General features: G+C 44.4%; 2 protein-coding genes across 3 annotated transcripts; one reads left to right on the top strand and one right to left on the bottom strand.

The window, feature by feature from the left end:
* Window positions 1–49,213: 49,213 nt before the first annotated feature.
* Window positions 49,214–53,040, top strand: LOC105468003 (frizzled class receptor 5). The gene is made up of 2 exons (XM_011717881.3): window positions 49,214–49,855; window positions 50,125–53,040. The coding sequence occupies exon 2, from the start codon at window positions 50,381–50,383 to the stop codon at window positions 52,136–52,138; it is 1,758 nt and encodes a 585-aa protein (XP_011716183.1). The 5' UTR covers window positions 49,214–49,855; window positions 50,125–50,380; the 3' UTR covers window positions 52,139–53,040.
* Window positions 53,041–65,885: 12,845 nt separating this feature from the next.
* LOC105468004 (cyclin Y like 1) lies at window positions 65,886–111,055 on the bottom strand. Of its 2 annotated transcripts, XM_011717882.3 has the most exons (10): window positions 110,152–111,051; window positions 94,787–94,861; window positions 92,783–92,817; window positions 85,264–85,364; window positions 82,192–82,227; window positions 78,600–78,651; window positions 77,754–77,873; window positions 72,576–72,742; window positions 68,351–68,513; window positions 65,886–66,073 (listed from the first exon to the last, which is right to left on the bottom strand). In XM_011717882.3, exons 1-10 carry the CDS (start codon window positions 110,369–110,371, stop codon window positions 65,963–65,965), a joined length of 1,080 nt encoding a protein of 359 aa, XP_011716184.1. In that variant the 5' UTR covers window positions 110,372–111,051; the 3' UTR covers window positions 65,886–65,962. The 2 variants fall into 2 exon arrangements, with proteins under 2 accessions (XP_011716184.1, XP_011716185.1); XM_011717883.3 differs by lacking the exons at window positions 78,600–78,651; window positions 85,264–85,364 and having other exon boundaries at window positions 110,152–111,055.
* Window positions 111,056–116,620: the final 5,565 nt, after the last annotated feature.

The following is a 116,620-nucleotide window of genomic DNA, read 5'->3' as shown; positions in this document are numbered from 1 at the left end:
GACACAGTCACAGGGACTTAGCAAGGCTGTTAAATAACTTGATTCATTGAAACGATCTACTCAAGAAGTAGGGTTGGTTCCTCCAGAGCTGAGTGGAAAGAGAACCTCAGGGTGCAAAAGTGCCTCTCTGTTCCTTCGCGCCACGTTGAGATCCAAGGCGTCCTGAACCAATTCCTGACCTGTCTCCAGCGCTGCCCCCACCAAAAGTTTAGGATTCAAGTGCTATTTAGCTCTTGAATTGGATGAGTATTTGAGTTTAGAGTATTAAATATTCGTGAAATGAAATTTAAAGGCACAGGCTGGGTGTGGTGGATCCGGCCTGGAATCCCAACACTTCGGGAGGCCAAGGGGGACAGATTGCATGAGCTCAGGAGTTCAAGACCAGCCTGGGCAACATGGTGAAACCCTGTCTCTACAAAAAAAAATATTTTTAGGCCAGGTGCGGTGGCTCACGGCTGTAATCCCAGCACTTTGGGAGGCTGAGGCGGGCAGATCACTTGAGGTAGGAAGTTCCGAGACCAGCCTGGCCAACATGGTGAAACCCCATCTCTACTAAAAATACAAAATTAGCCAGGCGTGGTGGCATGTCCCTGTAATCCCAGCTACTGGGGAGGCTAAGGCAGGAGAACTGCCTGAACCCAGGAGGTGGAGGCTGCAGTGAGCCGAGATCGCTCCACTGCACTCCAGCCTGGGTGACAGGGACAGGCTGGTCTCGAACTCCTAACTTCAGGTGACCTGCCCGCCTCGGCCTCCCAAAGTGCTGGGATTACAGGCATGAGCCACCGCTTGGCTCTTCTACTTTCATGCTGGGTAAGCTTGAGCAAGTTACTTGACTTCTGAAAGGGGTTAAGAGGCCTCAGTTTCCCCATTTGCCGTTTCTGTAGGGATAATAGCTGTTATCAAGTTACGGGGCTGTCGTGAGATTTAAGTGAAATAAAGACACTTGGCACCAGGCCTGGCACTCAGGAAGGATTCGATGTCAGGGTCTGTTATTTTCAGGGTGCAGTGGGAGAGCATGGAAAAGGATGGGAGTCGATGCAGCCAACCAGGGAAAGCCCCCCGCCCCGGAGAGACACGCTGGGGGCTGGTCTGGGAAGGTGAGTCACCACGTGTGAAGGAGGGCATAGGCTGGAACTAGAAGTCTCTGAGACTCCAGGTGACCTTGCAGGGCTTCTCCGGCATTCTCCAGCAGGCCCTGAGCCCCAGCAGCCTGATCTGGCCACGAATTTGTTCTTATCTACTATCCAACCCCACTCCTCTTTACGGTCATTTTAAAGGTCAGATTAGCCTCCCACATCTCCTGGACTTCCTGGGAGTCTAATACACCATAAAACAAATGACAAAACCCTTACCCTGTCTGCCTTGCCCCCCATTCGGAAATGTGGTTGAAATGGGGACTTCTCCATGCCCCTCAACATCCTGACCTTCCACCATCCTGTCGAGAACTTTCCCTGGAGCCTTTTCTCACCAGCCTTTCCACTTTTCCATGGGCTTGCAGAGACCCAGGAGCGCTGGCCGTGGAAGTCAGCTCTGTTCAGACCCCGCTTCCCATAGGCTTGTCCTGGAGGGGTGTTCACCCACCCCCGCCACCAGGGGTCTAAAGCTGTCTGTAGCAAAAATCTAAATATATTTTTTTCCAAAGAAAAGATTTTCTCCTTTGTTTTTATTATTCATTTAGAAAGCCCAGTACAAACCAGAGCCCTGCGCCCTCTCTGTGGGTCTATTCCCCTCACTATCAGGAACCTGGGCCTCCCGTCCTCCTCCTCCTTCTCCTCCTCTCCTTTTATTTCGGTGGCTCCCTGATTGGAAGAGGCGGCCCCCTTCTTCCTCCCCAGCTCCACAATTGTCACCGCCAATTAGTGCATTGTTAGGACACACAATGGCGTTACTGTAGCCAGTGGAATGGGAGGCCTTTGTGCTTCTCCAACCGGCCGTGGGGACAGTCAAGTTTCATTTAGAGACTTAAAACACAACGCCAGAAGAAAAACGCTATCAGAAAAGCCAAAAGCAAAAAAAAAAGGGGGGGGGTGGTGGGGCAGGGGTGGAGGAGAAAGGGAAAAAAAGCACAAAAAAAAAAAAAAGGAAAAGAAAAGAGAAAGAAAAAAGAAGGTGAAGATGAAGATGAAGGAAAAGAAAGGCGGTGGCAAGCAAACGTTGAAAGGGGAAGGGAAAAAAAATCAGCTATTCAGGAGTTAGCCCGAACTCATGAAAAGACCCAAGTGGTTGCTACACACTGAAGTCCCCCTCAGAGCACAAAAAGGGGCTCGAGCTTAACAGTAATTAGTGGTCTGATTGTGCTTGGAACACTGTGTGTCTTTAGAGGATTTTTCCAACTTTTTTTTTTCAGTCTTCACCAATAAAGGGGATGGGAGGAGAAAGGTAGGGGATAGGGAGGGAGGGGCCTACAAGCTATATCCCCCACCCCCCGCCAACAATCAGTGTGGGAGGGGTGCAATTCAGCCTTTCTCTTTGACAGGTAAATTGGATTTTATTCTCTAAAGCTTGTAACTAATTACAGAAGGTCTTTTCTCTAAGAATGTGACATATGGGTGCGTTTTAGAGTCACTGTTTTATTTGTTTCAAGTACCTTTCGAGCAGCCTAGCCCTTTTTGCAGCCCAGAAGATAACCCCAGAGGCCCAGGCCTTTCGTCCAGAGCCCATGGGTAGTAGACTTTTTCTGTCAGCAAAACTTTTATGTCTAGGAGATCTTTTCCTACCTGTAAAATTAATATCCCAGTTTAAATGAGCGATTGGCCTGAGAAAGCAACCTTCTCCTCTGAGCATCCGCGCGATAGCCCTCCTGCTGGAAACACCACCTCTCTCCTGGCGTTCCCCCCTCTCTCTTCCTCCCCCCAGATCCCTACAACAATCGGATCCGGCCCCTGCTTGTTAGAGCTCAAGGTACAGGGAACGATCTGTGGGGAAGGGAGCCACCCTGAAGTTAGGCTGGTATCATAATTGTCCAAGTTCATTCTCCCTCTCCCACTTGCCCCCACCACATCCCCACATTTCTAGAAAGTCCAGAATTACCTCACCACCTCAAACTTACAAGCACATTCATGCATTTTTCTTTAAAAATTTCAACCAACAACCTAGCCCAGTGCAGCCAATTCACAACTTACACCTGCTTCACTCTGTTGCTTGTGCTTCTTATTTCCCCTCAAATGCTTTAACTATGCCTCCCCTTTCCCTCTCTCCGGGTCAGACCGGACTCCTAGCTTTTACTTATTCATTTCTTTTTTACAAATAAGCTAATGGAGCTGGGCGCGGTGACTCACGCCTGTAATCCCAGCACTTTGGGAGGCCAAGGCAGACAGATCACCTGAGGACAGGAGTTCAAGAGCAGCCTGGCCAACATGGTGAAACTCTATCTCTACTAAGAAGTTAAAAATTAGCTGGGCGTGGTGGCGTGCGCCTGTAATCCCAGCTACTTGGAAGACTGAGGCAGGAGAATCTCTTGAACCCAGGAGGCGGAGGTTGCAGCGAGCCACCACTGCACTCCACTGCCACTCACGCCACTGCACTCCAGCCTGGGCAACAAAGTGAGACTGCGTCTCAAAAACAAAGCAAAACAAATACCTAATGGAGACATCCACTCCATGCAAGGTTCAAATAAAGTCTCCCTCATCTTAGAAACAAGACAATCAGGCTGGGCGCGGTGGCTCAAACCTGTAATCCCAGCACTTTCGGAGGCCGAGATGGGCGGATCACGAGGTCAGGAGATCGAGACTATCCTGGCGAACACGGTGAAACCCCGTCTCTACTGAAAAATACAAAAAACTAGCCGGGCGAGGTGGCGGGCGCCTGTAGTCCCAGCTACTCAGGAGCCTAAGGCAGGAGAATGGCGTAAACCCGGGAGGCAGAGCTTGCAGTGAACTGAGATCCGGCCACTGCACTCCAGCCTGGGCAACAGAGCGAGACTCCGTCTCAAAAAAAAAAAAAAAAGAAAGAAAGAAACAAGACAATCAGAATTTACCCAAGACAGTCTCACAGTTGCACCTCTTAGTTTTTTTTGAGACGGAGTTTCGCTCTTGTTGCCCAGACTGGAGTGCAATGGTGATCCACCTCCCAGGTTCAAGCGATTCTCCTGCCTCAGCCTACCGAGTAGCTGAGATTACAGGCGCATGTGCCACCACGCCTGGTTAATTTTGTACCCAGGATGACCCATGGTTGTTCCTAGGCACTGACTCCAGCTGGGAGGGGCAGTTGGGGGTGGGGTGGCCATCCGGAAATGTGAAGACAAGAGTTCTAATCCACATCCCATCAACAAGTGACAATGGGCAGGTAGCTCCAGTCCTGGGACAGCCTGAGTGCGTTCATGTGTAAAAGGCTCGTTATGCACACCTTCAGGCATTGTAATGAGGATTAGGAGAGAGATGTTATCAAAAGGGAGGAGTCCTGGCACTGAATACACACTGGCTTCCTTTTTTGTCTGGTAGTCGAGGAGGGCACGTTCACTTCCTTTTCACCCCTCTCTCCTGTGTTGCGGAATTGCCCTGTGCTCTTGGCGGACACCTCATTGCACACAGGCTCCCTCACCACCACCACTCCCCACAAAAGGGGCACGTCCTGATTCCACCAGGAAATGAAAAGTGAAACCTTCTGATAATGACCCCTGGAATGTCACAAATATCCAAGTCAGGAAATGCAAATCCAGGGGAGGGGTTATTGAAGCGACGATGATTTGGCTTCCTCAAAATGCTGTATTTCCAGGGCTGGAGAGGACAGGGGGCATTCTTTGGCTCCGTTTAAATTTACTCTGTTTTCCAAAGGGTTTGGAAAGTCCAAAAGGTCTTGGAAAACAGAATAGGGGGATTCCTGAAAGAGTTACTGGCAAGGGGTTTGTGGCAAGTGTGGCATCAGCCCTTCCCATTGTCCCTGCACCCTTGGCCTTTGCCCTGCGTGGGCAGTGGGAACCCAAAGACTCCAGAGTTTGCAAAGGAGGCACGAGAAATCTCAACAGGAGGCAGCTGGCTGCACGTATGCTCTCCAAGCTGGGGCCTGGCATCAAGTTCACCACCTACATAGCTCTCAGAGCCTCAGCACCTCTCTGTCCCATGGAGGGTGGGACATCCTCTTGTTCTCATCCTGTCTCTCCAGACCATTCCAATCACTTCTGAGCCCGCCTTCCTGACAGCTCCTTCCGTGCTGCCCCAACATGGTCTTTGTAAAAATGCAAGCCCGATCTTGCCTCACCCCAGCTTAAGAATCTCTTATGGCTCTGTCACCTTCGGGACACAGCCCACGCTCCAAAGCATGACTGGGAAAGCCCTTGATAATATGGGCCTACCTTCCTCTCTTTAACTTCATCTCCTGCCACCAGGATAGCTTGGTTCATGAACATGCAACCTGTGTGCTCACTGGATTTAATGCTCACCTGTCTCCATCTTGAAATTCTGAATAATTTTTGAGCAAAAGGGTCTCCAAGTTTGCGTTTTGCACAGGCCCCGCAAATGTGGTGGCCGATCTTGCCACTCTCACTCCTGTTCCACATTCCTCTAACACCAAACTTTTTTTTGTTTTGTTTTTTGAGATAGAGTCTTGCTTTGTCGCCAGGCTGGAGTGCAGTGGCACAATCTCGGCTCACTGCAACCTCCAACTCCCTGATTCAAGCAATTCTCCTGCCTCAGCCTCCCGAGTAACTGGGATTACAGGCATGCGCCACCATGCCCAGCTAATTTTGGATTTTTTAGTAGGGGGTTTTACCAAGTTGGCCAGGATGGTCTCGATCTCCTGACCTCATGATCCACCCACCTCGGCCTCCCACAGTGCTGAGATTACAGGCATGGGCCACCATGCCCAGCTAATTTTTGTATTTTTTAGTAGAGACGGGGTTTTACCATGTTGGCCAGTATGGTCGCGATCTCCTGACCTCGTGATTCGCCCAAAGTGCTAGGAACATTTCCCCCAGCCTATTAACAATTTTTTTTTTTTTTAAGATGGAGTCTCACTCTGTTGCCAGGCTGGAGTGCAGTGGCACCATCTTGGCTCACTGCAACTTCCGCCTCCCTGGTTCCAGCGATTCTCCTGCCTCAGTCTCCTGAGTAGCTGTGACTACAGGCGCATGCGACCACACCCAGCTAATTGTTGTATTTTTAGTAGCGACGGGGTTTCACCATGTTGGCCAGGATGGTCTCGATCTCTTGACCTCATGATCTGCCCGCCTTTGCCTCCCAAAGTGCTGGGATTACAGGCGTGAGCCACCGCGTCCCGGGCCCAGCCTATTAACAAATTTCTAGCCACTCTTCTAAACTGCTCACATAGCCCTTTCTTTAAGAATCTTCCTTGATCCCTTTCTCCAAAAAATCTATTGCCCCTTGGCAAATGCTCACTTTTCAGCTTATCACAGCTTATTATTATTTATTTCCTACCTCAACTTGAAGGTTATGAACTCCAAGGGACAGAAATTGTGTCTTGCACAGTACTGGGGTTTCTGATGCTTGTTGGAATAACATATAACTAAGTGCTACGTTTAAGAAATAGGTGTTAGTTGAAAGTGTCATTAAGTGTTCATTCCAGTGGCCAAACCTGTGCTATCCATGTAGCATTACTGTGACTCCACATCTCACTCTAGCCTCACTAGGGGTCCTGGGGCCATGGTGCAGCTCACCACTGCTGGGACCAGTAAGACAGCCTCTGCTGAGTGGTTTGCCTTTGAATAACACTGTCCGGTAGAACATTCTGGAATGATGGAAGTACCCTATAGCTGTTCTGTCCAGCACAGCAGTCACTAGTCACATGAGCTTTTGAGCACTTGAAATGTAGCTAATGCAACTGAAGAACTGAATGTTTGATTTGACTTCACTTTAATTGATTTAAATTTCAGTAGCCTCGTGTGGCTAGTGGCTCTCACATTGGAGGCCCCATCTTTTATGACGTGACTGATCTTTGCTATGAGCCAGGGAACAAGTCAGCTCAGAAACCTTGTTGCTTCAGAAAGACTTCTTTGCAAGTTACCAGCCTTTGAGTACCTCCTGAGGAGGTTTTTCAATGAAAAGAAACACAGTCTTTTCTGTTTTCCTTGATTGATCCCGGCAACGTCTCTCCACACACATTCTGCTGCGGACCACAGTTTGGGCAAATATGGCGTAAATATGAGACAGGACAGGATGGTTGCAGGAGAATAGAAAATTCTAGGCAACAATTTCACATGACTAGCAAGAGGAAACTGCTGAAATAGCTGCAGAAGGTAGGGACAGCTAAGCCCCTGAGAAACCAGGGTGTGGACCATGCTGGCTAAGACTGACTGGGTCTAACATGGCACTGGGTTTGACCTCGGTTTCTCCTAGGACCTCATTATATGCTCATTAACATACTAAATGCACACCCACCACCAGCACCAGCACGGCTCCGGGAACACCCATATTTGATGTAAAAATGGGTGGCCCTGGACTGGGTGCAATGGCTCATGCCTATAATCCCAGCACTTTGGGAGGCCGAGGTGGGCGGATCATTTGAGGTCAGGACTTCAAGATCAGCTTGGCCAACATGGTGAAACCCCACCTCTACTAACTAAAAATACAAAAAAAAAAAGCCAGGCGTGGTGGCAGGCGCCTGTAATCCCAGCTACTGGGGAGGCTGAGGCAGGAGAATTGCTTGAACCCAGGAGGCGGAGGTTGCAGTGAACCATGATCACACCATTACACTCCAGCCTGGGCGACAGAGCGAGACTCCGCCTCACAAAAAAAAAAAAAAAAAAAAAAAAAAGATGGCCCCACAATTCCAAGAAATCTCCATCTTTTTCCAGAAATCTTCATGAAAAATCCATCACTTAGTTAAAGAACCCCATAAAAATAGAAACCCTAAGCCTCACTGTGAGACTCTCGTGAGTCCACCGCCCTCCCTTTCTTGCGAGTATATTTTTCACTTTGAGACAAATCTCTGTACTTTCACTGTTTTCTGACTCATCCTTGAATTCCTTCTCACCAGGATGTCAAGAGCCTGGACACCACTGGCATTTGGGGACCTCCCCCAGCCCACCAGTATCAGATATACTTGGCCTTGTTATCTGTGAATTGAAGGGGAAGAGCCTTCCACACCTGGGAGGGAAATACATGTTGAGGTCAGGTATTTCTTTTTTCTTTTCTTTTTTCTTTATTTGAGATGGAGTTTCATTCTTGTTGCCCAGGCTGGAGTGCAGTGATGCCGTCTCGGCTCACTGTAACCTCCACCTCCCAGGTTCAAGCGATTCTCCTGCCTCAGCCTCTGAGTAGCTGGGATTACAGGTATGCGCCACCACGCCTGGCTAATTTTGTATTTTTAGTAGAGATGGGGTTTCTCCATGTTGGCCAGGCTGGCCTCAAACTCCCGACCTCAGGTGATCCGCCCACCTTGGCCTCCCAAAGTGCTGGGATTACAGGTGTGAGCCACCACGCCTGGGCAAGGGTCAGATATTTCTGTTATGGCTACCACAGGCAATAAGACTGGTCTCCACTCCTTTGCTATGAAGTTTTCAAAGGATTCCTAGCAAGGTTAATCATAGCGCCACAGGGCCTGTGCTGTCAGGAGTGCAGTACTGAGCAGGACGATGTGGAAGAGGCTCCTCAGACACTGGGTTATTAAAGACTGAGTGAAGGGGAGAGAAAGAGGATTCCCTTTTCTTCTCTTTTTTTGAGATGGAGTTTCACTCTTGTCGCCCAGGCTGGAGTGCCGTGGTGCGATCTCGGCTCACCGCAACCTCCACTTCCTGGGTTCAAGTGATTCTCCTGCCTCAGCCTCCCCAGTAACTGGGATTACAGGCATGCACAACCATGCCTGGCTAATTTTGTATTTTTAGTAGAGACGGGGTTTCATCATGTTGGTCAGGCTGGTCTCGAACTCCCAACCTCAGGTGATCCACCCGCCTCAGCCTCCCAAAGTACTGGGATTACAGGCGTGAGCCACCGTGCCTGGCGAGGATTCCATTTTCAAGGTGCATTGCTTCTTTCAGTGAGGACTTCTGTAACTGATACAGGTAACAGAAGATTGCCTGGGGACAATTTCACAGATGAGAGCACCTGGCTTAGAAATCACAACAAATCTCTATGGCCAAAAATCTGCAAGCAAATCACAGAAAAGCAAGTCCCCCATCAGCCTCACAATGGACTTTGGGGACCTGCGGGGAAAGGGTGGGAAGCAGGTGGGAAGAGAGGGATAAAAGACTACAAATTGGGTTCACTGTATACTGCTCTGGTGATGGGTGCACCAAAATCTCACAAATTGCCACAAAATAACTTACTCATGTAATCAAATACCACCTGTTCCCTAAAAACCTATGGAAATTTAAAAAAAAAAATTTTTTTTAATCACACACACACAAAAAGGAAAATGTGGTCTGAAAAAGAAAATAAAACAAAATGTTTCACAAAGTTGAAAAAAGAGAAAACCCCTACAGGATTTGAATTATAATTCTATATACTATTTTAAATTATGATCATCAAAAGGATAAAATAGGCTGGGCGCGGGGTGGCTCATGCCTGTAATCCCAGCACTGTGGGAGGCCAAGGCAGGTGGATCACACGAGCTCAGGAGTTCTAGACCAGCCTGGCCAACATGGCGAAACCCAGTCTCTACTAAAAAAAAAAAAAAAGAAAAATTAGCCGGGCATGGTGGTGCATGCTTGTAGTCCCAGCTACTTGGGAGGCTGAGGCAGAAGAATTGCTTGAACCCAAGAGGCAGAGGTTGTAATGAGCCAAGATCGTGCCACTGCACTCTAGCCTGGGTGACAGAGCAAGACTCCCTCTCAAAAAAAAAAAAAAAAAAAAAGCATAAAATAATTTGCAGGGCTCCAAGGAAAATGCTGGTCCTTCCCTTCACCTTCCTGCCACCACTCCCGCCACCATGGCTTCTAGATTCCCTAAGGCACTCCCTGTTTTCATAGGAGGTGCTAGAAAACTAGCTACATCCCAGAAGTTAGGATGAGAACAACAGAAATGATAGCTGAAATTGTGTGTTGGGTGAAGAGGGGTAGGGTTTCCCTTAAAGCTCTGCTGGTTGCGTTTAAAGATAGATACAGGCTGGGTATGGTGGCTCTTGCCTATAATCCCAGTACTTTGGGAGGCCAAGACAGGAGAGTCTCTTGAGGCCAGGAGTTCCAGACTAGCCTGGGCAAGAAAGCAAGACCTCTGACTCTACATAATAAAAATTTTAAAATGAGTCATGCATTGTGGCATGCACCTGTAGTCCCAGCTAGCCGGCAGGCTGGGACAGGAAGACCACTGGAGCCCAATAAGTTGAGGCTGCAGTGAGCCATGATCGTGCCACTCCCCTCCAGCCTGAGCGCTGGTGGGACCTTGATCCCAGTCTCATAAATAAATAAATAAATAAATAAATAAATAAATAAATACAGATACACAGCATTCTTTCATTCGTTCCGGAATCATAACATTGAGTTTGAGGGGTTTGTCCTCCTCTTTTTCCTCTTCTATGAGAACAGCTGTTCATACCAATTATTCTTAGCTGACTCTTCCAGAAGCTCTGAGATGGCTGTCCACTACAAATGTACTCAACTAATAGTTGAGTCTAGTGCTCTATTTAGGAAGGGTTGTGTACAAAAAAAAAAAAAAATGTAACGCAGGTCTCTGGCCTCAAAGGGGTGACTATTTTTCTTTTGTGACAAGGAACAAAGTTTGGAGAGCAATACAAGAATGAACATGAGCCCTTATTAACTCTTTCCCATTTAGAAACAAAAGTGCAGCTCGCGGCCAGCACTCATTTCATTTTACATAAACATGATGTTTGAGGCTGAAGCAAATCTGACTGACTTCAATGTAAAAATAAAATATAAAAACTGTTCTCAGGCCCGCACAGTAGCTCATGCCTGTAATCCCAGCACTTTGGGAGGCTGAGGAGGATGGATCACTTGAGGTCAGGAGTTCTGGACCAGCCTGGCCAACATGGTGAAACCCCATCTCTACTAAAAAAAAAAAATAGCCGGGCCTCGTGGTGCACATCTATAATCCCAGCTACTTGCGAGGCTGAGGCAGGAGAATAGCTTGAACCAAGGAATCAGAAGTTGCAGTGAGCCAAGATCACGTCACTGCACTCCAGCCTGGTGTACAAAGTCAGACTCTGTCTCAAAAGAAAAAAAAAAAAAAAAAAAAGTTGTTCTCAGAGTTATTTCTAAATAGAACTAACATCAGAATTGTCTGAATCATCAGAATTATCTATTTCAGAAAAATCGGATTCATCAAAACCATCCAGCCAACAACTGTTCCAGAATGATGTTAACATCACACGTAGGAATGCTGTGTTTTCTAGGATTTGACATTTTCAGTGAGAATTACTATATTTTGTAAATGGAAATACTATTACTAAAAACAGAATGTTAAAAATAGAATGGCGTCTTTTGTTTCCAAAGTCAATATATTAGAGCGATGCAAAAATAATAATAAAAGCAAGATACATTGTGGCAAAGTTATCTTGGGGGTAAACACTGCACAAGCGCTGCCTGCAAGTATTCTCAGGGCAAGTGGGAAAAGGGTTAAGTATGGGTTACAAACTGGTGTGGTTAGGGTTGGAAAAGACAAAGATCTCCATGGGCTACAGTTAGGAGGCAGCTTCACAGAGGAGATAAGCAGAACCATTCCCAAGGAATGATAACCTGGAGACACGGTGCAGTCACCGAGGCTCCTCCAGCCCCAGGGCAGTCCCAGAAGGAGGAGGTGCTCCGCCAGTGAGGCTGTGGACTTTTGGGGCTCATGGACACATAGCCACCCCAACCTGGGCTCCCGCATCCAACCACAGGGCCCCAAGCAAAACCACGGGACCCCCTTGCTGTCTCCTTCTGCACACACACATGCTTGCAAAGTCACCCATTCCTGGCCATGGTTCTTGTAATACCCCAGATCCAGTGTCAGGGATTCCATGAGCACAGAATAGGATAACAGTGCCTCCACCAAAGAGACAGGGCTGAATTCCCAGCTCCGCCGTCTATCACAATGGTGACCTTCAGCGTGGGACTCAGCTGTCCTGAGCCCTCCACACTGTTAAATGGGGATGATGATACTTCACTTGCAGGATTATTATGAAGACTCAATCAGATATTAAATAATAGCTCCTTAGTGTTCAGCAAATTATTTGGCATTAACATAGTAAGCCTGTAATACATGATAGCCATTACAACTGGAATTACCCTTCCCCAAACATTGGTGGGAGGACAAGTTAAGAACCTCTGTCCCTTTGCCACCATGGTTTTTTTTAATTTATGGGTTACTTGATCACCAACTCTTCTCATTTTGACAAATCCATTTGCAGTACAGTTTCCCTGTACTGCTTTTCAAATAGCAGAAACTTGAATTATCTACTATTTTTATAGCAGATTTTTTAAAATTTATTTTCTTTTTTTTTTTTTTGAGACAGTCTTGCTCTGTTGCCCAGGCTGGAGTGCAGTGGCCGGATCTCAACTCACTGCAAGCTCTGCCTCCCGGGTTCACACCATTCTCCTGCCTCAGCCTCCCGAGTAGCTGGGACTACAGGCGCCCGCCACCTTGCCCGGCTAGTTTTTTGTATTTTTTAGTAGAGACGAGGTTTCACCATGTTAGCCAGGATGGTCTCGATCTCCTAACCTCGTGATCCGCCCATCTCGGCCTCCCAAAGTGCTGGGATTACAGGCTTGAGCCACCGTGCCTGGCCTAAAATTTATTTTCTTTTTCTGAGAGTGGTAGACCAGGTTAAACTTAGGGAAAACTGTGTAGAGAGTTATGAAGAACTTAACTTAGTTTCTGGATTTGACTGATCATAGCAAATCCTAAAAAAAGAAACACAAATGAAACCATGTGTCCTCCAAAAGGAATTTAGTCATTCAGCAAACATGTACGGAGCACCTACCATAAGGCAGGCCCTATGCTACATACAGATGGCTGCCTGTTTCTGTGCTTTTGTTTTTATAATAATAAAAATTCTTAGCCGGGCATAGTGGCTCACGCCTGTAATCCCAATACTTTGGGAGGCTAAGGCAGATGGATCAACTGACATCAGGAGTTCTAGACCAGCCTGGCCAACATGGTAAAACCTTGTCTCTACTAAAAATACAAAAACTAGCCAGGCCTGCTGGTGGGCCCCTATAATCCCAGCTACTCGGGAGGCTGAGGCAGGAGAATCACTTGAACCCAGGAGGCAGAGGTTGCAGTGAGCCGAGATCACGCCACTGTACTCCAGCCTAGGCGACAGAGCGAGACTCCGTCTCAAAAAAATAATAATAATGGCCGGGCACATTGGCTCATGCTTGTAATCCTAGCACTTTGGGAGGCTGAAGCGGGTGGATCACCTGAGGTCAGAAGTTCAAGACCAGCCTGGCCAACATGGTGAAACCCCGTCTCTACTAAAAAAAAAATTTAAAAATGAAAAATAAAAAATAAATTAGCCTGGTATGGTGACACATGCCTGTAATCCCAGCTACTCAGGAGGCTAAGGCAGGAGAATCACTTGAACCCAGGAGGTGGAGTTTCTGGGCGACAGAGCAAGACTCCATCTCAATAATAATAATAATGGCTAGGCACGGTGGCTCACGACTGTAATCCCAGTACTTTGGGAGGCTGAAGCAGGTGGATCACCTGAGGTCAGAAGTTCAAGACCAGCCTGGCCAACATGGTGAAACTCCGTCTCTACTAAAAAAAAAAAAAAAAAAAAAAAAAAAAAAAAAAAAAAAAAAAAATTAGCCTGGCATGGTGGCACATGCCTGTAATCCCAGCTACTTGGGAGGCTGAGGCAGGATAATTGTTTTAACCTAGGAGGCAGGGGCTTCAGTGAGATGAGATCATGCCACTGTCCACCCTGGGTGACAGAGCAAGACTCTTCTCAAAAATAATAATAATAATAATAATTCTAATCAATAAGTATTCCTTAAAGTATCGAAGAGCTCACGACAAGCACTTTCATCTGGAATGATGTGGAAACATTTTTAAATGTGTATAATTTGCCACATATACAATAGATAAAAGAAAAAATATTCAGGTTATATAAAGATTATCTACTTTCGGAGGCTGAGGCAGGCAGATCACTTAGGCCAGGAGTTGGAGACCAGCCTGGCCAACATGGCGAAATCCCATCTCTACTGAAAATACAAAAACTAGCCAGGTGTGGTGGTGCACGCTTGTAATCCCAGCTACTCGGGAGGCTGAGGCAGGAGAATCACTTGAACCCGGGAGGTGGAAGTTGCAATGAGCTGAGATCAAGCCATTGCACCCCAGCCTGGGCGACAAGAGCGAAACTCTAAAAAAAAAAAAAAGAAAGAAAAAGAAATAACCCAAATGTTTATCAACAGATGAATGGATAAACAAAATATGGTGTGCATATATTATGTGTGTATATATATATGTATGTTGTGTATATGTTATGCATACATATATGTATGTGTATACGTTACACATTATATATAATTATAATATATATTATTCAGCCTTAAAAAGGAATTAAATTTGGACATATGCTACAATAGGAATGAACCTTGAAGATGTTATGCTAAACTAAGCTAGACACACAAAAAACAAATACTGTAGGTTTCCAGTTATGTGAGGTACCTAGAGCAGTCACAGAGATATAATAGAAAGTGAGTGGTGAGGGGCCGGGCGCGGTGGCTCACGCCTGTAATCCCAGCACTTTGGGAGGCCGAGGCGGGCGGATCACAAGGTCAGGAGATCGAGACCACGGTGAAACCCTGTCTCTACTAAAAAAAATACAAAAAATTAGCCGGGCGCGGTTGTGGGCGCCTGTAGTCCCAGCTACTCGGGAGGCTGAGGCAGGAGAATGGCGTGAACCCGGGAGGCGGAGCTTGCAGTGAGCCGAGATCGCGCCACCGCACTCCAGCCTGGGCGACAGAGCGAGACTCCGTCTCAAAAAAAAAAAAAAAAAAAAAAAAAAGAAAGTGAGTGGTGATTGCCAGGGGTAGGGAGAGGAAATGGGGATTCCGTGTGTAATGAGTACAGAGTTCAGTATGGGATGACAAAAACGTTCTGGAGGTGCTGATGACGGATGAACAGCAGTGTGAATGTACTTAGCCACTGAACTATCACCTGACAATGGTTAAACGGTCAATTTAATGTTATGCGTTGTTTTATCCTACCACATTAAAAACAAATATTTTCAAACTTGGATTCCAAAAGAACTGTCGTTTTTATTACCTTTAATTACACTTGAGGAATATTCTTCCTTCCCTCCCATCACTGAACTTCTTCTGTGTACCTTTTCTATTAAAAATACAAGGGAGCCTGGGCTCAGTGGCTCACGCCTGTAATCCCAGCACTTTGGGAGGCAGAGGCGGGTGGATCACCTGAGGTCAGGAGTTCGAAACCAGCCTGGTCAACATGGTGAAACCCCGTCTCTACTAAAAAATCAAAAATTAGCCAGGTGTGGTGGCACATGCCTGTAATCCCAGCTACTTGGGAGGCTGAGGCAGGAGAATTGCTTGAACCTAGAAGGTGCAGGTTGCAATGAGATGAGATCGCACCATTGAACTCCAGCCTGGGCAACTCCGTCTCATAAAAAAAAAAAGAAAAAAAAAAAAAAAACCAAGTGAGGCCGGGCGTAGTGACTCACACCTGTAATCCCAGCACTTTGGGAGGTTGAGGCGGGTGGATCATCTGAGGTCGAGGGACTTGAGACCAGCCTGGTCAACATGGTAAAACCCTGTCTGTACTAAAAATACAAAAATTAGCCTAGCGTTGTGGCACATGCCTGTAACCCCAGTTACTCAGAAGGCTGAGGCAGGAGAATTGCTTGAACCTGGGAGGTGGAGGTTGCAGTGAGCCGAGATGGTGCCATTGGACTCCAGTCTGGGCAACAGACTGAGACTCTTTCTCAAAAAAAAGAAAAAAAAAAAAAAGAGAGGAGAGAAAAGGAAAGTGGGGAAAGAAGAAAAAAAAAAAGAAAGGATCACTGCTCAAAGATGGGGCAGAAGGATACCCGAAACAGGAAACAGGGATGCCTTGGCATTTAAATAAAAAAAAACTAAAGATCGCTAAATATCCCATGTGATGGGCAGACAGACCTTTGCATCCTCTGGGACAAAATGGGAAGAGTTTTCCAGTTGTGGGCATCTCTCATTTCTGAATGAGAGAAAAACGGGCTAGAGAGAAGAGGGGGTGGATATGAAGGGAGGCAAACTGACAACCCAGGACAGGATAGGACATTGCTTGAGTGGAGTTCAGGCCATATAAATAAATAAAAATAAAAACTTGCCTAATGCTTTTTTGGTTTTCCTGCTGCTTTACAAACACCAACTAATGAATTCACCTGTCTGGGACAGCCCCTCCAGTGGGAGGTAAATAGTTACAGGCTCTTAGGTCCTATCTGCTAAGTAAACGAGCCATACAATGGGCTAGAAGTTCCACGGCTTGTGTGGTGAGAGGCTGCAGAAAATTAGTTAATTGCATCACGTCTGCAGCTGATAAAGCAGATCTAGTGGGTGGCATATTTTACGGTGACAGTTTCAGGTGGAAGCTGAAAATTCAAATCACTGCTTCTCTAAGAGATTTGAGGCTCCAGGATCTAATCCTGTTAAAAATTAGGCTCCAAATGAAGAGAAACCTGAGGAACTGGGGTTGGTGGGGGGCGGGGTGGGGGAGCAGAGCTGCCTGTTAAAGGCAGGAGCTAATGCAGCCATTATCCTGGATGTTTAATTCAAAAGGCAACACAGATGCATGCACAAGAATCTGTTTTGTCTCACTCTATATCCAGAGGTCCTCTAGCAATGACCCTTCCCCCATTATATGTACACTCCTCCCTTCCAATGTGCTTAATCATCTCTTTTAGCTTTTTATTATAGAAAATTTCAAAGACACATATGAACTCCCCACCCCATGAACCTTTCACCAGCCTCAACAACTATCAACCCATGGTGAATCTCATTTCATCTAAACCAGTGTTTCTCAAGCTTGAATGTATGTCAGAATCAGCTGGGGGGAGCTTGTTAAAACACAGATCGTTGGACCCCATCTCAGATTTTTTTATTTTTTATTATTATTTTTTTTTAATTTGAGACAGGAGTCTCTTTGTCTCCCAGGCTGGAGTGCGACGGCGCAATCTCGGCCCACTGCAAGCTCCGCCTCCCGGGTTCACGCCATTCTCCTGCCTCAGCCTCCTGAGTAGCTGGGACTACAGGCGCCCGCCACCACATCCGGCTAATTTTTTGTATTTTTAGTAGAGACGGGGTTTCACCATGTTAGCCAGGATGGTCTTGATCTCCTGACCTCGTGATCCGCCCGTCTCGGCCTCCCAAAGTGCTGGGATTACAGGCTTGAGCCACCGCACCCGGCCCTTTTTTTTTTTTTTGAGATAGAGTCTTGCTCTGTCACCCAGGCTGGAGTGCAATGGCGTGATCTTGGTTCACCGCACCCTCCACCTCCCAGGTTCAAGCGATTATCCTACCTCAGCCTCCCCAGTAGCTGGGATTACAGGCACATGCCACCATGCCTGGCAATTTTTTTTTTTTTTTTTTTGAGACAGAATCTTGCTCTGTGACCAGGCTGGAATGCAGTGGTGCCATCTCAGCTCACTGCAATCTCTGCCTCCTGGGTTCAAGCGATTCTCCTGCCTCAGCCTCCCGAGTAGCTGGGACTACAGGCACGCACCACCATGCCCAGCTAATTTTCATATTTTTAGTAGAGACGGGGTTTTGCCATGTTGGTCACGCTGACCTCAGGTGATCCGCCCGCCTCGGCCTCCCAAAGTATAGGGATTACAGGCGTGAGCCACTGTGCTCAGTTTTTTCTTGGGATTTCGGATCCACTAGGTCTGAGGTGGGACCTGTGAACTTGCATTTCTTTTTTCTTTTTTTTTTTTGAGATGGAGTCTCACTCTGTCACTCAGGCTGGAGTGCAGTGGCACAATCTTGGCTCATTGCAAGCTCCGCCTCCTGGGTTCACGCCATTCTCCTGCCTCAGCCTCCCCAGTAGCTGGGACTACAGGCGCCCCCCACCACGCCCAGCTGATTTTTTGTATTTTTAGTAGAGACGGGGTTTCACCATGTTAGCCAGGATGGTCTCGATCTCCTGACCTTGTGATCTGCCTGCCTTGGCCTCCAAAGTGCTGGGATTACAGGCGTGAGCCACCACGCCCGGCCATAATTTGCATTTCAAACAAGTTCCCAGGAGATGCTGATGCTGCTCTTTGGGCAGCCACTTTGAGAACCACTAATCTGTACACCTAATCACTTTTCCCTTCTGATATTATTTTTCTCAAAGCCAATCCCAGACATCAGATCATTTCTTCTATAATATACTTACTCAGTTGGATACATTAATATGAACAAAAAATACACTGAAAAATAATAATTCATTCATATCATTAAACATCTAATGAGTGCTCACATTTCCAAATGCTTCATCAGTTACATAATTTTTTTGCACTTCATGTTAATCAGAAAAAAGTGCACATACTGTGATGGCATGATACGTCTTTAAGTCTCTTAACCTTTAACCATTAGCCCTCCTTCAAGTCTACTATTTCTTAGAAATTAATTTGTTGAAGACGTTCTTTTTTTTGTGAGACGAGGTCTCACGCTTGTCGCCCAGGCTGGAGTACAATGGCACAGTCTCAGTTCATCGCAACCTCCACCTCCCAGGTTCAAGCAATTCTCCTGCCTCAGCCTCCGAGTAGCTGGGATTACTGGTGCCTGCCACCACCCCCAGCTATTTTTCATATTTTTAGTAGAGACGGGGTTTCACCATGTTGGCCAGGCTGGTCCGGAACTCCTGACCTCAGGTGATCTGCCCGCCTCAGCCTCCCAAAGTGCTGGGTTACAGGCGTGAGCCATCATGCCTGGCCCGAAATTATTCTTTATTATTTTTGAAGAGAGAGAATAGCACAGCAATATGTGTTCTGGAGTCCACCTGTCTGCTTGCCTCCACCATGAGCCTTGTGGTGACCTCTCTAAGCACTAGGGTACCGGTCAATGTGTAACAACCAGCACTCTGCCCATCAGTAGGAGCTTGGAAAGAAATGCAAGCCCTGATCTGTACATTTGCCAATTCTTGTGGTGTAAATACCCACACTGTTACCGGAAAGGAGCCCCGATACAGACCCCAAGAGAGGGTTCTTGGATCTTGCGCAAGAAAGAATTTGAGGCGAATTCATAAAGTGAAAGTAAGTTTATCAAGAAAGTAAAGGACTATAGAACGACTACTCCATAGGCAGAGCAGCCCCAAGAGCCACCGGTTGCCCATTTTTATGGTTATTTCTTGATCATATGCTAAACAAGGGGTGGATTATTCATGAGGTTTCCAGGAAAGGGGTGGGCAATTCCTGGAACTGAGGGTTCCTCCTCTTTTTAGACCATACAGAGTAACTTCCTGACATTGCCATGGCATTTGTAAACTGTCATGGGGTTGGTGGGAGTGTCTTTTAGCATGCTAATGTATTATAATTAGCATAAAATGAGCAGTGAGAATGACCAGAGGTCACTTTCGTTGCCATCTTGCTTTTGCTGGGTTTTGGCCGGCTTCTGTACTGCGCCCTGTTTTATCAGCAAGGTCTTTATGGCCTGTATCTTGTGATGACCTCCTATCTCACCCTGTGACTTAGAGTGTCTTCACCTCGGGAATGTAGCCCAGTAGGTCTCAGCCTTATTTTACCCAGTCCCTATTCAAGATGGAGTCACTCTGGTTCACATGCTTCTGACACCACCATGACCAGTTTCAAGGTACCAGCATGATGTCGCTGAATGGAGAGCTGGGAAAAGCAGTAGACCTAGCATACTATATTCCACAGCACTTCTACCATACAGATACAATAGACGTAACCTCCAAAGCACAGATAACAAAACACAGTCAAATAATTAGAAAGTGATGAATTCTGCGTATCTATTACCTTTGTTCTAAACATAATTTACTTAATTATAATTTTATGTAATAAACTTTTTATTTATTTATTTATTTTTTAGGCAGAGTCTCACTTTGTTGCCCAGGCTGGAATGCAATTGTGTGATCTCGGCTCACTGCAACCTCCACCTCCTGGGTTCAAGAGATTCTCTTGTCTCAGTCTTCCGTTTAGCTGGGATTACAGGCATGTGCCACCACATTCGGCTAATTTTTGTATTTCTAGTAGAGACGCGGTTTCACTATGTTGGTCAGGCTGGTCTTAAACTCCTGACCTCAAGTGATCTGCCCACCTTGGCCTCCCAAAGTGCTGGGATTACAGGTGTGAGCCACTGTGCCCGGCCTATTTATTTATTTTTTGAAACGAGGTCTCGTTGTGTTCCCCAGGCTGATATCAAACTCCTGAGATCAATCAGTCCTCCCACCTCAGCCTCCTGAGCAGATAGGATACAGGCCCATGCCACCTGCCACTGCCTGGCATACCAATGGCTATGTTTAACCTTTCGCTTACTAAATTCTTTTTTTTTTTTTTTTGAGACGGAGTCTCGCTCTGTCACCCAGGCTGGAGTGCAGTGGCGCAATCTCGGCTCACTGCAATCTCTGCCTCCCGGGTTCACGCCATTCTCCTGCCTCAGCCTCCCAAGTAGCTGGGACTACAGGCACCCGCCACCATGCCTGGCTAATTTTTTGTATTTTTAGTAGAGACAGGGTTTCACCGTGTTAGCCAGGATGGTCTCGATCTCCTGACCTCGTGATCTGCCCGCCTCAGCCTCCCGAAGTGCTGGGATTACAGGCTTCAGCCACTGCGCCTGGCCACTAAATTCTTGAAGTTTAAAAATCAGCTCTGGCTTCCTCACACTGCTCTAAGTCTGTTCTTTCTCACCTGTGAATTGGAAAGCACAGCAAGCAATCATGCTTAGAGGCGAGGATTAAAGAAGAGTGTGCCCTTGAGCACACAGGAAAGAGTTCGTGAATGTTCTTGGCCAACAGGACCTCAAACAGAAAGCTACTCGCTCCCCCGGCTGGGCCAGGAGAGCAGCCACGTGGGGCTTGTAGCAACTCACCGCACACGGCACACGGGGCAGCTGTTTTCAGAATTCCAGGGGGAGAAAGCAGCCAGAAAAGGGTGTGAGCTCACCCTGTAGGCCCAGGAATTGACCCTTGGGCCTGGCTTGAGAAACAAGAGCCAAGCCGTCAGGCAGCCGGCTCCACCCCTCCACTTTACACAGAGACCACTTACACTGTTTGCTAAAATCAAGACCCTTCTTTTGAGGTAGATCAGGTTACAGGTAAGGTGATTATTGTTTCTAATGGTCTGCAAACAGCTTCTCAACTGCTAACCCCTCCAGCCTCTGGGGACACTAGGACAATCCCTGCTTGGGCAGAGCTACTGAATCCCCCGGAGCTCAGAGGACTGAGATATGTTCCAAGAACGGGACCGGAGTTAGTGGGGTCCCAGGCCAGCCAACAGGTTGAGGCTGAGTTCTCGGCACCCCTCTTCCCCAAATAGCCTGTGACTTCCTCCTGGCAGTCTCATTCCTGGGAGTTTAAGCCAGGGACTGGAGAACTCATAGGCAGCCAATCCTTGTCTGCAGAGCACGTAAATAAAAGAGGCAGACTCTGAATTCTGGGTCCCCACTGCCCATCAGTGGGAGCTTGGGCAAGTTACTAATGTTCTCTGTGCCTCAGTTTCTCAGTTTCCTCATCTGTATAATGAGGGTAAAATGGTATCCACCCTGAGGAGTTATGGGCCAAATTATAGGCAAATGCATGGAGAACACTTAGCAAAATACCTGGCACATAACAAGTACACAGTAAATAGTAACTGCTATTACTATTATTTCAGTAATATTTTAATGCATATAGATAGTCTTTTTTTTTTTTTTTTTTTTTTTTTTTCCTGGAGGGACAGTCTTGCTCTGTCACCCAGGCTGGAGTGCAGTGGGACAATCTCAGTTCACTCCACCTCCTGGGTTCAAGCGATTCTCCTGCCTCAGCCTCCCAAGTAGCTGGGATTACAGGCACGTGCCACCATGCCTGGCTAATTTTTGTATTTTTAGGAGAGATGGGGTTTCACCATGTAGGCAAGGCTGGTCTCGAATTCCTGACCTCAGATGATCCACCCGCCTCGGCCTCCCAAAGTGCTGGGATTACAGACGTGAGCCACCGCACCCGACCACATGTAGATATTCTTATAGTTAATAAAATGCAAATCCATTTAGAAGTTTTGCATTTAATTAATATGCTTTTCTTTTCCGTATTTTCCCATTCAGTAGACATAAAAAGTGTCATCAAGGGCCGTCTTTGAGGTGTTTAGACTTTTAAAAAGAGTCCTCATTCTTGGGGGGCCACTGATCTAGCCTATGAGAGATCAGCATTGTCTCCATGTACCTCAAGAGGGCTCAGGCCCATGAAAGATGACAGTATTTTGCACAGTTGAAATGGAAAAAAAAGGCCAGGGGTGGTGGCTCATGCCTGTAATCCCAGCACTTTGGGAGTTTGAGGTGGGTGGATCACCCGAGGTCAGGAGACCTCCGAGACCACCCTGACCAATATGGAGACACCCCGTCTCTACTAAAAATACAAAATTAGCCGGGCATGGTGGTGCATGCCTGTAGTCCCAGCTACTTGGGAGGCTGAGGCAGGAGAATCGCTTGAACCTGGGAGGTGAAGATTGCAGTTAGCCTAGATCGAGCCACTGCACTCCAGCCTGGGTGACAGAGCAAGACTCCGTCAGAAGGGAGGGAGGGAGGGAGGGAGGGATGGAGGGAGGGAAGAAAGGAAGGAAGGAAGGAGAGGTCAGGAGTTCGAGACCAGCATGACCAACATGTAGAAACCCCATCTCTACTAAAAATAGAAAATTAGCCGGGCGTGGTGGCACATGCCTGTAATCCCAGCTACTCTGGAGGCTGAGGCAGGAGAATTGCTGGAACTTGGGAGGCGGGGTTTGTGGTGAGCTGAGATCCCACCATTGCACTCCAGCCTGGGTAACAAGAACAAAACTCCGTCCCCGCACAAAAAGAATAATTTTTTCTTACTTCTTTACTTCTATATAGTTTTTTTTGGTTTTTTTTTTGAGACGGAGTCTTGCTTTGTCACCCAGGCTAGAGTGCAGTGGCCGGATCTCAGCTCACTGCAAGCTCCGCCTCCCAGGTTCACGCCATTCTCCTGGCTCAGCCTCCCGCGTAGCTGGGACTACAGGCGCCCGCCACCTCGCCTGGCTAGTTTTTTGTATGTTTTTTAGTAGAGACGGCGTTTCACCATGTTAGCCAGGATGGTCTCGATCTCCTGACCTCGTGATCCGCCCGTCTCGGCCTCCCAAAGTGCTGGGATTACAGGCTTGAGCCACCACGCCCGGCCTCTCCCATCTTTCAAATGTAGATATAACTTATGATATCCAAGTGCACAGATCTTGTGTACAATTTGGTCAGATCTAACAAATGCATACATCCGTGTAACCCACACACCTATCAAGATATAGAACATTTTTTGCTGGGCACAGTGGCTCACACCTGTAATCCCAGTGCTTTGGGAGGCTGAGGCAGACAGATCACCTGAGGTTAGGAGTTCAAAACCAGCCTGGCCAACATGGTGAAACCCTGTCTTTACTAAAAATATAAAAAATTAGCTGGTCATGGTGGCAGGTGCCTGTAATCCCAGCTACTCGGGAGGCTGAGGCAGGAGAATTGTTTGAACCCAGGAGGCAGAGGTTGCAGTGAGCCGAGATCGCGTCACTGCCCTCCAGCTTGGGCGACAGAGAGAGACTCCGTCTCAAAAAACAAAACAAAACCCGAAAAAACAGGATATGGAACATCTTTAAGACGAACCCCAAAAACTTTCCGCATGCCCTTTTCCAAGTAATCCTCTCCTCCTTCTGTCCTCTGTGGATCTTCCTATCCTTCCAGCCCCTGCAAGCAAACATGGACCTGATTTCTAGTTTTGCTTGATCTAGAACGTCGTGTAAGCAGAGTCATACGGCATGTACTCTTGTCTCTAGCTTCTTTCACTCAACATAATGTCTTAAACTTCATTCGTGCAGTCATATAGATCGGTAGTTTGTTCCTTTTTTTTTTTTTTGAGGAACCACGTGGGTGAACCATGGGCCACCACGCCCAGCTAATTTTTGTATTTTTAGTAGAGACAGAGTTTCATCATGTTGGTCAGGCTGGTCTCGAACTCCTGACCTCGTGATCTGCCCACCTCAGCCTCCCAAAGTACTGGGATTACAGGTGTGAGACACCGCGCCCGGCTAGTTTGTTTTTTTAATTGATGAGTAATAGCCTGTTGCATGTGTCTACCATAATTTGTGTATTCATCTGTCAGTCGACACCTGGACTGTTTTCAGTTTTTGATTATTAAGAATAAAAATGCAGAGAAAGGCCGGGCACGGTGGCTCATGCCTGTAATCCCAGCACTTTGGGAGGGTAAGGCAGGCAGATCACCTGAGGTCAGGAGTTCAAGACCAGCCTGACCAACATGGCAAAACCCTATCTCTACTAAAAATACAAAAATTAGCCAGGCATGGTGGCACACACTTGTAATCCCAGCTACTCGGGAGGCTGAGACAGAAGAATTGCTTCAATCCAGGAAGCAGAGGTTGCAGTGAGCCGAGATCACACCACTGCACTCCAGCCTGGGCAACAGAGCAAGACTCTGTCTCAAAAAAAACAAAACAAAAAACACAAAACCCCATGTCTAAGTCTTTTTGAAGATCTGTGTTTTTTCTCTCTTGGGTGAATATCTAGGAGGAGAATGGCTGGATTAAAGCTGACTGTTTTCCACATTCTTCCTGTCACTCAGGACCTCAAGATTCACTGCCTGGACAAAATGGAGGCAAAGAGAGTTTGGGGGGAAATATAATCTGGAATGGGAGGCGGCAGCATTTTAGAGTAGGAGATACCGGGAACCTGGATTTGTAAGACCTCAACCAGCCCTTGCTTCTCCTGGCACTGACTTTGTCTTTGGGGGAGTCAATCATTCAGGACCCTAGTCTCCTCATGTGTAAAGAGAAGCAGTCATGCTAAAGAGCTCCAAGTAGGAGCACACATTTTCAAAGGTAGATGCCCCAGGAACGAAGCTGGGCCATTAGCCAACTCCTTGCCCCGTCTTGGAGGTGAGAAGACGTGGTCAGTCTCCCCATCACTGAGCCCAAGTGAGGAAAATGGCATGTTCAGCGTGGCTTTCTAGAGGTGGCTAGGAAAGAACAAACCAGCGACTCATCTAGATCCAGGAAGTTCTGACTTTGTTCAGCCTCCAGCTCACAGTTGACATGGTAGGGGTTGGGGGAGGTCCTGGTCTTCTGCACCTCCTCCTATGTAATCTGGAAGGTAAGCTTGGATTCTAGTCCTGGCCCACTACTGACCAAGGGAGCTTGGGCAAGCTACCTAACATCCGGGCTCTTCAGGGAGCTTCCATTCAGCAACACGTATAAAGCAGTCCCATGATAAAAGCAAGGAAATGTGTTATTAGAAGTGACAATGAGAAATGCTAAGGACTAAGGTTTGGGGATGTAGAGATAAGCAATTCAGGAAACTCTGCAAACAGCAACTTACCATCTCTCCCAGTTTTCTCTCTCAATATCCTTATTTCCAGTTCCCCAGTCAAATGGAACAGCTCCCCCAGCTGCCCCCCTCCAACACACACACACACACACACACACACACACACACACACACACACACGGACACATGAGTGAATGCCTGCTGGGCTCCAGGTGTTTATCTGGACTGGAATGCCCCCATCCCTGGAGGGTCAAATACTTCCTTGCCAGGTAATGGAGCTCCAGGAGGACAGGGTTGGATGCTAAGAGAGGCAGGCCTGGGCTGGAATGCTGACTCCACTTGCTAGTGGGCAGATGTGGAACTGGGCGTTACCTCATCTCATTTTTCCCAGGTGCAAAGTGGGACCAGTGTTACCTTCCTTGGAGGAGTCTTGTGAGGACTAAATTAAAGGCTATAGTTTAGCATCATGCTAGTACATCGTAAGTGCCGAAATAAACATTTGCACCGAATAAAAGTAAAGAACGATCCACGGATGTTTTGGGGGAGCTGTGAAAATAATTTGTTTAGGGAAGTGTTAGATATGGATCAGAGATCATGAGCTCCATGAATTTAAGGGACCCTGTCCTTCAGGTTTATCTGGCACAGTGCCTGGCATATCACTGGCACTTGATAGTGCTTTTCCAATGAATTATTCCATAAGGAAGACCTCGGATAGCAAATTTTCAATTTGCAAATCCAGTGATTGTTTTGTCCTTTTATTTAACCAACAGTGATTACATGCTAAGCTCTAAGGCAGGCTCTGAGAAAGGCACAGAAGCCAGACGCTGCCTTCTTGGGGGTGCTGCATAAGAGCCAGGTTTCATGATGTTAGAGATGAGGATTTGGCTGGGGAGTGGATCAACTGGAGCACAAGGGACACTGATGGGTGGGAGGCTAGTCGGGAGGCTCTAGCTGTGGCTGGACAGGACCAGGCAGGGCTGGGAATGTGGCCAGAGGCACTGGTTTGAGAGACAGCACCAGGGCAGAGTTCTCAACTGGTGGAGGAAGGGAGACCTCAAGACAAGTTCAGGTTTTTGTAGACAGTTTTCTAGCCATGTGCTTGGCCGCTTGAGAGTAGAACCTTCCTTGCCATAGTGGTGACAAGGTGTTGTGTCTTGGGGAAGAAGCCTCCCCTATTCCAGAAGGGCAGCCAGCTGGTGTGAAAGACCCCCACAGATGGGGCTCCCGACCTTCTGGGAGTCTGATTCTGCAGAGCAGGGGGTTTCCTGATGTTCCTGGGAGATGGCAGAACCTTCAACTGCCCGTCTCGCTGCTCCACTGCTCTGTCCTGCTCACAGCAGAGAGACTGAGATTCACACTGGCCTCCAAATGTGGAGAGCACTTTTCCAGGGAAACCCCAAATGCCATAGCCTGAGGCCCAAGGCCTAGAGGCTTTCTGAAGAGGGGAGGAACTGGGCTGAGCTCAGAGGAGCTTGTTGAGATATGAAACAAGCCTCTTTCACTACATCATCTCCGGAGTTGGAATTTGTGTCTCCTTAATGTGCCATTAATTGTTCCATGTATTCCATTGTATTTTATTTCTCTCCTCATCCCCTACACCCATGTTGGGAGGTTTTCAGCCATCTATTCACTTAACAATTATTCACGGAGTGCCAACATGCTGGAGATACAAAGGAAAGCAAGAGACGGGGAGTGGTGGCTCACGCCTGTAATCTCAACACTTTGGGAGGCCGAGACAGGCGGATCACTTGAGGTCAGGAGTACGAGACCAGCCCAGCCTGGCCAACATGGTGAAACCCCATCTCTACTAAAAATACAAACATTAGTCAGGCATGGTGGTGCACACCTGTAATCCCAGCTGTTGGGAGGCTGAGGAAAGAGAATCGCTTGAACCTGGGAGGCAGAGGTTACAGTGAGCCAAGATCTGCCACTGAACTCCAGCCTGGGCAACAGAACAAGACTCCGTCTCAAAAAAAAAAAAAAAAAAAAAAAGGGAAAACAAGGTAGAATTTCAGCCCTCCAGCTTGGCAATTGCTAGTAAAAAGTTAACTATCATTACTGATTTGACCCAGTAATTCAATTTACAAAATATTTATTTTAAAGATATACTCCCATAGGTGCCAAAGCTTTTTTTTTTTTGAGATGGCGTCTCATTCTGTTGCCCAGGCTGGAGTAGAGTGGCAAGATCTCAACTCACTGCAACCTCTGCCCCCAACCCCAGGGCTCAGGCAATCCTCCTACCTCAGCCTGCTGAGTAGCTGGGACCACAGGGGCATGCCACCACACTTGGCTAATTTTTTGTATTTCTAGTAGAGACAGAATTTCACTGTGTTGCCCAGGCTGGTCTTGAATTCTTTTTTTTTTTTTTTTTTTTGAGACGGAGTCTTGCTGTGTCACCCAGGCTGGAGTGCAATGGCCAGATCTCGGCTCACTGCAAGCTCCGCCTCCCGGGTTCACGCCATTCTCCTGCCTCAGCCTCCCGAGTAGCTGGGACTACAGGCACCCGCCACCTCGCCCGGCTAGTTTTTTTTTGTATTTTTTATTAGAGACGGGGTTTCACCGTGTTAGCCAGGATGGTCTCGATCTCCTGACCTCATGATCCGCCCGTCTCGGCCTCCCAAAGTGCTGGGATTACAGGCTTGAGCCACCGCGCCCGGCCGGTCTTGAATTCTTGAGCTCAAGTGATCCACCTTCCTCAGCCTCCCAAGTGCTGGGATTACAGGTGTGAGCCACCGCGCCCAGCCTAGTGCCAAAACTTACATGTAAAAGGACAATCCCTGCACTATTTTGAATAGCAATCCAAAATTAGGAGCAATATAGATGTCCACCAGTGGGGAACTGACAAAATAGAGTATGATAAATCTAAATAATGGAATGTTACAATTGGCCCAATAAATTATTGATCTTTGTAGAATGGTAGGGAAAGATCTCTAAGAAAGATGATTTAGTAAAAAGTTATTGTACTACTTTTGTTTTTTAAAATATATGTAATTGGCCGGGCACAGTGGCTCACGCCTATAATCCCAGCACTTTGGGAGGCCAAGGTGGGTGGATCACCTGAGGTCAGGAGTTCGAGACCAGCCTAGCCAACATGGAGAACCCCTGTCTCTACTAAAAATACAAAAATTAGCTGGGCGTGGTAGTGCACACCTGTGGTCCCAGCTACTCGGGAGGCTGAGGCAGGAGAATCTCTTGAACCCAGGAGATGGAGGTTGCAATGAGCCGAGATCACACCATTGCCCTCCAGCCTGGCCAACAAGTGAAACTCCGTCTCAAAAAAATATATATCTATAATATCATATATATAATATGCACATAATTACATATATATTATATATAATTATATATATATGTAATTATGTGCATACAAAGACAATCTAGATTCTTTTTTTTCTTTTCTTTTCTTTTTTTTGGAGACAGAGTTTCGCTCTTGTTGCCCAGGCTGGAGTGCAGTGGCGCTATCTTGGCTCCCTGCAACCTCTACCTCCTGGGTTCAAGCGATTCTGCTGCCTCAGCATCCCGAGTAGCTGGGATTACAGGCATGCACCACCACGCCTGGCTGATTTTGTATTTTTAGTAGAGACGGGGTTTCTCCATGTTGGTCAGGCTGGCCTTGAACTCCTGACCTCAGGTGATCCACCCACCTCAGCCTCCCAAAGTGCTGGGATTACAGGCATGAGCCACTGTACCTGCTGACAATCTAGATTCTATAGCTCAGCTGCCCCATAGATGCCCATTGAACATGTGAGATGTGGCGGGTCTGTATTGAAATATATAAATGTATAAAATATACAGCAGATTTTGAAGATTTAGTAAAATACAAGAATGTAAAATATTTTAGTAATTTATTATTATTTGATTATTTTTGATTTTGCAATGAAATAATATTTTAGGTATATTGGATTAAATTAAACATAACATTGAATGTTAAACATAACATTGAAATTGATCTCAGTCTGGCGCAGTGGCTCACGCCTATAATCCCAGCACTTTGGAAGGCTGAGGTGGGTGGATCACCTGAGGTCAGGAGTTCGAGACCATCCTGGCCAACATGGTGAAACCCCGTCCCTACTAAAAATACAAAAAAATTAGCTGGGCATAGTGGCATATGCCTGCAGTCCCAGCTACTCGGAAGGCTGAGGCAGGATAATCACTTGAACCCCAGGAGGCAGAGGTTGCAGTGAACTGAGATCGTGCCATTGTACTCCAGCCTGGTCAACAAGAGCAAAACTCCAGAAAGAAAGAGAGAGAGAGAGAGAGGGAGAGAGAGAAAGGAAATTGATCTCATCTCACCTTTATTTAAACTACAAGAAAATGGAAAATGTGGTTCCCATTATATTTCTGTTGGACCGCATGGTTCTACGGCAGGGGTGGCACACTGTGGTTGCAGGGCTGAGTCAGGCTGACTCTTGTTTTTGTAAATAAAGTGTTACTGGAACACAGCTACACCTATTTGTTTAGGTGTTGTCTATGGGCTGCTCACAGAGACGCTCTCCTTTGACCAAACTTGAGTCAGGCTCCCCTGAGTCCTCTGCCTGACTGAGCTGACCTTGGGCTTCCCTTCCTGTCCTTGTAGAATCTACTTTGAGCAAGATCCCACTACGTCAGTTTAGCGAACATCCCCCACGCTCAATATCTTTATCACCCTGGCCTGCCTTCAACAAGAATTCTACCGAGTTTGTCTAGCAAGAAGCCCCCTTACTCCTGATGTTTCCTTTTAGTAATTTTCCATCCACTGCCACCAAGCCTGCTCCTCGGCTGTAAACCTCCACTTATCCTTGCCGGAGTTGAGCCCACTGCAAGACCCCACTGTGGTGGTCCCTATTCCTATGGTGATAGTTGCCTCTTAAGTAAAATCTCCCTTCCCATATTTAACAAGTGTTGTGAGCCAGGTCTGGTGGCTCACACCTGTAATCCCAACACTTTGGGAGGCCAAGGAGGGAGGCTCGCTTGAGCCCAGGAGTTCAAAACCAGCCCAAGCAATATAATGAGAACCTGTCTCTACAAAAAATTAAAAAATTATCAGGCCATGGTAGTGCAAGCCTGTAGTCTCAACTGTGATGGAGGCTGAGGTGGGAGGATTGCTTGAGTCGGGAGGTTGGGGCTGCAGTGAGCCATGGTCATGCCACTGCACTCCAGCCTGGGTGACAGAGGAAGACTCCGTCTCAAAAAAAAAAAAAAGTGTCATGAATAAGTTTTCCTTAACATTGCTTTTCTGCTCTAAGGGCAAAATTGAGTGGTTGCAACAGAGATGGTATGGCCACAAAGCCAAAAATATTAACTACCTAGCCCTTTACAGGAGAAAGCTCTCAGTTTTGCCCCAACAGTGTTTAGATAATCTACAATGATTATCTTTAGAGATTGAGATTAGGGCAGATTCTTACATTTCTTTTTTTTTTCCTTTTTTCCAGAAAGAATGCATTATTTTTGTCAACAGGGGAGAAAAACAATTAAAAGAACTTGAAAAAATCTGCCCTCATAGGATGCACATCCTAACAGAGGGGTAAGCAAATAAAAATCTAAAGAGTCAAGGGAAAGTAGAAGGTCACTTAGATATTTGATATGTTAAGTAGATAATAACAGTAATAGCCAGTATTTATTGAAAGCTTAACTGGATGTTGGCCACTGTGTGCAAAGTGACATTTTAAATATTTATTTTTTTCTTTAAGATCAAAATAGCTTTATTGGCTTTTATGATTTTAAATGTAACACATGCTCATTGCAAAAATTCAGAAAATATTTTAAAAAATGAACTCCGTGTATAATTTTAATGAAGTTAGCCTATAAATACTGTTTGATAACTTGCTGCTTTCACCAACAATGTATTTTGGACATCTTTCCATGCTAGTGAATATCAATCTGTGGCTACGGATTACATCCTTGTATGAATATATCAAACTTAATGTCTATTGTAATTTAATTTATTTTATTTAATTAATTAAATCTTACCTCACTTGATCACAATATGCCCATTTTACAGTTGAGGAAATTGAAGCCCAGAGACATTAAGTAACTTGCTCAACTAAACAAGTCCATGCTCTCTCTTTTTTTTTTTTTCTTTTGAGGCAGAGTCTTGCTCTGCCACCTAGGCTGGAGTGCAGAGGCATGACCTCGGCTCCTACAATCTCCACCTTCTGGGTTCAAGAGCGATTCTCCTGCCTCAGCCTCCCAAGTAGTTGGGATTATAGGTGCTCACCACCATGGCCAGCTAATTTACAAGTCCATGCTCTTAACCACACTATAGTATGTTGGGGAACTATCCTGGAGGGGTCCATAGAATCAAGGAAGGCCTTTACTATTGCTCTCCCTGCCTGCATTTTCCTAAGCAGCATTTCTATTTTCCTAAAGTAGTCTTGAGCTTGAGAAAGGCAGTATGAAGGTTACCTGCTCTGGGATGTTCTGAATGCTTTAAAAAAACCTTTCCATTAGGAGCATAACCTGCTTATAAACTACTGTAACAATGCAGAAGCAAAAAGTGGCTTTTCCATTCTGCCCCCTTCTTCTCCACAACCCTGTCCCAGACCTGGAGAATGGCCTCCCAGGCTTCATATTTAAATAACGTTAAATAATGCTTTTAGCAGAAGCAGTGCACATGATACTGTTTTTACTTGCTTTTGTCACTCAACAATAGAGCACAGGCCTTTTTACATAATAGCATTCATGGCCGGGCGCGGTGGCTCAAGCCTGTAATCCCAGCACTTTGGGAGGCCGAGGCGGGCGGATCACAAGGTCAGGAGATCGAGACCACAGTGAAACCCCGTCTCTACTAAAAATACAAAAAAAAAATTAGCCGGGCGCGGTGGCGGGCGCCTGTAGTCCCAGCTACTCAGGAGGCTGAGGCAGGAGAATGGCGGGAACCCGGGAGGCGGAGCTTGCAGTGAGCCGAGATCGCGCCACTGCACTCCAGCCTGGGCAACAGCGTGAGACTCCGTCTCAAAAAAAAAAAAAAAAAAAAAAGAACTGCTTTTACCCTTTAGTCTTTGCTTTCAGGAAGTGGATTTATGTTTCTGATTTCTCGGTGGACACAGCCAGCAAGATGGGTGCAGTTCTGAATCTGCTGGAAGACATGGCCCCCATCAGTTTTCAATCTGTGACAACCTGGAAACAGAGAACCAGAGACGGAAGCAGAACCTGATGATCTTTGACCCTCAAGATCTTGCACAATCACAACATTATGCACCTGCAAAACTGGAGACGATAACTGTCATGGTAATTATGACTTGCTGGGGAGGGATGCGTGTTGTGGAATGTCAAAGTCGTGTCCAGGCAGAGGAGGCTGAGGAATGATGGCTTCGTGTCTGCCTGTCTTTTTCTACCTTTGCACGCACCAGCCTAGCTTGGGCCTCTCTTCACTTCATTCCTGGGCTTCTATCATGGTTTCCAGGAATTTCCTAAACTGAAGACCTCCTCTGCAACAATCCGCTTAGGCTAGGATGGCTAGATTACACTCCCAACACAAAGTTGTATGCCTGCTGCCTCTCACTCAAACACTTAAACAAAATTCCAGATCATTACCTTGGCATCCAAAGCCGTCTCTAGTGTTGCCCCATCTACCTTTTTCATCTTATCACTGAGTCACTCTTTTTTTTTTTTTTTTTTTTGAGGCAGAGTCTTGCTCTGTCGCCCAGGCTGGAGTGCAGTGGAGCAATCTCGGCTCACTGCAAGCTCCACCTCCTGGGTTCACGCCATTCTCCTGCCTCAGCCTCCGGAGTAGCTGGGACTACAGGTGCCTGCCACCATGCTCGGCTATTTTTTTTTTTTTTTTTTTTTTTTTTTTTAGTAGAGACGGGGCTTCACTGTGTTAGCCAGGATGGTCTCAATCTCCTGACCTTGTGATCCGCCCACCTCAGCCTTCCAAAGTGCTGGGATTACAGGCGTGAGCCACTGTGCCTGGCATCACTGAGTCACTCTCTACATCTGTCTCCTCGGTCCCACCAAAGTGGACCTCTTTGCCCCCACCCCGCCTCGCTCATTCCAGGCTCTGCCTCTGACATAGTTCAATAGAAACGACATATATTTTAGGGTAAAAAAAACTTAATTTTTATCTTTCTCATATAAAGCGTGTGACTTTGGACAAGCCACTTAATCTCTCTAAGATATAATTTTTCCCTCTGAAAAAGGATCTAGTCATATATATATAATGTGTGTGTATGTGTGTGTGTGTCTGTGTATGTGTGTGTGTGTGTGTGTATATATGTATATATGTTTGTTTGTTTGCCCAGGCTGGAGTGCAGTGGACCAATCATAGCTCACTACAGCTTTGACCTCCTGGACTCAAGCAATCCTTCCACCTCAGCCTCCTAAGTACCGAGGACTACAGGTGCATGCAACCACACCTGGCTAAGTTTTTGTAGAGATGGGATCTCCCTGTGTTGCCCAGGGGCTGATCTCAAACTCCTGGGCTCAAGCAATCCTCTCACCTCAGACTCCGTAAGTTTGGGGATTACAGGTGTGAGCCACCGTGCCTGGCCTAGTATTACATATTTTGACATGAATGACAATATATGAGAAGTCTGTCTAGCCTGAGTTGGTAGCCAGCTCAGGAATCACGTGTTCACCATGTTATCCCCAGAGTCCGGAATAATTTCTGGAAGGGATCATGTAATCAGAAAGGAATGAATAAATTAATCCTATTTTATTCATTTGTCCATAAGATAGGTGATTCGTCCAAGGTCAGATACTGAGTGACCAAGACGAGCTAAAGGTAACTAAGGAGGGAGCATCTGACCGCTAGTCGGGCCTATTATCTCTCCACCTGACCAAACACTTCATCATTGTCCCCAGCTTTGCTTTATTCCAAGGGAAGGCTGTCAGGAAGGTGCCTTCTAGAAGCCATTTTCAGGGTCACTCTTCTCTCACGTACTCATTCATGTAGCCCACACTTTCAGGGCAATGTCTTTGATCTCTGGGGAAGTGAGACTATTTTACATCTGGGCTTCAAGACTACCTTTCAGCTTTAATCAAACATTTTCTTCAAAACTCTGCAATTCACAACTCAACAGATCTGCCCCTTTCATTTGAGTACAGTATTTTATTTTATTTATTTTTAAGACAGGGTCTCACTTTTTTCACCCAGCCTGCAGTGCAGTGGCATGATCTTGGCTCCCTGCTGCCTCAGCCTCCTGGGCTCAGGCAATTCTCCCACCTCAGTCCCCCAAGTAGCTGGGACTACAGGGTATAATATTTTATACTCAAAATTCCCTCTAAGCTTTCTCCTACCTTCCTCACCCCTGCCTCATCTCTGCCAATGAAATTCTAGGAGCCATATTAATTTTTTGACATCCTCTGAAGCTCTTATGTTTTGAGTTGGCAAGTCAGCTCTGTAATTTGATGGTAAGACCCAGAAAAGTGAAATTATTTGCCCAACTCTACAGAGTGAGCTTAGAGTGATGGTGAATTGTAACTCAGGTTTTCAGGCTTCAGAGCCTGTTCAGTCCACTCTCCAAGTTCCCATGGCTGTACATTTGCAAAGTGCTTTTGTTTCTAGTTGCTCAGGTAATCATCGTAAGCCTCAGAGAGCATGACCTCATTGCTATTGCTGGAGAGCAAACCACCTCAAAATTCAGAGGCTTAAAACAACAATCACTTCCTACTCCGGCTCCTGCATCTGCAGTTCACTGGAAGGCTGGCTACGGAGACCTGATGATCCTGGCTGGGTTTGTTTATGCACCTCTGGCTCAGCTGGGCTGCTCTGTTCCAGGCAGGGCTGGGCCTGGGCAGCTTTCTTGGAGCAGCTCTGCCCGACATATCTCTCATCCTCCTGCTGGGACCAGCGGGCTAGCCCTGGCACCCGGGCATACTTTTCTCATGGAAAAAGCAGAGAGGCGAGGGAGCAAGTCCAATCACACAAGAACATTTTCAAGTCTCTGCTTGTGTCACGTCTGTAACATCCTATTGGCCAAAGCAGTTGTCATGGTCAGAATCAATGTGGAGGGAATATACTCATCTCCTGATGGAAGGAAGTGCAAAGTCCCGTGGCAGAGGGTACGGATACCGGGAGGGATGAAGAGTGGAGGCACTAGTGCAAACTTCCACAGCCTTCAAATATCAATTAGCCTTCAGCTAATTGTTTTTTCTTGCCTCCAAGCACAAACACATTCTCTAAAACATGGCGTTCCCATCACATAGGTACCCCAAGCACATAAGTGTAGCAGAAATGGGCACTGAAGGTACTTCCTTGGCTAGTGACTTCAGCACAAAGGCTGCACTTTGGCCTGCTGCAGCAGGGTAAACAGAGAGTGAGGTTGACAAGCTGGCACTGGCTCAAACCTCTCAGCTCTGCATCTAGCTGCCCCCAGCCTAATGGCTTTTTTAGAATGTGATTCACTGCTCTAGGAAGAGAAAAGTAATCGAGAGTGTAATTTATATTGAGAAAATTGCTATGAAAAAAAAGTTAGTGAGCAACAGACCAGACACTTCGTCTCAAAGGGAGTTTAATACCAAAAAGTCTAGGAAAGACTGAACAAAGCAGGATAAGGGTTGAGGGTAACTGGAAGAGTAGATATAAAGCTGAGGATGTGAGGGGTGGGAGAGAGATCTAAAACAGAAGAAAACATTTTTTAACAATTCTGAGAAACTCTGAAATCATCTTAGAGGAGAAATATGGACAAGCAACAAGCCTCACATTTTCTGAGATTTGTTTTGCTTCCTGGAAGTGCTCAAGAAAACACTTAGATGTGTAACACCAAGTTTTCAATGAAAACTTCTCCAAGAGATTTCTTTCACACACCCTACCCTTTTCACTGCCAGAATAAATATGCTAGGAGGCCAATCACATATGACATGAAATCCAAAGAAACGGAACACATTCAGTGAAACCCGAGAGAACCCACTTTTCAACTCAGATAACTGTGATCATCAGCTCTCTCTCTGGTTTAGATTATAAGCTCACTATACAGAGACCTACAATTCTATAAATAATAATATTCACTTGTGACGAATGTCAAACCAAATAATAATAGTAACATTACTGGCCACAAAGTTGTATTTACAAAGGCCACAGACTTGCACATCCAAGGGTGAAAACAAATAAGTCAAAGCCCCTACTTGCCCAGGGAAGCTTTACCTGGAGTTTCCCCAGCAGTATTTGGACTCTCTAATTTTCTCTCATTCTGTTTAAGTTTATCCAAAACCTTCTTTGGCCCATTTCTTCATCTGTAAAATGAGGAGGTAAAAACCACAGGATCATCAAGGTCCATTCCAGCACACACAGGTGACTGTGATTTTTCCCACCGTTATCCCCGCTCATTATGCTGTACACTGAAAGAATGAAATTGATGTGGCATTAATCTTTGCCCAGGTATTTAATAGCAGAGGTAAGTTGGCAGAGATATTTAAAATAAAACCACAATAGAGTTCAGAGGAATCCTTGCAAGTGAAGCATTGCCAATTACACACTGAGTGGCCCTAGGCGAGCTACTTAATCTCTTCATGCCTTGGTTTCCTCATCTGTAAAATTGGGAAAATAAAAGAACCTGTTATTATTGGATGTTGTGAGGATTGAATGAGATATGCACGAAGCATTTAGCCAGGGGCTTGGTACATAGAAAGCACGCCATAAATCTTTTATTGCCATCTGCAAATATGATTTTGGCAACCCTCAGGATGGCATATTTTCTTTCACTAAGAGGTGAATCTGAGAAAAGTTGTTGTAGTTTAAATATGTTGGTGTGTGGGGTTTGGGGTTTTTAAAAAAACTTTTAGGTTCATGGGGTATGTGTGCAGGTTTGTTACATGGGTGAATTGTGTGTCACTGAGGTTTGGTATATGAATTATCCCATCATGCGGATAGTGAACATAGTACCAGAAATCAGCTGGGTGTGGTGGCACGCACCTGTAATCCCAGCTACTCAGGAGGCTGAGGCAGGAGAATTGCTTGAACTTGGGAGGTGGAGGTTGCTATAAGCAGAGAATGTGCCACTGCACTCCAGCCTGGCTGGCAGAGTGAGACCCTGTCTCAAAAGAAACTCCCTGGTCTCCAACTCCCAACCTCAGGTGATCCGCCTGCCTCAGCCTCCCAAAATGCTGGGATTACAGGCGTGAGCCACCATGCCTCTTGCAGAATTTAGAGACTATTTTTTTTAAAAAGCTTGGAACTAAATCTGTGACTAATTAGAATGGAGTGTTCCACCACCTTTAAGTCACCAACTAAAATCCACTGCTCCATGTCCCAGTGCGCCCGAGGCCTTCTGGGTGACCAGCTCAAAGGAAAATTATTGTCTCAACTTAGGTCTCTGTGTGTAGGTACCCACAGAATGGAAATCGCTTTACTTGGGGAAGAACAAGAGGACAAGATGAGATAAAAAGGAAGCATGTTTAAATGGATAAAAGGAGGTACTTTTTTCCCCCACTACACACAATTGACCCGGGGAACTCACTGCAGCAGGATATTAAGATCAATGGTGAAGATTTGTGTTTTAAAGGATTAGACATTTCACATGCATATCATCAACAGTGAGGCTCAATAGGATAAAAGTACAGCGGATGAAAGTTCTCAAGCTTCAGTGTATAAGTTGATCACCAACTGGGTCAGGCAAAAAGAAAAAAGTTGTCTACCTGATTATCTAAGATGTCATGGGAGGGTGGGTTTGGGGGTATTTGGGTATTCCAGTTACCACTACTGTGTAACAAACCACTCCAAATTAGTGGTGTAAAACAAGAGCCATTTAATTATGTTCATGGATGCTGCAGATCAGGAAGCGCGAGAGAGCACAGTGGGGATGGCTGGTCTCCGCCCCATGCTATCTGGGGCCTCAGATGGGAAGACTCGAACGGCAGGGAGTGGCTTGAGGCTGGGGGTAGAATCATCTGGGAGCTTCTTCAGTCATGTGCCTGACACCTGGCCTGGGATGACTCGAAGGCTCACTCCGCTGGAAACATTACATGAGGGTTCCAAGAGGGAGTGTCCTGGGAGAACAGTGTTCTAAGAGAACCAGGTGGAAGCTGCATGGCCTTTTGTGATCTATCCGTAGAAGTCCCACAGCATTACTTCCTACATATCCTATTGGTCAGAACCATCACAAGTCCACCCAGATTTCAGGAGAGGGAACCTAGGACATCTTACCTTCCCTCTTCCAAGGAGGGGGATGGCAAAGTAACATTGCAGAAGACAAACGGATACGAGTTTTTGCACCTATCTTTGGAAAATACAGGGGTGGGAAATATGAGATTGCAGGAACATACAATCTAGTGGAAAGAACCAGCATATGAACAGATAATCTCTCTACAATAAAATAAGTCACAAATAGTGACTTATTTTAAATGCTATCGTAGAATTTTTTTTTCCCCCTTTTGGAAGTTATCACATTTAAATTTTTCATTCATTTTCTGTCCTCCCTCAAGAGAATCTCCATGCATGTGACTAGTTCCCTGCTCTTTATCCTATGCCTAAAGGAGTACCAAGTACATAATAGGTGCTCAATAAAGATTTGTGGAAAGAGCGGATGGGTAAAGTGTTGTTCATAGAGGAGGGGCAGAAAGGCTATGGAAGTACAGGCAGTGACAAATAACTCAGGCTGATAGAAGTGACATTTGAGTGGGTCTTGAATGTTTTGGGTGACAAACCGGAAAAAAATTCCTGTCCTTAAATCTCCTTCAGGGACTTCCATTAACCAACTGTAAGTGGGCATATTCTCATCCCGAGTGTACAGGCTACATGAAGTAGTCCGGATGCTACTGGTTGCAAATGACAGAAAACACGGATTCCACTGGCTTTAAAAATAAGTAATGAATTGATCGTATCACATAACAAGAAGCGTGGAGGCAGGCAGTCTCGGTGCCACTCCTCCTCAGCGTGTCGGCTTCACTCTTGTGTGGTTGCAAAGTGGCTCCCACAGGAGTAGGCGTTGCATGCAGACAAAAGAAAACAATGCCCAGCAGGAAGGAGGACCCTTTCTACTTTTGAGTAAAGCTTTCCCATAAGCCCCCAATGGACTTACCTCACATCGGTCCCTTCCTCTGTTGGCCAGAATTGTGTAACATGCACCCGTGTAACCTCAGTACGTATTAGAAGCTGGGGAGCCAGCGTGGTGGCTCTCACCTGTAATCCCAGCACTTTGGGAGGCCTAGGCAGCAGGATTACTTGAGCTCAGAAGTTTGAGGCCAGCCCTGGCAACACAGGGAGACCCTGTCTTAACAAAGAAAACAAACATTAGCCAGGTGTGGTGGCGCGTGCCTGTAATTCCACCTACTCAGGAGGCTGGGGTGGAAGGATTGCTTGAGCCTGGGAGGTTGAGGCTACAATGAGCCGTGGTCATGTCACTGCACTCCAGCCTGGGAGACAGATTGAGACCCATCGCAAAAAAAAGAAAAAGAAAAAAGAAAGGCCGGGCGCGGTACCTTACGCCTGTAATCCCAGCACTTTGGGAGGCCAAGGCAGGCGGATCACCAGGTCAGGAGATGGAGACCATCCTGCCTAACACGGTGAAATCCCGTCTCTACTAAAAATACTAAAAAATTAGCTGGGAGTGGTGGCGGGCGCCTGTAGTCCCAGCTACTCAGGAGGCTGAGGCAGGAGAATGGCATGAACCCAGGAGGCAGAGCTTACAGGGAGCCGAGATCACGCCACTGCACTCCAGCCTGGGCAACAGAAAGAGACTCCGTTTCAAAAAAAAAAAAAAAAGAAAGAAAGAAAGAAAAAATTGGAAAAAAAAAAAAAAAAGAGGGGCAGGAGGGAGCAACATGGTCAACTGGACCAACTACATGTTACGTCTATGGGCTTGGACTGGAGTTCCTGCCTCCACTGAAGCACATGGCTGTGAAAAGAAGGGTAGATGCCTACAAATCAAAACACAAAAAACCAACTGGGGTTCTGTTAGGAAATTGAAAGGAGAGATAACTCGGGTAGTAATCAATAGTGTTCGTAGCATGAAGCCTGGGGAAGGTTAAGGCTCTGTTTTCTTTGTGGGTGAGTATCACCCAACACTCTTGTTTTTTCCCTCTTGTGTTCTTTGCTCCTTTCCTCTGTCCTTTTGCATTAGTAATGAGTTGGATAATCAAACACTGTATCAATAAAGAAGTGTTTTAGGTAGAGTGTGTATATGAATTTAACTCATTAAAAAACACTTTGGCCGGATGTGGTGCCTTACACCCTGTAATCCCAGCACTTAGGGAGGCAGATGTGGGAGGACAGCTTGAGCCCAGGAATTTGAGACCTGCCCGGGCAATGTAGTGAGATCCTCTTCTCCACAAAAAGGGGGAAAAAAAGACAAAAAGAATACTTTGATTAGACAGGAGTGACTAATCAGGTACAAGTTTGACTTTCAGATACAAACCATGACTCAGTTGCTTCTGTTACTTCTTGATAACCTGGCAATCCCCAGCTGTTCACCACTTGTGCCAGCCTCACTCCTGGCTCTATGCCCTTTGCCTGGGCTGATTCCTCCATCCAGGAAGTCCTTCTCACTTTTTTTGCACACATAGTAGACACTGAGGCTTCACTCTCCTGGCCTCCTTTCTATCCTTCTATTCCTCTAGTCTAGTTGGAGAGATTGGAAACCTCGAAACTACATTCCAAGCACCAGGTGTGGCAGTGTGTGCCTAGAGTTTCAGCTACTCAGGAAGCTGAAACGAGAGGCTCACTTGAGCTCAATTCAAGACTCAGCCTGGGCAACATAGTAAGACCCCATCTTTTAAAAAAACTACGTTTCCCAGAATCCCTTACAGCTTGGGTGTGGATCTGAAATAAATTCTCGTGTGAGATTTGGCAGGCAAAGCAGAAGCCACCATTCCGCCGTTGCTGTGGCGGCTGCTGCATAAAGCAAGCGGGGTGAAGGCACTGAATGCTGCTGGACTCAGTGCCCCTTCTGACTGGATGGTCGCCAGCTTCGTGTGGCAGTTGCCTTTGTCACAGGCAGTTGCAGCAACAGCACCACCATCCTGGTTTTGGGAGCACGGCTACTGTGGTGGGCCCTTGGTGGGTACCCCCTGGCGTGCATCCCTCCAGCCCTCCCGATAATTGTGTAATCTCTGCTTGATTCTCAGTATTAAATTTTTCTGTGCTTGAAATACCTAGAGAGGCCAGACGTAGTGGCTCACGCCTGTAATCCCAGCACTTTGGGAGGCCAAGGCAGGCTGATGGCTTGAGCCCAGGAGCTGGAGACCAGCCTGAGCAATGTGGCAAAACCCCATCTATACAAAAAATCAAAAATTAGCTGGGCATGGTGACACAGGCCTGTAGTTCCAACTATTCAGGAGGCTGAGGTGGGAGGATCGCTTGAGCCCAGTTGTTTGAGGCTGCCGTGAGCCTTGATTGCACCACTGCACTACAGCCTGGGTGACAGAGCAAGACCCTGTCTGAAAAAACAAAAAAAGAAATACCTACAGAGGTTTCTACTTCCTATACTAAACCCTGATGGACCAACTAACTCATAGGCCAGCCTGGGTCTTCCCTGAACCACCAGGCTGTTCTAAGTGCCTCGTGTGAGCTCCCACTATGCCCTGCATCATAAGTTCCTGCCTTTTCATCTTGTGACCCTGGCACCAGTGCTTGGCTCACAGCAGGTGCAGAGTCAATGTTTAATGAACTGAAGCTCCCTCTGCCAAGATACCAGGAGGTTCTATGATCTAGCCTAAGGGGCAGTCCACCTCCTGCTTGCTCTGCAAAGCCCAAAGAATGTGTTGCCTCTGGACGCTTACTGGATTCAAGATGAATCCCAGGTCCTCAGCTTTTCCACACTTGAACCATCCCGCCACAAGAGGCCACACCAGAATTGGAGAGTTGACCTGGTCCCAGGAAAAAGGTGCTAAGGAACAAGAAAAATTGCTTATCTCAAGATTGACCATCTGGTGGTTCTTAGGGTCCTGTACTTGATGAATGGTGGCTGCTAGGCTGCAGTGAAGGCTGTAGTGGATGAGAGTATTGGCTTTGAGGCCAGGAAAACCCTCCAAGTTGGAAGGTGTGCAAACTTCAGCAAGTCACTCAGCTTGTTTGAACCTCAGGTTTTTGTTTGTTTTTGAGACAGGGTCTCACTCTGTCGCCCAGGCTGGAGCGAAGTGCAGTGGCATGACCATGGCTCACTGCAGCCTCAACCTCTGGGGCTCAAGTGATCCTCCCATCTCAGCCTCCTAAGCAGCTGGAACCACAGGTGCCTGCCACCATGACCCACTAATATAAAAATAAAAACTTTTTTGTGTGTGAAGATAGAGGTCTCCCTATATTACCCAGGGTGGTCTCAAACTCTTGAGCTCAAGAGACCCTCCCACCTCAGCCTCCTAAAGTGCTGGGATTACAGGCATGAGCCACTTGCCCAGCCATGGTTTTTCATCTATAAAATGGGAATAATAAAATCAATCTTACAGGATTCTTAGGCATAAAAAGGTATGCATAAAATATCAAATGCTTACTACAGTGCATGTACATAGGAAGTGCTCAATAATTATCAGTAGCTCTTATAATGGTCATCATTGTTGTCATTTTATCACAATTCTATTACTTTACATAATTTTTCCTTCAGCCTAAACAGACTTGTATGCAATTAGCCTCGAATGCAGTTCCTTATACCTTTTCCTGGTGTTCCATTTTACACACTGATGTGAATAACCCTCTTTGCAAAAGACTCAGCTAGGCCCAAGTTTGGAGCTGTACTGAGGAAAGGCCAAAACCATCTATGCCAGTGGTTCTCCACCCTAGCCAAATCAGGGTTAGGACTTAAAAACAAAACAACCACCAAAACAAACAAATAAACCAAAACACATTGTCCCTCAACCAGAGACTCTGATTAAACAGGGCCCAAGCTTCAGTAGTTCTAAAACCTCCCCAGGTGATTGGAACGCGCAGTTGAGAGCCACTGCGCAGCTGAGAGCCACTGATCAACGTGGCAAAGATTAGTCCAGTACTTCCATTACCTCAGGGAGAAAAAGAAAGCTGCTTTTACTCTTCTATAATCTCCACCACATTGTGGGAGAAGAGAGGACTGAAGATTACTGTTGAATTATCCCACTTACAAAAGAAATTCTCATTCTGAACCCGGGAAAATGGCTCATCGTGTTAATCCTCTGGTTTGTGTCTTGAGGTATCTGATATGATGGGAAGAGGAGTGATCAGAGATGCCGTAGGACATGTCGGGAGCTAGTCTGGAAATAGCTGTGAGGAACTTGGGTTGACTGGTGGCTCTCTATCCTGAGCCAGCAAGTGTGCACACACATGGTTACTGATATCAGGTGTGTGCACTTTGATTCTGGGCAAGTGACACGATCCCTGCTTTGGCGCTAAATTTACCAATATCTAAGTGCCAGAGATAATTGGTGAGAGCTGGCAGTGTGCTTAGAAATAAAGTATATCTGGGAAAAAAAAAAGGTTTTTTTTTTCCATTGTTAAAGTAATATACAAAAGAAAATACAGAAAACTGGAGAAACAGAATGAACCCCAGAAAAAACTGATAATAATAGCCAAGATCTATATAGACTTAGGGGCTAGACATGGTTCTGTGCTCTTTACCATATAAATGTACATACTCCTCACTATAGCTCTAAGAGGTAGATAACTATTTCTAACTCTATTTTACAGAGAAGAAAGGGGGCCTGGAGCTGTTAGGTGACTTGCCTGAGGTTGCCTAGCTTGTAAAGGCAGAGCCAAAATTTGGACTTATGCTTCATTTAACAGGACCTGGTCAACCTCAGAGAGAGAGTTCATAAGATAAGCTGCATTCAAAGACTCAATGCCAGTTGCTAAAATTGAAAACGTTAGTATCAGTTGTCATTCACTCATCTATTTATTTCACAGATATTTATTGACAGTGTCTAGATGTAACATAACATTCCAGGCTTGATTATCAAGATATTGAATAGTATACATACAAAGGGTATCTGTTCATTCCTTCCTACAGCATTGAACTTTCAAGAATCTCAACAAAATAATGCATGTATAAACAACATAAATCTAGAAAGTTTTCTTTCTTTCTTTCTTTTTTTTTTTTTTTTTTGAAGACAGAGTCTCACTCTGTCGCCCAGGCTGGAGTGCCGTGGCGCAATCTTGGCTCACTGCAACCTCTGCCTCCTGGGTTCAAGAAATTCTCCTGCCTCAGCCTCCTGAGTAGCTGGGACTACAGGAGCACACCACCATGCCTGGCTACTTTTTTGTATTTTAGTAGAGACAGGGTTTCACCATGTTGCCCAGGCTGGTCTCAAACTCCCGAGATCAGGCAATCTGCCCACCTCAGCCTCCCAAAGTGCTAGGATTACAGGTGTGAGCCACTGTGCCCACCCAAATCTAGAAAGTTTTAAAATGATGTAACTGTTCCCTGATGGCAAAAGTCCAAAACCAATACTTCAAAACTTATGGAATGTCACACGCCTGTTAGATGGAATATTTAGCATTATCCTCTATATTTTCATCAATTAATAAACACAACTTGGACAATAATTTCAGTTGAATTTCATGAGTTTGGCTGTGTCAAATTATGTTTTATATGGCAGTGGTGTCTTCAACTCAGAAATTTGATGCTTGGTGAATGAACGGATTAATCGATAGGTGGAAGGATACATGAGTGAATAAATAGACAAGGATGCTTAGCAATGTTCTAAATGCTTAAACATTGTATGTTTAAAAAAATTTGGCCGGGCACAGTGGCTCACACCTGTAATCCTAGCACTTCGGGAAGCTGAGGTGGAAGGATTGCCTGAGTCCAGGAGTTCAAGACCAGCTTCAGCAACATAGTGAGACCTGGTCTCTACAAACAGTTTTTTAAAAATTAGCTGAGCGTGGTGGTGCACGCCTGTAGTCTCAGCTATTCAGAAGGCTGAGGTGGGAGGATCACTAGAACCAAGGAGGCAGAGGTTGCAGTGAGCCAAGATCGTGCCACTGCATTCCAGCCTGGGTGACAGAGTGAGACTCTGTCCCTCCAAGCAAAAAAAAAAAAAAAATTCAGCGTGTTCTATAGTTTGTTGGGTAATAAAGTATGACTCAGGTGAAAATTGTGAAGTATTTTATTTTTTAATTGACAAATAACAATTGTATATATTTATGATGTACCATATGAATACATTCTGGAATGGTTAAATTGAGTTAATTAACATATGCATTACCTCTACATATTTTTCTTTTTTGTGTGTGTGGTGAGAACACTTAAAATCTACTCTCTTAGCAATTTTCATTTACAGTATGTTGTTAATGAACTGTAGTCATCACGGTGTATGAAAATTTTTATTTCGACTCTTCCCACAGACTAAGTAAATAACTTCAAGCAAGTCATTAAAGTCATTATAATGCCGGTTTCTTCATCTGAGGATTAAATGAGGTCTAGCACCCTAACTAATACATGTTAAACAGTCAGCATATTTTAAACTTGCCTTCAAAATATAGACAAAAAGCAACACAATACAATACAAAAAGATATACAGTATAAAATGTCTCTCTCCTTTTTTTCTTGAGGTGAGGTCTCACTATATTGCCAAGGCTGGTCTTGAACTCCTGGGCCCTAGTGATCTTCCTGCCTCAGCTTCCCAAAGTGTTGAAATCACTGGCATGAGCCACCTTGCCCAGCTGAAATAAGTTTCTTTCCATAAAGTTGTCTGCTGTCACTATTAGAGATCTCCAAGCAAAATTAAGATTTTGCGGTTGATGAAGAAAATGTTTACATTGTTTGCTTCGGAACCGTTACCGGAAAAGGGTCCCGATTCAGACCCCAAGAGAGGGTTTTTGGATCGCCTGCAAGAAAGAATTCTGGGCGAGTCCACAGAGTAAAGAGAAAGCGAGTTTAGTAAGAAAGGGCCGGGCGAGGTGGCTTATGCTTGTGATCCAGCACTTTGAGAGGCCGAGGTGGGAGGATCACCTGGGGCCAGGAGTTCCAGACCAGCCTGGTGAAGGTGAACATGGCGAAACCCCGACTCTACTAAAAATACAAAAATTAGCAGGGTGTTGTGGCGTAGGCCTGTAATCCCAGCTTCCTGGGAGGCCGAGGCACAAGAATCGCTTGAACCCAGGAGGCAGAGGTTGCAGTGAGACGAGATCGTGCCACTGCACTTCAGCCTGGGCATCAGAGCCAGACTGTCTCAAAAAAAAAAAAAAAAAAAGGAAAGAAGAAAAAAAGTAAAGGAATAAAGAATGGCTACTCCATAGACAGAGCAGCGGGCATATGCCGCTGGTTGCCCATTTTTATGGTTATTTCTTGATTATATGCTAAACAAGGGGTGGATTATTCATGAGGTTTCCCGGAAGGGGGCGGGCAATTCCCGGAATTGAGGGTTCCTCCCCCTCTTAGACCATACAGGGTAACTTCCTGATGGTTGCTATGGCATCTGTAAACTGCCTTGGCATTGGTGGGAGTGTCTTTTAGCATGCTAATGTATTATAATTAAGGTATAATAAGCAGTGAGACGACCAGAGGTCACTCTCCTGGCCATCTTGGTTTTGCTGGATTTTGGCCAGCTTCTTTACTGCGCCCTGTTTTATCAGCAAGGTCTTTATGGCCTGTATCTTTTGATGACCTCCTATCTCACCCTGTGACTTAGAATGTCTTCACCTCCTGGGAATGCAGCCCAATAGGTCTCAGCCTTATTTTACCCAGTCCCTATCCAAGATGGAGTTGCTCTGGTTCAAATGCCTCTGACAGAACCGTGTGAAATAACACAAATATTCTGGCTAAATTCCAGTGTGAGTGATTAACATTCTCCAACTTCAAATAATTTTTATTATTAGCCAACACTTGTCCATCCCCAGTAATACACACGTTGCATAAAGAGCACAGAATGAGATGGGCCTCCCTTGGCATGTTCATAGTCTGCACATACTTTCCACTGAGGGCTCCCCTTTCTTGCTCACTGTTATGCCCGCAACTTTTCAGCTCCCACTATTTTCAACCCTGGGAGGCTTCCTGACCCAGAGTGCCAAGTAATTCCAAAGCACAAGAGATAAAATGTGAACACCTGTAGAATTCCAGAGAATGAAAGACGTAAGGTATATTTATTCATTTATTTAATTATGTATTTTAGAGTGGGGGGTCTTGCTATGTTGCTCAGGCTGGTCTACAAATTCCTGGGTTCAAGCCATCCTCCCACCTCAGCCTCCCAAAGTGTTAGGATTACAGGCGTGAGCCATGGCACCCGGCCTTTTAAACGTTTATTAATAGTTTTGATATCTGCGAAGTGATTGATATTTGTTCCTTTTTAACTTGGAGGCTGGGATTAATACACATGTTCTTCATTATTGCCCACAAAGCGTTGTTGATACACAGGAGGGGAGTGGCACTTCCGCAATTTATTCTTCCAACCTGTGCCAATGGGATCCGGGACAGGAGATCGACAGTAACCCGCGGTTGATCTGGATCTAATCCAGTTAGTCCAGTCCCTATTCCTTCAAGTGTCCCCAGGCCCTCTTGCCTATTTTCGCCCTTTGCCCAGTGAAAGGAAGAGTTTGGGGAGAAGGAAACAATTTAAATCCTCTTCCTAGGCGTGTGAATGTATTTCAAGAATGCTAAATACCTCAGTCTTCCAATCTAATTACAATACATAGAAAAGAGGCATTTTTAGGACACTTAAAACTTGTAGCATAATTGCGCAACTGAAGAGCGCCGCCGTGTCCCCGCCATCCGTGCGCCCTCCGACCCCCCACGGCGCGCGAGTGCGCGGCTTAGCAGCAGGCAGCCGGGGACTGGAGGGGACGGGGAGGCCGGCGCCGTGCCCAGCACAGAGCCCTGGGTTGGTATCGCTTCTCTCTGCGGGCGACTTCGGAACTGCCTGGGATTATAAACCACGACTAATAAAGGACTCACATCTTTCTGGGTCTTCTAAAGGCAGAAAGAAATCCACTTTCTTGTCACAACAAGAGTTTGTTAAGAGATGCAAAAGTAAAGGTCGAAGCCAGAGAGGCTGCGATAGTATGGGGGGAGGGGTGGCTACGATGGTGAATGCCGCTGCCTGACTACGTGGGTTCGAATCCCAGGGTTGCCATTTGGGCGGCGAATGGCAGGCGATCGGAATACGGAGGTGAACTTGCTTGCCGAGGTCGCCCTTTCTTGCGGGAACTACGACTAGCTCGGTTGCCTTGGCCAAGTCTGTCTCGGTTTCTTCACCTGTAGGGAATACCTGCCGCAGAATTGTTGTAAGGAGTGAGACCTTGTCTCAAGATGTAAACGGGCCGGGCGCGGTGGCTCAGGCCTGTAATCCCAGCACTTTGGGAGGCCGAGGCGGGCGGATCACGAGGTCAGGAGTTCGAGAGACAGCCTAACATGATGAAACCCCTTCTCTACTAAAAATACAAAAACTAGCCAGGCGTGGTGACGCGCGGCTGTAATCCCAGATACTCGGGAGGCTGAGGCAGGAGAATCGCTTGAACCCGGAGGCGGAGGTTGCAGTAAGCCGAGATCGCGACACTGCACTCCAGCCTGGGCGACAGAGCAACTCCGTCTCAAAAAAAAAAAAAAAAAAAAAAAAAAAAGGATATAAACGATTAACACTTTGTTAGGCACACAGTAAAAGGCTCAGTAAGTATTCTCTCTTCTTTCACACAGTTCCAAGACAGCGCAGAAGGGAGACAGCCACGCCTAAGAATGATTCCTTGAGCAATTCTTTCAAAGAAGCACTGAACTCTGTAAGGACGCTTAGCTGCAGACAGAAAGGGCAGGGGCCCTGGGAGCAAAGGTGCGTAAGCCAGGACGTTACAGGAGCGAGTCTTGCACCCAGGGCGCCGGCAGAGAACTCCGGAGGGACTTCTGGCGAGGGCTTCCCGCCCGGGTTCCCAGAGCGGCTTGATTAGCATTCGCCCCGCCTCCATCGCCTCCCGGTCTGCGATTGGTCAGCGCTCCTTGGCTGCCCGCTCCGGGCGGGGCCAGAGGGCGCCGGGGGAAAGGCCGAGCCCGCGGGGCAGTGGGCGGGGACGCGAGGAGAGCGTGGCTAGGCGGCCCACCAACCGCGCCCGGGCCTGAGGGGGCGGGGCCGGGGCGGGGCCTCCCGGCGGGCATTAGAAGCAGGTGACCCGGGCGGGGCGGGAGAGGGCAGCCAGCCTGCGGCCGTGAGTCCTCTGTGGTCGCCGCTGCGCGCGGTTCCGTGCTCGCCGGAGGTGGGCGAAAGGGTGCGAGAGCGCGGGGGAGGAGCCGAGCAGGGCACGTCCCGAGAGCGTCGCCACCGCCCCCAGGAGTCCACTGGAGCGCGGAGCCCCCTGCAGGGGAGGAGGCGAGCGGCGGGCGGGACGCGGCGGCCGGCGCGCACCATGCAGTCCCGGCCCGGCCAGCGCCGGCTGCTCGCGGTGCTGTGAGGCGGAGGGGTCCCACGGCTCCCGCCTCCCGCCTTCCTTCCGCCCAGGTGCTGCCAGGCGCGCTCGCCCTCCGTCCGGCTCCCGGCCCCGGGGAGACCACACGGCCTGCCCCTGCCCGGCTCCGTCTGGATCATGCGGGGGGCCCCCGAGGAGGAGAGGGCGAGTGACTGGCCTGCGCCGCGTCTGTTCTGGGGGCGCCCCCCTCTCTGAGTCGCCCCCACCTGCTGCCATGTGCCGCTGCCACGGGTACCCAGCCTGTCGCTAAACTTTCCCGGCGCCAGCCCGGCTCTGATTCGCGCTTCTCAGCGGAGTGACCCAGGGACGGAGGACCCAGGCTGGCTGCGGACTGTCTGCTTCTCTCGGCGGGATCCGTGGAGGTGAGAGCCTTCCATTTCTCTCTGTTCTTCTCCCGGTTCCTGTGCCCTTTTCCGGGAAGCTGAGGGTTCTGGTCTCCGGGCACTGCCTGGAGGGCCCAGCTTGGAAAGAAAGGGTGGGGGAGTCAGTAGTTTGGTTCCAGGAGGCGGAGCGGGGAGGAAAGGAAAGGGGTTAACTTAGAGATTTGGAGACCGCTCGCGGGGACCGAACCGTTGACGCCCCTCCAACAGGGAGTGGTTGCAATCTTTCTTCTCCCCCTTCTTTTTTAAAGAGTCCTTTCCCTGGGATCCGAGCCCTCACCGTCTCTCCTCAGCCCTATCCGGCGAGAAGCGGAGCGCTGCCAGCGGAGGCAGCGCCTTCCCGAAGCAGTTTATCTTTGAACGAATTTTTTTTAAAGGAAAAAGCAACCAACAGGTTGCCAGCCCCGGTGCAACACACGAGACGCCGGAGGGAGAAGCCCCGGCCCGGATTCCTCTGCCTGTGTCGGTCCCTCGCGGGCCGCTGGAGGCGAGGGGAGGGAGGGGGCGATGGCTCGACCTGACCCGTCCGCGCCGCCCTCGCTGCTGCTGCTGCTCCTGGCGCAGCTGGTGGGCCGGGCGGCCGCCGCGTCCAAGGCCCCGGTGTGCCAGGAAATCACGGTGCCCATGTGCCGCGGCATCGGCTACAACCTGACGCACATGCCCAACCAGTTCAACCACGACACGCAGGACGAGGCGGGCCTGGAGGTGCACCAGTTCTGGCCGCTGGTGGAGATCCAATGCTCGCCGGACCTGCGCTTCTTCCTATGCTCCATGTACACGCCCATCTGTCTGCCTGACTACCACAAGCCGCTGCCGCCCTGCCGCTCGGTGTGCGAGCGCGCCAAGGCCGGCTGCTCGCCGCTGATGCGCCAGTACGGCTTCGCCTGGCCCGAGCGCATGAGCTGCGACCGCCTCCCGGTGCTGGGCCGCGACGCCGAGGTCCTCTGCATGGATTACAACCGCAGCGAGGCCACCACGGCGCCCCCCAGGCCTTTCCCAGCCAAGCCCACCCTTCCAGGCCCGCCAGGGGCGCCGGCCTCTGGGGGCGAATGCCCCGCTGGGGGCCCATCCGTGTGCAAGTGTCGCGAGCCCTTCGTGCCCATCCTGAAGGAGTCACACCCCCTCTACAACAAGGTGCGGACGGGCCAGGTGCCCAACTGCGCGGTACCCTGCTACCAGCCGTCCTTCAGTGCCGACGAGCGCACGTTCGCCACCTTCTGGATCGGCCTGTGGTCTGTCCTGTGCTTCATCTCCACATCCACCACGGTGGCCACCTTCCTCATCGACATGGAACGCTTCCGCTATCCTGAGCGCCCCATCATCTTCCTGTCAGCCTGCTACCTGTGCGTGTCGCTGGGCTTCCTAGTGCGCCTAGTCGTGGGCCATGCCAGCGTGGCCTGCAGCCGCGAGCACAACCACATCCACTACGAGACCACGGGCCCTGCGCTGTGCACCATTGTCTTCCTCCTGGTCTACTTCTTCGGCATGGCCAGCTCCATCTGGTGGGTCATCCTGTCGCTCACCTGGTTCCTGGCCGCCGGCATGAAGTGGGGCAACGAGGCCATCGCGGGCTACGCGCAGTACTTCCACCTGGCTGCGTGGCTCATCCCCAGCGTCAAGTCCATCACGGCACTGGCGCTGAGCTCCGTGGACGGGGACCCGGTGGCCGGCATCTGCTATGTGGGCAACCAGAACCTGAACTCGCTGCGCGGCTTCGTGCTGGGCCCTCTGGTGCTCTACCTGCTGGTGGGCACGCTCTTCCTGCTGGCGGGCTTCGTGTCGCTCTTCCGCATCCGCAGCGTCATCAAGCAGGGCGGCACCAAGACGGACAAGCTGGAGAAGCTCATGATCCGCATCGGCATCTTCACGCTGCTCTACACGGTGCCCGCCAGCATCGTGGTGGCCTGCTACCTGTACGAGCAGCACTACCGCGAGAGCTGGGAGGCGGCGCTCACCTGCGCCTGCCCGGGCCCCGACGCCGGCCAGCCGCGCGCCAAGCCCGAGTACTGGGTGCTCATGCTCAAGTACTTCATGTGCCTGGTGGTGGGCATCACGTCGGGCGTCTGGATCTGGTCGGGCAAGACGGTGGAGTCGTGGCGGCGTTTCACCAGCCGCTGCTGTTGCCGCCCGCGGCGCGGCCACAAGAGCGGGGGCGCCATGGCCGCTGGGGACTACCCCGAGGCGAGCGCCGCTCTCACAGGCAGGACCGGGCCGCCGGGCCCCGCCGCCACCTACCACAAGCAGGTGTCCCTGTCGCACGTGTAGGAGGCTGCCGCCGAGGGACCCGGCCGAAGAGCTGACGGGAGGGGGGCGTTTTGTTTGGTAGTTTTGCCAAGGTCACTTCCGTTTACCTTCATGGTGCTGTTGCCCCCTCCCGCGGCGACTTGGAGAGAGGGAAGAGGGGCGTTTTCGAGGAAGAACCTGTCCCAGGTCTTCTCCAAGAGGCCCAGCTCACGTGTATTCTATTTTGCGTTTCTTACTGCCTTCTTTATGGGAACCCTCTTTTTAATTTATATGTGTTTTTCTTAATTTGTAACTTTGTTGCATTTTGGCAACAAAATTTACCTTTGCTTTGGGGGCTTTACAATCCTAAGGTTGGCGTTGTAATGAAGTTCCACTTGGTTCAGGTTTCTTTGAACTGTGTGGTCTCAATTGGGAAAATATATTTCCTATATGTGTGTCTTTAAAAAAAAATGTGAACAGTGAACGTTTCGGTTGCTGTGACTGGGAAGTTGTTGGGTGTGCTTTTTCAGCCAGCTCCTCCTTCTACTGCTTAAAGTATCCGTGATTATTTAAGGTGAGCTGCAGTTTATAGCCCCAGGTCATACCTAGGAGGGGAGCATAATGTGCTCAGGGCCTCTCCAAAGTGACAAGCTTAGGGAGTGCTTAGCGATTTTGTGTTCATCCTTGGCTTTGTTTATAGAGGGAGGTTCAGTTTCTTTTCTGTAGTGCTTGTAATAATTCTCACTCCTAACAGCACCATCGTTGTGTCTTGAATAAGTTAGAGGTAGCATTATAGAGGATCTGGCATAAATATTTGCAATAGTGAGAACCTAAGCGATGGTGACTGGTGGAGCTTGAATTTTAGGCTGGTGAGATGGCAGCCTTGTGCCTGAGAGGTAGTGGCTGGTTCTTAGGCTTCAGTGATCGCTTTTTTTTTTTTTTTTTTAAAGGAACTTGTGTTATAATTTTGGTAAAAGTATAAACCCACTCCCTCTGGACAATACTTAGCGATACTTGCTAACGGGGGCTCCTTTTTAAATGTAAGGACTAAAATGGATATACTTCCAATAATTAAAGTAAATTTCCAACACTTATTTGCTGCACCCCCCACCCCTCCCCCTTTATCATGTTAAACAGCCTTTTTGCTTTTCTTATTCCTCCTCTCCTGGAGAGCTGTGATTAGAAACCACACCCACCCTTGAATGAAGTGCTTGAACTGGGGGAAGGAGGCTGGCTACCTGTGAACAAACATTGGCCCAAATAAGGGAAAATAAGTGTCCCTGGACTTTGGACTAGTTTATAGCCAGATATTCCAAAAGCAGCAAGACGTTGCTCTCTGCCGTCTCTGAAAACAAAAGAGACCCACAACATGCTTGCACAACCTTTTAAAATATAGATCAATGTAGTGCTACCTCTATAGTTTTCTTCCTCTTCTGATAAAGCCTGTATATTGATCACACACACACACACACACACACATACACATACACATTGCAATTAGAGAATTTGGTTTGCTTTACTAGTCTGTTTAACTATTCCTTCATTCATTATGAAAGCCTATATTGATGAACACACACACACACAGAGGTTTCTTTGCTATTAGAAAATTCTGTTTGCTTTCCTAATCTGTTTAAGCATTCATTCATGAAGAGTGTGGGGCCATTACTGGGGAAGGGGGTGACAGTGCCTCAGCCAGCAAAATACCAATGACCAGGATTGGGGACTAAATTTAGGAAGCTAAAATGACCAGAGCAATTAACATTTGAGAAAGTCCTGTCTAGGAAAACAACTGGAGTCTAGGCATTTGTAATTCACTTATACCAAAGCTGGAAAAGTAAAATGTAAGCCTAGGTCCATTTTTATTTCATGGATGTTAAATAGACAAATGCATAGTTCCCAGAGGGAATTTAAACACTTCACTAGTGGGAAGAAACCTAGTATTAAAGTTTTAAGGACTCTCAAAAACTTCACATTTATCAGAATGCACTGCTCTTACCCAACTCATCCTCTGAATTAAAATTAAAATTTAAGTGGATTCTACAAAACTTCATACAAATAGCTACAGAACTTTGTGCCTATTTTATTCCTCTATTCTTCTAGGAAGAAGCCTCTTCCTAGAATCTTGAAATAGATCCCTTGACTGAGTGCCAATTCCTCTCCTGTTTTTCAAATGAGAGAACCTTTTCTGATCACCTTGACCTTTTCCCTCATTTCGTATGTCTTCCCAGAAAGTACACAGACTGCTCTGCTGCCTTCAGTCATTGTGCCTAATTTGAGTTGTCCCTCCTTCTTTGTGGAGAAATCTAGAAATGATGCACAGTGTATCCAAAAGTTGTGGGATGCAGTGGATGAAAGTGATTTAATTCATTTTTAGAATTTGTTTTTTTTTTTTCATTTTAGCAACATGCTGAACAACTAATTTACTTTAAAAATAAGCCAGTTAAAACAAAAGGATGCTAAGCTCAAGGGGGGGCAATATTAGTCGGGATCTTTGGGGTCTAATTCCAGACCAACTTTCAGAGGCACTTCTTTGTCTCTGTTCTCACCTCTGCTGTCCCTCTCTTCCCTCATCCCCTAAGAGAGACAAAGATAAAAGCCCACCTGCTTCCCTAAGTCTTACTGATATCAGCCACCCCAGGGGAGGGAAACTGGATCTACTTACGGCCACCCCCTGTTAACATCCATAGACTTACTTCCTCCAGTTTGCATTTGATTATGGAAACAAGTCATGCTCATGAAAACAATTGTAAAATAAAAGGTTATGGAGTAGTTCTGCAACTTCTTCACAGCCAGCTTTGTGAAGCTGGGGAGGATTTAGGGCCCATTGGAGTCTCTTATGTGTACAGCTTCAGGGCTATCCCTTTCAGTTTGATTTTAAGCAGTGCCTCACTTCATAGTTTAGCCAGTGAGGATTCGATTTAGGTAGGTTGTGTAAAGGAACTAATGGGACCTCTCAGTGAATCAGCTGGCCAGATATTAGGAAATCTTTTTAATTTCCATGATTTCCCTTCTTATATTTTGAAATGGTCAAATTGACTGGAAATAATTTTTCTTGGTGCCTTATTGGTTTATCCTTGCAAACCTTTGTCATATTTTCTCATGACCATTGCCAGTGACCAAGGCCCTTGTATGTGTTGTGTGTAATTGTGTGCATGTACAAGCTTAAATAACGTGCCGACAGCACTGTTTCAAAGTTGGTATTCATTAGGCTGTTTCCTCCTGGGCTGGAGCTGCACTAATCCTGACACCGGCTGCCAGGAGAAAACCTCATGGATCACACACCGAACCTTAATAACAGCATCCGTGACCTGCACTCTCCAGTACAGAATGGGAACCCCAGAGCTAGGAAATGTAGTTGTATATTTTAATGAACTGCTACCCCTGCCAAAGAAGCTTCTTTCACTTTTGTGCTCTACAGAAAGCCCAAGGGGGGTAGGAGGGACAAAGCTTTGAATAACTGCTTTCTAACACTAAATGTGGCCAACAGGACAGAGCACATCACACATATAGGCAGGTGTGAGGGACAGTGGCTAAGAATTGCCTGCTCCCTCTGCATGCTCTTTCTTGTTTCCAAAGTCCAATCAAGTGATCCTGGGAAAGAAATCTGTCTGGATTGGGGAGGGTGGTTCTGAAAGAACTGCCAAGATGTTAAAGAAGGGTGAAGAGTAGACAGAATGTAAGTAGCTAACCTGAGTCAAGACTCTCAAAAGCTAGCAGCCTGATGACAATAGGATTTATTTCAGCCAGGATAATGTCTCTCTGTGAGTACATCATTTTAAGACAATGACTTCATGTTGTTACAAACTCTGTATAGTATGTATGTTTTGTGGGTTGTATATATACATAATATATATTATATATATATGAGAGATTTGGTGACTTTTGATACGGGTTTGGTGCAGGTGAATTTATTACTGAGCCAAATGAGGCACATACCGAGTCAGTAGTTCAAGTCCAGGGCATTCAGTACTTTTTTTGATTTCCACATATGTATAGTGCCTATCCCATGCAGTAGTCACTGTCATGTTAAATCCAGAAGTTACCCCAGAGCCAGTGATATCTTATTTGTAGACAATCAATTTGAATCCATACGTTATTACTGGCAGATGATACATGATTACAGTTCTGAATCTGTAACACTTACAAAAGGAAACCCAGAGCAGCTTGATGAGTTTTTCTTTCTGCTTCGTTCCTGGGAGTCAGTACAAACGGCAGTTGTATGTGGTTATGTTAGTCTCAAGATACTTAATTTGTTGAGCTTACTTCAGAAAACTTTTGTATGTATTATATTTGTGGGAAGGTAAAATAATGGTTTGAGATTTTTATCAAATATGAAGATTAGTTATTTATGAAAAACAAAGAAATGTCTATTTTTCTTTGTTCCCAATTAATGTAGATAAATTTTAAAATGCATTAAAGTAATGGTAAAGACAATAAAAAGATGCTGTAGAAGTCTTTTTCTCCTCATGTTTTTATGGAGAGACACTGCTTTCTAAGAGTATTTGAGGAGATATATGGATTCTAACTTCATAATCAGGTTTTTCAGATGTACTTAAAATATAAGCAGCAAAAATTTTATTAGTAAGTAAAATCAAGCAAATTGCAATCACCAGAAACAGAACTAGTGAAGAAACATGTTTTACTTGAATATATTTCCTAGGTCTCACGCCTGCCGATCCTGTGATTGTCTCGTGATTCACTTGATGAAGGGAGATACATGGAAGAACAGAGACTTTGCCTGAGATTGCGTTCTATTTTATAAGCCCTCCATTTATACTGAACCAATTTGATTAGAGATGATGCTGTTTTGTGTGTCTGGTTGGAGGGCAGGAACTCCCAAAACTTTATCATCCAGCAGTGGGATCTGCAACTTGGTATTGCGCTCTAAATACAAGTCAGGGAGCCCAGAAGAGACAGTGAAACTGACTGAGCTGGCTCTTCCCTGATCATCTGGACAGATGCTTAGTGAGCCTGAGATATATTGTCAGACCACCTTCTACTGATGCTGCTTTGGCAAAATGCAGATTAGCCACCAGTCTACCAAACACCACCTCATTTTAATGCCTGGTGTGTCAGTGTTCTCCACCAATGCTCTGAGACATAAGCATGTTGGAGAACATGGGTAATTAGCTTAAAATATTTGTAGGAGACAACATAAATCCAATAAGAAGTTAGCAATATGAGAGTGTGTAATTCAACGTCAAGGTGAACACTAGGAACTTTATTAGATTGATGCGTAAGGTAGTTAAGAGAGGCAGACTAGAATATATAGCTGAGTTGGCCGGGCACAGTGGCTCACGCCTGTAATTCCAGCACTTTGGAAGGCTGAGGCGGGCGGATCATGAGGTCAAGAGATCAAGACCATCCTGGCCAACATGGTGAAACCCCGTCTCTACTAAAAATACAAAAAATTAGCTGGGCGTGGTGGCGTGTGCCTATAGTCCCAGCTACTTGGCTGAGGCAAGAGAATCACTTGAACCTGGGAGGCAGAGGTTGCAGCGAGCTGAGATTGCGCCACTGCACTCCAGCCTGGCGACAGAGTGAGACTCTGTCTCAAAAAAAAAAAAAAAAAAAAAGAAAATATAGTTGAGTTGAATCCTAAGAGAAGAGGAACTGTACCTTACATGTCCAGGACACGGTAGTTAGCACATCTTCCCCGTGCTTTCTTGTCATTCATTTTTCCCCATTGGTAAAAGGGTCAAAGGGCAAAGTCTCAAGCTGGAACAGAGAGAAGGACTGTTGGGCTTAGAAGGGTGCAGAAATAGGCCGGGCACAATGGCTCACGCCTGTAATCCCAGCACTTTGGGAGGCCAAGGCGGGCAGATCACCTGAGGTCGGGAGTTCGAGACCAACCTGACAAACATGGAGAAACCCTGTCTCTACAATTAGCCAGGCATGGTGGCCCATGCCTGTAATCCCAGGTATTCGGGAGGCTGAGGCAGGAGAATCACTTGAACCTGGGAGTCGGAGGTGGCGGTGAGCCAAGATCACGCCATTGCACTCCAGCCTGGGCAATAAGAGTGAAACTCCATCTCAAAAGAAAAAAAAAAAGAAGGTTGCAGAAATAGGTGGGCCCAGGGTAATATTGGTAACAATGGTTCTTTTAGTGATTTAGTTACACAGCTTGTTCGTTTGTCCGTGGATGGTAACAGGGTTGAGAGGCAGAGTGGTTATGAGCATGGATTTGGGAGCCAGACTTATTAGCAGTTCACGTCCCAGCTCCACCACTATGTGTCATGTGATCCTGGACACAATCTCTGGGTATTTCAGTTTTCTCATTTGTGAAAAGGGGGATTTATATTTTAGGGTTAAAAAGATTTAAAGGATTGACTCAGATTAAGGCAAAGTTAAGTAAAACAATGGGGAAGCCGCTGTTCAGACATGGAATGAAAGAGAGATTAGGTTTTCAAATTTGTATTTGCTTAAGGATCATTTGAGGTTCATGTTAAAAATATCAATTCCCAGATCTCAGCCCCAGGAATTGAGATTCAGTAGCTCTGGGGCACAATAAGCTATTTTTTAAAAAAATAAGCTTTTAACTTTGGAATAATTTTAGATTTACCAAAAGTTGTGAAAATCAGTTTCTGTATGCCCCTTACTCATTTCCCAATGTTAACATTTGTTAAAATGCAGACTTCATCAGATTTTCCACTAATGTTTTTTTATCTGTTCCAGGATCCAGTGCAGGACACCACATTGCCTTTAGAGAAGCTTTGTTTTTCACAGGCACTTTCAGCTGATGAGAGGCAGGTGGGTTGGGGACCACATCGTGAGAATCACTGGGACATTTAAAGAACTGGACAACAATTGCTGCATCCCCAAACTGGGGAGATGAATGCAATTTTAAAGCAGAAGGGAATAAAGTAGTGGAGAAGGTAGATATAGAAGGTTGATTTTAGAGTTAGAGATGGAATGCTCTCCACTAGATGAGGAGGGTTACTTTAAAGAAGGCATCTAATGCCAGAGGAAATAGTAGATTTTGGAAGGTGCAGATGCCACTTAGTCCGCAGCCTAGATTGAGGATATATGACTAGGGTTGTGAGCAAGTCAGGAGAACGAGTAAGTGCAGTAAGTTGGGAACAGCTGCTTTGGGGAACACAGGTGGGCTCAAATAGGTGATGAAAGGGAATTACAAGAGGCTTGTTAGCCTGTGAGACTCATGAAACCTGCATGTCCTAGAACCTGATGCTAATGCTTTGGTAGTGGGTCACAGTGACCAATATCAAGCATTGCCACATTGGGTCAGGGTGAGGCTGGGATGGTATTGTTGAGGGAGGGTCCTAAGGATCTTCACCTAAAAGTGAAGGAGCGGGTGGAAGACAAGGTGCATAAAACACTTGAAGCTCCGCCTTTGTCAGAGAGTTCTCACACTGAGCAGACACAGGAGCCACCAGCTAGGGGGTGGCAGGTAAACATTTGTAGAATAGAGGTTAAGAAGACGAAGCAACAGATTTTTTTTCCCCCCTTAAAGCTAGCAGTCTAATTTGGGAATCTTTTGAAGTAGATAATACTGATAGCCCATTGAAGACCTTAGGTTCTGGGACCATTACTGAATTTTCCTAATCGCATTCCAATTGCTTTGCTCCCTTACAGCAGTTAATTACCAAACCTGTCCCTTTTATTTTTTTTTTTTTGAGACGGAGTTTCGCTCTTGCCTCAGTCTCTTGCGTAGCTGGGATTACAGGCACGTGCCACCACACCAGGCTAATTTTTCTATTTTTAGTAGAGACGGGGTTTCACCATGTTGGCCAGGTTGGTCCCTAACTCTTGACCTTAGGTGATCCACCCACCTCAGTCTCCCAAAGTGCTAGGATTACAGGCGTGAGCTACCGCACCTGGTTAAATCTGTCCCTTTTTAAAGACTGTTAACCTTTTTTCATTGGACTCGGGATTCCTCTTAATTTCTATACCATTTCACTTTCACAGTTAGTTGTTCTTCCTGCACCCTAGATATCCTAAACCACAAACATTCTTAAAATTTCACATTTAAGTGCACGTTCTCTCCCTTGTCAAATAGTTAGATGGAAATTGCCTTAGAAACCAGATTGCTCCTGTATACTAAGGGGAGCAGGCTTCACTGAAGGGCTCCTAGGTATTGCCTGCTGGCACGATGTCAGTCAGCCCCAGCCAGGTCTACCAGATGGGTAAGTAGGCAGAAGTTAGACTTTAAGGTAATACAATCCTTAATCTGTTGAGAGGTGCTAGGTGTAAACTACAGATTCTGCACAAAAACTAGCACTTACCTGGGAGAGTTCTCTGCCAGCTGTCTTTTCCAAGTAGTACTATACTCAATAAGCCTGCTTGAGGCTGGTGTGGTGGCTCATGCCTGGAATCCCAGCACTTTGGGAGGCCAAGGCGGGGAAATCATGAGGTCAAGAGATTGAGACCATCCCAGCCAACATGGTGAAACCCCGTCTCTACTAAAAATACAAAAATTAGCTGGGGATTGTGGCGCATGACTGTGATCCCAGCTACCTGGGAGGCTGAGGCAGGAGAATCGCTTGAACCCGGGAGACTGAGGTTGCAGTGAGCCAAGATTGCGCCACTGCACTCCAGCCTGGCAACAGAGCGAGACTCCATCAAAAAAAAAAAACAAAAAAAAACCAAGAAAACCCCAAAAATTAGCCAGGCATGGTAGCACACACCTGTAATCCCAGCTACTCAGGAGGCTGAGGCAGGAGAAGCGTTTGAACCCGGGAGGTGGAGGTTGTAGTGAGTCGAGATCATGCCACTGCTCTCCAGCCTGGGTGACAGAGCAAGACTCCGTCTCAAAAAAAAAAAAAAAAAAAAAGCCTGCTTGAGAGTCCGTCATAACTATCTTAAATGTAGTTAGGGAGAAAGGCTGGGTGATGAAAGATTCTAGTTAACCTGCATACTGTGGCTAAACTAGTTCCCAGAAACACTACAGAGCCTGAACACAGAATCAAGACTGAATTTGTTTTCTGATTAAAATCGGCTTTGGCTTAAAAAAAAAATCAAGCTATACTTAGAAATGCAGGAAAACTAGACCAAGAAATGAACCTTGAGCTGTTATAAAGCCAGGATTTAGTGCTGGATTTCAATAATGTATAGACATATGGATTACATAAAGAGGAAATGTAAAATAAAGGGCCAGTATAAAATTTCTCTTTAACCAGAAACACTGAGCCCTTAGTGGTCATCTGAGGATGAAACACATGAAATTGCCAAAAGGCAACCAAAAGGCCTATAAAAATGACAATTTGGTTCAAATATATCTTTCATTTTTTTAACTCTTCACCCCCAGACTCCTATCAAATATGTTTCAGATATTTTGTGTTTTTCTTGTAATAAAGATGTGAAAGTTCAGTTCACAATATACCAACGTTAGTATTTCATTGGGGTCTGTATTATAGTAGTTAAAAAAAAAACCTACAAATGAAAATAAATTTGAGTCCAGGTAATCAGTCCTTTTTAAAAGTCTCATGTTAGGGAACAAATCTTCCCTAGGTACAGAACTCTTGAGAAAAATGCCATAGTTACCACCCCACTAGCAACTTAGTTTCCATGCCCTATTTGTCAGAGAACCTACCTGCTTTTCAGTGGCATTTATACTTTTCCTCAACTGACCCAATTTCCCATTTATCAAAGTCGCTGTATTGCCTTCTAGAATTAAAAGTCAAAGGAGGAGAGCAACTTTAGTGATACTTATTTTACCAACTTGTTCTTCAAGTCACAGATTCATGTCCAATGTCCCTCTCCCAAACTTTCTTTGGCCACTCAAATATGTCAGCATTTCTGCTTGTAACTGGCATATCACAAGGTGCAAACCATCTTATAAAGTGACGTATGATACATTTTTTTTCTAAGTTAAATCAGATCATTTATCCTAGTCGGCAACTTATCAAGACACAGTGATCAGTTATTTTTTTGTTTTTTTGAGACATGGACTCATGCTGTCGCTCAGGCTAGAGTCCAGTGGTGCAATCGCAGCTCACTGCACTCTGCCCCCTGGGTTCAGTTCAAGCGATTCTTGTGTCAGCCTCCTGAGTAGCTAGGATTACAGGCGTGTGCCACTACACCCCACTAATGTTTTTGTAATTTTATTTTTTTGGAGACGGAGTTGCACTGTTGTCACCCAGGCTGGAGTGCAGTGGTGCCATCTCAGCTCACTGCAACTTCCACCTCCAGAGTTGAGGGATTCTCCTGCCTCAGCCTCCCGAGTAGCTGGGATTACAGGTATGCACCACACCTGGCTATTTTTTTTTTTTTTTTGATAGAGATGAGGTTTTTACCATGTTGGCCAGACTGGTCGTGAACTCCTGACCTCATGTGCTGGGATTACAGGCGTGAGCCACTGCACCCAGTCTTTTTTGTAATTTTAATAGAGATGAGGTTTCACCATGTTGGCCGACTGGTCTCAAACTCTTGGCCTCAAGTGATCCACCCACCTTGGGCTCCCAAAGTGCTGAGATTACAGGCGTAAGCCACCGTGCCTGGCCACGATCATTTACTTAAATATTTGACTTTAGGTAATGAAGAATTAAAGTGGATGGAAATATTGCAATACTGTCAGGATTTAGTGAGAATTGCTAAAGCTGAGTGGCTACTCTTAGTTCTAAAGAAACCTAATAGTGACTTGGTATATTTTTAACTGAAATGTAAGCTTGAAAATAGCACGTTAAAGTCAAATTATGTGGCTTAAGACACCCTCTCAACAGCAACACAAATTCTAGTTCCTGTCTTTCCATTCTCTTTCCTGTTTAACTGTCTGATAACCTCAAATACCTCTTGTTCTAATTCTACGCTATTCCTGAAATTCTTCTCTCTTTGGTACATTTTACTTAATTTCATATTCTAATGTGCTTTTCCCTCTCAGACACGATAACCAACTATTCAAGATGCCATCTAATACACTATGCCATTAAGTATCGTGGCGAGACAGTGATTTTAAGTATAATAAATTATCTTCACGTTGAAAAGAGCATATGCAAAAGAAATGGATCACTACATCTTAACTAGAGGCATGGATCAAATCAAATTATGGTTGGTTTGAAAATGCTTTAAAGACATATCAGGATTGACTTAAAACTAGGCTGGGCAGAGATGTAACACTATGTGAATAGAAGTGTTACAAACACACTAGCCATATTTTAATTAAAATAGAGTTTATTAGCTTTTAATATAAACATGAGAAATAAAAACCACATAAATTGTAGCATTCTTTTCAAAATAAAACTGCAATCAATACTTGAATCTCCAAGCTCTGAATTCCATAAACATTATATTTGTGTTTTTTTGAGGTGGTAGATTGTAATATTTTTATACCATTATTTATCATTTATGTCTCTGTCCTTTAAAAATGATGGAAACTGCAGCACAATATGATGTGAAGCATTGCTATGATAGAGGACGTATTCCTGGCCCAGAAATGTTTTGTTTATAAGCAAGATTCCTAGGATTAGATTTGAGAAAGTAGGAGAAATAGATTTCACATGGTTGAAAACACTAATCTTTTTACTATTTCAAATTTAGGTGACATTATCGGTCTCCTAAAATTATTTGCTCCTTGCCTTTTAAAGCCTGAAGTAAGAGTTCCTAAGGGTTATGTAAGTTATTTCTTAAGTAGCAGGACTTAATGGGACACCTACAGCTTGGTAGCATGTAGGACGATAAAACAGCTGTTCATATCAGCTGTTCATATCACCTTCTATCATTAGGGTCCAATTCCTTTTATTACATGTTAATTAACACTGCTCTTCAAAATCTTCCTTTAAAGAAACTTCGGTGATCAAAGCATATAGAGCACAACTCTGCAAGTAACTACTTTTAAAAACAGGAGGGCATTATTATGGAGATACAAGGTATTCCAAAAGTTCAGTGTAATTTTAAGCTTTGATACTTGTAGAAATATAATGCTACAAACCTTTACAAAATCATGTTTGAACATTTTTCTGGTTTTTGAGACAGGGTCTGGATGTCACCCAGGTTAGAGTGCAGTGACATGATCATGGCCCACCGCAGCCTTGACCTCCTAGGCTCTACTGATCCTCCCACCTCAGCCTCCAGAGTGGCTGGGACTACAGACACATGCCACCATATCAACTATTTTTATTTACTGACTTATTTTTACAGACAGAGTCTCACTATGTTGCCTAGACTGGTCTTGAACTCCTGCACTCAAGCAATCCTCCCACCTCAGCCTCCCAGAGTACTGAGATTATAGGCATGAATCACTATGCCCAGCCCATTTCTTTTGCATTTAATTTTGCATTTTTCTAAGAGATGGGGTCTTGATAACGTTGTCCAGGCTGGAGTGTAGTAGCTATTCTTATAGGCACCATCATGGTACACTGCAGCCTCCAATACTTGACCTCAAGCAATCCTCCAGCCTCAGCCTCCCAAGTAGCTGGGATTATAGGCGTGCACCACCACACCAACTTCATCTTGCCAATTCCGAATATAAAGCTTTTAATTTTTTGTTTCAGTCAATGTCTGCTATCAAGAGTGACCAAAACAAAAAATTAAAAGCTTAATATTCAGGAGACAAGTGCTAGGTGCACTTTAGTCCCAGCTACTTGTGTGCTGAGGCTAGAAGATGGCTTAAGGCCAGGAAGTTCTAGGCTGCAGTGCATTATGATTGCACCTGTGAACAGCCACTGCACTCCAGCCTGGACAACGCAGTAAGTCTTAAAAAAACAAAAAACAAAACAAGCCGGGCGCGGTGGCTCATGCCTGTAATCCCAGCACTTTGGGAGGCCGAGGCGGGTGGATCACAAGGTCAGGAGATCGAGACCATGGTGAAAGCCCGTCTCTACTAAAAATAGAAAAAATTAGCCGGGTGCAGTGGCGGGCGCCTGTAGTCCCAGCTACTCGGGAGGCTGAGGCAGGAGAATGGCGTGAACCCGGGGGGCGGAGCTTGCAGTGAGCCGAGATTGCGCCACTGCACTCCAGCCTGGGCGACAGACCGAGACTCCGTCTCAAAAAAAAAAAAAAAACAAAACTTTCAAACGATGTTTTTTAAAGGTTTATAGCATTTATACTCATGCTGCAGTGCCCTGGAGGGCCCAAACTATATTAAAGCTTAAAACTGCTTTACTTTTTTTCATCATCACTGAACCACCATGTTGGTTGGCATTATGAAAAAATCTTTTAAGACCTTTATTTAACAAGAGAAAAATTATCAGAAAATGAGAAGCACCATTTAGTTCACAAGAAATGCAACATGGACCCCAATAGAAGTAGATATCAATAACTGATACTTCCTGTTTATGATCCCAAACATGCTAAAATGCTAAAGTAATGCTTGCAAAAAATATGAATGACGAATGTTATCCAGCAGCTTTTTGGTTTAAAATGATTGCCAATGACTAGCAGCTTCAATGGTAACAGAAGGGAGAAAGAACCCTTCAATACCTAACAATGCTGCAGTCTGCTCCTAAGTGGCTTTAGTGAAGAGTCCCATGTTTTAATGGTAATACTGCATTGATTTGAAAGGCATATGCAGCAAAATGGGGGGGAGGAAGAAAAACGGGAAGAAACATAAAAGTTATATGGTTAGTGTCTTTAAAGTCTAAAAATTTAAACTATTGTTTAAAAAACCTTACATAGTTCACAGCTATCGGGCCCACACAGTAAGTAAATATCTGTGTGTGGGATGGGAGCCTTCACTTTGGAGTGGTTTTTGTAACTCTGTTTACATTAAAAAGATCAGAAGTGTGTTCTGTTGCATTGACAAGGTCCCATTCTTTCCTATGGAGTATAATCCTTGTTGTCCATGAGTCTCTTGAATTTGAGATCTTTCCTTTTGATGAAAATACTAATTTTGCTGGTTTTTGAGCAGGAAAGGTGATATTTCTCCAGTCTTTGTAGAAGGTCGCGTGACGTTATATCCCCTCATTTCTCCCTTTAAGAGAGGATGGCTTTGGAGCGCTGAATACCAATGAAGTTATCAGCGCTGAAAGACCTTCTCATAGCGGCTCTACACAAGTCTTTGTCTTCACACAATCTAGAAATAGCCTAGGAAAGTCAATCAAATAGAAAACAGGTACAATTTTAAAAAGGGTTCCCACATTTGAAAAAGCACACTGATGAAAGCCACACATGTAGACTCCTTTACATAATTCACAGTTACAGCTACTTTGGCTGAGTTTTACACTGCCAGGTTCTGGGGACACTACTTCCTGCCAATTCACCTATGTAATATCCTTTAAGGGCTACGATTAGATTCCCAGAGAATAAAGGGGAATTTATTATATTATTAAAAAGTTGGATTCCCAATGATGTCAAAGGTATTGTGATAGGCTCCTAACAGCAATAGCATCTGTTACCTGTGCACTTATCCCTTAAATATAACAAACGTACACTTGTGCAAAAAAATAAGTTTATTCAGCTATTCAAATTCTACCCAATCCTTATTAGCTATTATATACTCAAAGCACATTTTAATGAGGCAGGCATGTGCTGGACTATATTGGAATATATGAGAGGTCTAATGACTGACGCACCAAAAGGTGTTACTTCACATGCACGTTAATTATGGTAGAAATACGTATTATTTCTTTTTTCTTTTTTTTTTTTTGAGACGGAGTTTCGCTCCTGCTGCCCAGGCTGGAGTGCAATTGCGTGAAACCTCCCAGGTTCAAGCGATTCTCCTGCCTCAGCCTCCCAAGTAGCTGGGATTACAGGCATGTGCCACCATACCTGGCTAATTTTTTATTTTTAGTAGAGACGGGGTTTCACCATGTTGGCCAGGAGGTGATCCACCTGCCTCGGCCTCCCAAAGTGCTGGGATTACAGGCGTGAGCCACTGAGCCCAGTCTAGAAATACATATTATTCTAAAGTACCACCATGGTGCCACAGAAAGTGTCAGTTTAAAGTATGTGTCCACTTCAGTTGTAATTCTGCTGTATACTCACCAAGAGTCATAAGCCATAAATATTACTTTGCCCCATAAAGTTACCATTTCCATTAAAAAACCCATGTACTTCCTACATTATTTGTTTTTCTTTTTTTTGTTTTTGTTTTTGTTTTTTTTTGAGACAGGGCCTCGCTCTATCGCCCAGGCTAGAGTGCAGTGGCATGATCTCGGCTCACTGCAGCCTCCGCCTCCCAGGTTCAAGCAATTTTCATGCCTCAGCCTCCTGAGTAACTTGGCGCCGCCACCACACCCGGCTAATTTTTGTATTTTTAGTACAGGCTAGTCTCGAACTCCTGATCTCAAGTGATCCACCTGCCTCAGCCTCCCAAAGTGCTGGAATTACAGGTTTGAGCCACCATGCCCAGCACTTACATCCAGCATTTGAAACACTTGCACCCTATATTAGTGAAGGGTATAGGTCTCTTGGCTTACCCACTAATCCTTTGTCTAAAAAACTCACAGGACTGCACTGTGATATGTAAACCATGACATGAATTTACAAACAGAGTAAGACAGTCAAGAGTGGCAAATGAATTATGTATGTAGATAAAATTAGGAATATAGTCACAAAGAACTTTTTTTTTTTTTTTGGAGACACAATCTCACTCTGTCACCCAGGCTAGAGCGCAGTGTTGCGATCTTGGCTCACTGCAACCTCCACCTCCCAGGTTTAAGCGATGCTCATGCCTCAGCCTCCCAAGTAGCTGCGATTATAGGCATGCGCTCCCATACCCGAATAATATTTTTTTGTGTGTATATATATATATTTTTTTGAGATGGAGTTTCGCTCTTGTTGCCCAGGCTAGAGTGCAATGGCACGATCTCGGCTCACTGCAACCTCCACCTCCCCGGTTCAAGTGATTCTCCTGCCTCAGCCTCCCGAGTAGCTGGGATTACAGGCATGTGCCACTATGCCCGGCTAATTTTGTATTTCTAGTAGAGACGGGGTTTCTCCATGTTGGTCAGGCTGGTCTCGAACTCCCAACCTCAGGTGATCCACCTGCCTCGGCCTCCCAAAGTGCTAGGATTACAGGCATGAACCACAGCGCCCAGTTAAAAAAATTATTCATGTATGGTTATATGAAAGGGTAGAAGTTCAAAAGGAAGCCTCATGAACAACAGATTAAATTTGATTTAAAATATTCTGAATTATGGTCACAGAAGAGTTAATATGTATAATTTTTAAATAATGTTGATCCTTGTCTAAACCATAAAAGACACAGGAAATCTGACGCCAAAGGGCTAATAAGCTCTTCAGTGTGTTAGTTAATTTTAAAGCTTTCCATTTTCCTAATCACTACTTAATATGATTTAGTCACAGATGTTGGCTTTGGTGGCTGATGGAAAACCCCACTTAGTGACTTCACAGCCTTACCTCTAGGTTCTGTGCTCTTTCTTTGCTAAGAGGAGCAAATAGAAAATTCAGGTTGTTGTCATCTGCTAAGGAGCGAAGGTCAAAGTAGTATTTGGCATAAACACTGGCAGGAACATTAATATTAAACTGAAGAAGCTCCAGAAAATGCCTTTCCATTTCATTCCTGGAGGAGGAAGAACACAACAGAACCAGCACAGGACAATGTCAGTCAAGTGGGCTATCTTCAAAAATATCATTCTGAGTGACTAGAATAGCTCTAAACTCTGTTTTAAAATATAGGCTACCCAGTTATATTAACATACTAATGTTCACACAAGGTACAGTTACTTGTGGTCCCTTCTGCATCCCAGCACTCTGGGACTGGGATGAAGGTTGAAGGTTACGGCCTCTGATACACTTGTGCTGCTGACTCGGGCCTCATTCTTCAGAGTTCCATTAGTGCAGCTGTACAATTCATACTTCATGCTCACTCACAAGGCCCCACTATAGTGATCAGATGAAAGGAATGATGTATGCTGTTTATTAGCTCTGAAGAACTTGCAGACATTTTCACCGGGCTGATAACAGGAAGGGGCTTATTGAAGTTGAGAAGCACCAACAAAAGGAGTGGGCATATCACCACGGCAACAAATGGATCCATCGAGAGCCACTGCTATTATCTCTGAGGGGGAAAAACCCTTGAGGCAACAAGGATTCATCTCAAATAAATAAATAAGCAAGCTACATTACAGGGAAGGGAATCCCCTCCCCCTGTCCCAGCGCATGAGGCTATGTCAAAGGGCATAATGCAAGTTTCTGCTCACTTTAATATATTATGAAGGTGAGAAACTGTCACTATGACAGGGTAAAGATACTCTTTAAACTTTGGAAGGCAGAAAGATCAAAGGTGGATGTCTCGGCTAGACTAAACCCATTTTATGATATGCCTCGTGGTAGGTCACTGGACTTAAAAACTCAGTGTTTCTTCTGAGTTAGGAATGAAACCCTGAGGTGCTCAGTATCTACCATCCTGGTCAGAACAGAATGTAGGAGTGAGCTGAATGCAGTGGGAGAGGAAAGGGCTGGGAGTAGTACTCAGCCACATGACCACACAGCTGCCCCTGCCAAATGCTTAAGCAAATAAACACAAAACTAGAGAAAATCTTAACCACTTTCTTTTTTTTTTTTTTTTGAGACGGAGTCTTGCTCTGTAGCCCGGGCTGGAGTGCAGTGGCCGGATCTCAGCTCACTGCAAGCTCCGCCTCCCGGGTTTACGCCATTCTCCTGCCTCAGCCTCCGGAGTAGCTGGGACTACAGGCGCCCGCCACCTCGCCCGGCTAGTTTTTTTTGTATTTTTAGTAGAGACGGGGTTTCACCGTGTTAGCCAGGATGGTCTCCATCTCCTGACCTCGTGATCCGCCCGTCTCGGCCTCCCAAAGTGCTGGGATTACAGGCTTGAGCCACCGCGCCCGGCCAATCTTAACCACTTTCACAGTAATCCCTACAAGTACTTAACTGTATAAAAATGATAAATACCTAAACAACATATTTGGTTTCTTGGGTTTAAAGTTTTAATATTTTATCCACTGGCTAAGTCAACAAATGCTTGATGATCTCCTGTATGGAGAGCAGTTAATATGAGCAGAGATGTGGTTTTCTCATTTGCTGAGCTTAAAAACCCAACTGAACCTACTTCCAAAATTAATTTCCTGTTCATATGTCCATAAGCCTATAGAAATGTAAATCAGATAATGTTTTGATAATCAGCTAATCAGGACTTAATTTACTACAGTAATAAATGCACTTCACAATCCCTTTTATATTTTTTCCACTAATACATTTTAACTGTGTAGAAATACAGTACTTCATAGGATTAACACACGTATTAATAGAGGTTTAATCACTGAAGAAAAGCACTATGCCTACAGAACATGCATCTTCTACGTTTTTTGTTGTTTTTTAAATGGATAGGTGGCTGAATAGCATACCCTTTACAGGCACAGCAAACCGTCTAATAGCAGCTGCTCAGTTTAACTTACTCTTTTAAAGGGAAATATATTCTAACAGGACATGTAGATGTTGAAAAATTTTAAGAATAACCTCATAGACACCAATTTAAAATTGTTTCAATTTAGACTCAAATGAGACCACTACAAATAGTCAACAGCAGGGGGATGAGACAAATGTATATTAAACGGTTTGTTGAAATGCTTTCCAAAGATCATAAACGAAAGCTGCCTGGTTGTAGCATAGCTCCTGGTGCTGCCCTGGGCATACACAAACAGCAACTATCTAGAACTGGTCTTCTTGGAGCTGGCCCCTGCCACTGCTGCTCCTGAAGCTTACATCTGTAGAAACCTGCACATTTCCCTGCATGTTCTCTGATCTTGTATCTAGAACGAGAACTTCAGCCAGTTCAGTTGCAGGTTTTGAGAACATTTTAGCTGCCATCATGGTAGGGCTTAGTGTTCATAATTATAAATTTTGCTTCCTTGAAGAAACCAGTTTGCAGACTAATGACAGCAGTGATCAAAGTCACTTTAGCTTCTGCAACTTCCAAAAGTACTTCCATTTGTTTCAAATTCATTTGCTGTCACACCCTTTGCTAAAATGGCTACCAGCAATATCACTAGGGCTGTTCGGTTTACACCATTAGTAAAGTGGTCAACTTCACCAAAAGCCACTTCAACAGCTACCACAATCACTGGTTCCTTTTTAGTCACAAGCATCCTCACTTCGGTTGTGAATATATGGTATGGTAATTCTGAATGACAGTCATATGGAGTAATGGGCAAAGGCAATAAAAACAAAGTCTTGCCACTGCCTGTCATGACCTTGATCTTCCTCTGTTACTCAACATCATCAAGAGGTGCTCCTTCATATTTTTCTAAATGCCACCCACAAAGCCATTCTCACTGTCCAGTTGGCACCCTAAGAGCTTTGCTGGAAATGCCTCCCTGGCTCACCCTGCCTACCAAGCTCCAAGGCCCTTCCCTTCACAGCAGTCATGAGGCCAGACTGGAAGGAAGCCCTGATGAAGCTGCTGTTTCAGGGTCATATTGGTGCCATTTGTGAGGAACTCCATGACTCAGTAAGGCTCCTTGTACTCTCATAGGTAACTCAAGGCCCCCAAAGTGGTGCTGTGGTTGTTGGAGTACCCAGAGAGCCTCTCAAGTGTGGTGAGTATTGGGTGATGCCCCAGCAGTATTTCTCAGACTGCCTAAGGGGAACAATGGAGCTTCCTAACTCATCAGACCAATTTCTAAATACAAAAAACACTCCTAATGGGGAGGGGTCAGGGGCACAGGGATCTTCATATCTCAAGGCTTCTGTAAAAACAGACCTTCAGATAAAATGTGGAAAGACTAGCAAAAGCAAATATACAATGTGTGACTCCGGTTGAAGCTATGTAACTTCTCAATAGTCCAGAGGCCCTAAGACCTTAATAGTGGCCAAACAATTATTTCAAAGGCCAGACATATGCCCTTTAAGGGCTGTTTATACCCTACTGGTCACATGAAAAAATATAAATGAATGAATGAATGAAAAAAAAAGAGCAAAGAGCTTTAACTGGCAGATAACTTTTTAAAAGCCATAAAGGGGCCAGGTGCAGTGGTTCACACCTGTAATCCCAGCTCTTTGGGGGGCCAAGTGGGCGGATCACAAGGTCAGGAGTTCGAGACCAGCCTGACCAACACAGTGAAACCCTGTCTCTACTAAAAATACAAAAATTAGCCAGGCGTGGTGGCGCATGCCTGTAATCCCACTGTAATTCCAGTTACTCAGGAGGCTGATGCAGGAGAATCACTTGAACCTGGGAAGCAGATGTTGCAGTGAGCCGAGACTGCACCACTGCACTCCAGCCTGGGCACAGAGCGAGACTCCGTCTCAAAAAAAGAAAAAAATAAAATAAAATAAACATATTTACTGTACTATGTTGTTCTGGTAGTATACTTGTAAGATGTTTGCCAAAAACCACCCGAAAAATACTTTTCAATTTATCAAGCAGATTATCACACATCAAAACCTATCAAGTAATGATGGAAAATATATAGTTTTTTTTTTTTTTGAGACAGAGTCTTGCTCTGTTGTGAACTGTTATACTAAAGATAGAAATATATAGTCTTATGCCTATTTCCATTATCTGCATAATGTAACCTTTACAAATATTCTTTGTTAACTTTACAGAAACAAATAAGATACTGGAAAATGGTTAGAAAGTTCACCAAAACCTTAAGAAACTCACATGTCCTCAACTGTAATGTCCTTGAGGATCTGGCAGTAGTCCACATTCCATACAGCCTGATCATCCCAAACCTTTGAGGCAAGAAGAATGGCTCCCAGAACAATCCTTTTCCAGTTAGTGGGACAAATGTCGATTTCAGCATAAGTTAAAAGCCTTTCTAAGTAAACCTGTAAAATAGAACACTGGTCTTTGATTTTAGTTCAGTTTAAATGCTTTGATAAGCTTTTTTTTTTTTCGCTCTTGTTACCCAGGCTGTAGTGCAATGGCGCGATCTCAGCTCACCAGAACCTCCACCTCCCAGGTTCAAGCGATTCTCCTACCTTGGCCTCCCGAATAGGTGGGATTACAGGCATGCGCCACCATGCCCAGCTAATTTTTTTTTTTTTTTTTTTTTTTGAGACGGAGTCTCGCTCTGTCGCCCAGGCTGGAGTGCAATGGCCGGATCTCAGCTCACTGCAAGCTCCGCCTCCCGGGTTCACACCATTCTCCTGCCTCAGCCTCCCGAGTAGCTGGGACTACAGGCGCCCGCCACCTCGCCCGGCTAGTTTTTTGTATTTTTTTTAAGTAGAGACGAGGTTTCACCGTGTTAGCCAGGATGGTCTCGATCTCCTGACCTCGTGATCCACCCGTCTCGGCCTCCCAAAGTGCTGGGATTACAGGCTTGAGCCACCGCGCCCGGCCTCCCAGCTAATTTTTGTATTTTTAGTAGAGACGGGGTTTCTCCATTTTGGTTAGGCTGGTCTCGAACTCCTGATCTCAGGTGATACACCCGATCCTCCCAAAGTGTTGGGATTACAGGCATGAGCCACCGCGCCTGGCCCCTAAATGCTTTGATAAGAATTCATGACTAACAGATTTCTTCTGTTTTTGACCAGAAAATAAGTGCCTTTTATTCTTATGTTCTACAGAGACTTTGCTGAGTCAGCCAAAGCGAGACACCAAATCACAGTTGTAGGTCAGATATCTGTGCTGCCTACTCTGCCCATATACATTTCCTGCCCAATTTTGGTCACAGGAATGACTGGACATCTCAGCAAAGGGCATCATGAAGAGAGGCACTCTTATCACCTCCACACTCGTAATAGAGTTGTTCAATAAATACTGAGTGCCTACCAGATGCAATGTTAGTAGATAGTAATTTTACAGGTAGTTATATTATGCTCAAATATGAAGTAATACTGAGCACATTTTTACCTTCTCCTTTTCACAGTAACTAACCCTTTTGTGGCACTAGCTTGAAGAACTGCTGGTCAAGAGAGCCACCCAGTGGCTGCTGTGCAGAGCAGCATGATAGGGGCAGGTCTTTAGGGCTATAAAATATTCCCCGTATTCAGTGCCTCCACAAGGAACACACATGGACAAAAGGACGTCTCTGGACTCCTGGTATTTCTCTAAACCTGCCAAGCAGTTTATCAGACAACTTCATGAATTATTTTACATCTACCAAACATCCTTCAAAGAATTGAGCAAAGTGAACAGCTAAGTAAAGATTACAGAGGTAAGCTGTAATTTGCTGTCACCTCAAAGGGTTCTCTGTGGAAGAATATGTCTGTATGCTACTTGAACTCTGTATCGAGACAAGAAGAAATCTTTTTAGGCTGGAGTACAGTGATGCAATCTTGGCTCATTGCAACCTCCGCCCCCTGGGTTCAAGCGATTCTCCTGCCTCAGACTCTTGAGTAGCTAGGCACCCGCCAGCACGACTGGCTAATTTTTGCATTTTTAGTAGAGACGGGGTTTCACCACATTGGCCAGGCTGGTCTCAAACTCCTGGCCTCAAGTGATCTGCCCACCTCAGCCTTCCTAAGTGCTGGGATTACAGGAATGAGCCACTGTGCCGAGCCTGAAAAAAGTTCATTTTAACAGAGCTTATTTATTGTCTGAAGGTTATCAGATAGGCAGCTGAGATCTGGCAGTACTCTCCAAACTCAACTGTGTTTTCAAAAATAGGTATTGAACATGACATGTTCTTAAGACAGATTCTGTTCCTTTTCCCCCAAAATTCTGCACTGGCAGTATCCTAAGAATGAACCTCTTTCACAGGGTTCAACTCTCAATGGGAATAATTAGACCACAGGGAAACAACATAGACAATCTCTCAACTTCCTGTTGCCTTTACTGGTAAGCTGATGATGTGCTGATGCTCACTGATACCACTTGCCCTCCTGTGTCAGTGAGTTCTTTTCTTCCCACTAGTGCAGTTGATCCCATTCCACTTGTGCAGAACACTGTCCCCATAATTGCATCTTTCTGAAGGCTTTCTCCTTCTCTGCCAGAGATTCTCCCCAGTGTGTTTCCTTTGTTCCCATCCCCCTCCCCACAGTTCCCCGGATGTGTCCTCTCATCTGCTCAAAGCATCATGCCCTGGTATCAGCTTTTCATCTCTCATCTCTCCTTAACCCACTCCTATTTGTCCCTTGCTGCTGTCACTCTCCTGAGACTCCTCTTGCCAAGGTCCCCAGAGTCTTCACACTTACAAGCCAGAGCTCTTCATCCCACTGCTCCACTCCCCAAGTCTTCCCTAATACTGTACAGGCCATTTCCATTCACCTAGTTGCTGAGGCCAAATACCTACGCTCAAGTTACCCCACTCCAGACTGTGTGCAATTCCTGCTATGACCACCTTCACTGGTAGGCTGCTCGCCATTTGTCACTGCTCACCTACATCACCCTAGTCGCTTCTTGACTCTCTTCTCTGCCTCTATTCTGCCAATTACGGTCTACTCTCTTCAAGCCATCAGCATAACCTCTTAAATTAAGAGCACTTCACTCCCCTGCTCAAAATCTACCAAAAGTACCCATCAAACTGGAATAAAAACTTCTTCCTGGCCAGGCACAGTGGCTTACACTTGTAATCCCAACACTTCGGGAGGCCAAGGTAGGCGGATCACTTGAGGTCAGGAGTTCAACACCAGATTGGCCAACATGGCAAAACCCCATCTCTACTTTAAAAAAAAAAAAAAAAAAAGAAAAAAAAATTAGACAGGCGTGGTGACGGGCGCTGGTAAGTTCAGGTACTCGGGAGGCTGAGGCAGTGAGAATTGCTTGAACCTGGGAGGTGGAGGTTGCAGTGAGCCAAGATCGCACCACTGCACTCCAGCTGGGTGACACAGCAAGACTCCGTTTCAAAAACAAAACAAAACAAAACCTTCCTGTGGCCTGCAAGCCAAAAGGCCCTATGAGTTGTATGTGGCATTGCCCATGTGACCTCACCTCCTCCACTTTTTCCAACTCACTCCAACCACACTGGACACCTTGCTGTTTGTTCCTTGAACACACACACACACACACACACACACAATGTTCCTGTCTAGTCTTGGCACTTGTCTGACTGCCTGTAATGCCGGCACTCCTTACCTTCCTACTTTGATCAGGTCACTGCACAAATGTCACCTCTAGAGAGGTTCTTCCTGATCATTCTATCTAAAATAGTGAGCCCCTCCTGTCACTCTGTATCCCTTTATGCTGCTTCATCTTCTTGCTACTTACCACTACCTGAAAAAATGTCCTCCTCACTAGAACATAAGCTCGTAAAGGCAAGAATTTTGTTCAATCCTCTCCTCTACTCTAGCACTTGGTAGCTCACGTCTGTAATCCCAACACTCTGGCAGGATCACCTGAGGTCAGTTCTGAGACCAGCCTGGGCAACATAGCTAGACTCTAGCTCTACTAAAAAATTAAAACAAACAACAACAACAAATACAAAATACAAGAATAGTGGCACAGAGTAGGCACCCAGTGAATATTTACAGAATCAGAAACTTCTTGGCAGCATTTAACACTGGGACCACAGCCTCTCTTATCTTGAACTCTTTGTTCTTTTATAACCTTCTCCTGGGTTTCCTCCTTCCACTCCATCTGGGGGCTTGTCCCTCAAATGCTAACAGTCTTTAGAGATCTACTTCTATCCACTTTCTTTTCTTTTTTTAGAGATGGGGGTCTTGCTATTTTGCCCAAGCTGGACTCAAACTACTGCACTCAAGCAATCCTCCCACCTCAGCCTCCCCAGTAACAGGGACTACAGGTGTGCACTACCATGCCTAGCTTGTCCACTTTCATTCTGCACCCTTTCTCTGTATTTGAACAGCTACTCTAACTCTTCATTCCTTACCTCTAAGCTCAGATTCATGCTCCAGTCCAGTATATTCAAATGATTACTGGACACTGCCACTCTGCTACCTCACAGGCACATAGAGCTTAAACCATCTATAATGAACTCCCCCTCTTCCTATACAGCTTTCCCTCCTGTATCACCTGTCTCTCTACCTCTGGAAGCACCACTCCTGCTTCTCTACAGTATGTCCTAAGTGTTCCAAATGGCTTACAGCTCCATGAAAACGCCTAAATCTGATCCAGTACCCACTGAGGGGTTTCTATTCAAGTGCACAGCAGAAGCCTTCTCTGCTAAATTCCAGATGGATGCTAACGGAGTAGGTACTGACCTAAGTATTCTTTCCCTCCAGGCCATGCAGTTGACCTTCCTCTATAGGTTTGCTGTGGGGAAGAGTAAAACAATCCTAACCACTTGAATAGGATTTATTATTCAATGATAAAATCTTACCATAGGAATTCTGTATGGAGGACATAAAGTTAAGGACACAGTTATAGCTTAGTAAGCTAATCAGCAAAGCCTTTGTCCAAGTATTACTTGTACCACATTGCTGGGCAACATCACAAGCAGGCACAAGAGGTAGGCAGAGATGATTAAAACCCATCATCCAAGGAACAAAGAATTTAGAGCAATAGTTCTCAATCACAACACACATGGGAAATACCTGGGGAATAGAGCCTGGGACTTGGCTTAGACCTACACTGGAATCAGTATCTGGCTCTGAACCACATGGTTTTGTTACCACTCTCCATAACCCCCAGCCCTGCCACCATGCCTTGTATGTGTACACACTGAATGTGTACATGTGCATTGATGGGTAGGGGGAGAAACCAGAAATCTCCCTGGCTGCCTTTTGTAGCAACTGTTCTGTGATGAGAAAAGCAATGGAAACATGTTCAACCATAATGATGATTAAATGTGAAGGTACATATTTACGTTCCTTTGACAGGTTTCTCTTACAAGTTCTGATGATAATTTCAGGAACCTATTTTTATTTGAAAAATAGGACCATACCCTGTATACAAGACTAATTTCTAAAGACGCTTTATAAATGAGAAATATCTTACCAAAGTTACTATTGCACATTCAGCTGTTAGCTGTGCAGCACTAAAAAGAGTACGAACAAATCTGTAAATAAATTTGTGCTCAGGATCATGCTTAAAGTATTCCTCTGGAACTTTTTCTCGCTGAAAGAAGAAAAGATGCAATGTTAGTATCCACTGAAGAAAAACAAATTTTTTTTTTTGAGACGGAGTTTCACTCTTATTGCCCAGGCTGGAGTGCAATGGCATGATCTTGGCTCACTGCAACCTCTACCTCCCGGGTTCAAGTGAGCCACTACACCCAGTCAGCCTAAGTACTCTTAAGACCAGCAGTGTTGACGTTTGAGCCCATGTACCCCTTAAAATAATTCTGGTTGAGTGACATGACTTTCAGTTTTTAAAATATAAACAATTGCATCTTAAAATATCATAATGATTCAAAACTCATCACCATTTATCATTAAGGAAAAATACAGGCACAACTCAGAAAATTTTTATGTTCCTTTCCACTTTCCCTCCACAGAACTCTATCAAAATGTAAACTACTTGTAGGCTCGAAAGTCTTACTAATCGCGGCATGTCATGATCCTCTTAAATAAACTTTGAAAAAATAGTTTTAGTTTCCTGTAACCATAAGGCTCAAAGGCTTCATTGTCCAATACAATAGTTATTAGTCACAAGCGGCTATCATATACCTGAGGAAGTGAATTTTTAAAGGTTCACACCATTTTAATTGATTTAAATTTAAATTGTTTTCTAATAATCTTCATAGAGATCACATTTATTTGTTAGGACTATTTATAAATATCAGCATGAAATAAACATAACTCTATGAGAGAAAAATACTACCTCAAAAAAAGTGACACTTACTGTAAGTGGATGTGATCTCTCATCAAAAATATCCAAGGATCTATTTGCATCTCTATAAAATAAGAATATGCATTGAAGAAGTTAATTCAGGAACTGTTAATACTGAGTAAAATGTCTGCTGGGGGTGGCAGGAGATGCCTCCTGTTTGCTTTGGTGTTTGCTTCGCCAAAGCGAACAGTTGTACAAATTCTTCTCCTGGATCCCAGCCTTCAGAGGATTTCCTGACCTCTTTTTACTCAGCACATGAGGTTCTGTACTGTGAAGTCTTTTCTACAATGACAATTCAGAATTGCCTTTAAGTGTTGGCCCTCCCTAACAGGCAATGGTAATAAAGTGTATTTTCACTCTTCTAACCCCTCATTGGAACTCAAGAACATTTTACAAAGCAGTAGTGGTGGGCAATAAAATCTTCGGAACTTTAATGACTGTGAATGAGATTCAGATTTCCCAGGCTTTTCCTCTCTAGTTCTCTGTATTACATTCTTGACATATATTTGTTTATTTTAAGTAGTTTGATGAGTTAAAAACTGTATTGCCTTTTTACTTTAAAAGAGACAAGCCTTTGATAATCTTTACAAGTTTATAAAACTAATACATTGTGCTCATTTAATAAAACCAGTGGTTCTCCAAGTGTGGTCTGTGGACTTCTGGAGACCCTCTAGATCCTTTTCTAAGAGGTCCTTGAGGTCAAAACTGTTCTTATAAGAATACTTATTCTGGCCGGGTGCGGTGGCTCAAGCCTGTAATCCCAGCACTTTGGGAGGCCAAGACGGGCGGATCATGAGGTCAGGAGATCGAGACCATCCTGGCTAACACAGTGAAACTCCGTCTCTACTAAAAAATACAAAAAAAAAAAAAAACTAGCCGGGCGAGGTGGCGGACACCTGTAGTCCCAGCTACTTGGGAGGCTGAGGCAGGAGAATGGCGTAAACCCGGGAGGTGGAGCTTGCAGTGAGCCGAGATCGCGCCCCTGCACTCCAGCCTGGGCGACTGAGCGAGACTCCGTCTCGAAAAAAAAAAAAAAGAATACTATTCAACCTGAGAAAGCTGATTGAATATTTAGAAATAAAAATAATTTTTAAAAAAAAGAATACTAAGATATTGCTTGCTTTTTGACTGTTTGACATTTGTAATGAATGTATAACAGCGAAAGTGGGTAAACTGCTGGCTTCTCAGCATGAAATCAAGGCAGTGCTACCAAATTATACTAGTAGTCATTCTATTCTTTACTGCCTCTTGCAGTTTAAGAAAAACACCTGCTTCACTTACGAATATCCTTGATGAAACAGTAAAAATTAATGGTATTATTAAATATTGACCTTTCTTTTTACTATTCTGAGTAAGCAGAAAGTAGATATAAAGTAATTCTGCATAACAAGGTATGGCTGTGTTAAGGAAAAGCACTTGTGATTTAATTGTGAGCTAAACAAGCCTTTTTTTCCATAGAATATCATTTTTACTTGAAAATACGACTATCATTCTCAAAAATGAAAGAAGTGGCCAGGTGTGGTGGCTCATGCCTGTAATCCCAGCACTCTGGGAGGCCGAGGCAGGTGGATCAGTTGAGGTCAGGAGTTTGAGACCAGCCTGCCCATCAGGGTGAAACCCCCAACTCTACTAAAAATACAAAAATTAGCCAGGCATCGTGACAGTTACCCATACTCCCGGCTACTCAGAAGGCTGAGGCAGGAGAATCACTTGAACCCGGAAGGCAGAGGTTACAGTGAGCCAAGATGGCACCAGTACACTCCAGCCTGGGCAACAGAGTGAGACTCAGTCTCAAAAGATAAATAAATAAATAATTTTAAAAAATGAAGTGGGCCCGTCACTTCAAGAAAATAACACTATTTGTTGCAATGATATGATAAAATTCAAGCTTTCAAACTAAAAATCAGGATTTGGAGAAACTTGTACCTTATTATGTAAGTTTAATAGCTTCTCAATACTTAAAAATATTTTAATACAATTGGTGGGGACACTAACAAAAGCGAGCTTTTGACACTGTCAAGAAATGAACCAGGCTGGGTGCGGTGGCTCACGCCTGTAATCCCAGCACTTTGGGAGGCTGAGGCATGCGGATTGCCTGAGCTCAGGAATTCAAGACCAGCCTGGGCAACATGGTGAAACCCTGTCTCTACTAAAAATACAAAAAATTAGCTGGGTGTGGTGGCGTGTACCTGTAATCTCCGCTACTTAGGAGGTTGAGACAGGAGAATCGCTTGAACCCAGGAGGCGGAGGTTGCAGTGAGCTGAGATTGCACCACTGCACGCCAGCCTGGGTGACAGAACGAGATTCCGTCTCAAAAAAAGAAAAAAAAAAAGAAAAAAGAAACGTGAACCAATATTTTCCATATAGCCAATGCATAATATTATAAAAGCAAGTAAGGGGAAATGATACATTTATTGTATAAGACAGATGGGTGAGTACTAACAAAAAATTCATTGATACATGAAATTCCACTGTAACCATTTTAAGAAACTAGCACTTGTGGAGTGTTGGGTAGTATTAAAGAATACTGGCCAGGTGTGGTGGCTCATGCTTGTAATCCCAGCACTTTGGGAGGCTGAGGCGGGTGGATCACCTGAGGTCAGGAGTTCAAGACCAGCCTGGTCAACATGGCGCAACACCATCTCTACTAAAAATGCAAAAATTAGCCAGGCATGGTGGCATGCGCCTGTAACCCCAGCTGCTCGGGAGCCTGAGGCAGGAGAATCGCTTGAACTCTGGAAGTGGAGGTTGCAGTGAGCTGAGATGGTGCCATTGCACTCCAGCCTGGGCAACAGAGCAAGACTCCATCTCAAAAAAAAAAAAACCAAATAAATAAAAATAAATTAAAAAATAAAGAATACCCACAACCATCTGAAAGCTTTAAAAATATACCTTTTACCAACTATGTATTTGCAAGAGGCTAGGTCATCTTCTTATCACTTCTTCAAAACAAATTACAGCTCACTACCAGAGTGCAATATTAGCCATGTAATACACCTACACATGTACTCACTGTATCTAAAATAAAAGTTGAAATTAAAAAAAAAAAACTAATTACAAAGACAGAGATGAGAATCCAGCTGTTTTCTATTAAGCTGGACACCAGAGTTGCAAAAATATAAATACATGACACACATTTTACTCAACTTTGTTGTTGAAGAGAGTTATTTTTCATGAGAAAATATTATTTGTGTTAACAATATTGTTCTCAGTCAGGGGTTATATTTTTGTTGTCACAACCTGGGACAGCTGTTAAATATCCTACAATGCACAGGACAGTCCCCGAAACAAAGACTTATCTAGCTCAAAATATCAACAGTGCCAAGGTTGAGAAACCAAAACTAAATATAGGTTGTTTTTTTTTAAATTCTCAATTTCAATTTCTAATATAATAAATATCAATATAACCAACACAAACAATTACTCTTTGGGATCCTCAGTAATTTAATAGTTAAAACTGTCTTAGGGACCAGAAAAACCACAAATGATTCAGTTCAATACTGTAATAGCACTCTACAGCTTATGATGTCTATAGTTATGACCTAATACTGAACATGCAAAGTAATTAGCTGGAATAACAAGACAGGTTTTAAAGGAGCTCACCTGTTCTTTATGTGGTAATATATTGCTAAGGTCACACTGTGAAAGGAAAAAAAATTATTTTTAACAACTGATTTAAACATTTGTTAGGCCTGAAGACATTTTTTAAATGAGGGAAGGGAGGAACCTCCTAGTGGCCCTGAAATCCTCTAGTTCAGAACAGTACCATATAGGTACTTTCCCTTGTTTTAGTTCCTTTCAGCAAAAATACAAGAACCAAAATGCTAAGTAACATGCTGTTAAAATACATGTTTCTGTTGACTATTATAACATATAAATAATTACATATATCCCCATTTGCTCTTCTGCCCATAGAACCTTTCATCTTATGCAAGTTCTACCTATTTGTATGCACGCTTAAATTTAAACTGTTTGGTTTTTTGGTTATTTTTATTTTTTGCTTTTTAAGTTGTTAGGCTCTGCATTTCAGTTGATTTAATTAACTATCACCTACTCACCCATTTTTCATTATTTCCCCTTAAATAAAAGTGTTTTATACCAAATAAAATCATTTACGATCAATTCTGCATCATTAGTAGAAAATTTATTAGTAAATAAGTGCACACAAAACCAATGATAGGTATAGCTATCCTGAAATAAGCAGTGCTAACAATGCAGCATAAAACTACAAAGTGTAATATTAATGGCAAGTACTTCCACATTGGTTTAAATATTAGTGAACAGACACGACTTTTCAGATATGTTACTGTAGTCCTAAATTACCCACAGATGTTGTGTATCAGGAAACAAGGAGTTGTCTTAGGTAAGCTATATGCTTCCATTTGCCCTCAGTCTCTAAACTGAGGCTCAAAATAATTGAGGGAAGGCAAATCTGAATTTTAAAAGTAAGTCTATACAATGTTAGCACTTTTTTAAAAAAGTCTGTAACATTAGCATCTAAGATGGATACTTCTATAGTGCTTCAAACAGTTTCATGTCCAAATTGATTTTAACATTACAGAATTTCAAGTTATATGCTGAAAAGGACCACAGAACCTTACATGACATTTAATCCAACACCCAGTTTACAGATATGGGAACCAAGGCTTAAAACTGACTTGCCCACGGTCCCACCAAATAGAATTGAGTTCATCCTCCTACACTCAATTAAGCAGTGGTTCTCAAACTTTCTGCACACTGCAATCACCTGAGGAGCTTTAAAAACTGCCTAACTTCCAACTTGAGACATTCTGATTTAATTGGCATTGGGTATGACTTGGGATATGAGAAGTGTTTTTTTGTGTGTTTTGTTTTGAGACGGAGTCTCGCTCTGTCGCCCAGGCTAGAGTAAAATGGCATGATCTCGACTCACTGCAACCTCCGCCTCCCGGATTCAAGCTATTCTCCTGTCTCAGCCTCCCAAGTAGCTGGGATTACAGGTGCACGCCACCACGCCTGGCTAATTTTTTTGTATTTTAGTAGAGACGGGGTTTCACCGTGTTGCCCAGGCTGGTCTCGAACTCCTGAGCTCAGGCAATCTACCCGCCTAGGCCTCCCAAAATGCTAGGATTACAGGTGTGAGCCACCACGCCCAGCCTGAGGGTTGTTTTTAAAGTTCCCCTGGTGATGATTCCTACATGCTGCAAAGTTTGGGAACGACTGAGTTAGGGTTAAGATCAGAATCATCTGGGATGTGCTTGTCCGTGTAATTATGCCTCACATGCCTTCTTCATTTTCCTAAAAGGCTTGTGACTGCCTAGAGATCAAGGGAAGGTGGAGGTGAGATGAATGTGTTTGTAGACATACATTTTGAAAAAAGTTGCTTAAGTGATTCTGATATGGCTCACCCACCCCATGAGAATAAGGCACTATTAAGCCATGATAAACGTTTTTCAAAATCTTTCCTAAAAGTCAATTTGCCCTACTAGTGAAATCTTTATTTAACCAATAGTGAAATATACCAAATGACCATTTCTAAAACTTACTGAGAACAAATTAAAACTTTCTGTACTTCCCAAAGTAGACATCTAAAAATTAAGACTAAAATGGGGGGAAAAAGCATGAAATCTATTATACTTGTTTGAGCAAAGTTAATCTTTAAAACTACTTTGAATCTTACAGAAACATCAGAATCTTTTGAATTCAAAAGAAGCCAGGGACTCTAGCCAAAGTGGACTGGTTTTTTAACTCAAGGATTTAGGATCCTGGCTGAATACAAACATTCAATGATTACTCAGTAGGTGTCAAAGCTCAGGACTTTAGACAGAGTCAGAGTCCAGCTTGTGCTGAAACACAATTCGATTTCAACTACTGTTATAAGGGAGAGAGGAAAGTGACATGATTATGAGTGTAAATTTTTTGCTTTTAAAGTAGAAGTTACTGACAATTGAATTAACTAAAAAAAAAAAAGCTAGTACATTAGAAACAAGTAAGTTTATAAGCTAGTTACGTTTTTAGACTGAAAAGTAAAATTAGGAATAAGGACATTAATATTCTAGTGTAGCACTTCTCAAACTGTGTTCTGAAAATCAACGCTCATAATCGAAGGAGATGTTAATAGTTTCCTGACAACCCCAATGGAGTTGTTTGTTGTTGTTGTTAGTTTTTAAATAAACTTGAAAGGTTCATCTTAGGGTGTTCTGAAAGTGCATCTCAGATTGTGCCCAAGAGGTGCTCATGCACGACAGGGAAAATTTAAATGCAGATACACTGTGGTGCCAGCAGAGGACAAGCTGTTCCTTCTTCCAAGAGTAGTTTCCAAAGCAGTACACATTGTTTTAGGCCTGTAACTCATAACAAACTAATGTTTTTCCAGAAACATCCAATAAAAAGCACCTCTCCTTCTCACATTATGTTCAACACTGTCTTAACATAAATGCATTAAATAAATAGCTACACTTTTCTGGGATTGCTTCTTCACTAACTGGCTTTCCCTTCCACCATGCACCCTAAGATTAAAACAGGAAATGAAAATTCATATTGAGGTCCTTGAAATCAATATATAGTTGACACCAATTTCTTAAACTGATTGCTGAAAAGGACAATCAAATGGCTGAAATTACCGAGGATGGCGAGGATGCTTTTAGCATATAAGGGGGTCTGTCACTTAGCCCTTGGCAGCCTAGTTGTACTCACCATTTTACTGTGGTTCTAAGATTAGGCTGGCTGACTGTGCTGTCATCTAGAAATATTGTTGAGCATGAGCTATACTTTTTAGTAAGCTGCCCTGGAGATACCTGAAGGGGAAGGGAAATAGAAGAAAATGTCACAGTAAGTTAAACCTATAAAAGTGTGGTTTTTTCCTTGGTTAAAATGTCAAATGATAAAGCATTAAGATATTTCTTACACTCCATGAACTGACTTGAGTGTGGTATCATGTGCAGCTCTATGGGAAACCCAGTGGAGGCTCTCCCACAGACAGTGTTTTGAGGAATGGGTTATAAAATGCTGCTCTTGTGATACCTATAATCAAACCTGGCAAGCATCTGTTATGCATTCCCTATATAAATTAATGGGAAAAGTTTACAATAAGATTTGTGTTTCTTTCTTAAGCAATAAAAAGCAGCTGAGATTTTCTATTATTCATTTACTACAGTAAAATGTAATGTCTTAAATCATATTTGCATAAGAGCATTTTATTGCGGTAAATGAAAGCCTAATACTACATTTACTAAGTTACTAATACTAAATGTATTAGTTCAGGAGACAGTATGAGAAACAAGTGTTTCACAGAGGCCCTGTCTGCCAGGGCTGCTCCATCACCCACAGCGAGAGGGGGCCTGTTTTCTTATATGGAGGAGAAAAAGTATCACTTTAATATTCCAAAAAACAGATGACAAAAACAACTTTAGGAATTTAACTTTCACTTCATATTTAAATAAAACTGCCATTACATTACTCAAATGAGAACCTCAGAGAACACTCTCCATTTCAAAATGTTACTAATTTTATTCTATAAGTTATTTGACAGGCATCATGGCACTTGCCTGCCTCACTCATGCTGCTCTGCCTGGAATACCTAGTTCTTCCTCCTTATCCCAATAAGGCTAGCCCCATCTACCTTCTGGGATCCCTTTGCCAGCAGCCACACCAAAAAACATTTCCCTTTTGGTACATTCATCCATCTAATTCACCACTTGTTATATGATACCAATTGCTTGTGGAGTATCCCCTCATAAGAAAGTAAGCTTCTTGCTCCGGGAGTGGTGGCTCATGCCTGTAATCCTAGCACTTTGGGAGACTGATGCGGGCAGATCACAAGGTCAGGAGTTCGAGACCAGCCTGGCCAAGATGGTGAAACCCCATCTCTACTAAAAATACAAAAATTAGCCGGGCGCAGTAGTGCGCACCTGTAATCCCAGCTACTCAGGAGACTGAGGCAGGAGAATTGCTTGAACCTGGGAGGTGGAGGTTGCAGTGAGCCATGATTGCGCCACTGCACTCCAGCCAGGGCGACAGAGTGGGACTCCGTCTCAAAAAAAAAAAAAAAAAAGAAGGTAAGCTTCTCCAGGGAAGGAAGGACTCTTCCTCCTCATACCCCTGGCTGCTGAGCACAGAATTGGGGACAAATTTAGGAGTTCAACAAGTGTTCGACAAATTATTTAAATCAGTTACAATTTGGAAAGTAAATGCTACTATAGACACAAATTAGTAGAATTTATCTGCAGTTGTATCAAGGAGGTGACCATGAACTTTTTGAGCCCTCTAAAAAATAAACCATCTTTAAAACACTTTAGAAGTATCCATTTATTTGGGAAGAGTGCAACAGTCAAATACTGAAACAGCCTGAACTATGTTAAGACAATTCTCTTCCTTAAAAATAAGGTCAGTAACCAAATCTCAGTCATGGAATAGCTGAAAGTAACAGTAGCATTTTTTTAAACCACAGAATACTAATAATTTTAACACTTAAAAAAAAAAAAAAAGACTAATTCAGATGAGCCTTCCTTCTTCCTATTAATATGATAATTTTTACCACGTTGTCACACTCTCCCATCAGTATCCCACACACATACGTAAAGACAGGGCAGGGAGAAGGTCTAGTTGTTGCTTTTAAAAGTGCATGCATTTAAAAATTGCCAGTAGCCAATAATCAGAAATATCCATACAGTGTAACACCATTTTGTTTCAGATGTTTTTACTGCAGTCACTTAATTCTTACTAACAAAAAGTCCCAGATATTCTATTTTTAAAAAGCATTACTATTTGAAGGACCAAATTCTCCTTCAAGCTAGAAATGTTTTCAACTATATCTAAACTCATGTTTAAGCTATATTTAATGTATATAGTTTACATTAACTGTGTGTGTTAATGTATATACTTTTATTGTCTCAAAAAACAAATACAGTATAAAAAATAACAATTGACTCATTCAAATACTTTCATTCAAAGTGGAAGGTGGGGCCGGGCACGGTGGCTCACATCTGTAATTCCAGCACTTTGGGAGGCCAAGGAGGATGGATCACCTGAGGTCAGGAGCTCGAGACCAGCCTGGCCAACATGGAGAAACCCTATCTCCACTAAAAATACAAAAATTAGCCAAGTGTAGTGGTGGGCTCCTATAATCCCAGCTACTTGGGAGGCTGAGGCAGGAGAATGGCTTGAACCTGGGAGGCGGAGGTTGTAGTGAGCCAAGATCGCACCACTGCACTCCAGTCTGGGTGATGGAGCGAGACTTGGTCTTAAAAAAAAAAAAAAGAAAAGAAACCTCTCTGCTAATCAATATGTAGCATGAGACACAGCACTAACTTTCAACTATCCAAATTTTTTGTTATCAAGAGCATCCCTGTATCTCTTGAGACTAGAGGGTGGCAGAATTAAGCTTCTGAGCAAAGCAATTATAGCTGGCAACAGGTAATTCCCCCATCATCTTGTGGGAAAACTCAACAATTTCCTTTATTTTAGGCTAAAGCCTTACCAATGCTGACTTACAACCTCAACAAACTACCGGCAAACATAATAATATAAAATATAAATACTTTTTAAAAAAAAATCCAAACAGCAAAACACTACTGCAAGTTTACAGATGTTATTTCAGGTAGTCACAAAATAGGGACAAAGAATATATCATTCATCTTCATTTAGTCTGCACAAATGACAATCTGTAACAAGAAAGGGAAGGGGTACTGAGTAGACTTAAGGTAGAATAGCAAAGATATAAAATAATCACACTTAGTAGTCTACTGAGTCACAACTGAAACCTTAAAGGTAAAGTACCTGTTGAACTCCTATCCCTACCCACTGACTTTTCCCATTGTGCCTAATGCCTCTTATTTTAACCCATTTAAAATAAGAGGTAAATGCTACTACAGACTCCATCTCAGAAAAAAAAAAAAAAAGAATGACTTTTAATTAACTTAAAAATTCCTGACATTTTGTGCATTAATGAAAACACCTCCATCTATGTTGCACAGTAATGGGACAATATAGCAGGGTGCAGAGTTTGAATACAATTCCTAAGCCCTTAGTAGAAGAGTATAATATGCTTATTATAGGTATAACTAAAAAATGTCTGGATTAGTATCATTATGTTGAATTTAAACTTAGATTTACACTTTAAATAAAGGTTCTAAATTTGGGTTAAACATGGCAGGTTGACCATAAATGTATTTCCTCGCTCTCCTGAAATTTCATTAGAATTAAAGACATAAAATAAAGGTCATACACAGGATCAGGCAACAGGAATGACAGCAGAAACTTTTTCTATTTTATTTTATTTATTCATTTTTGAGAGTTTATTAATTAATTAATTAATTTTTGAGACAGAGTCTTGCTCCGTTGCCCAGGCTAGAGTGCAGTGGTGCAATCTTGGCTTACGGCAGCCTCCACCTCCCAGGTTCAAGTGATCCTCCTGCCTCAGCCTCCTGAGCAGCTGGGATTACAGGCACACACCACCACACCCAGCTAATTCTTATATTTTTAGTAGAGATGGAGTTTCATCATGTTGGCCAGGCTGGTCTCAAACTCCTGGCCTCAAGTGATCCGCCTGCCTCAGCCTCCCAAAGTGCTGGGATTACAGGCGTGAGCCACCGCACCTGGCCACAGCAGATGATTTTTAATAAATCTTGAAAGATGAAAAAGACAATGGAATGGTAACTGATATGGAAGCACAACTTTAGTGCCTAGAGAGAGTGACTGGAACAGGATCAAGTTAGTTTGTCTTGCAGAACCCAAGGCAAGCTCCAATCTCAAAGACACATGGCACCTTGGAAGGTAGAATGAAACATAAAACAAAACCAGCAAGGTCAGTTGAAAACATGTAGTTAGAGTCCCAGGTCCACCTGTCCTCCCATCTTATAAAGAATATATAAGGTCTGGGCTCAGAAATAGTAGGACTGAAATCTGAGAAATGGGAAAAAAAACTACACACTGAGAAGTAGAACTCTACCTCCCTTTTTCCAATTCTGCTTCTGGAAAACAAGCAGCCATGCTTGTACTCCCCAGGTAGAAAACTGGGAGAGTCTTCTCTGAAGAAACTGAACAGTCTCAGAAAAGACGCACCCAGCAGGGCACAGCGGCTCACACCTGTAATCCCAGCACTTTGGGAGACTGAGGTGGGTGAATTTGAGGCCAGGAGTTCGAGAACAGCTTGGCTAACATGGCAAAACCCTGTCTCTACTAAAAAAAAAAAAAAAATTAGCCAGGCGTGGTGGCACACACCTGTAATTTCTGTCACTCAAGAGACTGAGGCACAAGAATTGCTTGAACCCAGGAGGAAGAGGTTGCATCTTGGCAGAGGGCGCTGAGATCACGCCACTGCACTCCAGCCTGGGTGACAGAATGAGACTCTGTCAGAAAGAAAAGCAAAGGAAAGGACAGAACAGGAGAATGGAAAGGGGAAAGGAAGGAGGAAAGGAAAGGAAAAAGGAAAGGGGAAAGGAGAAAAATAAGAAAAGAGAAAAGATAAGATAAGACCCACCAGGTAACAGACGGAGGTCTCCTAAATTAAAGGCTGGCTTGGCCTCCAATGTCCTTGCAGTAAGAACCACCAGTTAACAAAAGTCCTGCTTGCAATTAGAGAAAGCCAGGGACTATCACACATGTGAGGGAAGCCTCCAACAAGAGAGAGCAAAACAATAGGAAAAAGGAATGCATGGGAGTTGTGAAAATCCAGAAGCAAATGAAAACTTTAAAAAATTGTTAAAACACCCTCAAAAAGATGAAAGATTCAATAGAAGGGTTAGAGCATAAAGTAAAAGAATGCCCAACAGGTAGAACAAAAGACTAACTAGAAAATGGGAGAGTGGGGGGGGGGAGACAATTAAAGATCAATGCAGAAACACTGGTCTAAGAAGCTCAGCATCTAAATACTAAGAATATCAGGAAAAAGAAGGAACAAAGAAACAAGAAAATTCTGTAGAAGACATAGTCTGCAGACTTATTGGTCCCAATAAAAAGAAAAGGTCCAGGCTGGGTGCGGTGGCTCAGACCTGTAATCCCAATCCCAACACTCTGGGAGGCCGAGGCAGGCAGATCACAAGGTCAGGAGATCGAGACCATCCTGGCCAACATGGTGAAATCCCTTCTTCACTAAAAATACAAAAAAATTAGTCGGGCCTGGTGGCGTGCGCCTGTAGTCATAGCTACTTGCGAGGCCGAAGCAGGAGAATCACTTGAACTTGAGAGATGGAGATTGCAGTGAGCTGAGATCACGCCACTGCACTCAAGCCTGGCGACAGAGCAAGACTCCGTCTCAAAAAAAGAAAAAAAAAAAAAGAAAAAAGAAAGAAAAGGTACATAGCAAGCCATATTATGAAATTTCAGGATCTCAGGGATAGAGAAGGCACTAAAAAGCTTCCAGAGACATGTAAAAACTGGTTACATGTACTGTATCACACAATGGCAACAGATTCAAGAATACCATAATGAGAACACAATAGAGAAATGTCTTCAGAACTATGAAATTTAGTGTGAACCTAGCATTTTATACTCTAGCATTTTATACTCTAGCATTTTATACTCTTATGAAATAGGAAGCTTTGGCCAGATGCAGTGGCTCACACCTGTAATCCCGACACTTTGAAAGGCGGATGCGGGTGGATGGCTTGAGCCCAGGAGTTTGAGACCAGCCTGAGCAACAGGGCAAAACCCCATCTCGATGGAAAAATATAAAAATTAGCTGCACATAGTGGCACACACCTGTAGTCCCAATTACTCAGAAGGCTGAGATGGGAGGATCACTTGAGCCCAGTAGGTTAAGAATACAGTGAGCCGAGATCACACCACTGTCATCCAGCTTGGGCAACAGAGTGAGACCCTGTCTCAAAAAAAAAAAGGCCAGGCGCAGTGGCTCACGCCTGTAATCCCAACACTTTGGGAGGTGGGCAGATCATCTGAGATCAGGAGTTCGAGACCAGCCTGGTCAACATGGTGAAACTCCGTCTCTACCAAAAATACAAAAATTAGCTGGGTGTGGTGGCAGGCGCCTGTTAATACCAGCTACTCGGGAGGCTGAGGCAGGAGAATTGCTTGAACTCAGGAGGTGGAGGTTGCAGTGAGCCGAGATTGCACCACTGCACTCCAGCCTGGGGGACAAGAGCAAGACTCTCTCTCAAAAAAAAAAAAAAAAAAAAGAGAGAAAAAGAAATGAGAGGTTTTCGGACAGGCTAGATCTCTATGCCTGTCTATGGACCCTTTCCCAGGAAAATGTGCTCCAGTACAACTAGGAAGGATAACAAGATAGAGAGAATACAGAATCTAGGATTTAAGGGACCCAAAACAAGAGGAGTTATGTGAGATCCCAGGTGACTTCAGAGAGAGATCCCAGGAAAACAGGCACAGAGCAGGCTTAGGAAAAGCCCGTCTATATTTGAGGAGGATGACAAAAGGCTGAGTAAAGTTGTCTCCAAGAGAAAAATGGAACAGATGTGTTTTAGTAGATGGAAAATACTTTTGATAGGCATGTGGCAAATGCTACAACATTTGGGGGGGAAAATAGCTGTTAGAAAACAGCCAAATGAATATAGTCAGGGAATTAATTCCACAAAAAAAAAAAAAAAAAAAAAAAGAACATGAAAGCAAGGAGACCAGCCAAGGGATACTCACTGCATTTGGCTGTGTGAGTTAGTGGAGGCTACGAAAAGAGACATGCAGACATGCTCAGATTTCAGAAATATTTAAGAGAAACAAAGGATGTACAAGAAGGAGACAGTAAGAATAACATGACTCAGCAGTGAATAATATCTGTATAATCATAATGTAAACATCGATTACTGATTTAATTTAAAATATGATATATGTGGGGGGAATAGAGGAAAGAAAATAAGGTCACGGTAGAGTGAGGAAGCTAAGCTTTCACCTGCTATGACAGGAAGTCAACATATACTGCTAAAAATGAAGTTAACTATTATAATTTTGTTACTCGATTTTTAAAAAGATTTAAAAATGTACGCAAAAATATTTAAGGCAGATATTTATACCACAACCAAATTACTGAAATTTAACTTAAATGTCAGAAACCCTGAACAAATGGGCACACTAAGTCAAAGACTTTCCTGCATAAATTTGATTCCTAGGAAAACAGAAATGATTTAGAAAATCCACAAAAAGAGGCCCATACTAACAGTATTGGGTCCCCATTATATTTTTATGGAATCACAGCAGACATACTTTTAATTCAATTATTAATTTCTTAACTTTCCAACTGTTTACTTACATGGTTTAAATGGTTGCTCTTCCTCTTTTCTCGCACTAAGAATAAAAAAAATTAGCTGATCAATTCTGATATAAATGCCACAGTATAAAAGTAGTTGCTGATCATCTGATTACCAATATACAAAATGAGATAAAAATTCCATTTAAAAAATAATTTCCAACAAAACTCATCATTTAAATCATCTGGCAAGATGAATCCCATAAAATAAAATCTAAAAACTTAGTTTTACTTTTTGACCTAACAGATATTCTACTACATAGAAATGAAAGAATCCTTATGTACAAAAGAAGGGGGCAAAACAAATTATGCTTAATGAGAAATTTAGCTAATAGGTTTCCCTGTTGCATATCTGAACCATCATCCAGTAGTATTTTTTAATTCTACATTTAAAGGTCACTTAATTACCAAGATCTAACTGCTGACAGCTCTAAGAACCAGTTTCTGACTAGGTGCCAATCTCTAGCTGCACCACAATCCCTGCAAGCATCCTGAACCACTTACGGGTCATCTACTAATATGTTACTGAAAAAATAAACGGGTCTTTATACAAGTGGAAAGTAAACTACCTTAAATTTAAAAGTTAAAATGAATGTTAACCTAACTGAACACGGTATATTCAGCACATAAAATCATTTTAACAAAAGCCAGAAGAATAAAAGCTCCAAGAGGGACCTGGACCACGCTTTGTTTCCTACACTGCCTCTTCCTTTGATGCTAGACGAGTATCACAAGCACACACTCCTTACCACTGAAGAAAGAGGAGCATGGGATAGCTCTTCTTTTACTGCTTCCACACTCTGCATGTGTGAGAAGCCTGTGGCTCTGAAAGAAACTAAGAAATAAACTATCCTAACCAGAAATGACCAGCTCAAGACAGATGAAAGTCCACACAAGCTTCGAAAATGCAGCTTACAACCCCCCATTTTGTGTTGTGCTGCATTACTTCAAATATTACAGAACCCCTACTTCTTGTATTCTTGTTGAAATAAACTGAAAAACCTAGCTGTGTATGGCTTTTTAGCAAACAAATTAGGATTTAACATAATTTTAAGGAAGATAAACAGGAGTACAGAAAAATAAAACAGTTCTGATTCTCATCCTAAAACAAGCAAGGCAAGGAAAATGTACATAAGTTTCGCTTGCTGAGGCTAACCTTCTGGGAAACACCATAGGGCATGTTTACATTTACATTACATTAGGATGGAAAAGTTAATAGCTTAAAAGTTCTGAGTAGCATAAATTTGAATGTGATAGGCTCATGCGGTTAGAGCATTGTATAAAAGGAAGCCAAAATCACAGATTCAATCCCTGTATACAAACTGATTTTTTAAAAAATGTGTTCAAATGAAACCAAGCTGCAGCTTAAACTATCGTTCATCTTTAAAATGTACTCTTTTGGACAAGGGAAAGAGGTCAAAGAAGTGTGTAGAAATAAGTATAAATCCATGATACTGGTCGGGCGCGGTGGCTCACTCCTGTAATCCCAGCACTTTGGGAGGCTGAGGGCGGACCACTAGGTCAGGAGTTCGAGACCAGCCTGGCCAACATGGTGAAACCCCGTCTCTAATAAAAATACAAAAATTAGCCGGATGTGGTGGCTCATGTCTGTAGTCCCAGCTACTTGGGAGGCCAAGGCAGGAGAACTGCTTGAACATGGGCGGTGGAGGCTGCAGTGAGCTGAGACAGCGTCACTGCACTCCAGCCTGGGCAATAAAGGCACTCCGGCCTCTTTAAAAAAAAAAAAAAAAATCAATGTTACTAAATCAGGTGGCCATTAATTGCGTTGATAAAAAGGTGACAAAACCTGTAAATAGAAGGTCTACATGTTATTACTAAACAATCACAACTAAAAGAAAGTATATCACATATTAAAATAAGTGAACATATGAAAAGAAAAATTTAAACTAATACATCAGTTCTTCTAAATGCCTTCTATAATACATCCAATAAAATAGAAACAGTTTTCAGTCTTTTCCTTGGAAGGAAAAAACAGTTTTGTCTTACCATCTGTTTGAGATTTGCTCAGGAAAATTGTGCTTGCCCTTGGATGGTCAGAAGGGTTTGACTCCAAAGCTAAATCTATAGAAGAGGAGGAAAAAAATGTGATACTTTAGGTGAGTAGAAAAGATGATTTCTGAAATTAGATACACATCCATTGTAATCACTTTTAACAGTCTTCAGAGAAGTTTTTAGTAATAAATATGACGGAAATAAAGACAACAATACAGAAATGCTCCTGGGGAATGCAAAACTGTAGAATCTCTCCACACACGTGGACAAAACCAGGCTGTGTCAGAGACTTTTAATAAAAAATCTGTGCCTAAACAATCTGGTACAAATGTTACATGAATCATACACATACCCTCCCCTCCTTCAACTTATCAAATAGAAATATAACCACACTCTCCTCTCTGCTGCTATTACTAGCACATTTCAAGAACAATCTCAAGTAGCAGGCGATGCTGTGCCCAGTTACCGTTAGGCACTAGCTCAATACATCAAATATGGTTAAAACAAAGAGTTGTTTTTGGCAAATGTTCTTTAGACAATCAAATGGCTAATTCTAACTCCATTCAACAAGTGAACTAATTTAGTTAGCTGTGGTTTTTTGGGGGGCTAGTCATCATGGCAGATTTAAGAGGACTGAATAGAAGTTCTGTGTTCTAATATACAGGAACATGTTAGAAAATTATTAACTTTTGCCCTCAATTTCTCATTTCTTCCTTCTAACAGTATGGTTAATTTGGTGTTACATCAAGAGTATGTTTTGAAGCAGATCTTAGGGCTGTTTCTAAAAAATGTTGCCCCTATCTATGTCATGATAAATCTGCCTGTAGTTCACCATGCACCAAAGTTGGATAATATATTTAGGTAAGATTACAAAACAGACTCTTAAATTTTCATGAAACAAACTTTGCCATTATATGGGATAATAAAAACTGTCATGAGGGGAAAAAATAAAATCTATGGTATTCTTCAGCAAAGTCCTTTTTTTTTTTTTTTTTTTTTTTTTTTTTTGAGATGGAGTCTTACTCTGTCGCCCAGGCTGGAGTGGAGTGCAGTGGCACAGTCTCGGCTCACTGTAACCTCCACCTCCCGGGTTCAAGCAATTCTTCTCCTGCTTCAGTCCCCCAAATAGCTCGGATTACAGATGCCTCCCACCAGGCCAGCTAATTTTTGTATTTTTAGTAGAGACGAGATTTTATCATGTTGGCCAGGCTGGTCTCAAACTCCTGACCTCAGGTGATCCACCCACCTCAGCCTCCCAAGGTGCTGGGATTACAGGGGTGAGCCACCGGGCCCAGCCCAGCAAGGTCCATTTCAAGCCACTTATCTTAACCAATCTTGTAAGAAACTGGGCCAAGATCCATAGTAACAGTTAAAGCGGTATTTCCCAAAACTACATATTAATATAATTGCTCTACTTTTTAAAAAGCGATTTAGTGGTCAAATGACAATATACTCTATCCCTGGCTCTTACAAAATCAAAATGCACATTGATATATTAAAAACTAATCAGTCTAGTAGTGATTACTGTCGAATTCAGCATTTCACAAATTTATCTACCTAGAATCCTTTTCTCTCTTCTAAGTAATTTGGTTAGAATCTTACATGAATATAATTTTGGGACTTCCTGGTTAAAAAGAATTATGAATCATCCATTTTTTTTTTTTTTTGAGACGGAGTCTCGCTCTGTCACCCAGGCTGGAGTGCAGTGGCCGGATCTCAGCTCACTGCAAGCTCCGCCTCCCGGGTTCACGCCATTCTCCTGCCTCAGCCTCCCGAGTAGCTGGGACTACAGGCGCCTGCCACCTCGCCCGGCTAAGTTTTTGTATTTTTAGTAGAGACGGGGTTTCACTGTGTTACCCAGGATGGTCTCGATCTCCTGACCTCGTGATCCGCCCGTCTCGGCCTCCCAAAGTGCTGGGATTACAGGCTTGAGCCACCGCGCCCGGCCGAATCATCCATTTTAATAGTACTGCCAGATCACTAAAAACTTACATACCTAAACCAATTGCTTTATTCTCCATGGAAATTCCTTGACTGAACTTTATTAAAATGTTTTTGGAGAAAACTATTCTTATGTAAAAGACCCACACATGGCCGGGCGCGGTGGCTCAAGCCTGTAATCCCAGCACTTTGGGAGGCCGAGACGGGCGGATCACGAGGTCAGGAGATCGAGACCATCCTGGGTAACACAGTGAAACCCCGTCTCTACTAAAAATACAAAAACTTAGCCGGGCGAGGTGGCAGGCGCCTGTAGTCCCAGCTACTCGGGAGGCTGAGGCAGGAGAATGGCGTGAACCCGGGAGGCGGAGCTTGCAGTGAGCTGAGATCCGGCCACTGCACTCCAGCCTGGGTGACAGAGCGAGACTCCGTCTCAAAAAAAAAAAAAAAAAAAAAAAAAAAAAAAGACCCACACAAAAATTATGTTTAAAGTTTTTCCACATCTTGAAAAGATGATGTGACAATGTTAAGCTACTTGGAAAAATAAAATCACTTGTGCACAAAATGACAGGCAGAGACTTTCCCAACTGCCTCTACCTAAAGCTTCTTCCTCTTTTTTTTTTTTTGACAGAGTCTCACTCTGTTGCCCAGGCTGGAGTACAGTGGTGCAATCTTGGCTCACTGCAACCTCCACCTCCTAGGTTCAAGCGATTCTCCTGCCTCAGTCTCCCAACTAGCTGGGACTACAGGCATGCATCACTATGCCCGGCTAATTTTTGTATTTTTAGTAGGGACTGGGTTTCACCATGCTGGCCAGGCTGGTCTCAAACTCCTGACCTTGTGATCTGCCCCCCTTGGCCTCCCAAAGTGCTGGGATTACAGGTGTGAGCCACCACACCCAGCCTCTACCTAAAGCTTCTAAAAGGATTCCTGACTACTTCCTTTCAAAAAGAAAGCAAATATACTACCACCATTTGAATCTAAAAAATAACTAATGTTTACAGAAGAAGCCATATTACGAATCAGTACCCACGTCATGATAAATTTAAACAGGAATTTTCAATGGAAGTCCAGGAAAATTAAGTACCAAAATCAAAGAGAAGCAGGCTTCACACACATACCACTCTACCCACACCCACCCCCACCAAACCAAGATGTGCTACTATGTAATATGAATTTCTTAAATATAAGAAAACCAAGATGTGCTACTGTGTAAATATAATAAATATCCAAGGCGGCTGGGCATGGTGGCTCATGCCTGTAACCCCGGCACTTTGAGAGGCCAAGGCTGGCGGATCATGAGGTCAGGAGTTCGAGACCAGCCTGATCAATCCAATGAAACCCCATCTCTACTAAAAATACAAAAAAATTAGACAGGCGTGATGGCGTGTGCGTCTAGTCCCAGCTACTCGGGAGGCTGAAGCAGAAGAATCGCTTGAACCCAGGAGGCGGAGGTTGCAGTGAGCCAAGATCATGTCACTGCCCTCCAGCCTGGGCAACAGAGTGACACTACATCTTAAAAAAAAAAAAAAAAAAATCCAAGGCAGCTAGTATAAAAGAAATGAAAAGATATAGAGAAAAAAGTCAAATTAGCCCAAGAAACAAGCTGGCACTCCCTCAACTCAGGGGTTTTAGGGTGGACATGTGACTTACAGCTGGCCAATCAGTTACATTTCTCTTGGGACTTCCCAGGAACCAGAGGATAAAGGCAGGGCTGTACTCTAGCACTGTTAGACAGCCAGGAGCTGCCACCCGTGGTTCCCTCTGCCATCATGAAGGGTGTCTTTTCAGGAGAGATCAACAGAAGAGCAGAACTGAGACAAGTTCTGAGATCACTTAATTCCCGGGTCAAGTAGTCCCTAATTGACTATGTGAATCCCTGGTTATACAATTTTTTTTTTTAATTTTTAACTATTTTGAGATAGATTTTTTGAACTTGCAAGTAAGAGGCCTGGTTTATGAACAATACTGATGTGATCACACTAAAGGTGGGGATAGATAAAAGCTTCTAACTCATTCCTTTAATATCTTATGAACAGAAATTTGCAAGAGTCAAAATAATGCTTCATTTGCAAATTACAAACAAACAAATTACAAATTATAAACTCACAACCATTACTTTAAGTTGCTTTCCTTTTTTTTTTTTTTTTTTGAGACAAAGTCTCGCTCTATCACCCAGGCTGGAGTGTAGTGGCCTGATCTCAGCTCACTGCAACCTCCACCTCCCAGGTTCAATTCTCCTGCCTCAGCCTCCCAAGTAGCTGGGACTCCAGGTGCATGCCAAATGCCAACATGCCCGGCTAAGTTTTGTATTTTTAGTAGAGACGGGGTTTCACTATGTTGACCAGGCTGGTCTCGAACTCCTGACCTCATGATCTGCCCGCCTCAGCCTCCCAAAGTGTTGGGATTACAGGCGTGAGCCACTGTGCCCAGCCTTAAGTTGCTTTTCTTTTTTTTTTTTTTTTTTTTTTTTTTGAGACGATGTCTCGCTCTGTCACCCAGGCTGGAGTGCAGTGGCCGGATCTCAGCTCACTGCAAGCTCCGCCTCCCGGGTTCACGCCATTCTCCTGCCTCAGCCTCCCGAGTAGCTGGGACTACAGGCGCCCGCCACCTCGCCCGGCTAGTTTTTTGTATTTTTTAGTAGAGACGGGGTTTCACCGTGTTAACCAGGATGGTCTCGATCTCCCGACCTCGTGATCCGCCCGTCTCGGCCTCCCAAAGTGCTGGGATTACAGGCTTGAGCCACCGCGCCCGGCCAAGTTGCTTTTCTTATGCATGTTAAAAAAATAGCTCTAATCCATATACAAGTTACGTCTTATTTTACAAATGATCTCCACTCCAATGGAGAATATTTACTGTGCAATGGATAAATGATGGTCCATCAGGTGTTATTCCTATACTCTACTCAGCCAATCCCATATTGTTGCGGACTTAGGTACTTACAAAGCTCTGCTCTTAGGAGGAAAACCTTCAATTTTATGGTATTTTTAAATTATTTTTAAAATCTCCTTAGGAAAGATTTTTCACAAAAGTGGGATAATCAGACCAAAAGGTCAGATTGTTTTCATCACTCAGTATATAGTGCTCAGTTGCTTTCTAAAGGAGTTAAGGGTATATTAGGATATAATGCCACCAGTTATATCAGTTTTAGCTTTGGATGCTTAAAAAAAATTCCTATTGATGTGAATGAGGAACATCACCATGGCTGTAACTGGCATTTATTTATTTGATACAATTTCCTATATAACTTGCACTAACAAATACCACACAATGCTATTTTACAGAATGGACATTTAAGCCATTAGGCTGAGGCAGGAGAATTGCTTGAACTCGGGAGGCGGAGGTTGCAGGGAGCCGAGATGGTGCCACTACACTCCAGCCTGGCGACAGAGCAAGACTCCGCCTCAAAACAAAGCAAAACAAAACAAAACACTCCTAAGAAAGTTTGAAACTAGAAGAAATGGTTTTTGATATCATGGTTAGGGATTATGTCTAAAATTGTATTTTAAGACCCACCATTTTTGTATTATCAATTTAAATTGCAACTTAATTTGAAAGCATGATAGTATGATGGGGGGCAAGTAAGACAAAAAAAAAAAAAAAAAAAACTCAGGTCTTAATATAAACACCCCTCAGGAGAAGAAATCTGTAAGATCCACTGACATTGAACACTGTTTTTCCTTGAATCTATCAGCCATCTCAATTTCACAGATGTTAATTAAAAATGTAAAAATATGGAACTTAGAATAAATGAAATGCATTACTGAAGGCCAAAAGTGTAAAATTATGCAATTGTAAACTGTAAAGAAATGATTTTTCTTGTCAATATATTAAAGGGAGAGGGCAGCAACCAAGAAAGTAACTGACAGAAGCAGCATATTTCAGAGAAAGAGACTGATTTCAACATACTGATTTCAATATATCCCAATTAAACAGGAGATATCAGCAGTTTCTGGGCCAACTGCTGGGCATCTGTTTGTTTAAAGGCTTACTGCATTTACTGACCTGCTCTATCATAATGCACAATGTATTAGTCTTAGGTCCATAACACAAACATTTCAAACCTCTCAATTATGATGTAAAGTCTGAGATTTTATCTAAGTCGCACGTTCCACCCATCAGGTAAGTCTTACTTGATGGGTCTTGAGCTGCCCTGCCTCATCTGAGGTCACACAGTACACAGCCAAGCTCCAATCTCATGCTCACTCATGCCTTGTTTCTGCTTTCCCAGCTTCTGACAATCCCAAATCTGGTTTCCAAACCACTTCTCTACCTCCTTCTATGTCAGCATTCACTCTTGCTTTAACTGACTTTTACTCCTCAATCTATGTTTTAGTGATTGTGACTGAGCTGTGACACTTCATATGCTATAGTATACCTTTCTCCCTTTATGTATTTCTGGGATTACAGATGTACTTCTTAATAGCACTTAACTCCTTTTTTAGACTTTTAAGAACATTTCTGGGTGGAGTGCAGTGGCTCACACCTGTAATCCCAGCACTCTGGGAGGCTGAGGCAGAAGGATCACCTGAGGACAGTTCAAGACCAGCCTGGGCAACACAGTGAGACCCCCATCTCTACAAAATTTTTTTTAAAAGATCAGCTGGGTGTGGAGGCACATGCCTGTAGTCCCAGCTATTTAGGAGGCTGAAGTGGCAGGATAGCTTGAGCCCAGGGATTTGCGGTTACAGTGAGCTCTAAGGGCAGTACTGTGCTCCAGCCTAGGCAACAGACAGAGTTGAGACCCTGTCTCCTCCAGAGAAAAAAAAATAAAAGTCTGGGTTATAAGTACCTCCATTTTTCATTATCCAATGTTACTATTTTAACTCTAAAGCTTTATTAACTGAAAAACAAGGTGGAAAAATGGCAGTATCCAAAGAAGCCCATGAGTCATTCTATAAATTCTAATCCTATATGCCATATATCTGAAATTTACATTCTTGATCTATCAAGCCTTTTTTTTTTTTTTTTTTTGAGACAGAGTCTCACTCTACCGCCCCCCAGGCTGGAGTGCAATGGTGCTGTCTCAGCTCACTGCAACCTCCGCCTCTGGGGTTCAAGCGATTCTCCTGCCTCAGCCTCCCAAGTAGCTAAGACTACACATACGTGCCACCACGCCCAGCCAATTTTTGTATTTTTAGTAGAGACGGGGTTTCACCATGTCGACGAGGATGGTCTCTGTCTCCTGATCTCGTGATCCGCCTGCCTCAGCCTCCCAAAGTGCTGGGATTACAGGCGTGACCCACCACACATGACCATACCAAGTCTTATCTTTTTAAACCTTGGAAAACGTAGTCCCAGCTACTTGGGAGGCTGAAGCAGGAGGATCACTTGAGACCAAGAAGTGGAGGCTGCAGTGAACCATGATCACACCACTGCACTCTAGCATCAGCAACAGATAAAGACCATCTCAAAAACAAAAAACAAACTAAAAAACTTTGGAAAACTCAATTTACACCTCTCAAAGCCTGTCTTCTTATATGTAAAACAAGTATAATTCCTATACTACCTAACTCAAAATATAGTGAGAAAAAAATGAAATGCAAGAGCAATTGCGATAGGCCAGGTGCAGTGGCTCACATCTGTAATCCCAGCATTTTGGGAGGCTGAGGTGGGCAGATCACCTGAGGTCAGGAGATCAAGACCAGCCTGGCCAAGATGGTGAAACCTCATCTCTACTAAAAATATAAAAATCAGCTGGGCGTGGTAGCACACGCCTGTAGTCCCAGCTACTCAGGAGGCTGAGGCAGGAGAATTGCTGGAACCCAGGAGGTGGAGGTTGCAGTGAGCTGAGATCGTGCCACTGTACTCCAGCCTGGGCAACAGAACTAGACTTCATCTCAAAAAAAAAAAAAAAAAAAAAAGCAATTGCTATATACCACATAATGCACAATAAATTACAAAACAAAGTTTTCACAAATTAAAAGCAAAAGTGAACAGTTAGCATTTATTGGAAAGCCCATACCAAAATAACATCTTGAGGAAATATGCACTTTGGCTACCCCTGAAATTAAGGGAAAAACAGTCTCACACCACCACCAAGAATTCCTTTCAGTGTGGTTGTTTTTTCTGTCGCCCAGGCTGGAGTGCAGTGGCCGGATCTCAGCTCACTGCAAGCTCCGCCTCCCGGGTTCACGCCATTCTCCTGCCTCAGCCTCCCGAGTAGCTGGCACTACAGGCGCCCGCCACCTCGCCCGGCTAGTTTTTTGTATTTTTTTAGTAGAGACGGGGTTTCACCGTGTTAGCCAGGATGGTCTCGATCTCCCGACCTCGCGATCCACCCGTCTCGGCCTCCCAAAGTGCTGGGATTACAGGCTTGAGCCACCGCGCCCGGCCTCAGTGTGGTTGTTTTAAATAAGCAAATTCATATTATTCGTTACAGTAATGTAAGAAATAAGATTACTGTTCTCCTCCTTGTTTTTTTCATGTAACATATCCTGGATATCTGGGTATCACGCCATAGCCATAGCAGTAAAGAGAGATTCGTTGTTTTTTTTTTTTATAGTTCTCCTCTGTGTGGATATAACAGTTTATTTTACCAGTTTCTAACTAGATATATTATTTCCAATATTTAGCTACTGAAAATAATGCAACAGAGCCTTATGCACATGTTATTTCATATTTATGGGGTATGCCTTCAGGATAAATTCCTTGAAGTAGAATTTCTGGATTAAATGTATTTGCAATGTTTGTGATTATGCCAAATTCCCCTTCACAGACTCAAACCACTTTGCATTTTCACCAGCAATATACGAATGCAACTCTCTTTGCAGCCACACCAAAGAATGTATTGTCAAGTTTTTGGCTCTTCTCCCAACAGCAGAGAAGTCACAGCATAGTTTTCATTTGTATTTCTCTTAAGTGTGAAGCTGTGTTTAAGGATCATCTGCATTTATTTTTCTGTGACTTGTCTATTCATCACTTTGTTACCTACTTTTGCAGCTAGTCTGGTTTTTTTTTTTTTTTTTTTTTGTTTTGAGACAGTCTCACTGTCACCCAGGCTGGAGGGCAGTGGCGCAATCATAGCTCACTGCAGCCTTGAACTTCCTGGGGTCAGGAGATTCTCCTGCCTCAGCCTCTTGAGTAGCTAGGACTATGGGTGTGTGCCACCACACCTGGCTAATTTACTTTTTGTAGAGGTAGGGTCTCAGTATGTTGTCCAGGCTAGCCCCAGCCCCCTCCGGGGCTCAAGCAATCCTCTTGCCTCAGTTTCCCAAACTGCTGGGATTATAGGCATGAGCCACTGTCTGGTCTTTTTCTTAAACAACTGAAAATAAGGCCGGGCGCGGTGGCTCAAGCCTGTAATCCCAGCACTTTGGGAGGCCGAGACGGGCGGATCACGAGGTCAGGAGATCGAGACCATCCTGGCTAACACGGTGAAACCCCGTCTCTACTAAAAAAATACAAAAAACTAGCCGGGCGAGGTGGCGGGCGCCTGTAGTCCCAGCTACTCGGGAGGCTGAGGCAGGAGAATGGCGTGAACCCGGGAGGCGGAGCTTGCAGTGAGCTGAGATCCGGCCACTGCACTCCAGCCTGGGCAGCAGAGCGAGACTCCGTCTCAAAAAAAAAAAAAAAAAAAAAAACTGAAAATATTGGCCGGGTGCGGTGGCTCACACCTGTAATCCCAGCACTTTGGGAGGCCAAGGTAGGCGGATCACGAGGTCAGGAGAGTGAGACTATCCTCACTAACATGGTGAAAACCTGTCTCTACTAAAAAATATAAAAAATTAGCCGGGTGTCGTGGCATGTGCTTGTAGTGCCAGCTACTAGGGAGGCTGAGGCAGGAGAATCGCCTGAACCCGGGAGGCAGAGGTTGCAGTGAGCGGAGATTGAGCCAGCCTGGGCGACAGAGTGAGACTCCATCTCAAAAAAAGAAAGAATTAAAAATATTTCCCAGAATTAAAAAAAATCCTCCAATGGTTTCCTATCACAACTAGAGTCTATATTCTTTGCCAAGGCCCACTATGTATACATGGACTTAACCCACCATAGTCCTGGCATCCTTTTCACTCTTCAGCAGCCACCCTGTATCTTTCTGTCCTTTGCCAAAAACAAGTTTGCTCCCATTCAAGGAACTCCAAAGTAACTATCCATCTGCGTGGACCCCTGGCTCTCGCCAACCATCCTCACAAGCCTCCCTTCTCACTTTTAGGACTGCTCACAGGTCACTTAAGGAGAGCAGCCATCTTTCATCCCCACAACCCCCATGTAACTGTCCTCCTCCCCAATCCATGACCCTATTATACTTTTTTCCCCAGCACCTCACCACCTCATTCCTGATTATTCATATATTATCTATCCCTAGCTCCCTCTAGAATGTAAGGATCAGAGTTAGGATGAGGCTCTGTCTTGTATACCACTGTTTGCCCTGAATCTGGAACATAGCCTGGCCACCTAAAGGTACTCAATAAACATGTTTCAGCACCCCCAAAACTAGTCAAGTTTCTCCCAGTTTTCCCACATCTTGTAAGACTTCTTCTAACACTCTCTCGATTTGTCATCTAAGACAGCATCAAATCTTTTAAAGTGGTAGCTATTCAGAATTAAAGATGCAAGATAGGCTACCAAGAAACAAAAAATATTAAATGATGAATTCAAATGTCCAGGAAAAAGTCAACGCTAACTCCAATTTGGCATAAAAACATTTAACACTAAAATATCTTAACTACAAAAATGACTCAACCCATAGATTTAACTTAATTCTATAGGGAGGTACAAGGCATCAATCATCAAAATGTGTTTTGGTACCCTTGAAATCAAATGTAACAAGTCTGTGTATGATGTTACTATAAAAGATGCCCATTCATAAAGGATAGGTAAATGATACTCCAACCATCTGATGGTACACTAAACAGTTATAACAAGGCATGCGACAGAGCAGGGTGCCCTGGCATGGAAAGATATACTGGAGCACTCTCTGGATGTCAAGCAGTGGTTCAGGAATTTATGACATTATTTCACTGCTATAAGTTATGAAGCAGCTCATATAGAATGATCTCATTTTTCTAAAATAAAATGTTATATTCATACGCATACAAAAAAATCAAAAAGTCAATACCAAAATATTAATCAAAGTTAACTCACTATTCTGAGTATAATCAATGACTTTTCTGTATTCTCTGAGTCTTTTACATCAAACATATCATTATTCAAAAAAGCAAAAAAAAAGGGGGGGGGCTTAAAATAGCTACTGGAAAGAGGAAAGATCTGTTGCTCAGAGGTTTTTCCACATCACATTGCCAATTCTTTCCCTACCTTCACCCATCAAGGGAAGGGAATAGAAAAGGTCACTTCAGAGAGCGCCTTTAGTCAGCAAATTAGCAAACCTCCTAACGTCAGAACGTAAAAAGCTCTATGAAAAGTCGAGAGTATTAATAAAATTGGACAATAAGATCTTACTATCTTGTGTTACTGATACTACCGTCAGTTATGTTAGACATACCATTAAATAAAGGCATGGTAGTAGAAAATACTTTTGAGCCTATCTGAAATGTTTAGTAGGTTCTTAGGAGCATCTCTTTGAAACAGCTTGACCAGACCAGGCGTGGTGGCTCACGCCTGTAATTCCAGCACTTCAGGAGGTCGAGACAGGTGGATCACCTGAGATCAGGAGTTCCGGACCAGCCTGGCCAACATGGTGAAACCATCTCTACTAAAAACACAAAAAATTAGCCGGGCATGGTGGCACACACCTGTAACCCCAGCTACTTAGGAGGCCGAAGTAGAGAATCGCTTGAACCCAGGGGGCAGAGGCTACAATGGTGAGCCAAGATCACACCATTCCTCTCCAGCTTGAGCAACAAGAGCAAAACTCCTTCTCAAAAAAAAAAAAAAAAAAAAAAAAAAGGCTGGGCGCAGTGGCTCACGCCTATGATCCCAGCATTTTGGGAGGCCAAGGCGGCTGGACTGCTTGAGGTCAGGAGTTCAAGACCAGCCTGGCCAACATACCGAAACCCCATCTCTACTAAAAATACAAAAATTAGCTGGGCATGGTGACACACGCCTGTAATCCCAGCTACTCGGGAGGCTGAGGCAGGAGAATCACTTGAATCCGGGAAGCAGAGGTTGCACTGAACTGAGTTTGTGCCACTGCACTCTAGCCTAGGCAAGAGTGAAGCTCTGTCAAAAAAAAAAAGAAAGAAAGAAAGAAAGAAACAGCTTGAAGAACAAAGCCGAGCAAAATTTATGTATGATTTTTGTTTAAGTAACAAAAATAATTCTTCATTGTAGAAAAGCTAAAATTTTTTTTTTGTTTTTTTTGAGACAGAGTCTTGCTCCATTGCACAAGCTGGAGCGCAGTGGCACGATCTCAGCTCACTGCAACCTCTGCCTCCCAGGTTCAAGCGATTCTCCTGCCTTAGCCTGCTGAGTAGCTGGGATTACAGGAGCCCGCCACCACATCCAGCTAATTTTTGTATTTTTAGTAGAGACAGGGTTTCACCATGTTGGCCAGGCTGGTCTCGAACTCCTGACCTCGTGATCCACCCACCTCAGCCTCCCAAAGTGCTGGGATTACAGGCGTGAGCCACCACGCCCAGCCAAATGTTTTACATCTAAGTAAAAATTTCTGTTTCCAGGGAGACTGATATAAAATTGTCTGAAATAAAGATACTAAAAGCAAACTTTCAATGTGTCTATACTTTATATTTGGTGTTCTGGCCATGTTTCTATGGAAACTTATGAATAATAGGCAAATGCCGAAATTGAGATTTCTATTATCACTTTATTGAATGCCACAAAAATAAATTGAGACAAATTGAAATAAAAATGTAACTGTCACACTAATATACAATGGTAAATTCTGTGGTTACAAATTCTCTTTTTTCAACTTTTCTGATTTAGCACTCCTTACCATCATCCTTAATGCTTAATGCCTGGCACCTTACCTTCCTTCTTGCCAGCTTCCCCTAATATCCCTCTGTCCAGGGCATTCTCAGCTTCAATTCACAGGTACCAGAACAAACTCTTCAAATTTATCAATCTGTTTATTTGATGGGTATATTTAGGCCATTTTGTTACCTCTAACTTTTATTCTTATCCACTGAAATGAATGTATAGACATAACACGGAGCCAGACAAGATGGCACACACCCGAGGTCCCAGCTATTTAGGAGGCTGAGGTGGGAGGACTGCTTGAGCCCAGGCCAGGAGTTCGAGGCCAGCCTGGTCAACACAGTGAGACTCTTTCTCTTAAAAAAAAAAAAAAAAAAAAAAAAAAAGAGAGAGAGATGTAAATGTTGCCTCTGAATCGTGTAAAACAAACTTTGAAAGGAACTAATCAAGACCGAAATAAGTTCTCAAATACAGGACTACTTTATGGGTAAAATACATGATGAATTCTGTATTTTTAAAAGTTTTTAAAGAACTGAACTTGGCATATCTCATCTCCATGTCAGTCTGAGAACTGAGAACCTCAGTTCTGTTCAGTGGCCGTCTTACATAGTCATTCCAGATATCTAATTCTTCATTTCTTCATTAGCAACACGGGGAATACACACAGGCCTTATTTTGGAAGGGCTAAATTAAATGTACATGAAAATATGTATTTTCATGTACACTGGGTGAGAGCCTTATTTGTGGCTCTCACCCAACACCACCCATCCATCTACTAACTGGTGTGTAAAATCACTCAGAGGCTTACCTGGCACCTCTCTAAGAGAGCATTAAGTTTTCACAAGTACTTACATGCTTTGTATATAAAGGTACAATCAATTAACTCACATAATACATTTGTTCATTCTTTCACAATGTCTGAATATTCCGCAAGGTGAGTACAGTAGTTCCCAGTTACGAAGGCATGTCCATTATGAAGCTTAATTATTATTTTAAAGAAATTAAGAGCCCAAGCAAAGTTTAAATAGAAGAGTTCTAACATTCCCTCTATAGTAATGAAATCTCTGGCATTTAAATGAAACAAAGAGCCCACTGGATTTAAACATCTTTATGATACGATGTTTTTCTACTTCAAAGCAATTAGTTTTTATTCAAGAACCACGCCGTTGCCCGGAATTATTTTTACCTAATCTCTTTCCAAAATTCTAGAGGCAAAAAACTAAACGTTTCCTCTCTCCTTACCCCTACCCCAACGGTTTAGACTCTGACGAACTCCAACATTCTCATCTTTGACCAGGATTCTATTGGCAGGACTGGGAAGAAGGAAAGGGGAGCCACGGAAACACTTTTGAGCAGGCAGCGTCTAGCATTTTAACTTCCAAACCATTACATTATAAATTAAAGTCTAAACTTATATTTTGTCTCTTTTGAAACTTTTAACCACGAACCACCCCACCTCTCTTTTAGAACAAGGAGGTAATGAAGTCTGTTAAGTCACAGGAGAATGGCTGGAGATGTATTTGTCACCGTGGGAATTTTAAAGCAATCAGAACTCGGTGGCTAAACTCTGAGTTAAAAACAACCGCTGGGCGCGGTGGCTCACGCCTGTAATCCCAGCACTTTGGGAGGCCGAGGTGGACGGATCACGAGGTCTGGAGTTCGAGACCAGGCTGACCAACATGGTGAAACCCCGTCTCTACTAAAAATTAAAAAATTAACTGGGCGTGGTGGCGCACGCCTGTAATCTCAAGTTACTCAGGAGGCAGAGGCAGAAGAATCGCTTGAAACCTAGAGGCGGAGGTTGCAGTGAGCAGAGATAGCGCCATTGCACTCCAGCCTGGGCCGGGGACGGAGCGAGATTCCGTCTCAAAAAAGCAACTTTTCTGCACCACTGGTAATAACCTCTCACACCCTTCACAGTTATTTTACTCCCACCCATTTCTTTCTTTCTGTGTTCAAATTATAGTTGGAAGGAATAAAGCAGCTTCTTTCAAGCCGACTTAACCTATTAGGAATATCATATAGTGTCTCCTATGGCAACCTCTATTTTGAGTCTAAATAAGAAATTCCCAAACATCTGGGTCTAAACTGTCGCGGGCATCAGCTACCTTCACGGATGGGAGAAAGGAACAATCAGACCCTTACCTGGTTCCTTCACTTAGGTACCATCTGGATGGGTTGAGGGAATGGGATGAGTACTCCGAAGTTGAGGTATTTGAGTTTCCATTGAGAAAAGGAAAACAATATGCCCCCAAAGTCTTAGCAAAGTCCCACCAGACAATGAACAGAGCTACAAACAAGAAGGGCGGCGGACTAGAGGATCCCAAGCCGGCTTGAGAGAATGGAAAGAGGGAGCAATAACTGGGCGTTAGGGTAAGGAGGAGGGAAAGAAACTGGCCAGACGCAGCAGTGAAAGAATAAAGGGTGGGGACGCGAGGCAGAGCCAGCCTTCGTCCCGGAGCCCAGCCCCGGGAAAACCGGCTACCGGCAGGAAGGAGCCCGAGGCGGCGGATGCCTCCCGGGGGACTCTGGGGGAGGCGGCGGGCAGAGGTGAGCCCGAGGACGGATGGCATCCGCCGCCTCCTTACCTTCGGGCATCTCGCGGTCGCTGATGTGCTGCAGGTGGTGGCCCTCGCCCTCTCCGAAATCCAACTCGGCAGGCTCCACCGCAGCGGGCGCTACCGCCACCGCGTCCCCGGACGCCGCCTCGTAGATGTCGGACGCGCAGTACAGCTCCGTCGACCCCGCGCGCCGGCCCAGCTTGGGGCTGGCATTGGGGGACACGCAACAGGTCAGCGTGTTCCCCATGGGGCGCCTCCGCTCCTCTCCGCCGCCACCGGCGCCTTCGCTCGCCCCCTACTCCGCCGCCCTCAGCAGCCACCCCCTCCCCCAACAATGGCGCGGCCGGCACCGGCAGCCCCGGGCTACGCCGGGGCTGCACCGCGCAAGCAGGCGCCGCCTCGTCCGCGGTTCGCCCGCCCGCCCCGCGGCCCGGCCCCGGGCAGGGCTCGGGCCTCGGCCGCACCCCCGCCGCCGCGCTGCCGCCGCCTCCCTAGAGCTGACTCGTCTGCGAGGGCGGTGACCAGCCCGGCTTATTTAAAAGGGGTGGGGAACACAACAAGCGCTGTGAGGCGCAGCCACTGCCCAGAGAGAGCGCGGCTGGAGCTCCTCCTCCTTCCGCCACCGCCTACCGACTGAGGGCCGCTGGCCCTGGCTGGTGCCTGCCAACCGGAACGCGACCTGCGGTCACCTGGTTAAGAGGAACCAATCATGCTCAGAGTTCCCCCTCCGGTGCCCGCCTCGAAGCCTGGCACGTGACCCACTGCCCCGCCCCCGCCTGGCAGCTGCCCCGCCCCTCACGCCGCCAGCCCGGACTCCGATTTTCATTCATCGCTGGCTGCTGGGAGCTTTCCGGTCCTACTGGAAGCGCACGGGCATTTGTAACTGGAAGCTGAGTCAATGATCTCTGTAGAAAGCCGTTATTAGTAAAGAGTGCGTTCCATTAGCAACTCTGTTTTTCCGAGTCTGACAACTTTCGTTTGCTCACTGAACTTGGTTACACCCAAATTGTTAACTGTTCTTGTAACTAAATGCTCCGCTCCTGTCTTCCAATGAGCGTTACTTTTCACCTGCAACGTGATCATGGCAACCCTGGAGCCCTGGTCCTACTCTCCATAAAGAGTTGTGGCCGTGGGTCTTGAATGAGACTCGAGGACACGTCACCCTTCCACTTCCTCGTCCATAAAATAGGGACTTAACTCGTCCCTGCCAACTTTGAAATGCTGGGACTCACCAACTCCCTTTTCTTGCCTGTTTCTCCCCTCTAGGCAGGGACTTCCAGATTTCCCTTCTTGTACTAAAAACAGCACATAAAGCACGATTTTCTCACGCAAAACTGAGAATCATGCAGTCGGGTACCACAGTCTTGATTCCGTGAAGATGAATAGTTACCATTTGGCAAGCACTATGTGCCAGTGTTCCAACTGTGGTGTATTTATTTAACCCTTAAAAACAATCCCGGCCGGGCGCGGTGGCTCAAGCCTGTAATCCCAAAACTTTAGGAGGCCAAGGCGGGCGGATCACGAGGTCAGGAGATCCCGACCATCCTGGCTAACATGGTGAAACCCTGTCTCTACTAAAAATACAAAAAATTAGCCGGGCGTGGTGGCGGGCGCCTGCAGTCTCAGCTACTCGGGAGGCTGAGGCAGGAGAATCGCTTGAACACGGGAGGAAGAGGTTGCAGTGAGCCAGATCAGGCCACTGCACTCCAGCCTGGGTGACAGAGCAAGACTCCGTCTCAAAGAAAAAAAAAAAGAAAATTGTCTGAAATCCTAGGAATGTCATTAGATACCATTTTGGATGATCTTGTAGACTTGAGACGATGCCTATTTTAAGGTACAAAATAATGCCTGCATTTAACAACAGACACACACAAAAACAGATATCTATGACCCTGAAAATTCAAGAATTTAAAAGTTGCTAACCAGGAAGATATTGGGAAGCATTGTTATGGAAATAGATTTTAAAACATTTTGAATGAAGGGAATATTGGAGAGAATTAAGAAAAAAAATTCTATTCTATAACAGTGGCAAGTCTGGGAGAGCAAAGGGAGGCAAGTAGGAGGAATGTGCTTTGAATTAAGCAAGAGTTTGATTCTGTCAGAGAAGCTGAGACTTTGTATAGGTCCAGAGTTAACTCATACATTCACTATCCATTCAATACCTGAGCTCTTAGCACATGTCACATAATTTTTAAGTGCTGGGGATGTTGCTTTCACCAAGATGAAAAAAGGCTCCTGTTCTTGCAAAACTTCCAGTAGGGAGTCAACAGACAACATTGGCCATCACCTCCACCTTCACGGCCTAGGATGGCTATTGATCTCCAGCTATTGGATCTTCATTTCAGACAGCAGTGTGGAGGAAGGAAAAAAGAAAGAAAAATTTGGGGGGCGGGGCATGGTGGCTCACACCTGAAATCCCAGCACTTTGGGAGACTGAGCGGGGTGGATCATTTGAGGTCAGGAGATCGAGACCAGTCTGGCCAACATGGCAAAACCCTGTCTCCGTTAAAAAAACAACAAAAAAAAGGTGGGGCATGGTGGCTTACACCTGTGATCCCAGCACTTTGGGAGGTCCGAGGCAAGCGGATCATGAGGTCAGGAGTTCAAGACCAGCCTGGCAAACATGGTCAAACCTTGTCTCTGCTAAAAATACAAAAATTAGCTGGGCATGGTGGTGCCTGCCTGTAATCCCAGCTACTCGGGAGGCTAAGGCAGGAGAATTGCTTGAACCAGGACCATGGAGGTGGAGGTTGCAGTGAGCCAAGATCACACCACTGCACTCCAGCCTGGGTTACATAGCGAAACTCTGTCTCAAAAAAAAAAGCAAAAAAATTAGCCAGGCATGGTGGTGCCTATAGTCCCAGCTACTCGGGAGACTGCGGCAGGAGAATTGCTTGAGCCCAGGAGGTAGAGGTTGCAGCAAGCCAAGATGGTGCCACTGCACTCCAGCCTGGGCAACAGAGCAAGACTCTGTCTCAAAAAAAAAAAAAAAAGAAGAAAAAAGAAAACAATTTGGAAGGCCCACATAGCATAGTGATTACAAATCATTGGCTTAAAGCCTAGTCACATAGCCATACCTAGCTGCAGGGGAAGCTAAAAATTGCTAAGAGAGTAGATTTTAAGTGTTCTCACCACAAAAAAAAAAAAAAAATGAAAAATATGTAGAGGTAATGCATATGTTAATTAACCATTCTAGAATGTATTCATATGGTACCTCATAAATATATACAATTGTTATTTGTCAATTAAAAAATAAAATACTTCACAATTTTCACCTGAGTCATACTTTATTACCCAACAAACTAAAACACACTGAATTTTTTTTTTTTTTTTGCTTGGAGGGACAGGGTCTCACTCTTGTCACCCAGGCTGGAATGCAGTGGCATGATCTTGGCTCACTGCAACCTCTGCCTCCTTGGTTCTAGTGATCCTCCCACCTCAGCCTTCTGAGTAGCTGAGACTACAGGCGTGCACCACCATGCTCAGCTAATTTTTTAAAAACTTTTTGTAGAGACCAGGTCTCACTATGTTGCTGAAGCTGGTCTTGAACTCCTGGACTCAGGCAATCCTTCCACCTCAGCTTCCCGAAGTGCTAGGATTACAGGTGTGAGCCACTGTGCCCGGCCAAATTTTTTTAAACATGTAATGTTTAAGCATTTAGAACATTGCTAAGCATCTTTGTCTATTTATTCACTCATGTATCCTTCCACCTATCGATTAATCCGTTCATTCACCAAGCATCAAATTTCTGAGTTGAAGACACCACTGCCATATAAAACATAATTTGACACAGCCAAACTCATGAAATTCAACTGAAATTATTGTCCAAGTTGTGTTTATTAATTGATGAAAATATAGAGGATAATGCTAAATATTCTATTTAACAGGCGTGTGACATTCCATAAGTTTTGAAGTATTGGTTTTGGATTTTTACCATCAGGGAACAATTACATCATTTTAAAACTTGCTAGATTTGGGCGGGCACGGTGGCTCACACCTGTAATCCTAGCACTTTGGGAGGCTGAGGTGGGCAGATTGCCTGATCTTGGGAGTTTGAGACCAGCCTGGGCAACATGGTGAAACCCTGTCTCTACTAAAATACAAAAAAGTAGCCAGGCATGGTGGCGTGCTCCTGTAGTCCCAGATACTCAGGAGGCTGAGGCAGGAGAATTGCTTGAACCCAGGAGGTAGAGGTTGCAGCAAGCCAAGATGGTGCCACTGCACTCCAGCCTGGGCAACAGAGCAAGACTCTGTCTCAAAAAAAAAAAAGAAAAAAGAAAAAAATTTGGAAGGCCCACATAGCATAGTGCTTACAAATCATTGGCTTAAAGTCTAGTCACATATCCATACCTAACTACAGGGGAAGCTAAAAAGAAAAACATAATCATATAGCTAGGGTGACTAATACAAAAGGAAGAAATGGATATTGGAAGGCAACTAGCAGTCTCTGCCACATTCTGTAAGGAAAAATTAAGGAAGTTTCTGTTTAAAACCAGAGTAATAACAGGCCCGGTGTGGTGGCTCATGCCTGTAATCCCAGCACTTTGGGAGGCCAAGGCAGGTGGATCACAAGGTCAAGAGTTTGAGACCAACCTGGCCAGCATGGTGATACCCCGTCTCTACTAAAAATACAAAAATTAGCCAGGCATGGTGGCACGTGCCTGTAATCCCAGCTACTTGGGAGGCTGAGGCAGCAGAATTTCTTGAACCCGGGAGGCAGAGGTTGCAATAAGCCAAGATCGCACCATTGCACTCCAGCCTGGGCGACAGAGAGAGACTCCGTCTCAAAAGAGAGAGAGAGAAAGAGAGAGAAAGACTAATAGCAATAAAATTTCATAGCCCTTTGCAAGAGTATGTGAAAAACAAGGAATTTGTAATGATCTTTTCTTAAGCTAAGAAGACAGAAAAAGTGCAGAGAGGATTAAACTATAGAATGAGACTTCAGGTTAGATGCAAGAACAATTTTATGACAGTCAAGAGATCAGGGATATACAGTATATTGTGTGTGTGTTGTGACTAATTGGTTCCATCTCAGGTATCATAACTAGTTCTTCTAATATAATAAGATTTTGTGTTTAAGTTATATGTACTTTTGTTCTCGGCAGAGAGTCTACAGTTATCATCATATTCTCAAAGGTAACTCTTAACAAAAATTTTAGGAATTACTGTTATGCCTAATATGATGTGGAACAGCTCAACTTCTCTCATTCCTGATTTCAAAAAATTCCAATCTGGATTTTTCAGTAAATTGGGCATACGATGGTGCTGGTACCTATAATTTAGTACACTGCCCAATTCTTCTTCCACTTATCTCTTTTTACTCCTTCTGAACTATTCTCCTGCCTTCTGTCTTCTACAGCATGTAGATTTGTTTCTGCCAAGTGAGTCAGTTGAGATGAGAAAGCTAATTTACGTGAAATTATGCTCTGAGAAAAAAAAAAGGGGGGAAGAGTGTTTCTTTGCCATATCACCAGGGCAGATAGTGCTCATTGGACAGGTCAGTTCTTGCCCCAAATTTCCACTGTGATTACAGTTCCAAACATCAGGGTATTTTATGAGACAAAATCTAGGAAAGGCTTGCAGTTTTAAGAGAGACTAGGAGCTTCCTTTTGCCTTCTTGGGCTCTTTACTCTTCTCCGCCGTATAAACTGGTGTATTTGCTTCCAGTTTCATTTGCCTAGGTGCTGCAAAAGGTCTAAAATCTTACTCAGCCTTTTCAGCCCACTGCTAAGACTTCCTCAGATCACCTCCCAGTGGCGGTGGAATATCCTTTTTTTTTTTTTTTTTTCCGGAAGTGTCTGTTCAGGCTCCTGGTTTTCTAAAGCAAATGCCTGCTCTACTCCTAGTTCCAATGACTATAACAACATGTTGTTTGCAGTTAACTAGTTTTATAAGAGAGCTGCCATCTACTCTTGCTCAGGAAATAAACTTACTACAAAATTAATCTTGGAACAACACAAGTATAAATAAATAAACTAGCCAGGTCTGGTGGCTTATGCCTGTAATCCCAGCACTTTGGGAAGCCAAGGTGGGCAGACCACTGGAAGTCAGGAGTTCGAGACGAGCCTGGCCATCATGGAGAAACCCTGTCTCTACTAAAAATACAGAAATTAGGCAGGCATGGTGGCAGACGCCTGTAATTCCAGCTGATACAGGAGAATCTCTTAAACCCAGGAGGCGGAGGTTACAGTGAGCCAAGATAGCACCACTGCACTTTAGCCTGGGTGACAAAGCGAGAATTTTTTTTAGAGACAGGGTTTCGCTCTTGTTACCCAGGCTGGAGTGCAATGAATAGCACGATCTTGGCTCACTGCAACCTCCACCTCCCGGGTTCAAGCAATTCTCCTGCCTCAGCCTCCCAAGCAGCTGGGATTATAGGTGCCTGCCACCATGCCTGGCTAATTTTTTTTATTTTTTAAGTAGGGATGGGGTTTCACCATGTTGGCCAGCCTGGTCTCGAACCCCTGACCTCAGGTGATCCACCCACCTCGGCCTC

Source organism: Macaca nemestrina, chromosome 11, assembly GCF_043159975.1.
Source record: "Macaca nemestrina isolate mMacNem1 chromosome 11, mMacNem.hap1, whole genome shotgun sequence".
Lineage (NCBI taxonomy): Eukaryota > Metazoa > Chordata > Mammalia > Primates > Cercopithecidae > Macaca > Macaca nemestrina.
This window is presented reverse-complemented; position numbering and strand designations above follow the sequence as displayed.

What these genes read in the sequence shown, in the direction of transcription:
- LOC105468004 (XM_011717882.3), bottom strand. Translation starts at nt 110,371, where the DNA reads ATGGGGAACACGCTGACCTGTTGCGTGTCCCCCAATGCCAGCCCCAAG. An exon ending in CGACCGCGAGATGCCCGAAG is followed by an intron (nt 94,862 to 110,151) that starts GTAAGGAGGCGG and finishes CCTCTTCTATAG; the next exon opens with ATTTAGCTTTGGAGTCAAAC. An exon ending in CTTAGAACCACAGTAAAATG is followed by an intron (nt 82,228 to 85,263) that starts GTGAGTACAACT and finishes TTCCTTTCACAG; the next exon opens with TGTGACCTTAGCAATATATT.
- LOC105468003 (XM_011717881.3), top strand. Translation starts at nt 50,381, where the DNA reads ATGGCTCGACCTGACCCGTCCGCGCCGCCCTCGCTGCTGCTGCTGCTC.